Here is a 140328-nt window from a genome sequence, read left to right as displayed (position 1 = left end):
CTGCGACCTACACCACAGCTCAGGGCAATGCCGGATCGTTAACCCACTGAGCAAGGGCAGGGATCGATCCCACAACCTCATGGTTCCTAGTCGGATTCGTTAGCCACTGGGCCACGATGGGAACTCCTAAAAGAAATTATTTTGATACTCGTCAATTTCGTTACCGCTGAGCCATGATGGGAACTCCTAAAAAATGTTAAAAGACACAGGGAGTTTCTTGTCTAGATACAGTTATGTGTGAAAACCATATTTTAGCACTTTTCCATGTCACGCCAAAAGGGATCATTTCAATGACTGGGCTCCTCTCTATGATGTTCCGAGGCTAAAAAGCATTGAAATGCACATTTTCCACCTGCTACATTTTTACTCCTGTTTCAGTAAGACATTTCACTTGGAGGTGTAATTTCCCAAGAATGCAGCCTGGGAGTGGTATAGCCAACTACTGACAGAAGCTCCTTGAATGTGTAACACGTTTCATAAACCTCAGTGAAAGTGTGTTTGCAGGTATCTGCAGATTTCTTCCTGGGTGTCACAAATATATTCATGGGGTTCAATCTTTTTTTTTTTTTTAATTACTCCAATGAATTGATCACATCTGTAGTTGTATAATGATCATAACAATCCAGTCTCACAGGATTTCCATCCCACAGCCCAAGCACATCCCCCCACCCCCCAAACTGTCTCCTCCGGAGACCATAAGTTTTTCAATGTCTGTGAGTCAGCGTCTGTTCCGCAAAGAAGTTCAGTCTGTCCTCTTTGCAGATTCCACATGTCAGTGAAAGCATTGGATGTTGGTGTCTCATTGTATGGCTGACTTCACTTAGCATGATAATTTCTAGGTCCATCCATGTTGCTAAAAATGCCGGTATTTCGTTCCTTTTCATGGCCGAGTAATATTCCATTGTGTACATGTACCACCTCTTCTGGATCCACTCCTCTGTCGATGGACATTGAGGTTGTTTCCATGTCTTGGCTATTGAAAAGAGTGCTGCAATGAACACTGGAGTACATGTGTCTTTGCGAGTTGTGGTTTTCTCTGGATAGATGCCCAGGAGTGGGCTTGCTGGATCAAATGGTAGTTCTATGTTTAGTTTTCTGAGGACTCTCCATACTGCTTCCCACAGTGGTTGCACCAATTTACAGTCCCACCAACAGTGAACTCGGGTTCCTTTTTCTCCACACCCCTCTCCAGCTCTTATTGTTTGTAGACTTTCGGATGATGGCCATTCTGCCTGGGGTCAGGTGGTACCTCATCGTGGTTTTGATTTGCATTTCTCTAAGAATGAGTGATGTTGAACATCTTTTCATGTGTTTCTTGGCCATCTGTATGTCTTCTTTGGAGAACTGTCTGTTTAGATCTTCTGCCCATGTTTTGATGGGGTGGTTTGTTTTTTTTTTTTTTTTTTTTTTGGTATGGAGCTGCAGAAGGTGTTTATGAATTTTGGAGATGAATCCCTTGTCAGTGGATTCACTTGCAAAGATTGTCTCCCATTCTGTGGGTTGTCTTTTCGTGTTGTTTAGGGTTTCCTTTGCTGTGCAGAAACTTTGAAGTTTGATCAGGTCCCATTTGTTTATTTTTGTTGTTACTGTCATTCCTCTAAGAGGTGGATCTGAGAAGATGTTGCTGCCGTTTGTCAGAGAGTGTTTGGCCTGTGTTTTCCCCTAAGAGTTTTATAGTGCCTGGTCTTATATCTAGGTCTTTAACCCATTTGGAGTTTATTTTGTGTATGGCGTTTAGGGAGTGTTCTCATTTCATTCTTTTCCATGTGGCTGTCCAGTTTTCCCAGCACCACTTATTGAACAAGCTGTCCTTTCTCCCCTGTATACCCTGGCCTCCTTTGTCATGGATGAGTTGGCTGTAGGTGCGTGGGTTGAATGCTGGGCTTTCTATCCTGTTCCACTGATCTATCTTTCTGTCTTTGTGCCAGCACCCTGCGGTTTTGATGACGGTTGCTTTGTGGTATAGTCTGAAGTCCGGGAGCCTGATTCCTCCAGCTCCATTTTTCTTTTTCAGGATGTGTTTGGCTATTCTGGGTCTTTGGTGCTTCCAAACCAACTTTAAAATATTTTGTTTGAGTTCTGTGCAAAATGTCCTTGGTAATTTGATAGGGATTGCACTGAATCTGTAGATTGCCTTAGGTAGCATAGTCATTTTGATAATATTAACCCTTCCAGTCCACGAGCCTGGTATATCTTTCCATCTATTTGTGTGTCATCTTTGATTTCTTTCATCAGTGTCTTACAGTTTTCAGAGGACAGGTCCTTTGTCTCTTTAGGTAGGTTTACTCCTAGGTGTTTTATTCTTTTGGATGCGGTGGTAAACGGGATTGCTTCCCTAATTTCCTTTTCTGCTCTTTCATTGTTAGTGTATAGAAATGCCATTGATTTCTGCGTATGCATTTTGTATCCTGCGACTTTGCCAAATTCGTGGATGCAAATTTTAACAGTTTCCTGGTAGAGTCTTTAGGGTTGTCTAGGTATAGTATCGTGTCATCTGCAAATAGGGATAGTTTTACTTCTTCCTTTCCAAGTTGGATTCCTTTTATTTCTTTTACGTCTCTGATTGCTGTGGCTAGGACTTCCAAAACCATGTTGAAGAGTGATGGCGAGAGTGGACATCCTTGTCTTGTTCCTGATCTCAGTGGGAATTCTCTCAGCTTTTCACCATTGAGAATGATGTTCGCTGTGGGTTTGTCATATATGGCCTTTATCATGTTGAGGTAGGTTCCTGTTAGGCCCACTTTCTGAAGGTTTTTTTTTTTTTTTTTTTTTTATCAGAAATGGGTGTTGGATTTTTGTCAAAGGCTTTTTCTGCACCTAGTGATTGAGAGGATCATATGGTTTTTCTTCTTCAGTTTGTTAATGTGGTGTATCACACTGATGGATTTGCGGGTATTGAAGAACCCTTGCATCCCTGGGATAAATCCCACTTGATCATGATGTACAATCCTTTTAATGTATTTAATGTTGGATACGGTGTGCTAGTATTTTGTTGAGGATTTTTGCACTGATGTTCATCAGCGAAATTGGCCTGTAGTTTTCTTTTTTTGTGGTATCTTTGTCTGGTTTTGGTATCAGCGTGATGGTGGCCTCATAGAATGAGTTTGGGAGTATCCCTTCCTCTGCAAGTTTTTGTAATAGTTTCAGAAGGAGAGGTGTTAGCTCTTCTCTAAATGTTTGATGGAATTTGCCTGTGAAGCCATCTGGTCCTGGACTTTTGTTGTTGGAAGTTTGTGTGTGTGTGTGTGTGTGGTGTGTGTGCCATCTCTAGGGCCGCTTCTGCGGCATATGGAGGTTCCCAGGCTAGGGGTCGAATCGGAGCTGTAGCCGCCAGCCTACACCAGAGCCACAGCAATGCGGGATCCAAGCTGCATCTGCAACCTACACCACAGCTCACGGCAACGCCGGATCCTCAACCCACTGAGCAAGGCCAGGGATCGAACCTGCAACCTCATGGTTCCTAGTCGGATTCATTAGCCACTGAGCCACGACGGGAACTCCCTTGTTGGAAGTTTTTTGATCGCAGTTTCAATTTCCGTTCTTGTGATGGGGCCATTCATCTTTTCTATTTCTCTTGGTTTAGCCTTGGAAGATGGTACTTTTCTAAGAATTTGTCCATTTCTTCTAGGTTTTCCGTTTTCTTGGCATATAGTTGCATATAGTAGTGTCTTATGATCCTTTGTATTTCTGTGATGTCCGTTGTTGCTTCTCCTTTTTCATTTCTAATTTTATTGAGTCCTCTCTCTTTTTTGCTTGGTAAGTCTGGCTAGAGGTTTATCAATTTTGTTGCTCTTTCAAAGAACTAGCTTTTCGTTTCATTGATCTTTTCTCTGGTTTCCTTTGTTTCTGTTTCATTATTGATTTCTGCTCTGATCTTTATGATTTCTTTCCTTGTACTAGCTTTAGGTCTTGTCTGTTCTTCTCTCTCTCGAGCTGCTTGAGATGTAAAGTTAGCTTGTTTGTTTGAGCTTTTTCTTGTTTCCTGAGGTGGGCTTGTATTGCTATAAACTTTCCTCTCAGAACAGCTTTTGCTGCATCCCATGGGTTTTGGAGTGTCGTATCTTTGTCGTCATTTGCCTGCTAGGTATTTTTAAATTTCCTCTTTGATTTCTTCAGTGATCCATTGGTTGTTTAGTAGCATGTTGTTTAGTCTCCACGTGTTTGTGTTTTCTGCAGTTTTTTTCTTGTTGTTGGTTTCTAGTCGTGCGTGTAGCGTTGTGGTCAGAAAAGATGCTTGACATGACTTCAGTTTTCTTAAAGTTACTGAGGTTGGATTTGTAGCCCAGGATGTGATCAATCTTAGAGGATGTTCGATGTGCACTTGAGAAGAATGTGTATTCTGCTGCTTTTGGATGGAATGTCCTATAAATACGTCTTATGTCCATCTGGTTTAATGCATCATTCAGGGCCTGTGTTTCCTTATTGATTTTCTGTCTGGTTGATCTGTCCATTGCTGTAAGTGGGGCGTTAAAGTCCCCCACTATGATTGTGTTATTGTCGACTTCTCCTTTTAAGGTTGTTAGCAGTTGCCTTATGCATGTGTGGGGTGAACCTGTTTGGGTGGGTAGATATTTAGAATTGTTATATCATCTTCTCGGATTGATCCTTTGGTCACTACGTAATGTCCTTCTTTGTCGCTTAAGACATTCTTCATTTTAAAGTCTATTTTGTCTGATATGAGTAGTGCTACTCCAGCTTTCTTTTGATCCCTGTTTGCATGAAATATTTTCTTCCATCCTCTCACTTTCAACGTGTATGTGTCCCTAGAAGTGAAGTGGGTCTCTTGAAGACAGCACATATATGGGCCTTGTTTTTGTATCCATTCAGCCAGTCTATGTCTCTTGGTTGGGGCGTTTAGTCCATTCACATGTGAGGTAGTTATTGATATGTATGTTCTTATTGCCATTTTATTAATTGCTTTGGATTTGTTTTGCTGCTCTTTTTTTCCTTCCTTCTCCTCCTGTTCTTTTCTGCCTAGAGAAGTTCCTGTAGTATTTGTTGTAAGGCTGGTTTAGTGTTGCTGAATTCGCTCAGCTTTTGCTTATCTGTGAAGGTTTTGATTTCTCTTTCAAATCTGAATGAGAGCCTTGCTGGGCAGAGTAGTCTTGGTTGGAGGTTTTTTCATTTCATCACGTTAAGTATAATCATCCACTCCCTTCTGGCCTGCAGAGTTTCTGCTGAAAAATCTGCCGATAACCTTATGGGGTTCCCTTGTATGTACTTTGTTTCTTTCCCATGGCTGCTTTCAGTCTTTTCTCTTCTGTCTTTAATTTTGGTCAGTTTGATTAGTATGTGTCTCGGCTGTATTCCTCCTTAGGTTTATTTTCATATGGTACTCGTTGTGCGTCCTGGAGTTGAGTGAGTGATTCCCTTCCATGTCAGTGGAGTTTCGGCTATTATCTCTTCAAATGTTTTTCTTGTCCCCTTCTCTCTCTCTCCTCCTTCTGGACACCCCTATGATACGGATGTTGGTGCATTTCACGTTGTCACAGAGTTCTCTGAGACGCTCTCCGTTCCTTTTCAGTCTTTTTTCTCTTTTCTGTTCGAATCCGTAATTTCCCACTAATCTGTCCCTCCACTGTGCTTATTCCTTCTTCTGCCTCCTGTATTCTGGCTGTTAGCTGCTTCTAGTGAATTTTTTAATTTCAGTATTGTATTTGCATCTCTTCTTGTTTAGTTTTATGTCTTGTATCTCTTTGCTCGTGGTTCCATGTAAGTTCTCCATCTTTGCCTCCAGTTTATTTCCAATGTCTTGCATCACCTTCAGCATCAACAGTCTAAAGTCTTTTTCCTGGAGGCTGAGAATCTCCTCGTCACTTAGCAGATTTTCTGGTTTTTTTTCCTTTCTCCCTCATCTGAGTTATAGTTCTCTGTCTTTCCATTTTTATAGGTTTTGGTTGTGGTGGCCTTTTTACAGATAATAGAGTTGTAGCCTCTCTTACTTCTGAGGTCTGCCCCCCCTGTGGCTGAAGCCAGTCTGGGGGGCTTGCTGTAGGCTTCCTGATGGGAGGGGCTGGTGCCTGCCCACTGGTAGGTGGAGCCGATTCTAATCCCCTCTGGTGGGTGGGGCTTAGTCTCTGGATGGGATTAGAGGCAGCTGTGTGCCTGAGGGGTCTTTAGGTAGCCTGTTTACTGAGGGGCGGGGCTGGGGTCCCACCTGGACTGTGGTTTGCCCTGGGGATTCTCAGCAGCTGACTGGCTTGGGTGGGGCTAGATTTTCCCCAAAATGGCCACCTCCAGAGAAAGGCAGGCTGCTGAATATTCCCGAGAGCTTTGCTTTCAGTGTCCTTCCCTCACCACAGGCCACGTTCAACCCCTGTTTTCCCAGGATGTCCTCCAAGAAGTGCAGTCAGCTTTGACCCAGATCCCTATGGAGAGTTTGCTTTGCCCTGGGACCCAGTGCCCGTGAACGTCTGTGTGCGCCCTTTAAGAATGGAGTCTCTCTTTCCCCCAGACCCATGGAGTTTCCTGCGCACAAGCCCCACTGGGCTTCAATGCTAGATGCTCCAGGGGCTCCTTCTCCCAGTGCCAGATCCCCACACGTGAGAGTTTGATGTGGGGCTCAGAACTCTCACTCCTGTAGGTGAGTCTCTGTGAACCAGTTGGTGTCCAGTCTGTGGAGCTTCCCACCCAGGAGGTATGGGGTTGTTTATCGCGAAATTGCCCCTCCTACCACCTCTTGATGCGTCCTCCTCTTTTTCTCCTGGGGTAGATATCTTTTTTAAGGTTTCCAGTCCATTTGGGTGAAGAGTGCTCAGAATTTAGTTGTGAATTTTGTTGTTTTTAGGAGAGAAGTTGAGTCTCCAGTCCTTCTATTCTGCCATCTTAATCCTGAATATCCTCGTGGGGTTCAATCTTGAAGAAAAAAAAAAGATCCCTTCAGGGAGTTGCCATCATGGCTCCGTGGTAACAAACCCGACTAGTACCCATGAGGTTGAGGGTTCGGATCCCTGGCTCTGTTCAGTGGGGGTAAGGATCCGGCGATGCATGAGCTGTGCTATAGGTCTCAGATGCAGCTCAGACCCTGCGTGGCTGTGGCGTGGGCTGGCACCTGCAGGTCTTATTCGACCCCTAGCCTGGGAACTCCCACGTGCCAAGGGTTCGGCCCTAAAAGGAAAAAAAGCAGAAGCCGTCTCCAAGGAACGTGTGAATGTCCTTACCGTCCAGACGAGCACGCGGAGGTGCACCGTCTGGCCGAGTGTCACTTGACGGCGGAGCTGGGGTTTGAACCCTGCCTTCTCGCCTATCGCTCATCAGCAAGTGGCCTACGGAGAGTACCTGTCATGTGCCAGGCACGTTGCTTAGGTTGCCAGGCTTACAAGGTGAGCAACGACAGAGTCCTCACCCTCCTGGGGCTTAGAGTATCCTGGCAGGGGGGCGGGTAGATAGCTGGATACTTGACCAGGGTACAGGATGGTAAAGTGACAGGCTGTGATAAGAGAGGCACTTGGGGCTCTGGTGGGGTGTAACAAAGAAAGCACACCTCGCTGGGTATTCAGAGGAGCTGCCCGAGGAAGGGCCCCCTGAGCAGGATGCTAAACGACGACTGAGCAAAGGGAGGAGAGACGTGCAGAGAGGGCAGAGCCCAGGCAAAGGTGCTGGGGCAGGAGGGACCATGACACATCTGGGAACGCAGTGGGAGGTCCGTGGCGCTGCAGCGCAGAAAACCAGGAGAGCAAGTAAAGCACCAGGCCCAGCCAAGGGCTCACCGAGCGTTTTCCTCTGGCCAGGCTCTGTCCTCAGAGCCTCCAGAGCGATTCGCTCAGGTCATCCTCACGACCCCCCTGTGACCTTGGTGGTGCCATGAGCACCCCCATGTTCCAGAGGAGGACTCCCCAACACAGCAGGAGGCGCCAAGTACCCAGAACCCCCTGGCAGGGGCCTCGTGGGTGGAGCTCAGATGCGAGTGCAGGCAGCCTGGCTCCAGAGCCTGTGCTCTGCCCCTCTGAGCGGTTACCGCAGAGGAGGGGAAGCTGAGGAGCAGGCGGGGGCCAAGTGGACGCTAAGCCCTGGAGGCCGTGTCAGAGCTTGGGCTCTTTCCCGAGAGGACTGGAGAGGTTTGTAAGCAGGATGATGGGCAAATCCGTTTGTGTTTGACAGTGAGGATGGAAAGGGAGTTTCCCAGCGTGGCTCAGCAGGAACCACCCCGACTAGGATCCCTGAGGAGGCGGGTTCGATCCCTGGACTCGCTCAGTGGGTGGAGGATGGAGCCTTGCCACAAGCTGCAGCGCAGGTTGCAGATGGGTGGCTCGGATCTGGCGTGGCTGTGGCCGTGGTGTAGGCTGGCAGCTGCAGCTCCAATTCGACCCCGAGCCTGGGAACCTCCATATGCCACACCTGGGGCCCTAAAAAAAAAAAAAAAAAAGTGCCGGGTTGGGGAATAAATAGCTGAAATGAGGATGGCTGGGTGGGGGCAAAGAGGATGTGGGAAGAGGAGCAGGCGGGGAGGGCGCTGCAGTGGTCCAGGCAGGTGAGGTTGGCCCTGAGACTCGGTGGGGCCCTCGTGGTGGAGACGAGTGGCTGGATCAGAGAAGCAGGCCGGACTGGACTTGGCCACAGATCCGGTATGGCGGGTGGAGACATGGGGGTGGTAGGCAATGGGGGAGAAGGCTTGGCTCCCAGGTTTCTGGCTCATTCCGCCTTCAGTGGGGGGATGGAGCCATCTCTTGGGTCAGGGAACTCCCTGGAGGCCCAGGTTTGGGGAAGATCATGAGTCCAGGCTTGGACCGACAGCTGTCGCAGAGGGAAGCAGGTTGTGCGAGGGTCGGGGGGGCCCTGGTGCTGCCAATGCCATGGGTGGACGTGTTTCTGTTCACCAGGGAGGGAGCACAGAGGGACAGGAGGGGGCTTGCCCCTCCCCGGAACCTCCAGGGCGCTGGCCCTGGCAGAGGAGGGTGAGGGGCTGTGGCCAGAGGGGGAGGCACGCAGGAGGATGTGGCGGGTGGAGGGTTGGGGGTGGGGGGCAAGCCAAGGGAGAACCAGCGCTTGCAAGGAGGGAGAGGCCAGCGGAAGACAGGATGCTTTCAGGAGGGGAAATTGCTGTGAGAGACCCCAAACTGTCCCGCGGTCAATGAAATGTGAAATCACCGGTGAGTTTAGGGGCGGGGGAAAATAGTCAGGGGTCTGGTGGGGGTGGGGTGGGGGCACAGGGGAAGAGTGAGGATTGTAGCCAGGGCAGCGAAGGGTGAGGAGGAGGAAGCAGCTGGCTGTTGTAGTGGCTGCCCTGGGGTAGCCACCGGCACTGGGGCACTGGATTTCCCCGGCTGTGGCTGTGGCTGTGGCTAGTGGCTGATAGGCTGTGGCCTTGTGGGAGCCCTCGCCTGAGCCTCTCTCCAGATGAGCCCTGGGCCGGCAGAGAGCCCCCTGTGCCAAACTCTTGCCGCCGCCACTCCCCTCGTCCCCCCCGCTGCCCCAGGCAGCCTTCCTCCCCGCGACCCCAGATGGGTGATGTGATGATGAGGCCGTGTGCAGAGACCTGGCGTGCGTTGTCCCGAAGCGGGGACGCCGCCTGAGGGTGCCCCAGCCCCACAGAGTTTCCTGTGTGGGGGTGGCTGAGGCCTGAGACGGGCCTGCATCCCAGCCCAGCCTCGCCCTACCTGCCACGCAGGTGTCGGTCTGAGGCGCACTCCCGGGAAACTGCCCGCCCCGCTTCTCCCCATTTCTGCGAGTTCCACCCGCCACAGCAATGGAGAGAGGAAGAGAGCAGCGTGGCCGCCAGAGCGGATGCTCTCTGGACAAAGAGGGGAGCTGCAGCCCTGGGGAGATGTGTCTGCCTGCAGGTAGGAGGGGCAGGGAGGAGGGGGGGGGCCCGGGGGGGTTCGGGGTGGGGGGGTGTGGTGTGGGAGCTCCGGGCTGGAGGGCTGGCCGTTCAGGGCTCCCCATCGTGCCTGGGAGGTGGTGAGGTCCAGTGCGGGTGGGGGAGGCAGGGGTTGAAGGAGCATGACGGCCTGCAAGAGAGGTCGCAGCCGCTGATGGAGACCAGAATCCTCCGCGCATCGCAGGCGGGCGTGCACAGTGATGCGGCCAAGGTGGCAAAGGGCCTGGCAGTTCCCTCTGTGGCTCGGCGGGTTAAGAAACCCGCTGAGGTTTGTCTCCGTGAGGATGCGGGGTCCATCCCTGGCCTTGTTCAGTGGGTTAAGGATCCGGCTTTGCTGCCAGAAGCTCTGGCATAGGTTGCAGGTGTGGTCCCGCCTCGACCCCCTGGCCCGCGACCTTCCCTGTGCCTCAGGTGTGGCCCAGAAACAAGGAAAGAGGGCAAGACCGACCAGCGTTTGACCCAGACTGGAGTTTGACAGTTCCTCCAACAGTTAAACAGAGGTCCCGCGGGAGCCAGCAATTCCACTCCTAGGTATGCAGCCAAGCGAATTCAAACGGATGCCACAGGGAATTCCCATTTTGGCGCAGCGGCAACCTATCAGAGTAGTATCCTTGAAGATGCGGGTTCGACCCCTGGCCTCGCTCAGTGGGTCGGGGATCCAGTGTTGCCATGAGCTGTGGTGTAGGTCGCAGACTCAGCTTCGATCCTGTGATGCCATGCTGGCAGCAGCAGCTCCCATTCAACCCCTAGCCTGGGAACTTTCATATGCCATAACTGGTTCCCTAAAAAGAAAAAAAAAAAAGACGAATTTTGTAATCTGGAAATAAATTTGGTAGGAGGGGTGAGTTCCCTGGCAGCCTTTCAGTTAAGGGCTCAGAATTGTCCCTGCTGTGGCTCCGGTTCGAATCCTGGCCTGGGACCTTGCACACACCCTGGGCGTGGACAAAAGAAAGGGAAATAAAATGTTTTTACTTAAAACAAATTATTATTATTTTTGTGTGTGTGTCTTTTGGCCATTTCTTGGGCCGCTCCCTCAGCATATGGAGGTTCCCATGCTAGGGGTCGAATCAGAGCTGTAGCCACTGGCCTATGCCAGAGCCACAGCAACGAGGGATCCGAGCCGCATCTGCGACCTACACCACAGCTCAGGGCAATGCCGGATCGTTAACCCACTGAGCAAGGGCAGGGATCGATCCCACAACCTCATGGTTCCTAGTCGGATTCGTTAGCCACTGGGCCACGATGGGAACTCCTAAAAGAAATTATTTTGATACTCGTCAATTTCGTTACCGCTGAGCCATGATGGGAACTCCTAAAAAATGTTAAAAGACACAGGGAGTTTCTTGTCTAGATACAGTTATGTGTGAAAACCATATTTTAGCACTTTTCCATGTCACGCCAAAAGGGATCATTTCAATGACTGGGCTCCTCTCTATGATGTTCCGAGGCTAAAAAGCATTGAAATGCACATTTTCCACCTGCTACATTTTTACTCCTGTTTCAGTAAGACATTTCACTTGGAGGTGTAATTTCCCAAGAATGCAGCCTGGGAGTGGTATAGCCAACTACTGACAGAAGCTCCTTGAATGTGTAACACGTTTCATAAACCTCAGTGAAAGTGTGTTTGCAGGTATCTGCAGATTTCTTCCTGGGTGTCACAAATATATTCATGGGGTTCAATCTTTTTTTTTTTTTTAATTACTCCAATGAATTGATCACATCTGTAGTTGTATAATGATCATAAAATCCAGTCTCACAGGATTTCCATCCCACAGCCCAAGCACATCCCCCCACCCCCCAAACTGTCTCCTCCGGAGACCATAAGTTTTTCAATGTCTGTGAGTCAGCGTCTGTTCCGCAAAGAAGTTCAGTCTGTCCTCTTTGCAGATTCCACATGTCAGTGAAAGCATTGGATGTTGGTGTCTCATTGTATGGCTGACTTCACTTAGCATGATAATTTCTAGGTCCATCCATGTTGCTAAAAATGCCGGTATTTCGTTCCTTTTCATGGCCGAGTAATATTCCATTGTGTACATGTACCACCTCTTCTGGATCCACTCCTCTGTCGATGGACATTGAGGTTGTTTCCATGTCTTGGCTATTGAAAAGAGTGCTGCAATGAACACTGGAGTACATGTGTCTTTGCGAGTTGTGGTTTTCTCTGGATAGATGCCCAGGAGTGGGCTTGCTGGATCAAATGGTAGTTCTATGTTTAGTTTTCTGAGGACTCTCCATACTGCTTCCCACAGTGGTTGCACCAATTTACAGTCCCACCAACAGTGAACTCGGGTTCCTTTTTCTCCACACCCTCTCCAGCTCTTATTGTTTGTAGACTTTCGGATGATGGCCATTCTGCCTGGGGTCAGGTGGTACCTCATCGTGGTTTTGATTTGCATTTCTCTAAGAATGAGTGATGTTGAACATCTTTTCATGTGTTTCTTGGCCATCTGTATGTCTTCTTTGGAGAACTGTCTGTTTAGATCTTCTGCCCATGTTTTGATGGGGTGGTTTGTTTTTTTTTTTTTTTTTTTTTTGGTATGGAGCTGCAGAAGGTGTTTATGAATTTTGGAGATGAATCCCTTGTCAGTGGATTCACTTGCAAAGATTGTCTCCCATTCTGTGGGTTGTCTTTTCGTGTTGTTTAGGGTTTCCTTTGCTGTGCAGAAACTTTGAAGTTTGATTAGGTCCCATTTGTTTATTTTTGTTGTTACTGTCATTCCTCTAAGAGGTGGATCTGAGAAGATGTTGCTGCCGTTTGTCAGAGAGTGTTTGGCCTGTGTTTTCCCCTAAGAGTTTTATAGTGCCTGGTCTTATATCTAGGTCTTTAACCCATTTGGAGTTTATTTTTGTGTATGGCGTTTAGGGAGTGTTCTCATTTCATTCTTTTCCATGTGGCTGTCCAGTTTTCCCAGCACCACTTATTGAACAAGCTGTCCTTTCTCCCCTGTATACCCTGGCCTCCTTTGTCATGGATGAGTTGGCTGTAGGTGCGTGGGTTGAATGCTGGGCTTTCTATCCTGTTCCACTGATCTATCTTTCTGTCTTTGTGCCAGCACCCTGCGGTTTTGATGACGGTTGCTTTGTGGTATAGTCTGAAGTCCGGGAGCCTGATTCCTCCAGCTCCATTTTTTTTTTCAGGATGTGTTTGGCTATTCTGGGTCTTTGGTGCTTCCAAACCAACTTTAAAATATTTTGTTTGAGTTCTGTGCAAAATGTCCTTGGTAATTTGATAGGGATTGCACTGAATCTGTAGATTGCCTTAGGTAGCATAGTCATTTTGATAATATTAACCCTTCCAGTCCACGAGCCTGGTATATCTTTCCATCTATTTGTGTGTCATCTTTGATTTCTTTCATCAGTGTCTTACAGTTTTCAGAGGACAGGTCCTTTGTCTCTTTAGGTAGGTTTACTCCTAGGTGTTTTATTCTTTTGGATGCGGTGGTAAACGGGATTGCTTCCCTAATTTCCTTTTCTGCTCTTTCATTGTTAGTGTATAGAAATGCCATTGATTTCTGCGTATGCATTTTGTATCCTGCGACTTTGCCAAATTCGTGGATGCAAATTTTAACAGTTTTCCTGGTAGAGTCTTTAGGGTTGTCTAGGTATAGTATCGTGTCATCTGCAAATAGGGATAGTTTTACTTCTTTCCTTTCCAAGTTGGATTCCTTTTATTTCTTTTACGTCTCTGATTGCTGTGGCTAGGACTTCCAAAACCATGTTGAAGAGTGATGGCGAGAGTGGACATCCTTGTCTTGTTCCTGATCTCAGTGGGAATTCTCTCAGCTTTTCACCATTGAGAATGATGTTCGCTGTGGGTTTGTCATATATGGCCTTTATCATGTTGAGGTAGGTTCCTGTTTAGGCCCACTTTCTGAAGGTTTTTTTTTTTTTTGTTTTATCAGAATGGGGTGTTGGATTTTGTCAAAAGGCTTTTTCTGCACTAGTGATTGAAGAGGATCATATGGTTTTTCTTCTTCAGTTTGTTAATGTGGTGATCACACTGATGGATTTGGGGGTACTGAAGAACCCTTGCATCCCTGGGAATAAATCCCACTTGATCATGATGTACAATCCTTTTAATGTATTTATATGTTGGATACAGTGTGCTAGTATTTTGTGAGGATTTTTGCACTGATGGTTCATCAGTGAAATTGGCCTGTAGTTTTTCTTTTTTTGTGGTATCTTTGTCTGGTTTTGGTTATCAGCGTGATGGTGGCCTCATAGAATGAGTTTGGGAGTATCCCTTCCTCTGCAAGTTTTTGTAATAGTTTCAGAAGGAGAGGTGTTAGCTCTTCTCTAAATGTTTGATGGAATTTGCCTGTGAAGCCATCTGGTCCTGGACTTTTGTTTGTTGGAAGTTTGTGTGTGTGTTTGCCATCTCTAGGGCCGCTTCTGCGGCATATGGAGGTTCCCAGGCTAGGGGTCGAATCGGAGCTGTAGCCGCCAGCCTACACCAGAGCCACAGCAATGCGGGATCCAAGCTGCATCTGCAACCTACACCACAGCTCACGGCAACGCCGGATCCTCAACCCACTGAGCAAGGCCAGGGATCGAACCTGCAACCTCACGGTTCCTAGTCGGATTCATTAGCCACTGAGCCACGACGGGAACTCCCTTGTTGGAAGTTTTTTGATCGCAGTTTCAATTTCCGTTCTTGTGATGGGGCCATTCATCTTTTCTATTTCATCTTGGTTTAGCCTTGGAAGATGGTACTTTTCTAAGAATTTGTCCATTTCTTCTAGGTTTTCCGTTTTCTTGGCATATAGTTGCATATAGTAGTGTCTTATGATCCTTTGTATTTCTGTGATGTCCGTTGTTGCTTCTCCTTTTTCATTTCTAATTTTATTGAGTCCTCTCTCTTTTTTGCTTGATAAGTCTGGCTAGAGGTTTATCAATTTTGTTGCTCTTCTCAAAGAACTAGCTTTTCGTTTCATTGATCTTTTCTCTGGTTTCCTTTGTTTCTGTTTCATTGATTTCTGCTCTGATCTTTATGATTTCTTTCCTTGTACTAGCTTTAGGTCTTGTCTGTTCTTCTCTCTCGAGCTGCTTGAGATGTAAAGTTAGCTTGTTTGTTTGAGCTTTTTCTTGTTTCCTGGGGTGGGCTTGTATTGCTATAAACTTTCCTCTCAGAACAGCTTTTGCTGCATCCCATGGGTTTTGGAGTGTCGTATCTTTGTTGTCATTTGCTGCTAGGTATTTTTAAATTTCCTCTTTGATTTCTTCAGTGATCCATTGGTTGTTTAGTAGCATGTTGTTTAGTCTCCACGTGTTTGTGTTTTCTGCAGTTTTTTCTTGTTGTTGGTTTCTAGTCGTGCGTGTAGCGTTGTGGTCAGAAAAGATGCTTGACATGACTTCAGTTTTCTTAAAGTTACTGAGGTTGGATTTGTAGCCCAGGATGTGATCAATCTTAGAGGATGTTCGATGTGCACTTGAGAAGAATGTGTATTCTGTTGCTTTTGGATGGAATGTCCTATAAATACGTCTTATGTCCATCTGGTTTAATGCATCATTCAGGGCCTGTGTTTCCTTATTGATTTTCTGTCTGGTTGATCTGTCCATTGCTGTAAGTGGGGCGTTAAAGTCCCCCACTATGATTGTGTTATTGTCGACTTCTCCTTTTAAGGTTGTTAGCAGTTGCCTTATGCATGTGTGGTGGTGAACCTGTGTTGGGTGGGTAGATATTTAGAATTGTTATATCATCTTCTCGGATTGATCCTTTGGTCACTACGTAATGTCCTTCTTTGTCGCTTAAGATATTCTTCATTTTAAAGTCTATTTTGTCTGATATGAGTAGTGCTACTCCAGCTTTCTTTTGATCCCTGTTTGCATGAAATATTTTCTTCCATCCTCTCACTTTCAACGTGTATGTGTCCCTAGAAGTGAAGTGGGTCTCTTGAAGACAGCACATATATGGGCCTTGTTTTTGTATCCATTCAGCCAGTCTATGTCTCTTGGTTGGGGCGTTTAGTCCATTCACATTTGAGGTAATTATTGATATGTATGTTCTTATTGCCATTTTATTAATTGCTTTGGATTTGTTTTGCTGCTCTTTTTTCCTTCCTTCTCCTCCTGTTCTTTTCTGCCTAGAGAAGTTCCTGTAGTGTTTGTTGTAAGGCTGGTTTAGTGTTGCTGAATTCGCTCAGCTTTTGCTTATCTGTGAAGGTTTTGATTTCTCTTTCAAATCTGAATGAGAGCCTTGCTGGGCAGAGTAGTCTTGGTTGGAGGTTTTTTCCTTTCATCACGTTAAGTATATCATGCCACTCCCTTCTGGCCTGCAGAGTTTCTGCTGAAAAATCTGCCGATAACCTTATTGGGGTTCCCTTGTATGTTATTTGTTTCTTTCCCCTGGCTGCTTTCAGTCTTTTCTCTTTGTCTTTAATTTTGGTCAGTTTGATTAGTATGTGTCTCGGTGTATTCCTCCTTAGGTTTATTTCATATGGTACTCGTTGTGCGTCCTGGAGTTGAGTGAGTGATTCCTTTCCCATGTCAGGGGAGTTTTCGGCTATTATCTCTTCAAATATTTTTTCTGTCCCCTTCTCTCTCTCTCCTCCTTCTGGCACCCCTATGATACGGATGTTGGTGCATTTCACGTTGTCCCAGAGTTCTCTGAGACGCTCTCCGTTTCTTTTCAGTCTTTTTTCTCTTTTCTGTTCCGCATCCGTAATTTCCACTAATCTGTCCTCCACTGTGCTTATTCCTTCTTCTGCCTCCTGTATTCTGCTGTTAGCTGCTTCTAGTGAATTTTTTAATTTCAGTTATTGTATTTTGCATCTCTTCTTGTTTAAGTTTTATATCTTGTATCTCTCTGCTCAGTGGTTCCATGTAAGTTCTCCATCTTTGCCTCCAGTTTATTTCCAATGTCTTGCATCACCTTCAGCATCAACAGTCTAAAGTCTTTTTCCTGGAGGCTGAGAATCTCCTCGTCACTTAGCAGATTTTCTGGTTTTTTTTCCTTTCTCCCTCATCTGAGTTATAGTTCTCTGTCTTTCCATTTTTATAGGTTTTTGGTGTGGTGGCCTTTTTACAGATAATAGAGTTGTAGCCTCTCTTACTTCTGAGGTCTGCCCCCCCTGTGGCTGAAGCCAGTCTGGGGGGCTTGCTGTAGGCTTCCTGATGGGAGGGGCTGGTGCCTGCCCACTGGTAGGTGGAGCCGATTCTAATCCCCTCTGGTGGGTGGGGCTTAGTCTCTGGATGGGATTAGAGGCAGCTGTGTGCCTGAGGGGTCTTTAGGTAGCCTGTTTACTGAGGGGCGGGGCTTGGGTCCCACCTGGACTGTGGTTTGCCCTGGGGCTTCTCAGCAGCTGACTGGCTTGGGTGGGGCTAGATTTTCCCAAAATGGCCACCTCCAGAGAAAGGCAGGCTGCTGAATATTCCCGAGAGCTTTGCTTTCAGTGTCCTTCCCTCACCACAGGCCACGTTCACCCCTGTTTTCCCAGGATGTCCTCCAAGAAGTGCAGTCAGCTTTGACCCAGATCCCTATGGAGAGTTTGCTTTGCCCTGGGACCCAGTGCCCGTGAACGTCTGTGTGCGCCCTTTAAGAATGGAGTCTCTCTTTCCCCCAGACCCATGGAGTTCCTGCGCACAAGCCCCACTGGGCTTCAATGCTAGATGCTCCAGGGGCTCCTTCTCCCAGTGCCAGATCCCCACACGTGAGAGTTTGATGTGGGGCTCAGAACTCTCACTCCTGTAGGTGAGTCTCTGTGAACCAGTTGGTGTCCAGTCTGTGGAGCTTCCCACCCAGGAGGTATGGGGTTGTTTATGTCGCGAAATTGCCCCTCCTACCACCTCTTGATGCATCCTCCTCTTTTTCTCCTGGGGTAGCTATCTTTTTTAAGGTTTCCAGTCCATTTGGGTGAAGAGTGCTCAGAATTTAGTTGTGAATTTTGTTGTTTTTAGGAGAGAAGTTGAGTCTCCAGTCCTTCTATTCTGCCATCTTAATCCTGAATATCCTCGTGGGGTTCAATCTTGAAGAACAAAAAAAGATCCCTTCAGGGAGTTGCCATCATGGCTCCGTGGTAACAAACCCGACTAGTACCCATGAGGTTGAGGGTTCGGTCCCTGGCTCTGTTCAGTGGGGTAAGGATCCGGTGATGCATGAGCTGTGGTATAGGTCTCAGATGCAGCTCAGACCTGGCGTGGCTGTGGCTGTGGCTGTGGCGTGGGCTGGCACCTGCAGGTCTTATTCGACCCCTAGCCTGGGAACTCCCACGTGCCAAGGGTTCGGCCCTAAAAGGAAAAAAAGCAGAAGCCGTCTCCAAGGAACGTGTGAATGTCCTGACCGTCCAGACGAGCACGCGGAGGTGCACTGTCTGGCCGAGGTCACTTGACGGCAGAGCTGGGGTTTGAACCCTGCCTTCTCGCCTATCGGCTCATCAGCAAGTGGCCTACGGAGTACCTGTCATGTGCCAGGCACGTTGCTAGGTGCCAGGCTTACAAAGCTGAGCAACGACAGAGTCCTCACCCTCCTGGGGCTTAGAGTATCCTGGCAGGGGGGCGGGTAGATAGCGATACTTGACCAGGGTACAGGATGGTAAAGTGACAGGCTGTGATAAGAGAGGCACTTGGGGCTCTGGTGGGGTGTAACAAAGAAAGCACACCTCGCTGGGTATTCAGAGGAGCTGCCCGAGGAAGGGTCCCCTGAGCAGGATGCTAAATGACGACTGAGCAAAGGGAGGAGAGACGTGCAGAGAGGGCAGAGCCCAGGCAAAGGTGCTGGGGCAGGAGGGACCATGACACATCTGGGAACGCAGTGGGAGGTCCGTGGCGCTGCAGCGCAGAAACCAGGAGAGCAAGTAAAGCACCAGGCCCAGCAAGGGCTCACCGAGCGTTTCCTCTGGCCAGGCTCTGTCCTCAGAGCCTCCAGAGCGATCGCTCAGGTCATCGTCACGACCCCCCTGTGACCTTGGTGGTGCCATGAGCACCCCCATGTTCCAGAGGAGGACTCCCCAACACAGCAGGAGGCGCCAAGTATCCAGAACCCCCTGGCAGGGGCCTCGTGGGTGGAGCTCAGATGCGAGTGCAGGCAGCCTGGCTCCAGAGCCTGTGCTCTGCCCCTCTGAGCGGTACCGCAGAGGGAGGGGAAGCTGAGGAGCAGGCGGGGGCCAAGTGACGCTGAGCCCTGGAGGCCGTGTCAGAGCTTGGGCTCTTTTCCCGAGAGGACTGGAGAGGTTTGTAAGCAGGATGATGGGCAAATCCGTTTGTGTTTGACAATGAGGATGGAAAGGGAGTTCCCAGCGTGGCTCAGCAGGAACCACCCCGACTAGGATCCCTGAGGAGGCGGGTTCGATCCCTGGACTCGCTCAGTGGGTGGAGGATGGAGCCTTGCCACAAGCTGCAGCGCAGGTCGCAGATGGGTGGCTCGGATCTGGCGTGGCTGTGGCCGTGGTGTAGGCTGGCAGCTGCAGCTCCAATTCGACCCCGAGCCTGGGAACCTCCATATGCCACACCTGGGGCCCTAAAAAAAAAAAAACAGTGCCGGGTTGGGGAATAAATAGCTGAAATGAGGATGGCGGGGTGGGGGCAAAGAGGATGTGGGAAGAGGAGCAGGCGGGGAGGGCGCTGCAGTGGTCCAGGCAGTGGTCCAGGTGAGGTTGGCCCTGAGACTCGGTGGGGCCCTCGTGGTGGAGACGAGTGGCTGGATCAGAGAAGCAGGCCGGACTGGACTTGGCCACAGAGCAGGTATGGCGGGTGGAGACATGGGGGTGGTAGGCAATGGGGGAGAAGGCTTGGCTCCCAGGTTTCTGGCTCATCCGCCTGCAGTGGGGGTGATGGAGCCATCTCTTGGGTCAGGGAACTCCCTGGAGGCCCAGGTTTGGGGAAGATCATGAGTCCAGGCTTGGACCGACAGCTGTCGCAGAGGGAAGCAGGTTGTGCGAGGGTCGGGGGGCCTGGTGCTGCCAATGCCATGGGTGGACGGTGTCACCAGGGAGGGAGCACAGAGGGACAGGAGGGGCTTGCCCCTCCCCGGAACCTCCAGGGCGCTGGCCCTGGCAGAGGAGGGGGAGGGGCTGTGGCCAGAGGGGGAGGGCACGCAGGAGGATGTGGCGGGTGGAGGGTTGGGGGTGGGGGGCAAGCCAAGGGAGAACCAGCGCTTGCAAGGAGGGAGAGGCCAGCGGAAGACAGGATGCTTTCAGGAGGGAAATTGCTGTGAAGACCCCAAACTGTCCCGCGGTCATGAAATGTGAAATCACCGGTGAGTTTAGGGGCGGGGGAAGTCAGGGGTCTGGTGGGGGGTGGGTGGGGGCACAGGGAGAGTGAGGATTGAGCCAGGGCAGTGAGGGGTGAGGAGGAGGAGCCAGCTGGCTGTTGTAGTGGCTGCCCTGGGTGCCACCGGCACTGGGGCACTGATTTCCCCGGCTGTGGCTGTGGGAGCCCTCGCCTGAGCCTCTCTCCAGAATGAGCCCTGGGCGGCAGAGAGCCCCTGTGCCAAACTCTTGCAGCCCGCCTCCCCTCGTCCCCCGCTGCCCCAGGCAGCCTTCCTCCCGCGACCAGATGGGTCGATGAGGCCGTGTGCAGGCCTGGCGTGCTTGTCCCAAGGGGGGACGCCGCTGAGGGTGCCCCAGCCCCAGAGTTTCCTGTGGGGGTGGCTGAGGCCTGAGACGGGCCTGCATCCCAGCCCAGCCTCGCCCTACCTGCCACGCAGGTGTCGGTCCTGAGCGCACTCCCGGGAAACTGCCCGCCCGCTTCTCCCCATTTCCTGCCGAGTTCCACCCGCCACAGCAATGGAGAGAGGAAGAGAGCAGCGTGGCCGCCGGAGCGGATGCTCTCTGGACAAAGAGGGGAGCTGCAGCCCTGGGGAGATGTGTCTGCCTGCAGGTAGGAGGGGCAGGGAGGAGGGGGGGGGGCCCGGGGGGGTTCGGGGTGGGGGGTGTGGTGTGGGAGCTCCGGGCTGGAGGGCTGGCCGTTCAGGGCTCCCCATCGTGCCTGGGAGGTGGTGAGGTCCAGTGCGGGCGGGGGAGGCAGGGGTTGAAGGAGCATGACGGCCTGCAAGAGAGGTCGCAGCCGCTGATGGAGACCAGAATCCTCCGCGCATCGCAGGCGGGCGTGCACAGTGATGCGGCCAAGGTGCCAAAGGGCCTGGCAGTTCCCTCTGTGGCTCGGCGGGTTAAGAAACCCGCTGAGGTTTGTCTCCGTGAGGTTGCGGGGTCCATCCCTGGCCTTGTTCAGTGGGTTAAGGATCCGGCTTTGCTGCCAGAAGCTCTGGCATAGGTTGCAGGTGTGGTCCCGCCTCGACCCCCTGGCCCGCGACCTTCCCTGTGCCTCAGGTGTGGCCCAGAAACAAAGAAAGAGGGCAAGACCGACCAGCGTTTGACCCAGACTGGAGTTTGACAGTTCCTCCAACAGTTAAACAGAGGTCCCGTGGGAGCCAGCAATTCCACTCCTAGGTATGCAGCCAAGGGACTTCAAACCAATGCCAATGGGAGTTCCCCTTGTGGTGCAGTGGAAACAAATCCGTCTAATATCCATGAAGATGCGGGTTCGACCCCTGGCCTCGTTTAGTGGGTCTGGGATCCGGTGTTGTTGTGAGCTCTAGTGTAGTTGTCTGACTCGGCTTGGATCATGCGTTGCCGTGGCAGAGGCCGACAGTGGTAGCTCTAATTCTACAGCTAGCCTAGAATTTCCATAAGCTGCAGGTTTGGCCCTAGAAAGAAAAAAAAATGTTAATGGACTGAATTTTTGTGTCCTTTCCACATTTTTCTGTTGAAGCAGTTCCCGTCCTGGCTTAGTGGTAATCGAATCCGACTTGGAACCAGGAGGTTTTGGGTTTGATCCCTGGCCTCGCTTTAGTGGGGTAAGGATTCAGCTTTGATCGTGAGCTGTGGTGTAGGTTCCATTCGCGGCTCAGATCCCATGTTGCTGTGGTTTTGGTGCAGTCGGGGGGCTACAGCTCTGATTAGACCCCTAGCCTGGGCACCTCCATGTGTTGGGGGTGCGGCCCCAGAAAAGACCAAAATGAAGACCTTCTTCTGTTGAATCTAATCCCCAGTGTGGCAGCATTTGGAGGCGGGGCCTGTGGGAAATAATTCAGTTTAGAGGTGGTCATGACGGTGGCGCTCCCATGATGGGGTCACTGTCCTTACAAGAGGAAGAGGAGTTCCCACTGTGTCTTAGTGGGATGTCTCTGTGACCATGCGGTTCAATCTCTGGGCGCCTCTCAGTGGGTTAAGAATCCAGCATTGCCACAAGCTGTGGTAAGTCACAGGCGTGGCTTGGATCCTGCTTTCTGTGGCTGTGGCATAGGCCAGCAGCTGCAGCTCTGATTCAGCCACTAGGCTGGGATCTCACATGGTGCAGGCACAGCCATCAAAAGAAAAAAAAAAAAAAAGAGGAAGAAATAAGCCAGCTGGCCCCCAGCCTCCCCCTTTCCCCTCCCCTCTGGCCCCACTTCCCATGCTGTCCCCCCTTTTTCCCTCCCTCCCTTCCATCTCCCCCTCCTTCTGTCCCCCCCTCCTTCCCTCCCTTTCTGTCATGGCTCAGCTGAAACGAATCTGACTGGTATCCATGAGGATGCAGGTTCAATCCCTGGCCGTGCTCAGTGGGCTAAGGATCGGGTGTTGCCTAAGCTGTGGTGTGGGTCACAGATGCAGTTTGGATCTGGTGTGGCTGTGGCCAGTGGCTAGAGCTCTGATTTGACCCCTAGCCTGGGAACTTCCATATGCCACAGGTGTGGACCTAAAATGACAAAAAATAAAAATGAAAAAGCAGGTAGCCATCTGCAATCCAGGAAGAGAGCCCTCAGCACAGCCCCACTGTGCTGGCACCCTGACCTCAAACTTGCAGCCTCTAGAACTGTGAGAAAGAATTTCTGTTGTTTAGACTACCCCAGTCTGTTATTTTGTTACAGAAGCTCAGGCTAAGAAAATATGTGCACATAAAAATGTGCACGTGAATGCTCACAGCAGCATTGGTCATGGCAGCCAAAAAGTAGGGGGGGGGGGAATCCAAATGTCCATTAATTCGTGAAAGGATAAAGAAAGTGGCACATCCGCACACTGGGATGTTTGGCCATGAGAGTGAAGGGTGTTGCGCCGGGGCTACTACGTGGAGGAACCTTGAGGACGTGGCAGCATGTAGCCTGGTGGGGAAGAGAAGCATATGGACGCGCGATGACAATACGGCGAGTGTGATGAGGGAGAGGGGCCCGATGAGAGGCCTGAGAAGGGGTGTGGGGGGCAGACATGGGCTGAGAGGAGGAGGAGGAGGAATTAGCCAGGTGAAAGAGAAGAAGATGGGGAAAGGCCTGGAGGCAAGGAACCTTCTGGAGTGTTCTGGGAGCTACAGGCATAGGCACAGCTGGTGGCAGGGAGGTGGCAGGCGTGGCTGGGCAGGGCCTCAGAGGCCACATCCCCACATCTGTCCATGGTCAGATGGCTGCTAAGTGGAGATGGAATGGAGGTGGGGGGAGTCCATCCAGATGAGAGGCTGAGACAGGGAAATATTTAGGAGCTAGAAAGTAGGGACTTGGGGGAGTTCCCTTCGTGTCTCAGGGGTTAACGAACCTGACTAGGATCCATGAGGATGCGGTTCGATCCCTGGCCTTGCTCAGTGGGTTAAGGATCCAGTGTTGCTGTGATGTAATCCACAGATGCAGCTCAGATCTGGTGTGGCTGTGGCTGTGACTCAGGCCAGCGTCTACAGCTCTGGTTAGACCCCAAGCCTGGAAACCTCCATATACTGCAGGGGTGGCCCCAAAAAGACAAAGTAGGGCCTTGGGGCTGACTGGTAGGGAAGGGGAGGAGACTCGGGTACATAGAGGTACTGTGCCCAGAGAAAAGGAGAAGAGCTGGTTTCGATTTTGTTGCAGACAGGCTGCACTTAGGGCTCCTGGCAGCCCCCCATGCAGGTGGATATTTACACTTGGAACTCAGAAGAGAGCAGTTCAGGCTGGTGACAGAGATCTGGGTGACACAGGTGCAGGCGTGGTGCCTGAGTCCCCAGAGTGGAATGGGTGAGGGCCCTAGGGGAGGGCGGAGGGGAGAGAGCAGTGGGCCAGGGCATCACCATTTACAGGGTGCTCTGGGCAAAGGACAGTGTCGCCAGGAGGATGACAGGCAGTTTACAGGTCCACTTGCATGAGGGCTGGGTGTGGCCACCAGATTTCGAAACAGCATCAGCTGGGAGCGAGAGAGGGACCCCTGTGATAGCCCTTATCATCTCTGCCACCTTCAGTTACTTTTGTCTATCCCCTAACTAGATGGCACTGCCAGAGAGGAGACACGATTTCCACAGCTTTGTGTCTCCAGACAAAACCCGATTCATTCCAAACGTATTCGCTGTGCACCTGCTGTGCTTGACATGCGCTGTGCTGGTGGGGTGCACAGTAGGTGCTCAGACTGGGTGGCCGAAGCTCTAGGCAGGCCCTGCCACCAATTGCCATGTGACCTCAAGTAAGTTACAACTTGTCTCTCTAAGAATTTGCTCATTAGCAGTAGATGATTTTCTTTTCTTTTTTTTTTTTGCTTTTTAGGGCCACACCCGCACCATACAGAAGTTCCCAGGCTAGGGGTTGAAATCAGAGCTACAGCTTCCAGCCCACGCCACAGCCACAGCAATTCAGGATCCAAGCCACATCTGCGACCTACACCACAGCTCATGGCAACACTGGACCCCCCACCCACTGAGCGAGACCAGGGGTTGAACCCGAAACCTCATGGATATTAGCCGGATTCATTTCCATTGAGCCACGATGGTAACTCCAGCAGTAGGTGATTTCTGAAGCTCCTCCTGGTGACAAAATGTGATGACTCTGGGACTTCTGTGTCTGCTGCTACATTATCTGCTGTCCACCAAGCTCTTGGCAGGGTCAAAAGCGTGGGGCGAGGTAGGGTGTGGAGCGGCAAGACCCTCCTGCCAGAGGATCCTGCTGCCGCTGTCCTACCACAGACCCCCATGCACTCTGCCCCCTGCTGGCCTCTTCAACACCCACACACACCCATCCCCACTGGCTCTGTGGGCTCCAGTCACAAATTCTCCCACATTTTGTTCTCCCCACCAGCCTTCATGCCTCAGAGCCTTTGCACATGCTGTTCCCTCTGACTAGACACCCTTCCCTTAATTCTTCACCTTGTCTTCATTCTTTAGTGCTTACCTCCAATGCGGCTTTGCCAGAGGCATCTCAGGCCTCTGGGGACAGTCACATCCCAGCGACCCTTTCCGAGCACCCTGTGTTTTTCCCCAGCTCTCATATAATCATGGTTATCAAGTAGTCAGATGTTTAATATCTGTCCAGTTCTGCTCTTAAACCTGTGAGAGGGGTTCCTGCCCTGCCATGGATCCCACTTTATTTTTTTTAACTAAAAATTAATTTTGTTTTTGGCTGTCCCACAGCATATGGAGTTCCCCGGCCAGGGGTCTGATGCTAGCCCAGTTGCAACCTACACAGCAGCTGCAGGAATGCCAGATCCTTCAACCCACTGTGAGGACTGGGGATTGAACCTGCATCCTGGTGCCCCACCAATCTTGTGCCACAGCAGGAACTCTCATGGGTCCCCCTTTAGATAGCTCTACCCTGGACCTTCTCTGTCTGTGCCTCTCCCCCCAGGATGAAGAATCTGCGGGGCCCCCTTGGAGCCCAGGCCCATACCTTTAGATCATGCTCCTGATGTGTGGGACTCCAGGCCTGTTCCCTCAGAGGGAGGACCATGTGGGGTGACTAAGGGCCAGCAGGTGGCACTCGTGGATGGGAGTGTCCGCATGTGGGCACTTGAACCTCCCCTTGGGCCAGCATGGCTCTGAAGTGGGAAGATAGTGGGGGGCAGGCTGAGCGCAGAGCCAGTTCTTGGCATGCCACCCAGTTGGGCATGGAATTTGGATGAGTCAAAGAAGTTTACCTTAGGAGTTCCCATTGTGGCTCAGTGGAAACAAATCTGACTAGCATCCTTGAGGACTCGGGTTTGATTCCTGGCCCCGCTCAATGGGTTAAGGATCCGGTGTTGCCGTGAGCTGTGGTGTAGGTTGCAGATGCGCTGGGATCTAGCGTGGCTGTGGCTGTGGCATAGGCCAGCAGCTACAGCTCCATTGGACTACTAGCCTGGGAACCTCCATATGCCACAGGTGTGGCCCTAAAAAGACAAAAAAAAAAAAAGTTTACGTTAGAACCTGGCCTTCCAGATCATTGTGAAAGTACAGTAGGAGAATGGAACATATTTTATTGAACAGTTGTTAGCTTGATTTATAACTTTACAAGGTGTTGACACATGGTGTGAAGCCTCTGTTTGCATTCTCCTCCTGCCCCGCTGGCATCAGGGGTGGGCTCGGGTCAGGGAGGCTGTGTGCGGTACCCCTGCCCAGAGCATAGTGCCTGACCCAGAAGGGCAGCTAATAAATACTGGCTGTGAGAAACAAATGAGACAATCCAAGTAAAATGCTTGCTATGGTGCAAATGTCAATAAATATTAGCTATTGTGGTCTGTGGAATATACGAGCGGGTAGGTGGGGCGGGGCCCGAGAACCATAAACTGAAGTGGTTTGTGCACAAGAAGGAAAGGGGACGGATGACCCCAGGGCCACACTTTCTTTTCTGAGGTCATGATCTCCTTCCTCCTACCTTGCAGGCCTCTTTCCCAGCTCTTCACGGCAAGGTGGGCACCAGGTAGGCATACCTAAGAGCCAGGGTGCCGCCGAGAGGGCCTTGGAGCTCCTGCGGCTGCATTTCCCCTCCCCTCAGAACAGTTGGGGCAGATCCCTTCAGCTTAGTTTCATCGCTTCACCCATAAAGCCATGCTGGGGTTGCGGGGTAGCTGAAAGAACTGATTTCATGCTCACAGGAGGCTGTGCTCTGGTGTGAGAGGAGCCTGAGCTGGGGAGTCCGATCAGCCACCGGACTCTGAACAAGTCATTTTGCCTCTGTAAGCCTCAGCTTCCTCACCTGTAAAATGGGATCGTGAGTAGAAATGGTGCATGGCAGGTGCAGGGTACACACTGAGCAACCAGGAAGACCCCTTGCACACAGCACACGTGAACCAAGGAGGGCAAGGCCCAGAACTCCAAACAGGAAATGAGATGAAAATGGTCCACAGCCAGCCAGTGACTGGGCCAGGCAGCATCAGCAGGGAGGCCTGGGGAAAGGCACGTTCAGCTGCCTGCTGGTGGCCCCAGTCAGTTCTCTTTCCACAGCAGGGAAGTTGTCGATTGCTGCTTCATGATGGGCACGGTGCCACGCACAGGGCAGGGAACCCACATGGTCTCCGTCAAGGCCTCAGTGAAGCCAGGAAACCCTTTGGTCGAATTCCTCCTTGCATCTCGGCTGTCCCAGAAAAGACTCTCCCCCACCCCGCATTCTTGCAAATGCCCAGCAGGTGGCGCTGTGATAAAGAACTGAACCCAATTAACCCTAAAGCAGGCCAAATCAGGGGAGGGGGGAAAAAAAAAAAAAAAATCACATTTTGCGAACTGCCCACCAGGGGTCACCATACCCTCAGAACCGAGGTCTCAGAGATAAGAGTCCAGCCGCTCAGCCTCTTTGCAGGACCACTGTCGCCGTCCCCACTCCCAGGGCAGCAGCACCAGCAGCGGGGGTGGGGGTAGAGGCCCGAGGTCAGTGCGGCGGGAAGATGTCTGCGCACTGCTGCAGGATGAGTTCCACCACCTGGTTCTGGAACACCATGGTCATTGGCATGCTGGTTTCCTCCGTCTCAGGCCGGAGCAGCGTGGGCCCGAACACTATGGCCACACTCTGCACGGACATGCGGTTCTGTTCTCCGTGCTCGATCACCCTGCAGAGGGGAAAGGGGTGGCGGGGGGGTGGACTCAGGGCCCAGAGCTGGGGGGAGGCGCTGGGGTGGGTGCTGCCAGGCCCGTCTTCCCATTCCCGCAAGGCTCCCCCGCTCACCGGCAAAGATGCTGGATGAGCAGCCGCAGAGTGTCATGGTTGGGGGCGGGCAGCGAGCGCACCAGGTCCCGCACACAGCGGCTGCGCTGAGCCTGGTCCTGCAGCTCTGGGCAAGGCAAGGGTCAGCGAGAGAAGGAGGGAAACAGAGCAGGCTGACTTCCAGTATTTTGGGGGTCCCAGCCAAGGGGGTGCCTAAGGCAGCCCACTGTAGCCCTACCCCATCCGCCCCACCTCCCCAGGCTCTCACTGATGGCAGTGATGAACTGGCGGAAGTAGCAGAAGGGGAAGAGGGGCTCTGGCAATTCTCGAAAGAAGAGTTTCAGGGCGCCGGTGATCACGTGGACATCCTCCCAGCGCCCGTCGTCCAGGTCCAGACGTTCATCTGCGGCACGGTGGTGGGGGGCAGGGGAGAAAAAGAGGTCAGCATCCCTTTGCGCCTTCGGGCCTGGGGCGGGGCCTGGGGGCGGGCCTCACCGTGGTCCACCTTATAGCGCAGCTTCTGGATGGTGGCCAGGTTTCCACTGATGCGGTACAGACCGTCGATTTCCAGCCCTGGAGCAGAGGGAGGCGCTGATCCCGGGTTGGGGGGGGGGGCTAAAGCCCCCGCTATGATTCCTGCTCGGGAGCCCCGTTCTTTCCCCCTCAACCCTGCGCCCCCTCACTCCGAAGTCTCCATCTGAGGTCCCGGGAGGAGGACTTGAGGCCCGCGGAACGCCTGGCCCAGCCCGCAGGCGCCGAGTACATACCCCGGGCCTCGACGGCGCGGATGCACTGCTGCACGAAGCGCGGCACCGAGCTCCTCTCGCGCTCACACAGCACAGCCAGCGCGCAGCCGAACACCTGGTCTAGTGGAGAGGCTCGTCAGCCCCGCCTGGCCCCTGGGCCACCAGCACCCCGCTCTCCGGACCCCTCCAGTACCTTTGATGTAGCCCTTCTCCCGCAGCGACTGCAGCGTGGGCCGCCTCAGCAGGAACTTGCGGAGCTTGTACCGGACCTTGCTCACGTCGATTTCCAGGCCTCCGGGCCCCGGGGCGGGCACCCCTGCCGTACAAGAATGCGGGGGCTGGGTCCGTCGGTGGCGTCGGGCTGACCCCACAGCCTCAGCCCAGCCCGGTGTCACCACCCCCCAAAGGACGCCTACCATCTCCCCTCCCCGCAAGCTCACCAGCACCCGGTCGCGCCTCATCCTCCCGACAGCTTCCCAGGCGCTCACTGGACCCGAATACAACGCTGCTCTCACTTTCCTCCTCGGGAGGCAGGTCTGCAGACTAGAATCACAGAGCCTCAGAGAGGCCAGTGGGCGGGGGCTTCCAGGATGTGAGAGACAGGAAGTGCCCTCCTAGCAGGTGGGGACTGTAGACCCCCCCCCCAGGCAGAGTTCACTGTTCCTTCTTCCAGGTCCACTCCCTTCACCTCGACCAGGGAACCCCAGACATTCCCCTTCCTTCAGGCGGTGTAGACCGTCATCCTGTTCTCCCCCACCTTTTCATACCCCGACTACCCCTACCCACCTCCCGCATCCTGGTCCACTTTCCCCATAATTCTCCTTAGCGCCTCTGTACACACACCATGAGGTCAGCATTCCTTCCTATGTGGCTCCCAGTTCGAGCACTGCCAACAATCTCAGCAGCATCGCCTCCCTGGATCTGAATTCCTACCTCTCTTAATACAGCCAACCAGGGCACCCAGTGTAGGCTCATAGAGAATCAAGGATCCAAAAGCCCGAGGCTGTTTGCAGGATGGTGGCTGTCAGAGAGGGCCTGCCGCATCTCTACTTATGCATGACATACTGAACTTAAAAAATAGAGGACTTTTCAATTCAATCCTTTAAAATTATGTCTTCTGGAGTTCCCGTCGTGGCGCAGTGGTTAACGAATCCGACTAGGAACCATGAGGTTGCGGGTTCGGTCCCTGCCCTTGCTCAGTGGGTTAACGATCCGGCGTTGCCGTGAGCTGTGGTGTAGGTTGCAGATGCGGCTCGGATCCCGCGTTGTTGTGGCTCTGGCGTAGGCCAGTGACTACAGCTCCGATTCGACCCCTAGCCTGGGAACCTCCATATGCCGTGGGAGCGGCCCAAGAAATTGCAAAAAAGACTAAATAAATAAATAAAATTATGTCTTCTGGTTTCAGCCTGGTCGTTCCAGCCTGAGGCTGTTTACCAAAGTTTGCACTTTTCTCCTGCCTCAGTTTGGAATGAGACACTCCCCTAGGATATGCCCACCTGGAAGCCCTCCTACAGAGGAGGCTGGATTAACATACTTAAGAAAGGCTGTTTTCTTCAGCAGCCCCTATGCATCTGCAGGGAGGGGTGCTTACCTACTGTTGCCGTGGAGCTCTTAGTGCCAGAGGGGAGGGCCCCACTCACAGTGGGCACTGATGCCCTGCATAATGGCTGGCCATCCCCTCCCTACCAGCCCAGGCAGCCCCCCCCCCCACCCCAGTCTGCTTACCAGCTCCTGGATGCCCTGGGCGATGGCCTTGTGCCAGGTGCTGATGATGGCCTCCGAGTCATGCTGGATCAGGTACTCTGAGCCATCTCGGCTCCGCAGCTGGTGGGACACAAGTCACCCTGTCATCTTGGGTTCCCTGGGTCTGCCCCGGGGCAAGGGGCAGATTCAGAGATAGAGCTGATTGGTCCCTGTCCTCAGGAACTCAGAGCCTAACAGAGCAAGGACCTCACCCCAAGCCAAGGTATCTGCCCCATTAAAAGCAGCAGGTGACAGCATCTCTGTGTTACAGGTGGGCAAACTGAGGCTCAGAGAGTGTAAGCAACCTCTTCATGGACACACAGCTAGTGAGTGCTGGAGCAAGGATCTGAGTGCAGCATATCTGCAGGGCTCAACTGTCTGGTACACTTTCCCCTGCCCTATTCAGCCTCCCCATGAGCCACAGAACACTCACCCAGAGGACCAGCCAGCAAAAAAAAGTCAATGAAAGAGACTCCCTGTGGGAGGCCCCCAAGCCACTATTTTATACTATTGAGGAGCAAGCAGATATTAACAGCCCGGGCTATTTTTCAGCTGACTGCAGTTTGCGTGTCCCCATTCCCTAAGGAAGTCTGCAGAGAACAAAGTGGGGCAGTCAGCAACTTGGATGGGTCTCTCCTCAGCCTCTGGCTCTGAGAACCAGGTGTTCAAGCTTGAGGTGAATGTTTCATTGGCCGCAGCTCACACCAACCCTGCCTTTGGGTCCAGTGAAGAGTCAGAGTCAGCAAAAACTGTCTCAGACAACAGGGTACAACTTCCAGAATCAGAGAGGGCTGTGTTTTGGCTGCCTACCTATTCAACTTGAATGCTATTTAAAAAAAAAAAAAAATGCTTTCAGGAGTTTCTGTTGTGGTTCAGGGGTAACAAACCCAACCAGTATCCATGAGGATGCAGGTTCGATCCCTGGCCGCAGTGGGTTAAGGATTCGGGCATTGCCGTGAGCTGTGGTGTAGGTCGCAGATGCAGCTGGGATCCCATGTGGCTGTGGCCAGCAGTGCAGCTCTGATTTGACCCCTAGCCTGGGAACCTCCATATGCCACATGCACGTGCGACCCTAAAAGCAGCAAAAAAAAAAAAAAAAAAAGCTTTCAAAAACAACACAAACCTGTCTGTTCTACCCCACCTGCTCCCTGCAAAGACTAGAGAACTTCCAGGGGGCAGATAGCATGGCCTCACTCTAATCTGAACGGACAGAAACCCTGCCTGCTATCCCAGAGATTGGCCTGACAATGCTTCTAAAACAACAGCCATTCATTTTGGCAGCTCTCTCAAAACATAATCAGTTCACATTTGAGTTTCATAAGAAGGCAAAGCTGTTTAGTTACATATCACTGTATTTCACGAGACAGTCATCCTGTTGCTTGCACAGGCAAGCTGAGCACAAAGCAGCTATTCTCAGGGGACCGCTGCTGAGGTTTTCGGTGGCTCTGGGGTGACTGGGAGGCTGGCTATCCTCAGTGATATAGAATTGGGGGCTGTCTCTGGAGAAAATTTCTGGAGTTGCCTACAGGTCACTCTTGAGTGAAGAGGGCCACCAGCCAGGGGAAAGCAGGGGCTCCTCCATTTCCATCAAGACTGTCACCTTCCCCTCAACTTGAGCTCCCAAGAGTACCATCTGCCTTCCAGTCCTCACCAGAAGAGTCAACACAGAAAAGGACACATTCACACAATTTAGAATAGATTTACAAGGAGATCCTGCTGAATAGCATTGAGAACTTTGTCTAGATACTCATGTTGCAACAGAAGAAAGGCTGGAGGAAAAATGTTACTGTAATGTATACATGTAAGGATAACCTGACCCCCTTGCTGTACAGTGGGAAAAAAAAATTTAATTAAAAAAAAATTTAAAAAAAAAAGAAAAAAGAAAAGGACACATTCAAGCTCCTTGCAGTGTTGTTTTTTCTGAGCTGAGACGGAAGGTCACAGTTTTGGCTTTCATCAAATGTTACCTGAAGCAACCCCAAGAGTCCCTTACTAAACTAGAATAGAGCTGCATGCTAAAAATTTCTTCACGAGCCAAGGGTTAGGAAAAAGCTTTGATTTCCCTTGAAATCTAGTAAGGTTCCCATCAAGCCCGAATAAGAAGAGCCATGTAACTGTCCTTATGTTTTCACTTTAGCTATCAGCAAACTAGGAGCAGATTTTTTTCAGCCACGGCAACCTTAGCACCTGTGTATCATCTAGCCCCTAACCCTTCTCCACATCGCCTCTTCCTCTAATTTGTTTTGCCTGGGTTTAGCTTTTCAGTGGCTTTTACCAGCTCACCCACCATATGCATTTTTTGGCCACACCCATGGCATGTGGAAGTTCGTGGGCTAGGGATCAAACCCGAGCCACAGCAGAGACCTGAGCTGCTTCAGCGACAACAGTGGATCCTTAACCCACTGGGCCACAAGGGAACTCCCACCATATGCTATTTTTTGGCTGCACTGTGGCATATGGAAGTTCCTGGCTCAGGGATGGAATCTGAGCTGCAGCTGCGATATAGGCCACAGCCGCAGCAGTGTTGGATCCTTAACCCACTGCACCACAGCAGGAACTCCCCACCTCATGCATTTTTGTTGTGAGGTGCCTCAAAACATTTGGGGACTGAGGTGAGGTTAAAAACAAGTTTAAAATCAAGACGACATGTGGACGGTGAAGGGTGTGGCCTGCGAGGGTCTTACCTGGGCCCCACCTGGCCACCCTTCCAGGCATGAGAGTTTCATTTCCCAGAGACCCTTACTTGGGACCAAAGACTTGGGTGCACTCTCCTCCTAGAGAAAGAGCTCCAGAATCCGTGATGCCAGAAACACGGTGGGTGGAGCCTCAAGGCAGGGTAGCTTGGCTTTGAGCCCTGAGAATTCCAGCCCCAACTCTCCTGAGGGCCCCTTCTTGGGGCTTGCTTAGGGCAGGTCCCAAGCCGTCAGTAAGCCCCTTCTCCTCCCCTCCCCCCAACTCACCTCCAGAACATTCTTCTTGCTTGATTTGTCTTTGGGGGCCCAGGTGAGAGAGGCCCCCTTCAGCTCCACTGTGTACTCAGGGGTGGAGAGCTTGGAAGGCTGCCTCTGTGGGAAAGGGAGCATGGTTACAGGGTGCCCTCAGCTCAGGCAGGCCTGTCACAGCACCCTGGCTCCAATCCATCAGGCTCCTTTGGCTCCAGGGACAAATGGGGTCAATATCTCTAGGGCACGGGACCCAAGGGTTCCTGGAACCCAGAGATCCCAGTACTTCTTAACTATGGAGCCTGCAAGCTGGCTGGGTGTTTGCTTACCTGCCCACCTAGGAGAGGAAAGAAGGATGCAGCCCCACCTCTGTGAGCAGGTGTGTCCAGTCCCCAACCTGCCCGCCCCCCCCATCCTCAAAGACTCGTCCCTCTGCCCAAGGTGGCTGGAAGGGCTTGTCTTGGGAGGAATCTGCTCTCATCATGCCCTGCTAAGGCCCAGCTCCCTTGACACTCAGGTTCCATGGTCTCAGACGTAGCCTTTGGGCAAGCCAGACTCCCACAGGAGTCAGGAAGGGATGGAGTGGTCCCTGCCCTGGGAGCCTGGGCCTCACCAGACCGCCTGCAGCCGAGGTCTTCGAGTCCTTGAAGAATGTCAGGACGCCGCCCTCCAGCACTGTCCAGGAGGCACTCCAGTGCTTCTTCCTAGGTGGGGATGAGGAAGTAGGCGTGGAGGCAGCAGGGCTTGGATGTAGCCCTGGGCTGACATGCCCCTCCCACCCCACCCAGGAGCAGGGCACAGAGTTTAAGAGCACAACTTGGGGCACCCAACCATAAAGGGTGGACTCCCAACTCTAACACCTGGTAGCCAAGGGGCCTTGGGTAAGTCACTTCCTCAGTGACTCAGTGTCCTCACAGGCCCTCATAAGTCACTAGGAGGGTTAACAAGAGCCTGGCATATGGCAAGTGCTCAGTGACCATCAGGCATCACTAAGGGCCCGCCGGGGTCTGGGGCAGATGTGCTCTCACCGGAGCCGCTTTCCCTTGTCCACTGTCTTGGTGCGATGGAGCACGCCTGCCTTGTCCAGGGTCTTGATCTTAGAGAAAGGGGAAGGAGAAGGTAGTTAAGGGAGGGAGCGGCAGAGGCTCGTCCCCTGCTCAGCCAGAAACTCCCCACAGGTTGGGCCTGAGTCTCCGCTGAACCCTCTTCACCTGGCGCAGCCACCTGGCCGCTGGTGGTGGGTGTCTCTTCCCACAGCAGCAGCAGAGATTTCCTTCCAGCTCCCAGCCTCACCCAACTCTGAGTTTGGGGTGACCCAGAGCCTAGGTTTGTCCAGCCCGGCTAGAGCCTGGGCCTATGGTGGAGACCTGCCTCCAGAGCCAGTCCCAGCCTCCAGAACCTCTAGAAACACCCCAGTTCTTTGGTGGGGATCCCGCCAGATCCTACATACTCCTTCCCGTCCCTTCTCCTCAGGGGGGCTGGCCTGGGCTGGTGTCTCACTGTCCTGGCTGGATTTGCGAATGCTCCGTGGGGCAGGGACAGGGACCTGGGGAGAAAGCCACTGTCATAGAGAATCCCCTCCTCCCTCCCGGTTCCTCTCCCTTCCCCAGCTGGTTACCTGGGGCAGCTCCCACTGAACGGAGGCGTCATCTGTGTTGTAGAAATAAGGCTTCCCGTGTTGGTCCTCCAACCTCACCCACTGTAGGGACAGGGATGGTCAGGGCTCTAGCTCACCTCATGACCAGGCAGCAAAATTCCCTCCAACCAGAGCCCAACATAGCCCGTGGAGTTTACTGGGGCAGGGGTGGGTGATGCCGTCTTGGGCTGGCGTGGAGCCCGCCGGCTTAGAGTGTTAAGGGCAGCGACCCCGCGGCTGTCTGGGCCCATCGGCCCGCCGCCCCTACCTGTTCTTGGGTGAAGTTGTTGGTGTACAGCGTCTGGCCATCCGGGCTCACGTGGCAAGACCAGCCTGGCGGTATGACCAAGGGCGAGGCGGGGCCGGGCTCACTGAAGGAGCCCACGGGGGAATAGTCCTCCTCTGGGTAACTGGTCAGGGACTCAGGGTAGTCCGCCTCGGGGGTAGGAGGCTGCAGAGAGCAAAACATGGGTTGGAGGCTCTCGGAGCCTGTAAAGACACGGACCCGTGCTTTCAGTCCCGGCCACGCCCCCTCACCCAGGGAGGTGGGAGAGGCGGGGTCAGAGGCTCTCAGAGATAGCCCCGCCCACCCACGACCCAGAACCCTCTCTCAGCCCCCAGGGCGGTGGGGGCAAGGGGGTGGGGTCAGAGCCCCCCCCCCCCGCCCCGAGCCAGCACCGCCCACCCCGGCGAGGCCCCGCCCCTCACCCTCTGGTCCCGGGGGCTGCCCGGGCTCAGGCCCGGCTGCATCTCCAGCTCGTCTTCCGGCTGGTCCTCAGACTCGTCCTCCCAGGCCGTCTCTCCCGTCAGCGGGTTGTAGAAGAAGACCCTGCGGCTCTCCTCATCCCAGTACTGGCCCCACTCGGTCTCGAGGCTCTCGTGGCTGCCCACCGAGGCGGGGGAGGTGGCCGGGCTGGTGGCGCCCTCGGCGGCCTCGAAGGGCGACTCCCAGGTGGTCACGCCCGTGTCGGGGTTGTAGTAGTAGGGGCGTCCGGTGCCCGCGTCCGTGTGCGTCTCCCACACTGGGCTGGGGAGGGGGGCCGCGGTGGCGCGGGGCGACGTGGCCCGAGGCTGCCTCTCCAAGTTCACGTACACTGGCTCCGGGGGGTCGTCCGCCTGCGGGAGGAAGAAGAGGCATGACCTTCTGGGCAACTCCGGGGTCACAACGTCCCCACTCAGGCACCTAGCACCTGGGTGATTTTTAGCAAGTCACGCGCCTCCCTGCCTCAGTTCCCCAGCGGCAAAATGTCCACCCAGCCCGCGACTGCAGTGAAGAGACAAATGAGAAAATGTTCTTGAAATTGCTCTGCAAAGTATAAAGTGCCCAGGTGCGTGGGGCAATTACATTATTTAACAAGAGTAAAACACCGATAACAAAGTTCTCACAGGTGTGAGTCAAAGGTTGGGCAGGAACAGAGAAATGGCCTGGGACCAGTCCCTTCTGGCTGCCCTCAGGCTCCATTCTACAGCCCCCACCCCCTCCTTCCTGCTCTGCCAAGAAGGCCCTGGATCGGAACCAGTACTGCTTCTGGATTTGGAGTGGGAACCTACCCAGTGCAGGGTTTGGAGGCCTCAGAATCCATTCGAGACAAGAGAAAGAGAGCCAGATGGGAAGGAGGAGCAAAGAAAGGGAGCCCCACTTCCCCCTCCAGAGTAACATGAGGTGGGCTGGAGGGTCCAGTCACGCAGAGTGTCAGCCCGATCATGCTTAACGCCCTCTCGGCTCCCTGCTGCCTGCTGGGCAAGGTCCAAGCCCTGACCAGGGCAGCAGAGGCCATCCATCACCTGCCTGTCTTCCACCTTACTTCCTGCCACTCCTCGCCGTTGCCCTGAGCTTAAAGCTCCCGTAGCACCAATAGCACCAAGTGGTTGGCCGCCCCACCCTCTCAGCTGGATCTGCTATAGGCCTCAGCTCATTCACGACCTGCCCAACCCCCACCTTCCCGCTTGGCTGACTCCTATTTCTTCTTTAGGACTCTGCTCAGGTGTCAGGTTTAAGATCTTTCCCCAGATTTCTCCCATGTGCCCACCACACCCAGCCTAGCACCCACCAGAGGGAGAGAGAATGAATGACACGATCGAACCCCAGGCAGCAGAATAGCATGCGGAGGGTAATACCATTTTCTAAGAATGCATACTGGTACAAGGGGAAGGGCAGCTTTCAAAACGATAAACTGAGCACACTTCCAATTTTGCGTTTTTAGAGAGCTTCCAAAATGCTAGCGGAAGTCATATCTGGGCAGTGTAGGGATGAGATTTGTTTTTGTTTAGTTTTTTCTTCAAATTTCCTGGGAGTCCTCGTCGTGGCTCAGTGGGTTAAGAACCCAACTAGTTTCCATGAGGATTCGGGTTTGATCCCTGGCCTTGCTCAGTGGGTTAAGGATCCGGCATTGCCACAAGCTGTGGCGTAGGCAGGCAGCTGTAGCTCCTATAGGACCCCTAGCCTGGGAGCCACAGGCCGCAGGTGTGGCCCTAAAACAAAACCAAAAACAGACCCCAAAAGCCCTTGTCTGCAGTCTCAAGACTTTTTTTAAAAAAATCACAAGTTCGAATATATATACATTTAACTGAATCACTTTGCTGTACATCTGAAACCAACACCACCCTGTAAATCAAACTATGCTTCAACAAAAATAAATATCTAAATAATTCATTAGAACATACATTACGCTGCTACCCTCCCCCCCCAAAAAACAAAAACCATAGAAGTTCTGTTGCTGTAACACCTTCACTAAGCTGTAAACTGCTCAGGGAAAGGAAGGAAGCACGTCCTGCTTACGGGGGCCTCTGATTGGGCCTTGGGGAGGCGCCTAAAAAAATCATTCATTTGGCCAGCAAAGATTGGCCAGGCACTGTTGGAGGCACTGAGAATGCAGCCACGGATCAACGAACACAAATCTCTGCCCTGGCAGGGCTGACACTCCAGTGCACTTGTGTGTAAAGGGCGGGGAGAGACGAGCAGGGCGGTGGTGAAACACACAGCCGGTCAGCGGTGGCTCCGACGAAGAAGAAAACAAAACTAGAAGTGAGTGCTGCTGTTTCAGACACTGGGGCAGGTCTCAGGCACGGAGGCGGGCAGGAAGAGCTGGTCCACTTCTCTCCCTCACCCCACAAGCTCCTGTGTGGCTGAGATGGGACCTTTCACCCCACTTCTTCATTCTCTGCCTACGGCAGCCCCCCTGTAGCATCCTGCATCCCAACCACACTGGCCCGCTGACCCTCCGCCACACACAAGCACCAACGGCATCTTCCTTCCAGGCTGCGGGCACATCTGCTTTGGCTCCATTCCCGCGGCCTGGAGCCTCCTGCCCCCCCCTGCCCCCATGTGCCCCCTGCCCCTCCGCCCCCCACTGCTCTCATTCCCTGCCTGTCGGAACCCTGCTCCTCCGCCAGTGCTCTGCTTGCAAGCCTCACCCGCGGGAGGCCTTCTCCCTCTGGTGAGACATCTAATCCGCTGGCATGCTGCTTGTCACTCTGTGGGGCCTGATGGCATGCCTTGGTGCTCAGTTCATTGTCCACCCATCTGCCTACCTTCTCTACCCCCAAAAGGCAGGAGTTTCTTGAGAGCAAGATTTAGGATGATATAACTGAGCAGGGCTGCCCCCCAGCATTTGGCCCAGTGCCTTGAGGGCCACAGCCGATTCACCAAAAACACTTACAATTTGAGTACCCAAGTCATTTCCATGCCAAACAGCAGCAACAAACAAAAACCAAACACACCTGACACTCAGTGGGGTTAGCTTTGAGGAAGAATGTCCTGAGAACGAACATTCAAGCCCAGGAACCAGGAAACTCCTTGGGAGGACAGGATGGAGGCGGAGGGGAGAGAAAGGTGATAGCCAGGCACACCTCCTTCCCATCCCAGCTGGACCCACTGAGGCAGGGGCCTTGCCCATCCCTGGGACAGGGGCTAGAAGGGCGCCAAGGAAGGGCACCGGCTCTCCGGGGCGGGGAGTCCCACGTGGCCAGGCTGCTGGCCGTGCCCTGCGTCCACGGGAGTCCCAGGCTGGTGGGGATTTTACACAAGGAACACCCCCAGCCGGTATGGAGGGGGGTTGGGTGGTAGACGTTTTGGGCCCTCACATGACAGGGCTGTGTCACCAGGAAGAAAAGACACAATCACACTGCGGGGTCCAGACTGCAGATCAGAGGCCAAATGGGGGCAGCGTGATGCCCTTTGGAGGGAAACAATCAGCATGGGGGCCCCGAGACACAGGCTGCCTCGGGGGCTGTGAGCGGCCTTCGTTTGAGGTGGGCAAGCAGAGTCCGAACCCTGTAGGGGATGAGGGATGCTGTGGCCCTGTGGAAAGATCTGGACTGAAGTAGCCCCAAGACCCCTTCAAACTCTAGAGCTCTCTGTGGAGCCCCCGCAGTGCTTAGAGAGAGGCACTTTCCTCTCCTGGAAGCCAGGTGCAGCCAGGAGGACCCAGGTGCAGCCAGGTGCAGCCAGGCCCTCAGGCCCTTCTTTCCCAGGTTAGAGTGGGGCTGCCACCCCGCCCCCAAATCCTAGAGGCCCAGACCAGATGCAGGCCCAGCCCATCAATGGGGGCCAGACCAAGGTCCCAGAGGCTCTTGGGGTCCAGATCCCAGTCATGTTAGAGACACGGGGTCCCTGCGTGGGAAAGAGGAAATGGTCTCCCACTCAGCCCGGAGAACAGAGTGGAGAAGGACCCCGGGCCTCAGGCCTCTTTTATCTGCAGTGCCCCCCTTACCCACAGGCAGGTGGCAGGCCCACCTCTCTTCCCACCACCTAAGCATCCCTGGGCCCCCCACTCAGACAGGAGGGGCCTGGGAGAAGGAAAGAGGAAGGAAGGGAGGAGTCCCCAACCTCTGTGAGGTTTCCTGCTCCCTCAGCTCCTAAAGGGCCGGAGGATGGAGGGCCACTGGCAGCCCCTTGCCCCTGTGGGCCCCTCTGCCGTCCCCATCCGAGTCTGAGCTCACCCCCCAATGCCAGGCTCTCCTACCTGTCTCCGCAGGCCCCGACTCTGCCTCCGGGTCAGCTTGGCAATCATGTCCACCATCCTGTGCCCTCAGAGCTGCTGGGATGCAGCCCTGGGAAGGTTTTGGGGGTGGAGCTAAGGGGCAGAACCCCAAGGCTGGCACAGGGCAAGAGGGAAACAAGAAGTTGTGATGGCGGGAGGCTGAGCCTCCAGCCCATTTCCTGTCAGCGCTGCGGAAGTGCTGCCTGAGACGGAGGCTGCCTGAGACAGGGTGGGGTGGGGGTGGAGGGCTCAGGCCGGGGTATTTTTATGTCCAGGGACACCACTGACCGCCGTACTCAGCGCTCCGATCACCAGTGAATTCTGAATCCCAGACACAGCCATGGGGCAGGCACCCCAGAGGGTGGCACTGGGCGCGTAGTTGGGGGAGGGGTAGGCTGCACAAATGGGGGCAGGCAGAGGTGGCAGCTGGGTGCTTGGGCCTGGCTGCTGTTGATGGATGGGACAATGAGTGGCCGTCAACTCCCCCGAAGCCCAGGAAGGATATGATGGAAAAGAGGAAGCTTGTATGGGGGGGGTTGTCTCAAAGAGGAAGGGGTCTGGGCAGATGTGGCATCAGAGGGAGCCAGTGTCTGGATCCCTCCAGCCACGTGGGGGGCAGGAGGGGTTCTGACCACACCACCATCTACCCGCCTGACTGCCTAGGTCTGCCCCCTCCAGCCTTAGTCGCCAAGACACATGCCCCCACCCCCACCTGCGTGCCCACTTCATGTACAAGGACGCCTCTGCCCTTCCCCCGCTCTACAGGGACTAGCTCCCCTACCCTATCTTTTTTTTTTTGTTTTGCTTTTTAGGGCTACACCCACAGCATATGGAGGTTCCCAGGCTAGGGGTCAAATCAGAGTTGTAGCTTGTAGCTGCTGGCCTACACCATAGCCACAGCAAGACTCAGATCTGAGCTGCATCTGCAACCTACACCACAGCTCACGGCAATGCCGGATCCTTAACCCATTGAGCGAGGCCAGGGATCGAACCTGCGTCCTCAAAGATACTAGCCGGATTCGTTTCTGCTGCGCCACGACAGGCACTCCCCCTACCCCATGTTAAGAGCTTCCTTCTGGCCTCTCCTCTCTTCACCACTCTCCAGGTGGGGGCTCAGGGTGGACACAGCATGTCCTGGGGGAGAAGCTTCGGCCCCTCCTCCAAACCCCTGGCGACCATCTTGTCTTCAGTTACCCCCTCAGAGGTGCTTCCTCCTCAGCCTCAGGTGCCCACCACCTGCCAGCCCGAGGGCTCTCCCCGCACAGTGACTGCCCAGCTTCCAGTTCAGCCTCTGGCCCAGGGCCCACCTGGATCCCAGGACCCTCACTGCCTATTTCAGTGACCCCCCCTGACCCCAGCTCCCCTCCTCCAGGCCCACATGCCCCAGACTCTCCTCCTCGGCACCCACTTTGGGCTCAGGACAGGGACACCCAAGTAGAGCCAGGCATGGCATGGATTTGTGTGGGACACGTGGGGAGACCCCATTCCAAGCAAATCTAGGACTTATGCCCTACTCTGCCCTCAAGACCCTAGTGTGGCTTCACTGCCATCACCTGTGCCCCAACTCAGAAGCCTGGCAGCCCAGGGCAGACTAGTCCCCCAAAGAGGCCTGGAGCCTTGACACTTGTCACACATAGGACACATCCCACTGCCCCCACCCTGAGGGCCAGAGACCACACACACACACACACCCAAGAAAGACAAGCCAGCCTGGGAGATGGGAAGGGCCTCTATAAATTCCACAGCAGCTGAGCCACCCGGGAGGAGCTGGGGTGGGGGAGGGGGGAGAGGAGGCCAGACTTGGGAACCCAGGGCCTCAGCACTGCCCTGCAAGTGGAACTGGGGAGAAGGTCTCCCTATGGCAGGAACCAGGAGTGACAGTGGCAGTGGGAGGGGGAGTGGCTGGGGCCACAGAAACGGCAGCCAGCACCCCACCAGCCACTCCTCCCCAGTAAGAAGCCTGGCTCGTCTGCCTGGGGGCTCCCTCTGGGCTCCGGCCCCACACTACAGGGACCGAGCCAAAGCCACCCAGCTCTGGCCTGCTCTCGGTCACAAGGCTGGCTCCTCAGGCCTCTTGCCTGGGCCTCCCCTCTGCTGGTGGGATGAGGTGGTGACCACAGCCTTAGCGGGGTTCTCCTCCCTCCCCACATCTTCACACTTTGAGAGGAACATGCTGGGGGACGGGACAAGACAAGCCAGTTGTAATCACCCTTCTCTCCCCAAACCCTCACGCAAGGGTTGGGGCAGGAGCAGGTGCCACCAGAAAATTCCATGAGCTCTCTGGAGCCGGAGGCAAAAGAAATGCCTGCCGAAAAAGAGAGTGACTAAGCCCTAAGGGGGCTGAGGCGGAGGGGACAGGAGCTCCTTGGCTGACTCTGAACCTGCTCTGGGCCACCCAGGTTGGGTGGAGGGGGAGCAGGAATGAACTGTGATCTTTGCCCGCAGGGGCTTGGCTGTGTACAGAGCCGCCCCTGTTCTGGCGGCCAGCCCTCTGAGCACGGCTTCCCAGGACAGAGTCCTGGCCTCACTCCGTATCCACCCTCAACCCTGAGCCACAGGTTCACCAACGTGCAGTGGGAAGGCTGGGGGCACCGGGCAGAGTCCGGTCCTCAAGCCTCAGGGTACTGGGTGGCGGGACCTGCCTGGCTCTACCCTCTGAGAGCCACCCAGTGACCTGGGGCGAGGTTCTTCTGGGTTTGGGGCAGAAGCTCCATTCAATTAAAGAGAAAAAAGAGTGGAGCCAAAGTCCAGAAACCTGGCTTCTTGTGTAGACTCTGTCTCAGTTTCTCTCTGGGGAGCCCCTGGACTCTCTGAGCTTCCGTGTCTTTATTTACAGAATGGGCTACCCTCATTCATCCGCCTCCCTCCTCTCACAGCGTTGTTTGGTGTAACAAGCCAAGCAGGCGTGTGAGTTCCCACACCCACAGGGCACACGGGGAAGAAAGCGGGGCTGCACTTCTGCTTTTTTGGCTTTGGGTTTCAGCTGAATACCCTTGGCACTAGACTCTGCCTCTTGGTGACCTCACGGGACTGCCTGCTTGGCCTGCTCCTCCAGGGCAGGGTGGGGTGAGGGGTGGAACCCCTGGGCCACTTGCCACCCCTTGTGCTCTGAGTGAGGCTGGCAGGAACCCCGCGTGTCTGCTGCTGGGCAGGGAGGAATCAGAAATGACCTGTCAAGGGGCCTGCTGGCCAGCACAGGCTGTGACTAGGAGCCAGGCTCGGGAGGTGGGAAGAGCTGCCGGGATGGCCATTTTCTGCTGCCTCCTCGAGCGAACCTGTGCCTGTGCTCACCGTTGCTCCTTCCTCCCCTCATGGGGTTCCAGATCCCCTGCCCAAGCCAACCTCCCAGTCTGGGCCCGGGGAAGCCCACGGCCTCTCATGTGCTCAGAAGCTGCCTCGCCTCAAGTCACCAGCCCCTTCCACCTGGCTGCCTTTGTCCCTTTGGCACTTCAACAAACTCAAGTCTCTCCAACTTACAAAGAAAAAATGTACCCCTGGACCCAGCCCTCCCCTCTTGTCCTCCTTTTTGGAGCCACCTTCTTTTTCTCTTTCGACTGCACCTCCAGTAAATTCCCGGGCCAGGGATTGAACTCATACCTGAGTAGCAACCTGAGCCACTGCAGAGACAATACCGGATCCTTAATCTGCTGCACTACAGCTAGAACACCTCAGAGCCAAAATCTTTTTTTTTCTTTTTTTTTTTTTTTTTTTTTTTTTTTGGCTGCCCCGAGGCATATGGAGTTCCCAGGCCAGGGATCAGATCCAAATCGCAGTCATGACCTACGCAGCAGCTACAGCAAAGCTGGATCCTTAATCCACTATGCTGGGCCGGGGATCGAACCTGCAACCCAGTGCTCCCAGGACACCGCTGATCCTGTTGCACCACAGCAGGACTGCCAGAGACCCAACTTCTTGAAAGAGCGTGTGGACCCATCATCTTGTCACCCCTCACTCAGATACCCAGCCCCTTGCTGAGGTCTGCCACAGCTTGCTTGGGGACGAATTTGTTCCTGGTCTAGCCTGACCCCTCTCCGGTACTTAGTCCTTCCAATCCTCTCTCTCCTGGACGGCCTCAGGCCGTGGCCTCTAACTGCCTCCTCCCTTTGCCCAGCTGCTGGGTGCTGGGTGTCTCATGTCTGCTTCTCACTCTACGGTGGTTAAAGCTCGATCAGCTTTATTAGGGAGAGAGCTTGCAACTGTATCCAACTGAGATAAGGCTGAGCCATCCACCTGCCCCCTGGACGACCTTTGTACACTGAAAAGATGCACGACTGAGTTTGTCTTCATCTTCCTCCCCATCTCAGCATCCTCTCTGTTTCTCAAGCAACGACCTAGAGGCATCCTTGATTCCCACTTCCCTTGCATCACCTGTCTCAGAGCCCAGACGACCCGACCTGCGAAAGCTTTTCAGACCTACCAGTCCCCAGGTCACACTGGGGTTGGAGGAACAAGGCGAACATCACCACGAGCAAGCAGATATTCGGATCTAAAACAGACATCCCACAGGACAACTGGTCTGGTCTCTTTAACATGGCTGTGTCAGAGCAGAAGAAAAGGGAGGGGCTTGCCAAAGGCGATAAGAGACAGCCAGAAGCAATGGACGCACAGGATTAGATTCCCGTACTTGTCTTAGGATAATGGGGGAAATGTGACTGTGGCCAGGGTCTTAGATGATTCTAAGGAATTAATGTTACTTTTACTAGATATAAAAATGCAGAGTTCCCATGTGGCTCAGGAGGTTAAGGATCCAGCACTGTCACTGCTGTGGCCCTGGCCGGGGAACCCACATGCTGTGGGTACAGCCAAAAAAAAAAAAAAAAAAGATATAATAATGGCATCATGGTTATAGAGAAAAATATCATTTTTAGGAGCTACAGACTAAAGTTTTCAAGGGTAAAATATGATGAAGTCTGGAATTTACAATTTACATTAATCTTTTTTCTTGGCAAAAAAGATAGAACGGGAGTTCCCGTTGTGGCTCAGCAGAAACGGACCCGACTAGTATTCATGAGGACATGGGTTCGACAATTCCTAGCCCCGATTAGTTAGTTAAAGATCCAGCATTGCTGAGAGGTGTGGCATAAGTCACAGACTCAGCTCAGATCCGGTGTTGCTGTGGCTGTGGTGTAGGCTGGCAGCTGTAGCTCTGTTTTTCAACCCCTAGCCTGGGAACTTCCATATGCCGCAGGTGCAGCCCTAAAAAGCGGAAAAAAAAAAAAAAAGATAGAACAAATATGACATATAGTAATTGTTAAGTCTAGGAAATGAACAAAATTATAATACATAGTATAATTATGTTCATTTCCGTATTCTTTTTGCGTTTTTGTATGTCTGAAAAGTTTCATAATAAAAAAAAAAAACCCTCAAACTTTAACTATCCTGCATCCTCAGTGTTACTATTCTATGAGGTATCTGTAATTTCTTTCTTTCTTTTTTGTTTTGTTTTGTTTTTTTTTTTTTTTGTCTTTTTAGGGCCACACCTGTGGCATTCGGAGGTTCCCAGGCTAGGGGTCAAATTGGAGCTACAGCAGCCGGCCTACACCACAGCGACAGCAATGCCAAATCCAAGCTTCGTATGTGACCTACACCACAGCTCATGGCAAAGCCAGATCCTTAACCCACTAAGTGAGGCCAGGGATTGAACCTGCAACCTCATAGTTCCTAGTCGGGTTTGTTTCCGCTGAGCCATGATGGGAACTCCATATTTGTTCTTTCTTTCTTTCTTTTTTTTTTTTTTTTTTTTTTTTTTTTTGCCATTTCTAGGGCCCCACTGGTGGCATATGGAGGTTCCCAGGCTTAGGGTCTAATTGGAGCTGTAGCTACCAGCCTACACCAGAGTCACAGCAACGCTGGATCTGAGCCGCATCTGCAACCTACACCACAGCTCATGGCAACACCAGATCCTTAACCCACTGAGCGAGGCCGGGGATGGAACCCGAAACCTCATGGTTCCTAGTCGGATTCGTTAACCACTGAGCCACGACGGGAACTCCCATGTTTGTTATTTCTTACATGGAAACAGACCGGTCCTTCCAGCTCTCCCCTATTCCCAATCTATCAGAGATAAAGTAACATCTCTCCCTTCAAGGTACAGTTCTGGGGCCAGGGATTCTGCAAACACAGCAGTTTAAACATGTCCCACTTCTCTTCTTCTCCTACCTGCTACCCTTAACCATCCAAACCAGGCAGGAGCTGGGGCAGGTGAGTGGGCAGGACCTGGCTGGCACAGGGGAGAGGCCCTGAGACAGAGGCTGGGACCCAGAAAACCCCGGGCAGAATGCAGCCCGCGATGGGACCCTAGGATGAAGACAGGGTGAGCCTTGTACCCCCTTCCCCGAGACCCCTTGTCCCCAGGAGCCGATGGGGAACCAAGCAGATGAGCTAAGCATCCTCTTCCCTTAAAGGCTGGGCGTGCGGAAAATTTCCACTGGCAGAGACACCGCTGCTCTAGGGACCCCCACCAAGTGGGGCACTCCAGCAGCTCGCCCCCAGCCTGGTGAGCAAAGACAGACAATAAACTCCACTCCTCCAACAGCCAGTGGCTAGAGAGAGGTGAAACAAACAGAACCACCAAACTGGCCGCGGCTATCAGGCCCCAGTACGACTCGGACGGAGGACACGCTGAAGACACCATTACGAATCATGGTGGGAAGAAGAACTTGCCAGTAAAAGTGGATGGGACACCTGGGTGGCCATCCAGAAAAAAGAGATACTTAAAGGGGAGGCTACATCTCACTCTGTGCACTCAGATCTAGTCCCAGAGGGTCAAAGATTCAGATGTAAAAAGTGAAGCCATAAAAACAATACTCAAAGAGGAAAATACGAGCAACATTCTCTATTAGAAAAAGCCCTTTGTAACAAAGTCTCAACATCTAAGCACCATAAAATAAGTGATTTATAGTTCTGGTCGTGGCTCAGCAGAAAAGAGCCCAACTAGTATCCCTGGCCTTGCTCAGTGGGTTAAAAATCTGGCATTCCAGGAGTTCCTGTTGTGGCACGGCAGAAGCAAATCCAACTAGGAACCATGAGATAAGGGTTCGATCCCTGGCCTTGCTCGGTGGGTTAAGGATCTGGCTTTGCCGAGAGCTGCGGTATAGGCCAGCAGCTGTAGCTCCAATTCGACACCTGGCCTGGGAACTTCCATATGCCACAGGTGTGGCCCTAAAAAGCAAAAAAAAAAAAAAAAAAAAAAAAAGAGGAAAAAGATAAGAAACTGGGGGGTTCCAGTCAGGAGAGCTAACATGCAAAGAAAACGTAAAAGAATCACATAACTAATAAATTTCCACAAGCTGAAAAAATACCCAAGTCTACAGACTGACAGGGCTCTGAGAAAAAGAATCCCCACACGGTGAACCCTCTGGAGCATGTGGATTAGGAGCCCCAGGGAAAAGCAGAAGCTAGTAGTGAAGAGGAGGGTGCAGCAGCTGGAGAAAAGGGGCCTCAACAGCAACCTGATGAAGGGGAAGAGAAAACCACAAGTAAACCATTAAATGTAAAATAAGCCATTAGTAATACAATCAAGGACAGTATATCAATCGTGTTCGTTTTTTTTGGCCTCGCTCTCAGCACGTGGAAGTTCCCGGGCCAGGGATCGAACTCAACCCGCAGCAGTGACCATGCTGGATCCTTAACGCACTGCACCATGTGGGAATTCCCTAGCATAGCAATTGTTAAATGAAATGCAAACAGATTGAATGATCCCATTCAAAGACAATCAGCTTGGGTTTAAAAATCCAGTGATATATACCAAAAACATTTTTTTTTAAAGTGATAATGGTTAAAAAATAAAAGGAAACTGAGATACCAGCAAGTGCAAAAAGTAAAATAACATGAAATCAAAAGGAAGCATGACATTAAGGTGGAGTTTCAGGTTAATGCACTAGGCAGGATACAAAGGGACACCACTTGGTGTCACAAAGGCAGGATTTGTGATGACAGGACAGTCAAAATCTGTAGGCTCCCAACAGCATCACAGGCCAAAGAAAAAGCAAAAACTATTGAAAGTACAAGAAGAACCTAACAGAGTGAATTTAAGTGGGAAATTTATTTATTTATTTATTTTAATTTTTTTTGTCTTTTCAGGGCCGTACCCACGGCTTAGGAGTTGAATCCAAGCTGTAGCTTCTGGCCTACAGCACAGCCACAGCAACGTGGGATCTGAGCTATGTCTATCACCTACACTACAGCTCATGGCATTGCCGGATCCTTAACCCACTGAGCAAAGCCAGGGATCAAACCCAAGTCCTCGTGGATACTAGTCAGATTCGTTAACTGCTGAGCCACGACAGGAACTCCTACGTGGGAAATTTAATAAACCTCTATCAGAATCAGAGCAAAGGGGCAAAAAAGAAGCCTACAAAAGAAATGTGTTTGAAAAATACAGTCAATACACTTGATCTGACACATATGGAACCTTACATCCCTTAAACAGAAAATGTACAGTTTTTCCATATCTATGAAAAGCTTTGAAAACTTGAAAAAAAAAGAAAAAAAAGACCATTTACTTAGCCACAAGGAAATTCAAAACAACTGGAGCCTTTATAAATCCAGAAAAAAAGGAATACTTTCCCGGTAAAATATAAAGTGGCCAAAACGAACTAGAGAACCAGTAGAAGACTTGAAAAGACTGGAGTCCCTGTCGTGGCTCAGTGGAAGTGAACCTGACTAGCCTCCCTGAGGACGAAGGTTCCATCCCTGGCCTTGCTCAGTGGGTTAAGGATCCGGCGTTGCCGTGAGCTGTGGTGTAGGTCGCAGACGAGGCTCAGATCTGGCGTTGCTGTGGCTCTGGTGTAGGCCGGCAGCTACAGCTCTGGTTCAGCCCCTAGCCTGGGAACCTCCATATGCTACAGATGCAGCCCTAAAAAGACCAAAAAAAAAAAAAAGAAAAGAAAGAAAGAAAAAGAAAGAAAAAAAAGAAAGACTAATTACCATTGATAAGGAAAAAAAAAATTCTGCCACAGAAAAAGCACCAGGTCTGGAAGGATGTGCAGGAGGCCGAACTGCAGAAACCGCTAGGGTTCACCTCGGACCTCCCCCTCCAGGACAACAGGAGGATCCTGGATTTCCCTCTCCCCTGAGAGATTCCGGGGTGGGGGGCTCCTCGGACGTGCCGCTGCAACTGTCCTTTGCTTGCCAATCTCTCCCCTTGGACAGAAGCTCCCTGAGGGCAAGGACCTCCTCTGAGTTTTCCTGGTCTTGACCCATCACTGACTCTCCCGTTTACTGAATCCATGAGCTCAAAGGTGAAAAAGCCCAGCCTAGTTATCAGCCCACTAGGATGCCCCGAAGTCTGCAAAGCTCCCCAACTTGCAAGCCTAGGAAAGCAGAACGCATGGAAAGAAACCACAATCCAAATTTTATTTTATTTTATTTTTTTGCTTTGTAGGTCTACATCTGTGGCCTATGGAAGTTCCCAGACTAAGGGTGGAATCAGAGCTGCAGCTGCCGGCCTACTCCACAGCCACAGCAGCGTGGGATCCGAGCCTCGTCTGTGACCTACATGCCAGCTCAGGGCAACGCTGGATGCTTAACCCACTGAGGGAGGCCAGAGATCACACCCACGTCCTCATGGACGCTAACTGCTGCACCACGATGGGAATTCCTATCCAAATACCAAATATTTGTAATGGGGTTAAACTATTTTTATAGGGGGCAGAGTCATTTACAAATTCAGTCAATGTGAGGAATGCTGCAGATGTGCAGATGAAGAGGGGAGATGGCTGGCTGGACCCGGAGGCAGGCCCCTTCTGGGCTTCCCCTCTCACGGGGGCCTCCAGGTAGGGGACAGGGATATGGGGCAGGACCATGGAGCCCAGAGCCTGGACTGGACAGGCCTCACCTGGCCTAGGAGGCAGCTCTGGCCGTCCCCTAACACCATGATCTCATTTGGAAACAGAGCCTCCAAATTTTATTTTATTTATTTATTTTTGTCTTTTTAGGGTGGCACCCATGGCACATGGAGGTTCCCAGGCCAGGGGCTGAATCAGAGCTGCGCCTGCCGGCCTACACCACAGTCACAGCAACACCAGATCCAAGGCACGTCTGCGATCTACACCACAACTTACGGCAACGCCGGATCCTTAACCCACTGAGCAAGACCCAGGATTGAACCTGCGTCCTTATGGATGCTAGTCAGATTCATTTCCGCTGAGCCACGACCGGAACTCTCAGAGTCTCTGAATTTTAGCAAGCTTCCCTCCCTGGGATCCAGCCCAGGCAGCCCCACTTCTCTCCACAGCAACTAACATCAACTGTCCCCTCCCTGCCCCACTTAGATCGAGCTCCAAATCTCCGGAACACTCTGGAACCTGACCATGCCTGATCATCAGCTACCCCCGCCCCCCTGTCATGATCTGATTGTGGGCTTTCCCACGCCCGGACCTGGCACAGACTGGCCATGGGGCTGGTGTTCAGCCCCTACCGCCAGCCCCCACCCACCCCCTCCTGTGGGTCGGACAGCTCCAGGAAGGGAAGAGAGCCACAGAGTGAGGCCAGCTGGGGAGGGGCGGGGGCGCGGGAAGGAAGTGGGGAAGCAGGTGCACTTGCCATGGGTGGGTTTGTCTCTGGAAGCCTGGAGGCTGAAGGGAACGGGAGACTGAGAGGAGAAAGAAACGAGGCCCAGGCTGGGGGAGTGGGGACATGGCCACAGCCAGGAAGTCTGCAGCGGGGGAGGGGGCTCCTTTCTTCCCCAGGAGCTGGGGGCAGGCAGGGCTGTCCATGGCCACGAAAGTGGGGTGATGGGAGGGGAGAGCCAAGGACTTGCTCTTTCACCAACTAGGTCAGAGGCTGACCCGGGTCAGCCTGGGTTGCAGGTGAGTTGTGGGGGGGGGGGGCAAGTTCAGGTGTGAAGAACCAGCTGGGCTACTGCTGGGGGTGGGCGGAGCTGAGGGGACTCATGAGACCCTCTGCTTGGCCTCCGCTACCCCTGCTCTAACCAGCCCCCTCTCCAGAAGGCCCCCTTGGCTGACCCCAAAGGGGGACCCAGGTGGGTCTGCCAAGGCCAGTTCCCTTATCTCAGTCCCTGGGGCTGCCCTTGGAGTCAGTCTCAGGGAGTGTGAGCCAAGGCTGGGATCCAGTGAGGAGGTGGGGCGCCTGGCAGCACGGGGCCCTTGGGTGGGTTCTAGGACGGGTACAGGGAAAGGCAGACCCAGAGGGGAGTTGGGGAGAGTGGGAAACCTGCCCCCACCCCCAGGGTCCCGACGCGACTGGAGGCGAAGGGTCAGAGTCACTCACAGTTCCTGGTAGAGGAGGAAGGTGGAGGGAGGGCCCTGGGGCTCCTTCCAGTCCTGGAGCAGCTCGGGCTCGGGTGAGGTTGTTTGCATAAGAAGCTGCAGAGGCCCCGGCCTGGAACCCCTTCCTCCCTGCAGCCAATGCCCGGGAGGCAGGGGCGGGCTCAGCCCAGAGGGCCGGCCTGGGCCTTCCAACCTCTTTGTTGTCCTGGGGCGGGGAGGGTGACCACACCCTGAAATCCCTGGGTCAGAGGTCTCCCCCCACCTCCCCACCCCTGCAGCCTCTGGGGTGGAGTCTCAGAGGCCCCTTGGCGGGGGTGGGGGGGGAAGAGTTGAGTCCTCCCCCTCTCCCCACCCCTCCCTCCACAGAAGGTGTGCTTCTGCTCTCCTGGGAGTGGTCAGCTGCAGAACACAGATCTGCAGGGGCGGCTCGGGCTTTCCTGCCTCCTCCCTGCCCCCTCGACAGGGCTGGGCAGACATAGGGCACTCAGAAAAGTCTGCACTGGAGTTCCCATCATGGCTCAGCAGTTAATGAATCTGATTAGCATCCATGAAGACGTAGGTTCGATACCTGGCCTCCATCAGCGGGTGAAGGATCTGGCGTTGCCATGGGGTATGTAGGCCAGCACATGATTCGATTCGACCCCTAGCCTGGGGACCTCCATAGCCTTCAGGTGAGGCCTTAAAAAGACAAAAAGAAAAAAAAAAGAAAAGCCAGCACTTGTTTGCCTTGGGCTTGCCTTGTTGCCAAGCCTGAAAGCCACCTGGCTGAGACTGAGGACTGAGCCTGGTGGCCAGGGTGGGGTTTGGGGTCAGGAGGCCTGCAACTGACCTGAATGCAGCCACCTCCTGGCTCTGTGACCTCTGGCCAGTCACTGGGCAAACGGTGGGGGGAGGGGGTTACCACGCCTCCTTCCGAGCTGCTGGAAGGACGAGACTAAGTGAGGGCCCACGGGACCTGCAGTCCTTGTGGTGTCTGGCCATGCCTGTGTCTCTTGCTAGTCAGGAGAAGGGTGAATGGCAAGGCCATAAAATGCCCTACATGGTGGAGGCTCCTCTCTCCAGGGGCGGAATGTCACTGTCAAGCCCTCCTCGTCCTTGTCCCTCTCCACTTGTCCACTGGCCCACCAGCCGGGCACTCTTCCCCACCTCCATCCACACATCCGAGGAAGCGGGTCCCCCCCACCCCCGCTGCGCTCTGGGCCCCTCCCTTCTCCCGGGGTTGGCATCTCTTCAGCCACCTCCTCGCCATCCTCAGCTTCCCCCTCTTCCTGCCCCGTCACTTCAGTTCAGGGGGAGTCTCCACCATAGGCTTACACCTGCCTCGGGACACACAGTGTCTCCCCTGCTGCCAAGCTTCTGAGACTCGTCTCCGCTCACAGACTGTCCTCACTGTCATTCCTCTGACCCTTTGCTCTCTGCCTTCAGGGATCCCTGACAAGGTGGCGCTGACCTTCTGGTGGCCACTTCTGACAAATGTTCAATGGACTTTATCTGGACACTTCTCCTCGGCTTCTAGGCCAGCACCGCCTGCTTCTCTCTTTGTTCCTTGACTATGTCTTCCTCTTATGCGCCTCTCTCCTCCCTCTGTCACTCCAGTGCGGCGGCTCCAGGGCTGTCTCAGGTGCTCTGTCCACACTCTCCACACCCATGGCTCTGCCATCACATGCGAAGGCCTTCTCCTGGCACAGCCAAAGCGGGTACCGAATCTTTCCTCCACTTCCTCCTCCCTGGCTGTCCTGGCACTAAACGGCACCGCTGTTTGCCCTGGGAGACTGGAGCGCCGCATTTCCCAGCCACCCCCTCAGCCCGTCGGCCACCAGGTCCCGCTGAGTCTACCTCCCAAATCCCCTGTCACCACCGCGTGCCTGGGGGACCACAAAGATCCTCCTCTATTCTCAGGGGCCCAGCCGCAGGGGTCTTTCCTCAACCCCTCTCCCTTCGAGAGCCTTCCGACTGCTGCAGATTAAAGTCCAAACCTCTGGCGAGAGCCCATGAGCCCCTGCTCAGCAAGACACCAATCCACGCTCCACCCGAACCCCCATTCCTGAGCCCCAGTGGTAAGGGCCCCAAAATGCCACATCTTCTCACACCTCCGCCTAGACCCAGGCACCATGGCACCCCAGTGAGGCAGCTCCACCACAGACGTCCTGTGCCATGCGCCAAAGCTTCTGTCCCTTCCTGCAAATATCCTGTCTCAGACAGTGACACCCCATCCCCCCAGAGCTGGGGCTGTGCCTCAGTCACCTTTGGATCAGAAGGCTCACCTGATGCCTGGCAGGTGCTCGATTCATTCACACTTAGCGAACAGAGAGGAAAGATAGGACCTGCTTCTCCTGCCTCCATCAAGGAGAAAACAGGCAGGCTCACCTTTCAGGAAATCCCTCCTCTAAACGCCGCCTTCAACAGCTGAGAGCGGGGTAGGATTTCTTACCCAAGAAGGAACCCCCCCTCCCCGCCCCTGGAGTTTGTCAACATGGTGGGGGGGGGGGTCAAGGGAGGCCCACAGCTGACGCTCAAATAAAGCATAGTCACAGGGAGTGTGGTGTTACACCCATCACGCAGGGGAGGAGACAGGACCAGAGACGCTAAGCGACTTGCTGAGGTCACACAGTGAATGAGGGCCAGAAGTGGCCCTGGGCGGGCAGCGTCTCTTGGCCAAAACCCAGGTCTCTGGCAGATGCTCCAGCTCCTCCCTGTGTGAGCACCACCCCCACATCACCCCCCAAAACCCCGCTGCAACCGCTGGAGCTGGGGGAAGGGGGGGCAGTGAGCCTGGCTGCTGAGGGGGATTTCTCTTCTCAAGAGGCTCAGGGATCTGGGGGTCTTCCCTCCCTCCTTCTCCCTCCTTGGTCCCGGGCTTTGGGGTGGTGGCCGAGCTGCAGAGCCAGGGCTCACGGTCAGGGGACTGCTTCTCTCCGTCTCTCCTTAACACATTCGGCACAGGCTCCGGGTCAGGCCCTGTGCCAGGGGCTGCGCTTCAGAAGCAAGGCCGTGGCCCCTCCCTCGAGGAGCTAGGAGTGCACCTCCAAGGGCAGAGAATGCGGAGAGGCGCCAGAGTGCGCCGCCCAGAGCCTGCTCAGGAAACGCCGGGGGAGGAGCGCTGGCACCCGGCCGTCTATCCCAGAGTAGCTGTCTGGTCGGTTGGGAGAGGCGCTGGGATCAAGGATTCGCCCACCCCCTCCGCCGCCCGCAACTCTCCCAACTCCGGATCCGGGTCTCAATCTCCTTTCTTACACGACGCGAGCTGTTCTCCGCTCTGGCCACTAGGGGGCGGGGTGCCCCTTGCAGAAACCGGAGCAAAGGTGGCGCGAACCCATAGGAAAAGATACTCGGTGAGACCCCAGCTAGTCTTGGTGGACCACCTACAACCTGCCAAGCACTTCCACGCCTCACGTCGTTTAAGGCTCTCAACAACTCCAATCCATTGGTATTGCCCTGCTTGTACACACGAGGACATTGGGGCCAGGGGAATGAAGTAGCTCGTCAGCAGCCGGCAGAGTCAAATTCGAGTCTCTGTAGCCTCAAATCCTGAGCACTGCCCCAAAATGAGACGAGGCGGAGAGAAGACCCAGGGACTCGAAGATAAGGATGGTTCCTCCTCCCTCTGGGAATCCCAGACTCAGTCCCCACGCATGGCAGGCATTGATATTTATTGTAATCATATTTGGATCCAAAGAAGGAAATCAGAGACTCACAAGCTTCAGGGGTCATTCATCCACCATCCCCGACCCCTTCAGTCTAGACACAAACTGAGACCCTGAGAGAGGAAATGGATTGCCCAGAATTGCACAGCTGTGGCACATGTCAGAAGGGAGCCTGTGCATTTTCCCCCCCCCCCACCCCCCGCAACCACCCCCTGAAAAGTCCCTAAGTTTGAAGATGTCAGGGCCCCCAAAGGATCCTGAGGATGTGAGAGTTTTTAAAACATCCTCTATTTTTAGATTTTCCAAATTAACATAACCGGATTCTGAGGTGAAAAAAACACCCTTGCTGTAACTGGACTTCTTTCTGAAACAAATGCATCGAAATTAAAAATAATTTTAAAAAGGAACTAAAACGTTGGAACCGGCCAAAAAAGGAAGCAGACCCCTGACTTTCACATCCATTATTTCCCTGACTCCCAAGCTCACGTGAGAAAGGCAAGGCAAGTAGAGCGGGCGGCGGGAGGGCCACAATCTCCTACTGCATTCCAGATGCGTGTCGGAATTGGTGCGGATTTTAGAAAGGTAACCCGCGCACATACCTGCCACCCGTGACCTAACGCTCCCAGCAAGGCTTAGGCAGCCCCTGGCAATCCGGTTTACTTGCACTTTGCAGCAAAACATGAGTATTCATACTAAATGGGTCGCACATCTGTTCAAGTCATATTTTGCCATCAACTGAGTTGCAAGAAAACCTTTGCGCTCCAGGGAGCTTTGGCATTTGGGGACTGCAGATAAGAGATCGATCGTGAGTGAGACTGTATCCCTCTCGCTTCTGGGGTGGGGAAAGTTAGACTTGGCGTGAGCGAGCTGGTCCAAAGTCGGCGGACACTGCTGCTCGGTCGAACTGGACGCAAGGCTGAAGCGGTCACCTAGAGCCCGGGTTCCAGGCGAGCGTGCCCTCCTCGAAGCCCTTCTCCCCGCTCCCGGCTCCCTGTGGCGTACCTGCTTCGGGTGTTGCTCCCGAGGCTGGCCGCGTACGTCCTGGATGGCCTCGTAGACGTTCTCGGAGTCGCTGCGCGCCAGGGGCCGCGGGCACACCCACGAGCCCGCCACGCTGCAGGCCTTGAAACTGCCCCGGCTCCCGAGGAGGCCGGCAGGGGGCACGGCGGTGCGGGCCAGGTCGTCCAGGGACTGCGCGGGCCGCACGGGCGCGGTGGGCCGGGTATACAGGCAGGCGGGGAGGCCAGGCGCCAGGCTGCGGCGCTGGGTCACGTTGCGGCCCCGAGCCAGGCTGCACAGGGAGCCGGCGCGGTCCCGGGGCTCGGCGGGGGTACCATCAGGACCTGCAGGCGCCGAGGCGCTCACGAAGCGGTAGTCATAGGCGAGCGGTTCGGAGGCTGTCGGACCTGGGAGGGGCGCGGGTGGCGGGGTGGCAGGGTGTCCGAGTGCCGGCAGCTCGCGCACGTACTGCGCGGGCAGGTAGAAGGGGCGGCCGCCGGGCTCGCTCCGCACATGCCACCAGTGCTCTGTGCTGCGGCGCAGCAGTCGGTAGCGCTCGTTGGGCCGGATGGCGACTCGGCGCCCATCTTTGCCCGTGTACTCGAAGGGATGCTCCACCAGCACGTACACGTCTCCCTCGACGTCCGCCGCCATCGTGGCCACGGCCTGTCCCTGTGGGCAACAAGAAGGAGCGGCGCGGAGGTCAGCGCGGAAAGCCTGGGAGCGCATGGCACTAGGAAGACGGAAGACTTGGGTTCGAGTCCTGAAGCTGCAGTCAGCGTGTGCGTTCGGGGCTCAGCTTTCCTATTTCTAAAACAGGGGACTTGGGGAGTTCCCATCGTGGCTCAGCGGAAAGGAATCTGACTAGTATCCATGAGGGCAAAGGTTCGATCCCTGGCCTCGCTCAGTGGGTTAAGGATCCAGCGTTGCCCTGAGCTGTGGTGTAGGTCAAATAGGCCGCTGGTATCCCGCGTTGCTGTGGCTGTGGCGTAGGCCAACAGCTGCAGCTCGGATTCCACCCCTAGCCTGGGAACTTCCATATGCCATGGGTGAGGCCCTAAGAAGATAAATAAATAATAAATAAGTAAATAAAACAGGGGACTTGGATGAAATAATCTTTAAGGTTCTCATTCTTACACTAGGTGATGGAATTAAGACAGCCCTTTCAATCTGTGGCTTCGATTGTAAAGTTTGATCCCCTGACGGGTAATACCGGTCCAATTTTACGGCCAGAGAATCCTTGCCTCAAAGAGATGGGGTGATTGCTCACGATAAAGTGGACGCCACATTTGCCTCAAAGTTGATTGGGCCTCAGTTTCTGCATCTGTGAAGTGGGAAGACTAGCCCCTTCCTCCACCTCCCGTCCTCCCGCCCCGATGCATTCAACCCTCAGGGAATCGCGTCCTCGGCACCTCCTCTCCCCACCCGGCTCCAGGCATCTGAGCCCCAGGCCTGCCCGGACAGGGTTCGCTCTGCCCTGGGAGTGTCGCTGGCCCGCTTAGTCCAAGGGCTCTGGCGTAAGTGGCCATGACTGCCAGGGCCTGGGGAACCGGTTCTCTCGGTTTTCTCTTTCCTTCCCCAGCGGCTTCACCGCAGACGTGAACCTGCAGCCCGGCCCGCCCGTATCGGCCAGCACCGCCCCTTGTTCTCCGGCTCCCACCTCCCCCTCCCGAGAGAGGCTCGGCCCCTCGAGGCCTTGCCTGGCCTGTGGCCTCTACATTGCCCCATGAGAGTGGCCCCTAGACCATGCACTTATGACAGTGACTACCCCTGCGATGTACCCAGGGGCCCCTCAGGTTCTCCTGGAGTGACCACCACAACCCGCTTGGCCCCTGGTGTGTTGGGGGAGGGGGTCAGAGTCTAATTGTAAATCTGCTTTGTGGCTGGTCCCTTCAAGCCTTTACATCGACAACACCTACTGCCCCACAAAGATGGCCTGTGACTGGCAGCTGGGAGCTCAGCCTCTTGCAGAATCTGAGGGACCCAAGGTACACGGTCGGCCGGCGGGGCGCAAAGCGCTCCTTCTGTTTCTCAAGCTTTCCTTGATGGGTAAGGGGTATAAACGGAGTGACTGAGCACACGGAGCCCTGGAGGGGGGTGGGCGTCGGTGAGCTGACCGGAGCTAAGCCAACAATCCCAAGAGAGGACACCTTTTCTCACCACCTTCCCCCGGACCCCCGCCGCTCACTCACGTGGGCAGGGCGGGCCTCACTGAGCCCATGGGCTGGCAGGGCGGAGCCGGCGGATGGATGCAGGTTAGGTCCCCGCCATCTCCTTGGGCGGGGCGTCCAAGAGTTCGGCTGGAGAGACCTCAGGGAGCCGGAGCTGGCAAGGGGAGCAAAGAGGGAGAGGGGTACTCGGGAGGGCTGCCTCCGTCTCCCAAGGCGTCTGTGTTAGGGAGGGGCGAGAAGCCAGACGGAGTTTGCTGGTGCCGGTGGGGATACTGGGGGCGCGGCCGGGAGCAGAAGGCCTGAGGGAGGGGTAGGGGCAGGGAGGGCTGCGACCGAAGGGTCGCCGGCGGGTCGCGAGCCGAGCCAAGGAAGGGTAGCGTCCCGCCCCTGCCCGCCCCACCCCCACGCGCGGGAGTCGTTGCCCGGGAGCCTCTGCTTCCCATGGGCGCAACGCTCAGGGACTGGTCGACCAGGGCTTGCAGTCTCGCCAGGACGTTCCCAGTCCGAGCCAGGCCATTTGCATTCTGAACCGTCCGGATTGGAGGCATTACCCGTTCCGGGCCCGTTTCCGTCCTCCCCAGGCCCTTTCCGAAACAGCTCGGCTGGGCCTGGAAAAACTTGGAGCGGGGTTCCCATGGCAGGGACGTTCCCTTCCCACGGCAGGGAGCCGGAGCGCAGGGTCACAGGCAAGGTGGGGAGGGGACCCGACCCTTGGCTCCTTCCCCGGCTCTGGGGAAGCGAAGAGAAGGAAAGGGCTGGGGGGAGACTGGAGGACCCCTGGAGCGCGAGGACGGACCCGTCGCCAGGAGGTGCCCTATGTCCACTGCCCAGGAGACGGACGAGAGCCACGGCGGCGCCAACGCTTGGGTCGGCGCTGGGGGCCTGGGGCTGGGTCTCTCATACCCCGGGACAGGGGGCCCTTCGCCTCCCATCTCCTCCCAGAGGGAGAGGAGGCTCCTTCGCGCGCGGCCCTCCTCTCGGGCCCGCGCAGCTTCCTCTCCAGCGCGGTGCGAAGTGGCTGGCGCGCGGTGCTCCCGGGTGAGGACCCGCCGCCACCTGTGGTCTCCCCATCCCACCCCAGCTCAACACCCCGCCCAGTCCGGCCCGGCCCTGGCACCTCGGGGTGTCCGCTCGCTGGCCTCGCCTCCACTTGTCCCGGCGGGCGCACGGGGCTCGGCGTCCGGCGCTCCCTCCTCCACCGCCCAGCTCCCGCGCTGCCCTGTTTCCTGTTCAACAATATAGCGAGGGAGGCACCAGCCGAGAGCACCCGGCAGAACTTCCTCCCCGGCTGGGGCTGCGGCTGTGAGAGACAATCCCCGGTGTCCTGGCTTCCTGTCCCCTCTGGGACGGGCCAGCGCCCCAGGAGCAGAGACGCCACCCCCTTCCCCTGCGCCTCCCGGGATCCTGGGCCACACCTGGGCCAGGATCTCCTGCAGGTGGAGGCAGCAGGGCCAGGATGGTGGGACAAGAGGCAAGGAAGCCTCCTCACCAACTTTTTGCCAGATTTCCTTCCCAGTGCTCTATTCCATCCCCCTTCCCACCATGCCTGGCCTTGGTTTTTGTAGGGGAGGAAGGCCCCCCCCCCAATCTGTCCTTAGCGTAAGTTCAGGACAGCTTCCTGGGGCTGTGCTCAAGATCCACACCTTATCTCTGCATCTCAGTTTTCTTTCCTATAAACTGGGAACAGTGAGACGTCATAGGATTGTTGAGATTAAATGAGATGCATTAAGCACAATATATTGTTATCATCACCTAAGAACACACATTAGGAGTGCCTGCTGTGGCACAAAGGGATCCGAGGCATCTCTGGAGTCCTGGGAGGCAGATTCAATTATTGGCCCAGCACGGGGGCGGGGGGGGGGGGGGTAGTGGTTCAAAGGATCTGGCGTTGCCACAGGCGTAGGTTGCAACCTCGGCTGGGATCTGACCCCTGGCAGGGGATCTCCATATGCCGAGGGGCAGCCAACACACACACACACACACCCCCACACACACACCCCCAGAAAAACCCCACACACCCCTCACATATTGTATTGGTCATTGTTATCACCAATTGTATTATGAAATGAGCTGTCCTCCTCTTTGGGGTTGGACTGAGGTCTCCAAACCCCCATCCTCCTTTAGGCGGGAGAGGGGGAGGGAGAATCAAGTGCTCAGAAGCATCTTGCTAAGGATGGAGGGCTGAGTCCAAAGGCAGGGCAGTGCACAGGTCGTGTGCCCGTGGCCCTCACACAGGTTCCTGTTGTCTTGTCAGAGCCCACCACCACCTGGGGCTCATGGGATGGACAGAGGGAGCTCCCTCCTAGGCTGAAAGGCTTCGAGAACAGGAAACTGCAGACCTGGATGTCTTTCATTCCCATTTTCCTACAGTCCGGTTTCCCTGGGAATTCATCTGTTTCCTTCTGTCTTGACAATAGGCAGTGGTGGGCTTCCCCCTGCAGCCCGCCCCCCCCCCCCCTTCTCCTGGAACTCAATAGGCAGGTCAGCAGCCAAGGAAAGGCCATTTTGAGCCCTAAAACTGTGAGCCCTGAATTGGGCCCTGCTTGTAAGCCTTTGCTTCCTGAGTCCCTTCTCTCACCTTGGATAACCTCCTAGGAAATAGAGTCCTGTGGGTTTCACACGTTGCTGCTTCAGGGGTCGGTGCTTTGACATTTAAGCCACAGCAAAGAAGCCATCTTGGTGGGATTCCAGGCACTGGCTTCAGTTATATGCGTGTATGTGAGTAAACCTCCCCCAAAGCCCTGAAATCCTACCCCACAGGGGGTGGTGGGTGACTCTGAGGAGAGGCAAGGGTGGGCTACACACTGAAGAATGACCTTCCTTCTTCGTGCCCACTCCTGGCACACAAGCTGCTTGCTTGCAAATGTTTCCCACTAACTGCCCTCCTCCAGATCTCCCCCCGCCCCCCCGGGGTTGATGGAGCACTGACGAGGAGAGCGAGGGAGCGGCTCTCAGATGATAAAACACGGAGGGCCTGTGGTTTGCCCAATCAGCAGCCGCATTAAGATTCAGAAACCACAGATTAGAAAGATCAAGTCTTTACTGCAAAAATCATTCCAAAAAAAACAAAAAACAAAAAACAAAACCCCCACACGGCAGCAGTTCCTTCGGTACATTGCAAAGCACTTCTCAGGGCCGGGGCCCCTCTCTAGAAACAGTTTATTGCATAAAATGAAATTTTAAAAATAGTGTGGGCACTACCAAGGTTCACATCAGCTTTCCATTGGAGGTGAAGGGACAAGTCAAGTCACCTGAAAGCATCAGCAGCTTCTTGGTTTGGGGCAGGGTCTGATGCTACTTATCTCTGGGAGGGCGGGACGTGGGGTGCGTCAGGCCCCTCTGGACCAGAGTGAGCTCCTCGAGGGCCTCCCTCCTGCTGCCTCCTAGGCACCTTCTGGAATACAGAATATATTCACAGGCCCGAGGAACCAGGCTCAGGGGGCACTGCGCACCTCAGGCCCACTCAGGGATCTGGGCCAGTTATGGCTCTGATCAGGCTGTGTTTACGATGCAGTGTTAATGCTGGCTCTGGGTGGGGGGAGGCTGGGGATGAGGGAATAAGGATCGACCTTCCTATTGAGGAGGCGGTGGGGTGCTGGGCACAGGGGTGCACCATCTCCCGAGATGGGGACAGAGCAGCTGTGGGGCAGCCCCCTCCCCCACCTGCCTACCGCCTCCTCTATTCTATTGCACAATTCATCCGGCTCCACAGGGCTGGGCAGGTGACTCAGCAGCCAAATCACCCCAAGGGAGAGGTGGGAGTAGGTTCATCTCTTGACAGTGAACTTGGATCTCCACCTGAGGCCCCCATTCCAAGCTGGGTGCAGAAAGGAGGACCCAGGGCTGAGGCAGGCCTGCTGGGCCCAGGAGGGGTGGGGAAGGCAACAGAGAAATCCCACCCAGAGCCCACCCCCTCCCCCACCCCCGCAAGGGTCTAAATATCACTTTAAAAACAGTTCCAGGCTCTCACCCCACCTGAAGACCCCTTCAAAAGGCAATCGTGCTCCTAAGAAAATTTCCAGTCTCTTGGCAGCGCCCCTCCAGGGCCAGTCCAGCAAAGTTTGGTGACCTCATGGCTTCATAAACTGAGGCTGAGCTTCCTTCCACAAGGGTGGCTTCTCCCGCGTGTCCCGGCACTCTCAGCAGCAGGGCTGACACTCTTCGTGGAAGGATGGGGTCACTGTGGCACAGTGCGGGCCCGGCCCACCCTGTCCCGGCTGGGGTCAGTCAGGCGGGGCTGTGTTCCCGAAGTGAAGCGCGTCTGTAGCAGCACCGGCCTGTCCAGCTGCTTTGTCGGCGGCAGGAGTGAGGAGGGCAGGGGACGGGGCGGGTTGGACCACGACCCTTCCCTGGACCAAGAACGGCTCAAAGTGCTGATAATGCTGGTTCTGAGTCGTTCCCCTCCTCCTGCGGAACCAAGACCCCAGGAGGGCCAGGGGCTCGGACACGGAGAAAGTGATGGATTCTTTGGGTGAGGAGGGGGCGGGGAGCAGGGCGGGGAGGGAGAGGAAGAAGGGGGCCGTCAGGACTGAGCCCCGCCTGGCCCCACGGCGGTTTGGCACATTGCACGGGAGCTGTCGGCAGCAAGCGCCTGGTGAGGGCAAAGGAAGGCACCAGCCAGCTGACAAGCTCTGCTCTGGGTGGCCTGTCTGCTTGGTCACCACCCGCCGGCAGGCCAGGCCTGAGTGGAGTGGTTCCTGCACCTCTGCTCAGGGTGAAGGTGCCTGGATTTTGTGGGTGACTTGTGGGGGGGGGCAAGAATAAAAAAATATTTTCTGTTGAAACATGAAGGGAAAAAAACCCACGTTAAAAAACTAGACCTTTGAATCAGGAATGTGGAAGTGAAAAAGCTCCCCAAGTCTTGTTTGCACAGTGTTTGCACAGCCCTAATGGAGATGTGGTGTCGGTGAGGGGAGCTGGGCCACTGAGCTCGGAGCCCCCCTCCCCACTGCATCCTCGAATGGATGGGGCACCTGCTGGTACCCCCACCTCCTGGAGCAGATGGGGGGGTGCGGGGGTGGAGGGTGGCCAACAAGGGCTCTTGAGGCTCCCTCTCACGGTCACATCCCAGAGCACGTGGTCACATGAGAGTCATCCTGACAAGGGAGACATCATGACACCTTGAGAGTGTGGCCCAGGTAATGGCCAGCCCAGCGGGGATGGGTGGGGACAGGAGATGGGTTAAGTACTCTGCTGCTGGTACTTGCGCCGGCGGGCACAGCGGGGGCAGCCCTTCTTCACCACGGCCTGGCAGCTCTGGTGGAAGACGGTCTTGCATTCGCCGCACCTGCGAGAAAGCAGCAAGTGCTCCTGGTGCCAGTGGGCCGGAGGCCTCCCTGGCCTGGGGCTGGTGGGTGACACCCCCGCGGTTGGGCAACTCGCGGCACTGCCTCTCTGTTCCAGAGTCAAGCATTCTGGCAACCGTGCTTACCCTGAGCCCCGCAATGCCTGCTGACACTAACTCTCCATGCTGTTTGCCGTCTTAGAAAGAGGGCTTGAGTCCCACCAAATGATTTCTTGCCTACGTTTCAAACACTCTGTTTGAAACACTCCGTGTAAAACACTCAGCCCTAGGTCTGCTCCGGGGTCGAATCCGGGTCAGGGGTCAACTAGTGAAAATGAATCAGTGCTCCTACTAGTTGGGTTTTCCACTCCCACACGGGGTGGAATGGGGTTTGGTGGGTGAATTTCTCTATTTAGAAGCTTCTGATGAGTGATAACTGGGGACCAGAAGACAATCGTTACAGGGCAGAGGCAGGGCAGAGGCAGTGGCCAGGTGCCCACTTCGTGCCTGGCCTTGTGCCAACGCTCCAGGGCGGGAACTCCTTCAGTCCCTCCTCCACTTGCCCACAGATGACAAGCCCGAGGCCCCCGCCACCACCCCCGCAAAGAGGCAGCGGCCTCCTTGCCTCTAGGAAGATGGCTGGCAGTGGAGGAGGGGAGTCCTTTGAGGGCTCGCCTTGGGCCCCCCCCCAGCGGTGTGGGGCCCGCCCCCCTGGGACACCAGGCGGTGCGGGCGGGGCAGGGTGGCTGGCCGGGCAGATGTGTACCTGACTGTGGTGTCAAACTCAAAGGGGAAGATGATGTCCTGGTGGCGGCAGATCTGGCAGATGAAGCCGCGCTGGGTGCACAGGTCGCAGTGGTAGACATGCTGGGAGGCGAATTCGATCAGGGCCTTGAGGAATCCTTCGTACACCCCCTCCGCGATCTGTGGAGGGCAAGCCAGGCCGCCAGGCCTTTCAGGCAGCTGGGCTGACCCCAAGGCCGGCTGCAAAATGTGGCCTGCTGCCACTGCTGGCACCCCGCCTGCAGAACTCCTCCCGAGAGGAGCTGCTTTCCACGTGGGCAAGAAAACCTCCCCAAATGAGGCCGAGGGATACAGGCCCGCGGCCCTTGTGCACAGAGGTCGCTGGGGACAATGGGGTTGACCCGAGTTCACCGTATCCTCCCTCGAGGAAAGGAATGTCCCGAGCCCTGTGACCCTGGGCTTTACTGGGCTGCTGGCTTGTCCCAGGGAGCTGGGGGCTCAGTCACTGTCCCAGGACATGTGGACAGCAGGACACCCGCTCTGGGGTGCTGAAAAGCTGAAGCTGCTGAAAAGGTAAAGGGCAAGCGGCCTCCCCGCTCCCCCCATCAGCTCCCTTTCTGATTGCTCCAGGAATAATGTCCCTCTAGAGAGGTTGGGGTGCAGGGAGGGGTGACATTCTCACTTGCTGGAGGTCAGCGACGCTGTACTTGTGAGGAGACTCCAACAGATAATTCCTGTGGTTGAGCCTTCGAAGAAAACACAAGAGGTTTCCTTAGAAGGGTTTTAGAAGGTTTGAGAAGGGCCAACCTGGGTTTGTTTTTATTCGCCGCTGGTCTGGGCAGGGTGGTGGCAAAAACGACAGTCAGCTGCCTGGGCTCCAGGCCTGGGCTACCAGGTGACCAGCTGCTGGGACCCTGGGCAAGTTACTTCATCCCTCTGAACCTCAGGCTTCCTCACCTGAGAGACAGAGCTGTTTTGAGGATGAAATAACACATGTAAAGTATTTGGCACGATGCCTCGTACATAGTAAACAATGAATAATTTTTTCCTGTAGTTGACAACATTGTATTGTATAATTGAAATACGCCAAGAGTAGAAATGTTCACTCACACACAAATATATATATATAGACACACACAAATAAAACATGTGAGGACAAGGGATGTGTTAATTAACCAGATGGGAGGAATCCTAAGCATATATCAAATCATCACAACATACACTTGAAATACCTTTTTTTTCCCCTTGTCTTTTTTTAGGGCTGTACCCACGGGATATGGAGGTTCCCAGGTGAGGGGTCCAATCGCAGCTACAGCTGCTGGCCTAGACCACAGCCACAGCAACACAGGATCCAAGCTACATCTGCGACCTATATCACAGCTCACGGCAACGCTGGATCCTTAACCCACTGAGCGAGGCCAAGGATGGAACCCACAACCTCATGGACGCTAGTTGGGTTTGTTAACTGCTAAGCCACAACAGGAACTCCCACTTTAAATATCTTACAATTTTGTCAAATATATTCAATAAAGCCGAAAAAAATGTCAAAGATATTTTTTAAAAAGTCTATTGAAAATAACAGGAGTTCCCTGGTAGCTCAGTGGGTTGAGGATCTACTGTGGAGTGCGTTCCATCCCCAGCCTGGGAACCTCCACATGCTGCGGACAAAACAAAAAGAAAAAAAGAAAAAAAATGATGAGGATGATGATGACAGCTAACACTTGCTACCAGGAACTGGACTAAGAGCCCCCCCCCTCCCCCGCCTTTTTTCTTTTTCAGCTGTATCTACAGCCTATGGAAGTGCCTGGGCCAGGGATCAAATCCAAGCCACAACGGTGACCTATGCCACAGTGGGAACTCCAACTTTATATTAACTCACGGAATGCTCACAATGATCCTGTGAGGTTGACACTATTCTAATCCCATTTTTTTTTTGTCTTTTTGGCATTTCTTGGGCCGCTCCCTCAGCGTATGGAGGTTCCCAGGCTAGGGAGTCGAATCGGAGCTGTAGCCACCGGCCTGCGCCAGAGCCACAGCAACTCGGGATCTGAGCCGCGTCTGCAACCTACACCACAGCTCACGGCAACGCCAGATCGTTAACCCACTGAGCAAGGGCAGAGATCGAACCCGCAACCTCATGGTTCTTAGTCGGATTCGTTAACCACTGCGCCACGACGGGAACTCCTAATCCCATTTTAAGAAGAAGCAATGGAGGCACAGAGAGATTAAATAACTTGCCTGTGGTCACACAGCTAGTAAGTGGCAGAGCTGGGGTTTGAACATAGGAGCCTGGCTCCAGAGCCTTGTCCTTATCCACCCAGTGAATGCCTACAGGTGTCAGCTGTTGTCATCATGGCCACCATTACATACCAGGGACAGTGCTGGGGACGAAAGGCGCAGAATATGGCCTCTGCCCTGCTGTAGCCCCTGGTCTGGCTGAGGGACAGACACTCAAGCATCTGGTTTCGCTGCCAAGGGAGAGGAGCTGAGACTTGTCCTGAGTGTGACAGATCCCATTTCAGAGGTGGGGGAGGGCGGGGAGGGGGGACAGAGGACAAGGGCTCAGCTGCCACACAGCTCCGGTTTCCAGCTCACCAACGGCAGTGATCCCAGGGGCTACATCCTGAGAGATAGAGAGGAAACACCCAAGGAAACCCCCCACCAACCCGGCAGAGAAAGCTGCCTGGCCTTGCTGTGTGTCTGTGTGGAACTGGGGTTGGGGCCAGAATTTTCCCAGTCTAAGGAAGTTTGGGAACCTGCCTCAGGATGCTCCCAACATCTTGGAGCAGAAAGCAGATGCTCACAGCATCTGGAGTGGGTGCTTGGCTAGGCCCCACCCCATGGCCTCAGCTGTGGTCCAGGGGGAGCCCAATCCAGGGCCGAGATGGCAAGTCCCACCAAGTGGCCAGGCAGGGCGAGCTATGCAGCATGGGTGATGGTGCTGCTGACAGGCTGCTCTGCTCAACGAGCTGCTCTCCCCAGTAAACTTCCAGCTCTCCGGGAACAGGAAGCTGCAGTTTATCACCAGGAAAACACGGGGGTGGTGGGGGGGTGCGCACAGGCTGTTCCAGAGCCAGCAGGAAGGGTGGGGTGGTTTGGATGGGGAGTCCTCTCTGTCGTCTGCCCTCTGCCCACAGTCGTGGAAGCCCAGGGGGCCAGCTAGGCCCTGAACCCTGGGCCTGCCCGAAATCAGGGAAGAGTCCCCTCTGTCAGGGCAGCCCCAGGCTGGGTCCTCTGAGAGCAAGGGGATCCCCATCCAACACCTGCTCCTTGCTGTCCTCTCAGCTCCCCCACTCCACCCTGCTCAGTCCAGGGGCCTCCCCTCCCAGGCGAGTTACTTCACCAGCCCCTGCACCCCACTGCTGCAAACTGGTCTTTTCTAAACTCCTATTGGAACGCGACAGTCCCATGCTTAAAATCCCTCCATAGTTCCCCACTGCAGCAGAATCAAGCCCAGTGTCTGCTGTGGCACAGGGGACCTCTGAGGTCTGGCCCCCAAACCCACCCCCCCTGCAGCACTGAGGCCCCCCCTCCCCGGCCGAGGTGCTGGCGAGCCAGGCTCCTGCCCCCCTATGCTGTGGGTTCCCAGAGCCAAGAAAGCGGGCCCTCCCTTCCCCTTTCTTCTCTGGTCCTTTTGCTAAACCGCAGCTCGCTAATGTGATGCCGTTTGTGTCATGGTGACTCCACTTTCCTGTGTGGGGGCTCTAACGTACTGACGTGGTAAGACGGAGAAGGGCCGTCCCAACTTTCTGCTTGACTCTCTTTATGCTATTTGAATACTGCCTTTGTAAAGAAGAAAACCTTTTAAAGAAAAGAACTCCACAAACCCTCAGCTCAGAGGCCATCTCCCCGGGCAGCAACCCCAGCCCTCTGCGCCCTGCCTCCCTCCCTCACCGCACACATCTCCCTGACCCAGGGCCATCTGTCTGCGGGTCTCTGTCCTTCCCCAGGCACTGAGCCCCTCACGGAGCCCTCACCACAACCCTCGTAGGCCACCTGAACACGGGGATTACAGGCCCATTTTATAGATGAGAAAGCGGAGGCTCACAGAAGTGAAGCGGCTTCCCTGAGTCACACAGCGGGGATGGGGCCGGGCGGAGGCTGTTCCCGGGCTCTTTCCCCGTCCCAAGCTGGTTCTGAAATGGGGCTTCCACAGCAGGGCCCTGCTTTCTCTAGGGCTGGTTGCACAGGAGTGCTGCTGCCCACGGATGGGAACGGCCGGGCCAGCGAGAGAGGCAGGGCTGCCCCAGCACCCAGCACACAGGCATGCTAGGAAGGCTGGGGACCAAACCATCTCCGCAGGCCAGCACCCAGGACCCACCCCACCAGTGCCTGGTCTAGACCCCTGGACTGGGGAGGTGACAAGTCCCACCTAACCTGAGATTTCACCACCCTCGACACGGGGGCAAGGATGAGAGTGAGTGGGACCCAGGCAGCCCGCTGATGACAGAGGCAGGAGAGCCTCCCCAAAAGCAGCCTTTCAGTGCCTCGTGGTGGCCCCCAGGGGCTTTCTGTTCTTCCAGGCCCTGCGGAAGAGACCAGGGCCCAGCCAGCTGCTCTAAGAGCCTGCCAGGTGCCCACCTCTGCCCTCTGCCTGAGAGGGCAGCACATGGCTGTCTCTCCCTGCGCCGCCCTGGCTGGAGGAGCTGAACCTGGCAGACAGGTGGTCTCTGCGCCAGCCTGGTAGGATGAGTGGCTGTGGGGGGAAGGTGGAGGGGCTTGTGAGCTGTTCTGAGTGCCCAGAAACCCAGCCACAGAGCCCAGCTGGGCAGCAGGCACCAGCTCATCTACCTGAGGTCTGCCCTCTTGAGGCCCCAGCCCCCCTTCAGAAGGCCATCACCCCTCACCCCAACTGAGTAGTGAAGGCCCCCCAGGCCCTGGGCCAAGAAGCTGCTTCTCCTCCTCCTCCTCCTTCTTCTTTGCTTTTTTTTTTTTTTTTTTTTTTTAATGCCGCACTTGCGGCATATGGAAGATCCCAGGCTTGGGGTCAAATTCGAGGTGCAGGTGAGGGCAGGGATTGAACCTGCATCCTCATGGATATTAGTCGGAGTCTTTTTTTTTTCTTTCTTTTTTTGTTTTTAGGGCTGCACCTGTGGCATGTGGAGGTTCCCAGGCCAGGGCTCTAATCAGAGCTGTAGCTGCCAGCCTATGCCACAGCCACAGCCATGCAGGATCTGAGCTGCGTCTGCAACCTACACCACAGCTCATGGCAATGCTGGATCCTTAACCCACTGAGCGAGGCTGGCGATTGAACCTACGACCTCACGGGTACTAGTCAGGTTCGTTACCACTGAGACACAAAGGTAACTCCACTAGTAGGGTTCTTAGCATGCGGAGCCACAACAGGTATTCCCGAGAAACTTCTTGAAGGGCATCCTTAGGGTCCCACCCCAATCTTGTCCTGTTGTGAGGATGTGGGGGGGGGGTGCAGTGCTGCCAGGCAGCATAGCAAAGCCGCTGTGGGCGAGGGCTGGTTGGGGACCAGAGAAGTCAGGGCAACACAGCCCTTCGTGGTCTGGGCCTCGCTGGCCTCTCCAGGCTCCTCCCACCACCATCCTCACTTCCCTCTTTGCTCCCCCGAAGCTTCTCCACCCACAGGGCCTGTACTCACAGCCCGTGCACACCAGCCCTATGTCCTCTGTCGGAGACGCTCTTTCCCGAGTCTCCCTGCTTTTGCACTCATTCTGCAGGTCTCCCCCGGGATGCCGGTTCCTCCCAGAAGCCCTCCCCACCTCCGATCTGGGTTAGCCTGCTCCCTGCTGCACTCCAGGGCGTCTGGCTCTCTCCTCCAGCCCTCACTCCTGGGTGGAGCTGCTGCCTTACTTGCCTGCCGCCTTTTCAAGGGGCAGGGCCCAGGTCTGCAGTGGTCAGCGCTGTGGCCGTGCCCCTGGCCCAGTGCTGGGCGCTGAGTACATTCTCAATAAATATTTGTCAAATGAAAGAATGAATGAACACATGAATAAATAAGAGCTGCTCCCAAATGCAATGCCAAGGAGTTCTCCACCCAGCCCTGGCACTTCTTCCAAGAAGCTGCTTAGGCACTGACCCCATTTGTGTGTGTGTGTGTGTGTCCTGGGTGCTCACCTCTTGCTTAACTCCTTCAGGGCCCCGCTTCGGCACAGGCCCAGGTAATCCCCCAGAAGCTTCAGCTGCTCCCGGGCCCTCGCGATGAGGCGCATCTGCTCCACGTGCTCATACAGCGACGCGTTCACCAGCTGCAGGTTGATGAGGGGCTGGGTCCGGATCTGCGTCAGGAACCTCAGGGCCTGCCTGCAGACCTGGGGACACCACCGCGTGGCAAGGGAGAGACAGAATGGCCATGTGGTGAGCATGTCCGGACCAGACATGGTATTGCCTACTCACTGGCTCACCCCTGAAACCACCTGCCAAGGGAAGTGGTACCATCTTCATTTTACAGACGAGGAAACTGAGGTTCCGAGAGAGGAAGTGACTTGGTGGTGAAGGTGCACAGCTCATAGAAGCCATGATTTGAACTCAACTTATCTGACGCTCAAACCTACTCTTCCCCCTTGGCACCAGCTGCGGCCCCTCCCTGGCCACGCTGGGCTGGAGGAGGGGCTGCCCTGGTCAACACACCTTTCCCCGCCCCCCAGCGCCCCCTACCCACCGCCACCCAGGCCTCACAGGTCCTTCCCACTATTTCCTGTCCTCCCAGCCCCCATTTTCCTGCCGAAAGGAAACAGGCACTACCCAGGGGCCGACTCAGGAACCAGGTGACTGGTCTGAGTCAGGCTCCAGCCACAGGAAGCCACAGATCAGACACAGCTTAGCGAGAGGCTTTCCAAGCTCCCTGAGATCCCACCAGTAGCACCCACAGGGCCCCCCAAATCTCCAGGTGGAGTTATGCGGTCACTCTCAGACTCTCCCACATGACGGTTCCACTCTCAGCCCTGACCCCAATGCCAGAGCCAATTACGGAGGACCCGCTATCTGCCAGACACGGGGCTAAGGACCTGACCACAACCTTTCTTCGCCTGCACAGCAACTCGAAAGGGAAGGTGCCCTCATTCTCATTGTACGGATGCGGAAACTGAGGCTCAGAGAAGCTCAGGGGGCTTATCCCAGCCACCTGTAGAAAGCAGAGCCCAGGGGTCTAAACTGAGGTGGTGTCTCTGTCCCCTTGGCTGCCTCGATTGCTCGCCTCTTGCCTGCAGTCTCCTCCTCGTCGTGCTAAGAAGGATGGAGGGGCCGGGATTTCTCCCAACATCAAGCACGCTGCAGTGGTGAGGATCTGGGCTTTGCATTCGGGTCCCACCTCTTCCCAGCTGTTTGACCTCATGAGCTTTACATAACCTCTCTGTGACTCAGTTTCCTCATCTGTAAAATGGGGAAAATAAAAGCACTTATCTCATGAGACTATTTTGAGTTGTTTATTATTATTAACTTTTATGGCTGCACCTGTGGCATATGGAAATTCCTGTGCTAGGAGTCGAATCAGAGCTGCAGCTGCTGGCCTACACCACAGCCACAGCAACACGGGATCTGAGCTGCATCTGCGACCTACTCTGCTGCTTTTGGCAGCGCTGGATCCTTAATCCACTGAGCGAGGCCAGGGATTGAAGCTGCATCCTCATAGAGACAGCGTCGGGTCCTTAACCCACTGAGCCACAATGGGAACTACAATTTTGAGTTTAGATTAAAGAATAATCCACGGAAGCAGAGCCTCAGTAAATAAGAGCTTCCATCAGACTGCGGGTGCCTGTGTGGCCCAGGCCTCTGTCCCTGGAGGCCCTCAGAAGACTGTGAGGCTGTCCCCCCAGCAGGGACAAAGCTATCTTTTCCCATGTCCCGGAGCCCTGAGGTACCAGCCCTCAGCTGATGGGCAGCCCTCTGGCAAAGGCCCAGTGACTCGGTGACTGGGGTCAAAGTGCTGATCCTTAGACCTTCCCATGGCTCAGCCCCAGGCTTTGGGCGAGGCTCAGATGAAACAACACACAGGAATGTGCCCTGAACACTGCCCAAGTGCTACGGACAGGCAGGGGCTTCACCCTCCCCAGGGACTGCCCCTCCCCCGTGGGCATGGAGGGGACAGACAAAGAGAGAAGCCTCAGGCCTGGGCTGACATCCTGCCAAGTGCCAGCCGGGCCTCGCACAACTGGGTCAGCCAGGGTGCCAGCAGTGGACAAAGGCCCCTGACCCGCCAGCCAGTCACTTTCCAGTTTGAATGTTCCTGTCTTTCCAGGCCTGGAATCTTTGAGAGAGCTGGCTATTTCCTGACCTGGCATGCTGAGGGAAGTCCTCTAATTCTCTAGTTGGAAAAAGGAAGTGGCACCAAAATTACAGCAATGAATTTTGGAGGAGATGGCTCAACAGAAGCATCTGGGTGTCGTAAACAGTGTTTTATGGCCAAAGGGTTCTTTGCATTTGTGTTGATCTTGAGGTTTAATTTTTTCTACATGTAGTTAGCTAACTATTAAGTAGTGTTACTAAGGGCAGGGGTGGGGACGAGGTAACCAATAAAAAAGCCAAGTAGGAGGTCCCACTGTGGTGCAAGGGGATCGGCAGTGTCTTGGGAGTGCCAGGACGCAGGTTCAATCCCCGGCACAGTGGCACAATGGATTAAGGATCTGGGGTTGCCACAGCTGTGGCTTCAGTCACAACTATTGCTCAGATCTGATCCCTGGTCTGGGAACTCCATGTGCCTCAGGGCGGCCAAGAATGGGAAAAAAAAAAAAAAAGCCAAAGTGAAGCGAATGTCTTTGGGGGTTCCCAGCCCCAGAGGGGTGGGACAGCGCTGAGAATCATGTTTCCTGGGCTCTGATGAGGATAGGAGACTGCACGGCCGCTAGGCCTGGGTCCTGAGAGAAGCAAAGAGCTTCTTCCTTGTGTTTCTGTGTCTTGGCAGAAATCTGTGCCTTTGGGAGAAAGCCAAGTGTGTGCCCCCCCTACCCCCCAGGCAGAACCTGACCAAGTGAATTAGGGGCGGAAGGCGAGGGCTCAGGAGAGGGGAAGGGCACCGAAGCAGGGCACCGTCGAGTAACTGGTGGGTACTGTCTCCTTCAGTCCTCACACAACCCAGAGGCAGACACTGTTATCATTCCTCCCTTTACCGTTGAGGAACCAGAAGTTACATAGTTTGCTCATGGCAACACGGCTACATAAGCGGGTAAGCCAGGCCCAGGGGAAGAGAGGAACATCTGAAAGGGCGTAGAATGTATCTTATCCAAAAGCATCTGGTGGATGTAAAGAAGTACCCGAGTTGGAACACTAACTGCACAAAGCATGTTATAGAGCAGCATGAGTCCAGTATGATGCCAACTCTACAAAAAGTAGATGCATATGTTAAAAAAAAAATGCACAGAAAAGACCGATGGCTCTGAGGGGAAGTGCAGCCAGCTGGTCAGCCCATGCATCCATATATACCCGCTTCCATCCATCCAGCTACCCATCTACCCACCCACCTACCCATCTACCCAATCCTCCTCTATTCATCCGTCCATCCGTCCACCTACCCATCCACCCACCTGCCTCTCTGGCTATCCACAGCCACCCACCCACCCATCAACCCATGCATCTGCTCATCTATCCATCCACCCACCCACATGCATTCATTCATCCACTCATCTATCCACTCATCCATCCTTCTACCGACCCATTCATCCATCTGCCCATTCATATCCTCCTACCCATCCATCCTCTTGTCCTTCCATCCATTCATTTACATTCTGTCCACCAATCTATCCATGTATGTATCTACCCACTTAACCCATCCACCTGTCCATCTATATCTAATCTATCCTGTTTTTCATTTCTATCTATATATCTAGTTGCTGGCACTTTAGTTTTGTCTGTACCCATGTGGCGTTGCAGTGAACCACCCTCAGATGCCCACCTCAGGACCAAGGCGGGCACTGACACGTTCTGCCCAGCACCAGGTTATTTACTTGGGCAGCGCTTCCAAATCACGGGGCCTGTACTAGTGACCCTGGCTTCCCTTGAACTAAACTCCTCCACACATAAGAGCAGCAGCAGCAAAGAGGGGCGACCATTCCTCTGTCACTTGGCCACCCTGTGTGGCTAGGATGGGCAGGGCTGGAGACTTACCGGGCGTTTGGTGAGGTCCCAGTTGTGGATGATCCTGGCCGGGATCACTGAGGCATCGTCTTGATGGCAGATGTCACAGTAATAGAGGCCGGAGAAGGCACAGAGCTTGGGTCGCACAAATGAGAAGCCAATCTGGCGGGAGCAGCCTAGGGGGAAGGAGAGTGGCAGGGTGAGCCTCGGTGGGGCCAGGCGGACACTACCAGGGCAGAGGGGCCTGCTACGTAAGGAGGACAGGAAGAGCAGGAAAAGGAAAGTACGAAGATAAAAACAACCACCATTCATATTCCCACCGCTCGGATTCAACCCTATTCATTAATCTTACAACAAAAACACTGTAAGAATTATTGTCACCATTTCACAGCTGAAGAAACGGAGGTACAGGAAGGCTGGAAAAACTGCCCAGTCATGGCAAAGATTAAGTGGCACAGCTGGATTCAAATTTGGGTTGGGTTGGTGTAGAGCTGAATTCTCTCATTCCTGGGTGCCTCTTTCTTCCTTCCTTCCTTCCTTTCTTTTTTGCCATACCTGCAGCATGTGGAAGTTCGAGGCCAGGGCTAGGGATCGAACTCATGCCACAGCAGCAACCTGAGCCACTGCAATGACAACGCCGAATCCTGAACCTGCGGCCCCACAAAGGAACTCTCTTAGCAGCCTCCTTCAATGTCCCCGCTGCTTGCACAGCAATGCCAGCCCCCTCTAAGTCCACCCCTCCCTGGGGGCCTAGAAATGGAAGCCATGGAATCAGGGCCTCAGCAAGAAAGGGAGAACCTGGGGACGCAGGGCTGGCCACAGGGGCTGGGTGGGGAAGCCAGCTGGAGGCAGGGCAGTCTGGACATTGCCTGGTGCCACCTTGAAGCCAGAGCTGCCTGATCTCTCAGGACACTGGTGCAGGCCCGGCTTCAGCCCCTCCACAGCAGGGGGTGGGGAGGTGGGGCAGAGGGAGTGGGAGTGGGGTGTGCTGAGGGCAAAAACAAAGGCCTGGCTCAAATCCCGAGCACAAGCCCTGCCTCCCACAGGGCCAGGGGAAGGATCCCTCCAGCCTCCTTGGGACTAGCAGGGCTGGCTCTTCTGCTTCCTAGCTGCCTCATCCTGACCACCGCTGACTTTTGGCAAGGTTCTGATTCAGCTACTAAAGTTTAGAAAGTGCCCTGTCAACGCTGAACAACAATTCAAATGTCAGCAGTTGGTGTCTGGCTGACCATTGAGCTGTGCTCACAGGCAGAAAAGAGGCCTGTGGCCCCCGGTTTCAGTTTCACCTGCAGGCTGGCATGTGGCAGGCCTGGGAAGAGCACCCGCCAGCATTCACACCCACAGCTGGGGAGCCCTCCTCACTGCCCTGGGGGCCTGGCCTCCTCCCCGAGCCTGGCACCTGTGGGCAAAGTGTAAGTGTCAGGGCCTGGCAGGCGGGGGGTGAGGGGTGAGCAGGGTCTTGAAGAGCTTTTCTGCAGGAAGCTCTGCTCTGCCCAGCTTCTCCGTCCTCCAGGGCCGCCAACCACAGAGCACTTCCTTCCAGACAGCTGAAGCAGGCTTTCCCTCCACCCCCGGCACCACAGCGCCTATGCCACCGCTTGCGGCAGCATCTCCCCACGGCTCTCTGCGCAGGGCAACATCTTGATGGTTCACAGGGAGGCCCAGGGTGTTGGCAATGGGTGTCTGGATTGGGGAGAACAATGGGAAACCATTGTGTTCCCGTCGTGGCACAATGGAAACAAATCCGATTAGCATCCATGAGGATGCGGGTTCAATCCCTGCCCTTGCTCAGTGGGTTAAGAATCCGACGTTGCCGTGAACTGCAGTGTAGGTTGCAGACATGGCTTGGATCTGGCAATGCTGTGGCTGTGGCACAGGCCAGCAGCTGCAGCTCTGATTCGACCTTTAGCCTGGGAGCCTCCATATGCTGCAGGTGCAGCCCTAAAAAGCAAAAAGCAGAAAGGAAAAAAAGGAATGTGAGTGGTGGCATATCCGGCAGCTTTGGGGGCAAGGCAGTGGGGAGGCCCTGTGGGGACCGGCTAAGAGCACAGGTTCTGGGACCGTCCAGTCCTCTTCCAGCTCTACCATAATGAGCTGTGTGAACCTGGGACTGGGGCTTACCAGCCCTGTGACTCCATTTCCTCAGCCCCAAACTGAGACAACAGTAGCACCTATCCCTTCCTACAGGGTGGTTGTGAGGATTAAATGAGACAATCCAAATAAAGCATCTGGCCAACGCAGAAGGACTGGAATGGATGATGATAATATGATAATGATACAGCAGGTGTACTGACATGGAAGAATATGCATAATACGGTTCTCAGTAGGAAAAAACCCAAGCTGCTGAACACTAGACACAGCTGCGCTGTCTAAAACGGTGCCCACGGGCCCCAAGGGCCCATTTACATTTAAATACATTTACATGAAATCAAACTGAAAATTCAGCTCCTTGGTCACACTAGGAAGCCAGATTTTAGTACTCTGTAGCCACATACGGCTTGCAGCTACTGCACTGGACAACACATATCTAGAACTTTTTCATCATCACAGAAAGTTCTGTTAGAGAGCACATGGTATGAGACCATTTTTGCAATTAAAAAAAAATGCGGGGGAGTTCCCGCCGTGGTTCAGTGGTTAACGAATCTGATTAGGAACCATGAGGTTGCGGGTTTGATCCCTGGCCTTACTCAGTGGGTTAAGGATTTGGTGTTGCCGTGAGCTATGGTGTAGGTCACAGATGCAGCTCTGATCCCGTGTTGCTGTGGCTGTGGCGTAGGCCAGTGGCTACAGCTCCGATTAGACCCCTAGGCTGCGGGTCCATATGCCGCAGGTGTGGCCCTAGAAAAGGCAAAGAAAAAAAAAAAATGGGGGGCTTTCCCATTGTGGCTCAGTGGTAATGAATCCAACTAGCATCCATGAGGATATGGGTTCAATCCCTGGTCTCACTCAGGAGGTTAAGGATCCAGTATCGCCATGAGCTACAGACATGGCTCGGATCCTGGGTTGCTGTGGCTGTGGTGTAGGCTGGCAGCTGCAGCTCCAATTGGACCCCTAGCCTGGGCACCTCCATATGCTGCAGGTGCGGCCCTAAAAAGGAAAAAAAAAATGTATACACTCGCAAAAGCGTGCAAAAATATTTGGAAGAGTACTATGCCCCAGCTCCAAAAGAATATATAATTTGATCATCAAACAGCCTCATTTGCTGCAACATTTCAGGGTGGGGTGGGGGTGCTTGCGGAGAGCAGCGAGCCCCCGGGGGCAGGAGGCTGGCAGGCTGGGGGCGGCACCTGCACAGAAGCAGCCCTGGGAGTCGAGGCCTTTCTCCGTGGGGATGGCCACCAGGTACTGGAGCAGGAAGCCGTTCTCCCGCGTGGCGAACTTCAGCACCTCCTGACAGTGCTCATCCAGACTCCCGCCCAGCGTCACTGCCTCTTCTGCCGTCTCCAAGTAGGTGGCCAGGACCTGGCGCACCAGGTCCCTCCACAGCGCGGCCTCCTCGGCGCTCCCAGCCTGCAGCTTCAGGACGGCCTTGGCGGTGATGATTTTGAAGAAGGATGGGCCGCCGAGGCTCGCGTCTGGCAGGATATCGCGGATGGTCTCGACTCCATGGCTGTCGCTTAACATCTTCTCGCGGTTTTTCACACGGAAGCACTTCAGCGACTCCAGGGACAGGGAGAAGATGCAGGGCGTCCAGGTCCTGTCCGTGTACAGGTACAGAAGGGACTCCTTAATCGCGTCAGGCTCGGGGACCTGGGAGGACGACCAGTCGTAGCGCGTGTCCTGGAGGGTTTCGGCCTCAGACGGCAGGTCCGGGTGGGAGGGGAGGCCACCCTGGGGGGCCTCTGGGGGCTCCTCAGGCTGGTCGGGGTACTGGAGGTCCACCCACTCTTCCTCCTGCTGGGGCCGGCACTTCTGCAGCGCCTCGCGCACCCGGTCCAGCCAGTCCTCGGCTTCATCCCGCGACGAGGCGCGCAGGGTCAGCTTCTTGCCGGAGAAGACCAGCTCGAAGCGGCCGTCGCTGTGGGCCGGCCCCACGCACTCGCAGCGCAGCAGGGAGCGGTTCTCCACACAGGTGCGCTCCTCGCCGCCCAGGTAGAGGCGCAGCTCCAGCGGGGAGAGCTCGCAGAAGAGTTCCTTCCAGATGCCCATCGGCCCCCGCCGCTCCACCGTGCCCAGCTTCAGGAGACCCCGGAACGGGTTGGATAGCCCTGGAGGCAGAAAGAGGCACTTGAGACATTGGGCCCGTCCCTTCGCCTCCCGGGATAACCCCCGGGGCCTGAGTCCCGGAGTGGGTGCCGACAACGTGACCACCACGAGGACACAGGCCCGCCCCAGGCTGGATGGGAACGTTTTTTGACAGCCCCTGTCCCATCCTCCCCAGCTGTTGACCTTGCTCCTGGGTGTCCCGGAGAAAATAAAAGCATGTACCCCCTCCCCACCCCTCCTGCTTCCAGCATCTGTACCCACGCTCTGACTGCCCTCGTGGCCAGAGACGAACCCACTGTGCTTCTGTCTGCGGCCACCCCAGCTGTGCGCAGAGGACGCCCCCGCCCCCGCCCACTCAAGGACACGGACATTCCCCCCCCCCCCACCGCTGTTTTCTCCCTTCTCTACTGGATCATTTCCACCAGCCCACAAACACACTGTTATTTCTCCCAGCTTTAAAAATATCTCTCTTGACTCTGCTGGAGTCTCTAATGATCACCCTGTTTCTCTGTCCCCTTTACAGAAACCCCCCCGAGGAAGTGTGGAAACTGTCTCTAGTTCCCCAGCTCCCACTCCTTCTTGAACCTGCTCCAGTCATGCTTCTGTCCCTCATTCCGCAGAAGCTGCACGTGGGAAGGCTACCAGGCCCTCCCTGTTGCCAAGTCCAAAGGCCAGTCCTTGGTCCCCATCTGGCCTGACCCATCAGCATCAGGGGATACGGCTGAGCCCCCCTCCCCTTGGTCACTGGCCCCTCTCTTATCTCCCAGCACCCCCCACCCCCACTCACTGGCCTCTCAAAGCTGAGGCCCTGGGGCTCAGCCCTGCGTTCACCCGCTTCCTAGCAGATCTTCCCTGGTCTCAGGGCTTTATGCCAGCAACGCCCCAGTTTTTAACTCCAGCCTGGACCTTGCCCTTGAACTTTAGATTCAGATATCCATCTGCTCTGCATGTATCTGATAGGCTTCTCAAAGTTGACACGTCCAAAGACAAATTCCTGATTCTCCCACGACAAACCCACTTCTCTCCTGATGTTCCTCATCTCATGAAATGGCAAAAGCTCCATCCTTCCAGACGCTTGAGCTAAAAACCTCAGCAGTTACCCTTGATTTTTGTTTTTTCACACCCCACATCTAACCCATCAGCAAATCCTGTTGGCCAAACTAGAATCTTCCTCCACTTCTCACTGCCTCCAACACAACCTCAGGGGTTCACTGACCGTTGTCCCTGGCCTGGCTTACGGCAACAGCCTCCTAACAGTCTATGTCCTCTGGCAGCCCTTTGACATGTGAGCTAGTTTTAAAAGACAAGTCAGAAAATAAATAGATAAATAAATAAAAGACAAGCCAGGGTTGTGATGATCATTACACAACTACAGATGTGATTAAAAAAACAAGTAAATAAAATAAAATAAAAATAAATAAATAAGTAAGACAAGTCAGGGAGGAGTTCCCGTCATGGCGCAGTGAAACTGAATCTGACAAGTAACCAGGAGGTTGCGGGTTCAATCCCTGGCTGCTGGGTTAAGGATCCAGCGTTGCCGTGAGCTGTGGCGTAGGTTGCAGATGCAGCTTGATATTGTGTTGCTGTGGCTGTGGTGTAGGCTGATGGCTACAGCTCCAATTCAACCCCTAGCCTGGGAACTTCCATATGCCTCGGGTGCAGCCCTAAAAGCAAAAAAAAAAAAAAAAAAAAGACAAGTCAGGGAGTTCCCACTGTGGCACAACAGATTATCGGCATCTCTGGAGCACTGGACACAGGTTTGATCCCCGGCCCAGCACAGTGGGTTAAGGATCCAGTGTTGTTCCAGCTACAGCTTGGATCTGATCCCTGGCCCAGGAGCTTCATATGCCTCGGGGGTGGGGGTGGGGCTAAATAAATAAATAAAAGACAAGTCAGATCACAAGGCCCTCTGTCACTCTGACCTCTGACCTCACCTCTAGCCACCTCCTCCCACTTCCTCCCCATCTCCTCTGTTCCAGCTACTCTGGTCTCTGCTGTTTCCTGGACACATCAAGTATGTTCCTGCCGCAGGGCCTTTGCACATGTTTTCCCTGCTTGAAACAAAAAGATTACCTCCTGCCTTCCTCTCTCCCTTCCTTCACTTCTCCTCAAATCTCACCTAACTTGTGAGAGCTTCCTCGGCCATCCTTTAGGAAATAGTACCCTGCCCGTCTCCCCGATTCACTACTCCCCACAGCAGTTACCTGCCCACAAGGTAGCCTACTTGTTAATCTGCTTATTACCTGTCTCTGACACTAGAATACAAGTCCTGGGAAGATAAGGGCTTGGCTTTGCTTCCTGCTGTGTCCCCAGCATCTAGAGCAGTGCCCACAAATCACAGATACTCAATAATTATTTGCTGAGGGAGCTTGTGCCAGTGTACTGCACACAGCCTAATGCTCCCTGCTCCCTGGGGGTCGGCTATCAAGCAGGGGCTCCAAAGACACACTTCTCTCCCAGCCTGGACGACCCCTAGAGACTTCAAACCACTGCACAGGGTTATCCTACCCTTCAGGGCACCTGATGGTGTCGGCATACTGCGCACCTCTCTGCTAGGGCTGCAATCATCACATGGGCTGAAAAGAAAACCTCAAAGGAGCCAACATGGAGACCAGAGCTCTGCCCAGACTCCCCAAGCCCGGGCCCCAGGAACCTGGCCAGAATTCTCTGCTGGGTCATTGCAAACAGAAAGTGAGGAGAGAGAGAGACTGACTCCAGGGCATGTTTGTTTGTTTTTGAGGGTCACAGAAAAATTAGGTTACGGTTATTTAACAATTTCTGGAATTTCACAGGGTGTGGAGATCAAGCTGGCCTCGTAAACTGCACACAGAGGACACTGAACAAACAGCAGATCTGATAAACCCCATCAGAGCTGTTAAAAAAACCGTCTAAGATCAAGGCCTTGGGAAGGAGCAGCTGAAACACCTGGGCCTTCAAGAGGCTGGTGGGGAGGTGCTCTGGGCTACAGACAGGATCAAGAGGTCTGTATAATGGGAAGATTATCTTATGTAAAATCATGAGATTTGTAGGATAGTTTCAGGTAAGATATTTTCCATTTCAACATGTGAAATGGTATTTGTGTACTCTGGAGGCAGTTTTGGACATTGCTTTAAGATGCTATGAGAAAATATAGTTCCTTTCCTGAAATGCTTTCCTGAATTACTAAGCAAGGCTGCTCCTCCTTATTACTTTTTGGAGTGAGGTTTTCCTTGGAAGACGCTACCCAATTGGTAATGGAAGAGAAGACTTTCAAACTGCTTTTTTTTTTTTTTTTTTTTTCCCACCTCATTCAAGACATATAGAAGTCCCCAGGCCAGGGATTGAACCCACACTGCAGCAGTGACCTGAGCCGACCGGAGCCGCTACAGTGACAACGAGGGGTCCTTAGCCCGCTGTGCCACAGGAGACCACCCCGAACTGCTTTCTGAAAGGCACTGCCTGGGCACAGTGCAGCGCCCAGAAGCCCACAGAGGCACCTACCCATTTGCCGGCGATGCACCACCCTGAAGTTCTTATGCTCCTGTGCCGCCGCCGCCGGCCTGCTTCCGCTTCCTGGAGAAGGCTCGCAAACTTGGTTCAAGGCCTCCAGAGAACAGCTTTTTCTTGGTCCTTGCCTGAGGAGGCCTGTTCCTGACTCTGGAGAACCTCTCTCTGCAGGCCGTCCCGGGGGAGGCCGGTAGACGTCGTCTTCTGAGATCCAGCTCTTGCTTTTCTATTGGGAAGGAAAAAAAATGCCAGTTTTGTTGTTGTTTTTTTAAATTTTTTTAAAAAAACATTTTCACTGGTTCCATAAAGAAGCCCTATACCCATCAGCAGTCACTCCCTGTCTCCCCTCTACCGTCCAGCTCTAGGCAACCAATAACCTACTTTCTGTTTCCAAAGATTTGCCCATTTTGGGCATTTCGTAAAAATGAAATCTTATAACATGTGGCTGCTTTTCCTTAGAACAATACTTTCAAGGCTCATCCATGTTGTGGTATGGATCAGTACTTTATTGCTTTTTATTAACCACATAATGTTCCAATGTATGGATGTATCATATTTTACCTACTCATCAGCTGATGGACATTCAGGTTGTTTCCACTTTTTGGCAATTATGAATACTGCTGCACTGAACACTGACAGACAAGATTTCTGTGGACACGTGTCTCCTATTCCTTCGGTACATACCTAGGAGTGGAGCTGATGGTTCATATGATGACTATGTCTCACTTTCGAGAAACTTCCAATTTTCCTAAGTGGCTGTACCATTTTTTTTTTTTTATTCTCACCAGCAATGTAGGAGGGTTCCAATTTCTTCTGCTTCTCTCAAACATTTGTTATTATCTGTCTTTTCTTTCCTTTTTTTTTTTTGTCTTTGTGTTTTTAGGGCCACACCTGAGGCATATGCAGGTTCACAGGCTAGGGGTCGAATCGGAGGCTGCTGGCCTGAGCCACAGCCACAGCAATTTGGGATCCGAGCCATGTGTTTGACCTACACCACAGCTCATGGCAACACCGGATCCTTAACCCACTGAGCAAGGCCAGGGATTGAACCCGTGTCCTCATGGATTCTAGTGGGGTTCGTTAACCACTGAGCCATGACAGGAACTCCTTTCTTTTCTTTTTAGGGCTGAACCTGTAGCATATGGAAGTTCCCAGGCTAAGGGTCGAATCAGAGCTGTAGCAACCAGCCTATGCCACAGCCATGCAGGATCCGAGCCACGTCTGTGACCTATACCACACTCATGGCAATGCCGGATCCTTAACCCATTGAGCAAGGCCAGGGATTGAACCCGAATCCTCACAGAGACTATGTCAAGTTCTTAGCCCGATGAGCCACAACAGGAACTACTGATCTGTCTTCGTGATTGTGGCCATCCTGATGAGTATGAAGCACGATCTTGCGGGTTTGATTGGCTTTTCTCTAATGTCTAATGACACTGAGCATCTGTTCACAAGCTTATTGGTCATTTGTGTATCTTCTTTGGAGAAAGACCTATTCAAATCCCTTGCTCATTATAAAAGTAGTTTATCTCTCCTTTTGTTGTGTTGTTTTATGGGTTGATCTTTATCCGCCTCCATCCCCAAAGATATGCTGAAATTGGAGTTCCCGTCGTGGCGCAGTGGTTAATGAATCTGACTAGGAACCATGAGGTTGCAGGTTCAATCCCTGGCCTTGCTCAGTGGGTTAAGGATCCAGCGTTGCCGTGAGCTGTGGTGTAGGTCGCAGACACGGCTCGAATCCCACACGGCTGTGGCTCTGGCGTAGGCCAGCAGATACAGCTCCGATTCGACCCCTAGCCTGGGAACCTCCATATGCCACAGGAGTGGCCCTAGAAAAGGCAAAAAGCCAAAAAAAAAAAAAAGAAAAAGAAAAAAAAGATATGCTGAAATCTTAACCTCCATACCTCGGAATGTGAACTTATTTGAAAATAGGGTTGTTCCAAATATAATCAGTTAAGATGAGGTCATGCCAGGGTAGGGTGGGCCCTTCGCCCAATGTGACTGGTGTCCTTGAAAGAGGAGATGAGACACATGGGGAGAGCACCAGGTGGAGACAGAGATGTACAGGGAGAGCATCACACGATGACAGAGGGAGGGATAGCACTGATGTGTCTACAAGCCAGGGGGACGCTGAGGCTTGCTGGCGACACTAGAAATTAAGAGAAGGGCGTGGAACAGATTCTCAAAATCTCCAGAAGGAACCAACCCTGCTAGGATCTGGATTCCGGACTTCTAGCCACCAGAACTATCAAATACAGCACTTCCCCCTTATCTGTGATTTCACTTTCTGGGGTTTCAGTTACCCACAGTTGACTGTGGTCTGAAAATATGAAGTGGAAAATTCCAGAAATAAACAACTCTCCAGTTTGACACTGCATGTGTGCTGAGTGGCGTGGCGAAGTCTCACACATCCCGCCTGGGACGTGACTCATCCCTTTGTCCAGTCCGTCCAGTCCTGCCCACTAGTCACTTGGTGGCCCTCCTGGTTACCAGACCCACAGACCTCGCTGGCCGCCCCCGCCCCTGCTCCCCACTTCGGAGCAGCTCCCCGAGGCTCCAGGCAGCCAGGCCCTGCCCCCTCCCTTCTAGTGCTGTCTCTGAAGTTGCTCACTGGCTGGGGGAGTGGGGTGGGTCTGGGGTCAGGAGGCTGGTGGGGATGGAGTCTGGCTCCTTTTCCCCACTATTTCAAGGGCTCTCTGCCTTTCTGGGCCTAAGTGGGGAAGAGCGGAGGCAAGGAAGCTGGCTGGCTGCCCCGAGTGGCTGTCAACACAGAGGAAATGAATCACACAAGGGGTGGGACCCGCCCAGCTGTTTTGTTAAGTGCCACCAACCTCACCCTGATGTTGCTATTTTCGACCCTTTCCAACCCCTAAATTAAATCTGCCCTCCCTGCTCTCGTAGACAGGGAAGAGCGGCAGGGCTGGCGCAGCCCAGAAGGATTACTTCGGCCAGTGTGCTCCCTTCAGATGCCTTATAGCTCTTCAAGCCGAGAGTGGCGCGTGCTGAGTCGGGAGCTTGGAGCTCTCACGGAGCCGTGCCTCCAGAGCTTCCACCGAACCCTCTTCCAACAGGCAGGTTTCCTTCTGCCGGTGACAGGACAGTGTGCCAAACAGGGGGACTGCTAGGGACCGGTTACCACTCGGGATTCTGAACAAAGCCTGCCCAGGTCATCCAGACGCAGAGGAGCTCCCTGAGGGAAACAGGCAGGAGGAGCAAGCACGTGGCTGTTGAGGCGCCTCAGAGACACACCTGGGAAATCCTGCGACTGTCCGGCCCCTGATAGTGGCCCTCATGGGAGAGACCACTCTCCCTTAAGACTCAGCTCAGGGGGCATCTCTCCCCTCCTCCTGGGAGCTTTCCTTACGCGTCCTCAGCCTACGCCCCCTCCTCCCCGCCTCCAGCTGGGTCTGGGGCCCCTCCCGGGCTCCCAAGGCCGTCTGTGCTTACCCCCAGCCCCGCACCTATAAAGCTGCGTGGCACGGTCGTTTTTCTCTGTGCCTGGCACAGGGTTATAAAAGATGAGGGAATAAATCTTGACTACCCAAAAGTCTTCAACAAAATAACAAGGGTGGGGGTGAGGAAACAAGGAAGGAGACAAATGTGAATGTTCCCAGGTGAGGGCCGCTCTCTCTATGGAAATGTTCACACATGGTCCAGGGACCACAGGGCCGCCACCAGCAAATGACGCTCTAGGGATAAGCTCTTGTTCTCTTAAGCAATAGAGAAAAGCAGTGGAAACACTGGGTCCTTGGAGCTTCTGCACATGACCCTGGCCTGAGCTCTGTGGTCGTGCCCCGCTCCAGGGCCCTCAGTTATTCCATGGGGGGACACCACCACCACCACGGTTTTCCCTTTCCCTCCCACCTCCCTCCCTCCTGCTCACACGGGGCTCTACCTGGCCATTTCCCTGCCCCTTTAACAGGGCAGCACCTGCCACCAGGGACCCACGTCGGAAGAAGGCCACATTGAGTTACTAAAGCCACGAGGACGCTGCACACAACGGCTGAATCCCAGAGAGGAGTCTGCCAGTGGAACGAGGCATCAGGTCTCTGGTCCACTTTTAAAAAATCCCTTTTGTTCAGTCTGTCCTCATTAAGTCAGAAGGGACCACCCGTCACCCTACCTGTGGGAGGGGACCACATGCCCGAGGAGGCGAGTGGTCCCTGAGGTGGCGATGAGGGCCAAGCCTTAGAATTCCGACTGTCCTCTGGGAGTCAAACAACGCATGACCCCCTGGATGCCACACACGCAGAGTCACGCTCACCCCCGACTCCCTGGCCTTTCCTTCCCAGCACTTGTTACAAGTGTTACTATGTAGGTAGTTATTTGTCTAACCTAGTGTCTGTCCCCAAAGAGCAGGGCCTTTGTCCTGTTCCATCACTGGAGCAAGTACAATGTTTGGCTCATAGCTGGGACTTTGAGTTAAATTAATTAAAAGAAAATTTTAAAGCAAGACTGAGTGGCTCTCAGGATTATAAAATTTGACAGTGGCCCCGTCCCCAGCCTCCCCCATTAAGTGTCAGTTAAATAGCAGTGACTAGGTGATGGACGTATAGGAAGATGAAGACTGCAGGGGCAGCACACAGGGCACAGCCCCGCCGCGAGCGAGGCAGACAGCCCACCGGGTCAGCGTGAGCAGGGAGGCTGCACGGGGGACCAGCAGGTGTCTCTAGAGCGGGGGAAGGATGGACCGGCTGCTCCGCCAAGCAACCCTCCACCAACCAGACTCCCCTGAGGCCAGCCAGGAGGCGGAGGGTGACCTGATCAGACCAACCTGCCCGGCCCAGGCACTTGACCGAGCACTTCTCTGTGTAAACTTACACGTTGGCACCTCGAGAGTTTTTTGGAGAACTTGAGAACTATCCACTGATACCGACTCTCTCCCAAGTATGGTGCTTGGAGCTGACAACACAGAAGTGAAGAGACATGGTCTTTTGCATCGTGGAGCTAATATTCTACTCAGACATACAGGAAGTAAACAAGCAGACAAACGCAGAAAGAACAGAATCTCTGCTGATGGTGAGTGTTATAAACACAGTGAAGCAGGCAAATGGGAAAGCCGATCACTGGGGACATGCTTTTGAGGCAGGGTGATCAGGGCAGGCTGGGACGGCAGTGAGGAAGAGCGTGAGTCCGGAAAGGCTCCAAGCAGAGGGAACAGCGAATATAACTCTGGGGCTGGAAGGAGCTGGCTTTGTCAGGGAGGCTGGAGGTCAAAACCTGGGGAGCAGAGAAGGAGTTTTGTGGACGAGGTAAGCTGTCCTTTCCATCAGCTCTGGGACCCTGGCAAGACAGGATGTCTGAGCCTGCAAAGCAGAAGCCAGACCCTGGATAGGAGTGAATGCACATGGTCAAGGCCCGCTGGGGCCTCCAGCCCCATCCCTTGGGACGTCCCTTTCCTCTAGCTCAAGGGCAGAGCCTTTCTTCTTCAGCCTGCAGCAGGTGCTGGCGGTTTCTTAGTCACACTTTCAGGGTCTTGTGACACTCTGGGCCTGAAGTCACCTTCAAGACAGCAAAAACGGAGACTCTGACATGCACTTACAGGGAGCTGTGATTTACAGTCATGTTCAATAAATGGTGCCAGGTCAACCAGGTGTCCACGTGGAAAACACCTGCCTTACACCAGACATGAAAACTAGTTCCAGGTGGATCATAGACCTGACTGCAAAAGGCAAAACATTAAAGGTTCTAGAAGAAAATACAGAGTTTTTCACAGCCTTCATAGTCTTTGGCAAAGAAAAAAAAATTAAAATACAAAACACGTTGATAAAAAACAAAACAATTGAGGAAGGTCCCCCTGTGGTACATCAGGTTAAAGGATTCAGTGTTACTGCGGGTACAGTCAAAACAAACAAAAAACACTAAAAGATTGAAAAAGAATTTTAAAAAATAAATAAAAGAAAAAAAAGAAAAAACCAACCAAAACCCACAAAATTGATAAACTGAAGATCATTAAAATTAAGAACGTCTGTTCAACAGAGATGCCATTAAGAGATTTAAAAGGCAAGCCATAGACTGTAAGAAGATATCTGTTATATATATTTTTTTCTCTGATAAAAGACACATCCAAAGTATATAAAGAGCGCCTACAAATCAATAAGGAAAACACATGCAATTTAAGAATGAGACAACGCCTTTAAAGGTCACTTTCAAAAGAGGATCAAATGGCTGGAAAACAAATGAAAAGGTATCAATATCATCAGTCATCAGAGAAATGTAAATTAAAACCATGTGAGATACCACAACACACCTACGGGAGTGGCTGAAAGGTAAAGGATTGACACCACCACTGACTGTGAGAAAAAGCCACAAAAACTCTCATGCAGTGCTAATGTGAGCATAACTTACAACAAGCGCTTTAGCCAACTGTTTGGCAGTATGTACTAGAGCTAAACCCGTGCCTACTCAGTGACCTAGGGATTCCCTCCTTAGATGTATACCCTGAAATGAGCGCACAGGTGCATGGAAGGGCAAGCACAAGAATGCTCACAGCTGCTTTCTTCATAAAAGCCCAAACCTGAAACCACCCTAAATGTCTGTTTACAGGAGAATGCATAGCCATGTTGTGATATATGCATACAATGGAATATTACAGAACAAGGGAAAAGAACAAACTAGAGCCTCAGGCTACAGGTACAGATGAATCTCAGACATAAGGCTCAGGGAAAGAAGTGACAGAGTACACACTCTATGAATCTGTTTACATGAAGTTCCACAACAGGAAAAACTATGAACTGGAAGTCAGATGGTGGCTTCCTCTGGACGAGAGCCGTGCAGGGGAAAAGGCCTGAGGGAGCCTCTGGTGGGCGGAACTATTCTACACCTAGAGCTGGATGGTGGTTACAGAGTGGCTATGACGTACAATTATTCACTGAGGTGTACACCAAGGATTTGGGTACTTCAAATACATCATTCCTCATTTTTAAAGGGGAGAGTGGGACAATTTAATGGGGAAATAATAGTCTTTCCAACGAATGGTGCTGGTACAACTGTATCCACATGTGAAAGAATGAAGTCGGACCACATTCTTTTATCAACATACAAAAACTAACTCGGGAGTTCCTATTGTGGCTCTTTGGGTTAAGAATCTGACTAGTATCCCTGAGGATGCAGGTTTGATCCCTAGTCTGGCTCAGTGGGTTAAGGATCAGGCATTGCTGTGAGCCATGGGGTAGGCTGTCAGCTGCAGCTCTGATTCAACCCTTAGCCTGGAAACTTCCCTATGCCACATGTGTGGCCCGAAAAAAAACAAAAAAAAAAAAAAACAAAAAAAACACAAAACTCAAAATGGCTCAAAAAATCTAAACGTAAGTGCTGAAACTGAAAATTTTAGAGTACACGGGAGTAAATCTTCATGACCTTGGATTAGAAAATGAGTACTCAGATAAGACACCAAAAGCACAAGTAACAAAAGAAAAAATAGATAAATCAGACTAAGTCAAAACTAAAAACTTTTATGCTGTAAATGATACCAATAAGAAAGTGAGGCATTCCCATTGTGGCTCAGTTGGTTAAGAACCTGACATAGCCTCCATGAGAATGTCAGTTCGATCCCTGGCCTCACTCAGTGGGTTAAGAATCTGGCATTGCTGCAAGCTGTGGTAGGTGGCAGATGTGGCTCAGATCTCACGTTGCTGTGACTGTGGTGTGGGCCTCAGCTGCAGCTCCAATTTGACCCCTAGTCTGGGACCTTCCATATGCTGCAGGTGCAGCCATAAAAAGAAAGAAAAGAAAAAAGAAGTGAAAGACAACTCACAAAATGGGAGAAAAAAAGAGCAAATCATTGGTTTAATAAGGGCCTAGAACACAGAATATATAAAGAACTATTATAACTCAATTTATTAAATAACCCAACTTAAAAATGGGCAAATGTTTTGAAAGACATTTCTCCAAAGAAGATACACAGATGGCAACAAATGCATGAAAAGATGCTCAAATCATTACTTATCAAGGAAATGCAAATCAAAACCATAACGAGATACCACTTCTCACCCATTAGAATGGCTATAACAAAAAACAAACAAAAACAAACAAAAAATAGAACTCTTGGTGAGGATGTAGAAAAATATAATGTTGGTTGAAATATAAAATGGGGCAGCTGCTTTTGGAAGATTTTGGCAGTTCCTCAAAAGGTTAAATATAGTTAACATTTGATCCAAAAATTCTACTTCTAGGTATACATCCAAAAAAGTTAAAAACATATGTCCAAGCAAAAAACTGTACATGAATATTCATAGTAGCATTATTCATGATAGCCTGAAAGTAGGAGAAAAAGCCAACATTCACCAATCCATGAATGGATAAGTAAACTGTGATACATCCATAAGATGGAATCCACAATGGGCTATTACTTAGCAATGAAAAGGGATGAAGTACTGACACAAGCCGTAATATGGATGAACATTAAAAACATTTTGCTAGTTGAAAGAAGCCAATCACAAAAGTCACACATTATATGATTCCATTTATGTGAAAGGTCCAGAGAGGCAAATCTATTGACAGTGCAGATGAGCAGCTGCCAAGGGTTGAGGGAGGGAGGCAAGAGGAGGGGTGAGGGATGGGGAGTCACTGCTCATGGGGAGCAGGTTGCTTTTATGGGAGATAAAAATGTTTTGTTTTGTTTTTTTCATTTTTGACCACCCTGCAGCAAGTTCCCAAGCCAGGGAGCTGATCTGAGCTGAAGCTGCAACCTACACCATAGCTTTGGCAATACCAGAGCCTCCAACCTACCATGCCGGGGCTGGGAATGGAACCTGTATCACAGTGCTCGCAAGATGCCATGGATCCTGTTGCACCATGGCAGGAACTCCATGAATGAGACATTTTACATTCTTTTTTTCCTAGTAAGGCTTCAAAATCCGGTGTTTATTTAGATGAGATGCAGTCTTATTTTGGGTTTTTTTTTTGGCTTTTTTTTAGGGCTGCATCTGCGGCATATGGAAGTTCCCAGGCTAGGGGTCAAATCAGAGTTGCAGCTGCCAGCCTATACCACAGCCACAGCAATGCCAGATCCGAGCAACGTCTGTGACTCACACCACAGCTCATGGCAACACTGGATCCTTAACCCGCTGAGCGAGGCCAGTGATTAAACCCACATCCTCATGGATACTAGTTGGGTTCATTAACCAATGAGCCACAACTGGGAACTCTATGGACGAGCCACGTTTTAAGTGCTTAAGAGCCACGTGTGGCTGGTGGCTGCCAGAGTGGACAATGTGGGTCTAAATCTGGGTCTTGTTGCAAAATGAGCATTTTTAAAGCCTGGTGTTTTATTAAAATACTAATTTAATAATAACAAGTACTGGAATTTCCTGGTGGCCTAGCAGACTCAGCATTGCCACCGCTATGACCTGAGTTACTGCGGTGGCTCAGGTTTGATCCCTAGCCTGGGAACTTCTGCATGTCGTGGACATAGCCAGAAAATGAAAAGAATAATGATAACAAGTACTGAGGAGGAAACCAAGGCTCAGTGAGGTGAAGCGCCTGGCCCAAGGCTGTAAGCTGGAGAGTGGCAGTGGTTAAGAGCAGAGTCTACGGTCAGATGAGAATTATCTTCTCTACAGGGTTGATGAGCTGACAGGAGACACCCATGGGAAATGATGGGCACAGAGTCTGGCTCACACCCCACCACTCACACACCATGAAACTTTAGCTCCATCACTGCGACGCTACCAATACCAAACCACACAGGGAGAGGGGCTCGCTGGGGAGAAGGCAGACACCACTCGGGGTCACCAGCTGGGGAAACCCTGCACCGGCTCTGAGACATTCACCAACGCCACCCGACCCCCGACAGCTTGTACCACTCACCGGACTGGTGGGTGGGGGAACCACAGGGCTCAGTCTGGCTCCGTCATCCTCCGGGGACTTCTGCTGGCCCCTCCCTTGGCCGACTGCTCTGGTCACCTCTCTCACAGGACAGGGAGGCTGCTGGTCTGAAGTGCTCCTGGAAGGGACAGCTTGGGCAGTGCCCAGCAGCAGCTGGCCCAGGGGGCCAGGTGCCTGGGAAAGCGGCTCCTGCTGGTGGCCACCATCTGGAGTCCCGGGGGATGCTTGGGTGGGGAGGGGCTCTGCAGGTCCATCACAGTGCAGGGGTGTGCTGGTGTCCAGGCCGTGGAGCGACAGTGAGGCCTGCAGCGTGGGAACCTCTGTTTCTTGGCTTAGTCCGTTGGTTGGCATGGAGTTTACCTGGGCTTTGCTGAATTCCGACAACACCCTGGAAGTTTTTAAACAAAGAAACCTGTGTGACGGGTTGTCAGCTGGAATGCCCAAGGCTACTAGTGGAAACGGCTGTTTTGTGATAGAGTGAAACAGAACAAACACCGCCCTCTTAATCATGGCAGTGCTCCCAGCTCACACACACACGGCCCTCTTCCGCTGACACTCCCACCAAGCTCGTGCCCAGCTGAGACTCAGGCAGGTTGGTGGGCAGGTGAGGTGTAGGGCCCAGAATGTCAGGTGAGGAAGCTCACAAAGCAGAGGAAAGGGTTTGACTGCCTTTTACCTTCGGGACAGGCTACTGAGGGCCTGGACAGGCTGCTCAGCCAAACACAGCTGGGTCACTGCCCCAGGCCGTCCTCGGCGCAGCCTCAGTGAACAGCGTGTCTCAGAGCAGGGTCCCTGACAGCGCGGGCAGCTGAGGGGCCAAGGCTCCACTCCCTGGGACACAGGCTTGGGTGATCTGAGAACCCGCTTTGTTCTGGAACAGTAACTGGGCAGCAGGGTTGGGGTGAGGGGCTGGGCGTGGAGCCAAAAAGGCCGCACATCCCCAGAAGCGGCTGCTGGAGAACAGTGTGTACCAGCTGTGTGGTGTGTGTTCCTGAGGGGAATGGCACTTCCTGCCCCTTGGTGGTGTTCCTGGGGCCCTGGGAGCCAGTGTTGCTGCCTTTGTGCACACACACACACAAACACACCCACACACACTTCTGGGGCTTCTGGAATGTGCAATGGCTAGTGGCTGCTCCTCCCTCCCGCGGCTTCTGAGAATCCAAGTCGTGTTTCTGAAGTAAACCTGTTCGCTGTCTCCATCTGTGCTTCCGGTACCCGTGGAGGGCATCGTGGACAAATGCAGGCTCTCGTGGCAAGCAAGCCAAGAGACCACGTACCTCTGCGCTAATGGCCTAGACTGGGTCCAGAAGACACATCAAACTTTCCTTAATGTGGGTTTAAGGAAATGAGGATTTTAGAACTCAAGTTTTTATCTGATTGTCTTCTAGGTGAGCTCTGCTCTTATATCATGACGCCAAACAATATTTCAAGACGTTTTAGTCAAGAAGAGGTGACGAGGAGTTACCATCATGACTCAGCAGAAACGAATCTTACTGGCAACCATGAGGACACAGGTTTGGTCCCTGGCCTCACTCAGTTAAGGATCCGGCGTTGCTGTGAGCTGTGGGATAGGTTGCAGACATGGCTCGGATCTGGCATTGCTGTGGCTGTGTAGGGCAGCTCTGATTCGACCCCTAGCCTGGGAACCTCCATGTGCCACGGGTGCGGCCCTTAAAAGACCAAAAAAAAAGAGAGAGAGAGAGAGAAGAGGTGACCAACCTATGCATTTCTGGGCAACTGAACAACATCAGTACCAGGGCATTTCAATGGGGAAAGAATAGTCTTTTCAACAAATGCTGCTGGGATAAGTGAATAGTTTCGTCTAAAAGCATGATGTTGGACCTCTAACTCACAACATACAAAAAAATTAACTCAAAAGGTATCAAAGACCTAAAGGTAAGAGCTAAAACTATAAAACTCTTAGCAGGAAACAAGTGTAAAGTTTCTTATCTTTGGATCAGGCTGTAGTTTCTGAGATGTGACATCTAATGCATAAGCAACGAATAAACACGTAACTAATACAAATATTTCCATATAAAACATGCAAATATTATCTTATACCTGATAAGGGTCTAGTAGCCAAAAGATATAGAGCTCTTACTACTCAATAATAAACAAATTACCTAATTTAAGAATAAGTAAAGGATTTAAATAGACATTATTTCAAAGGAGATATACAAATGGCCAATAAGCACGTGAAAAAGTACTCAAAATCTTTAAAAAACATAGTGAAATACAAGTCAAAACCAAGAGATACTACTTTATGCCCAGTAGGACAGCTATAATAAAAGAGAGAATAATGAGTGTTGGCAAAGATGAGGAAAAACTGGAACTCGTATACACTGTTGGTGGAAATGTAAAATGGTACAGCCTCTGTGGAAAAGAGTTTGGTAGTTCCTCAGAAAGGTAAGTATAGAGTTACCACGTGACTCGGCAATTCTACCCCTAAATACATAGCCAAGAGAAGAACACATGCCCCCACAAAAACTTATGAATGACTGCTCATAGCCACATTATTCATAATAGCCAATAAGTGGGGAAGAAGCGTCCTTTAAGTGATGAATAAATAAATGGTGGTATCCCCATGCAATGGAATATGATTCAGTCATGATAAATGCTGTTAACATGGATGAACCCTGAAAACATTCCGCTAAGTGAAAGAAGCCAGTCACAAAAGGCCACATGTCGTATGACTTGATTGATATTAAACCTCCAGAATAGGTAAATTCATAGCTAATGGGTAAGGGATTTCCTTACGGGGGGATGAAAATGTTTTTGAATTAGACAGTAATAGACATTGAATTCACAACCTTGTGAAACACTAAAAAAACCACTGAATAGCACACTTTAAAACGGTGACTTTTATGGTAAGTGACTCATAGGTGGAGAAGGAAATAGATGACCTGTCAGAGAAAGGTGTAAATGTGTGTGTGGAATGTTACGGGGGTGGCAGGTGGGTGCTCGTCCTTGCTCTAAAGCCACAGTCTAAAAACAGTCCCATGAAAAATCCAAGGTGCAACTTGCAGGGAGCAGGCAGAGGTGAGTTCTGGAAAGAAAGGAGTCATTTCCATATAAGCAGAGGAGGAAGGGACATTTGCTGACCAAGTGCAGGTGTCCAAACCGTCAGGACCGAAGGGGCCCCCCTGAAATGAGGCAGGGAGACGGATGTTTGACAACATCCTCTGTGAGGTCCCAGCGCTGCATGGGCTCCTGGGGGGTAGTGTGGTGAGTGACCAAGGGCAGGGCTCCAGAGTCCACCTGGCTTTGGTTAGGGCACGGCTGTGGGCCCTGCAACGTGACTTTAAGCTCATGGACTTAATTCCCTTATCTGAAAAGCAGCTGGGGTAACAGCACCTACCTTTTATGACGGCAACAAAGATTAAATGAGATAATACAGGTAAAGTGCTTAGAAGAGGTTCTGGCACAAAGTACTCAATAACTATTAACCTCACTGACAGGACTGCTTAACCTCCGTGTACACAAACAAAAATGGAAGGAAAGGAGCAGATTTATTGTAATACTAGCATTACCCAAGTGGTTTTCAATTAGAAATGAATCCTAATCTATAAGGAAGGTTTTGTTTGTGTGGATTTTTGTGGGGGTTTTTTTTGTTTTGTTTTGTTTTTGTCTTTTTAGCACTGCACCTGTGGCATATGGAGGTTCCCAGGCTAGGGGTCAAATCGGAGCTGTAGCTGCTAGCCAATGCCACAGCCACAGCCACAGCCACAGATCCAAGCCGCGTCTGTGACCTACACCACAGCTCACAGCAACACTGGATTCTTTACCCACTGAGCAAGGCCAGGGATCAAACCTGAGTCCTCATGGATGCCAGTCAGATTCGTTTCTGCTGAGCCACGATGGGAACTTATAAGGAAGGTTTTAATGATAAGAGTAGACTGGGTGTTAGAATAAGTGAGTGACTTAATGCCTAGAGAAATGCCACCAAACAGCAAAAAGCTTGTGTGACAAATTAGTTTCCATCAAATCAAAACTAAGGTCAAGGTGAAGTCAAGCTCACAGAGCCTCACCAGAATTGGCACCAGTCTTTAAGACCCAGTGAGAATAAGAGAGACTCATACGTCAAGTGGGAAAATGTGCTAGAGATGAGATTTTGAAGGAAAGGCAAGATAAAGAAAATTTTCCAAAAATTTGAAGAAAAAGCAACATAGAATTGAAACTGTGGAACCGCTACAGTTCTTCCACTTTGGTCTGGTTCAAGGCCATGTTTTTCAAAAATTTTTAAACTGTGTACTTTCATCTAAAAAACAATCTGGAAAAAAACATATGTTATTATAAATACTTAAGTGTGAAGTAAATAAAAAGCGTGGCCTGGATAGTCTGGGTGGACTTGTAAAGTACCCCTGACAAGGGACTCTGAGTCTGCAGTTTTCCCGGTCATGTGGATCACCGTGTTGGTGACATGCAGTACTATTTGGCAATCAGGCCACTAATAAAAGCTCAGAGGCAGTGAGTTCCCCTGTGGCTCAGCAGGTTAAGGATCTGGTGTTGTCATGTTGTGGCTCAGGTTTGATCCCTGGCCTGGGAACTTCAGCATGCCGCAGGTGCCGTCAAGAGGGGAAAAAAAAAAAAAAAAAAAAAAGGAAAGGAAAAAGCACAGAGGTGGGCTGCATATGCTAGGAATCGTTTTGCCCAAGGGAAGCCTTCATGACAATGACCTCTAACACGTATGACTGACCAAGGTTCTGCAGCAGCGGGAGAATGGAGGTCACAGGTGCCCAGTGGTAAAATGACACCACCCGCCTGGCAAGCATGCACACGGCATCAGAGGCTGCTCCAAGCACTCTCCCTATCTCAACTCATTTCATCTCCCCAGCATTCCTTTGAAGCATGCTAATCCCCATGTTCTAGACGAGGCCATCATGGTCACAGTCGCAAAGGTTGAGTTACTGGCCCCAGGTGGCAAAGCTGGTTACCGAAGGCCTCAGGCCGCCTGGCTCCTGAGACCACATTCTTTCCCACTAGACTGTACCTATGCTTCTCAGTGATAGTTATCATTCAGGCCCAACGAACACAGAAGCAGGGAGGCAGGGCAGTCAATCCTTTCGTCACAAGGCAAACTGTAATTTGGTTTCTGCAAAACACTAATAAATTTCATTTGGAATGTTACGAGTTTTGCAGTTTTCTTCATGTTTAATTTGCAGATGTTTTGATTTTATACTCGTAAGAGTTATAAGCACAAAGTGTTCATGCCTAATTTTAAGTTACAAACATTAAAGTAACATAATAACCTAGGTGACCTCTTAAGGGTTGGTGAGACTCTTTACCCTCAAAACACATACTCCAAGAAACACTGGTCTCGGGATGCTCAGAGGCTAACTTGCCGTCCAGCTCTAAGAATGATGGCGCTGGGTGGGCTCTGGGGCAGGTGTGCGTGAGGTGTCCTCCTGTTCCTCACAGCGCTGTCGGCATCGGTCTGTGCACCTTGACCCTCTTCCCCTGTGTTCCCCCATAATACCCAGGACAACACTTCCCAGGCGGGGTGGATGGTCACTGATTCAATGACCTTAAGCTGGAATTTTCCAATCACAAGACTTGTGGAAGAGAAAGGCAAGGCACATGACAAAGAGCGGGCCAGCTGGTCTGTGGCAGGAGGGGGAGACAAGCAGGGGCCAGCACAGGGGACTGAGCCATGCATGCCACGGGCCCCGCCACCTCTAGGGCGGGGGCTGCTCTCTCCCAGCATGGTACATCCCAACCCTCCTTTTTGACACTGAAAATTCTATCGAATGTGCTCAGGGGACATTTCTGGGGCCCACCAGACACTCTTAGGTGTGCAACTCACTCACTGGCATCTCATTCAATTCCCAAACAGCCCTATGAGGGAATTTCCATTATAGAAATGAAGAAACAGGAGTTCTCATCATGGCCTGGTGGAAACGAATCCAACTAGGAACCACGAGGTTGCAGGTTCAGTCCCTGGCCTCGCTCAGTGGGTTAAAGATCTGGTGTTGCCGTGAGCTGTGGTATAGGTCGCAGATGCGGCGTGGATCTGGCATTGCTATGGCTCTGGCATAGGCCGGCAACTGTAGCTCCGATTAGACCCCTAGTCTGGAAACCTCCATAGGCCTCAGGTGTGGCCCTAAAAAGACAATAAATAAATAAATAAATAATAAAATAAAATAAAATGAAAATGAAAAAACAGACGCTCAAAAAGAGTTGGCAATTTGTGGGACATTCCTGGGCTTATAACTGATGAAATACGGCTTGAAACTAGATCTGTCCAAGGCCAGTTCATGACACCCAACCTGGTGTGATTCCCACACACGGTGGGAGCAAGGGCGGGGACCAGCAGGAGTGGAAGGAGGGTCCTGACACAGCTGATGGGTCAGGGGTCCTGCTGAAGGAAATGCTTAATACACGGTTACCATTTTTACCTATTAGATGAGCAAATATCCCAACGTTTGATCAATACCTTCTGTTGACAAGGCTGAGAAGACATAATAAGCTTCTGATGGGTGTGAATAAGCATGTCTGTGAAAACCACAAGTTAATTTATCCCTTGGCTCAGCAGTTTTGCTTCTGGGAATTTACTGAACGGAGATGCCTTGAGTTGAACTAAAAGACCACACATACAGGTTACTCACAGAAACAGTGAATTCTAACGTCCATTAAATTCAGAGCTGATTCAATAAACTAAAGAAAAAGAAAAAAAAAAAAAGGAGAAAGATCTAACATGAAAAGATCTCCTCTCGAAGTGCAGAATAATGCATTTATAACTCATACCATCTTTTGTGGAAAGAGATGGGGGAATAAGAAATAAGAAAGAAAAATTTGAAATCTGTATATTCGTATTTGTTATAGAGGCATTTAAATCTGTACAATGCAAGAAATTAATAATTATGGTTACAGGGGTGGGAAAGACTTTTTAACTATATATATTTTTAGGTCATTTAACGATAAAAATAAATTATCTATTCAAAGGTGAATGTTAGGCTTGAAGGAAGGCTCTGCACAGGCCCCCTTCTCTAGTCACCTCGGTCCTCCACAGGCTTGCCTGTCCCCATGTGTCTGCTACCCTCTCAGGCATCATTCAGGTTTTATGTCCCCCAGAAGGTCTCCTGCGAGGTCCCAGAAGATTGCCCTTATGCATGTGTGTCACTGTACTTTTTGGAAGTTGTACACAGAGCTCTGAACGATTCGTATCTTTTTCACTAGATGAAGACCATAATATTTTACACTGACTCTCGGAGAGATTAAATAACTTGTCCAAGGTCACCGGGTCAGAGCCGGGGATGGGACCAGCTCTGAGCCCTGTTTCCTTATTTTTTTTTTAATTAATTTTTTTTTTGTCTTTTTGCCTTTTTCTAGGGCTGCTCCCACAGCATATGGAGGTTCCCAGGCTAGGGGTCCAATCAGAGCTGTAGCCGTCGGGCTACGCCAGAGCCACAGCAACGGGGGATCCGAGCCACGTCTTCGACCTACACCACAGCTCACGGCAACGCTGGATCCTTCCTTAACCCACTGAGCAAGGGCAGGGATCGAACCCGCAACCCCATGGTTCCTAGTTGGATTCGTTAACCACTGCACCACGACGGGAACTCCTCTGAGCCCGTCTAAATGCATTCTCCTCACTGGCCCCAGTTTGCCTCCACGTACAGCTCCCAGCAATTCCAGCCTCCCCGAAGGAATGTCCCTGGCAGCTTGTCTTTATGCCCTAACAGGAATTCAGGGCAGTGACAGATCATCGCATGCCCCAGGAAGGGAGGGAGGGCAGGAGGAAGAGAAGAAGGAAGCTCGGGAGGGCGGGGGCAGGGCACTCACTCTTGCAGAGACGGGTCTGAGTCGTCAGCATTGGCCGTCCCTGGGTCTGAGTCGAAGGACATGGGCTCCTCGGAGCGGTCTGGACTCTTGGAGCCGTTCTCTTGGAGGAGGCAGCTGTCAGAGTTGAGGCTGCAAGAGAGCTGGGAAGAACTGGCCGTGTCCAGGCTGAGGGAGGAGGCGGTGAGCTTCCTGTTCCGTCGGATCTTATGGCCCGAGTGCTGGACCTCGATGTCCTCCGAGCCCGAGGAGTGGGAGATGGAATCCAGAGACTCCTTCCGCTGCAGTTCTGCACCCGAGGTCGTGAAGGCGTCGAGCTCCGAGAGCGGGCAGAGCCCGGACAGGGCCAGAGGGGTGAGCGTCCACTCGTTTAGGATGGCGGACTTGTAGGAGAGCTCGAAGGACAGAGATGTCAGTCCCTGCAGGAAGCTGAGGAGGAACTCGCCCTCCTCGGCGTCGCGGAGCAGGGCCGTGGGCTGATAGTACTCGCACAGCCGGGCCTGCTCCTGCAGGAGCAGTTTCAGGTAGCACTCCATCAGGCCGTCGTTGAGGGCCAGCCGCAGCCAGGCCCGGCAGCGGCCCACGTCCGTGCTGACAAAGATCAGGTGCTCCAACTCTGAGATGATGTGTCTGTGAAGGCACAGAACAGGTCTGTTTCAAGAAACGCCTTCAGGAGTTCCCATCATGGCTCAGCGGTAATGAACCTGACTAGTAACCATGAGGATGTGGGTTCGATCCCTGGCCTTGCTCAGTGGGTTAAGGATCCAGTGCTGCGGTGAGCTGCAGTATAGACTGCAGACACAGCTCAGATCCCACATTGGTGCAGGCTGGCAGCTATAGCTCCGATTCGACCCCTAGCCTGGGAACCTCCATATGCCGCGGGTGCGACCCTAAAAGAAAAAGAAAAAGAAAAAAAAAAAAAACCCACCTGCAAAGCACTGAGATGCCACTGTATCCACTAGACAGCAAGAGCCAACAACGACTACAAATGTATAAAGGCACAAAAAATTCTCGGATAACAGCAAGGTCTAAGGGGAATTTTGAAATATTAAGCTATAACCCCTAACTTTTAAGGCTGGGGTCATGATGGATAAATGCCGTTTTCATAGCACCTACCCCTTGGGCCCCTGACATCAGCTGCTCAACCAGGACATGTCTGCTGAGCGCCGAAGGGCAAGGTCCTTGGAGCTGTGAAGACACAGGGTAAAGACATGGCCCCTACACTCAGTCCAGGTAACCGCCTTTCACGGGTATACTGAGGTGAGCCCTGCTGTTTGTACAGATGGGCTGGGCCACTATTCCTGGGTTGAAGTAAGACAAATGCCATAGAAAGGGTAGTACCCCAGCTGGGCCTTGAGGCAAAGATGGAAGCAGAGGGGTTTCCTGGTGGCTCAGAGAGTTAAGGATCTGGTATGGTCACTTGTGCGGCGAGAGTTTGACCTCTGGCCTGAGAATTTCTGCGTGCCTTGGGTGTGGGAAAGAAAGGAAGGAAGGAAGGAAGGAAGGAAGGAAGAAGGGAAGGAAGGAAAGACAGAAAGAACCTTTAAGGCACAAGGGACTGATAGAGAAAAAGGCATAAAGAGTAGTCGAGCAATTGGACTGTAACAGGAGTGGGGAGCGCTCTAGTTACAGCACAAGGAGAGGGCGATTTGGTTGCAAAGCCAAGTAATGCAGGGTCTTGAGTATCAAACAGGGGAAGCAAAGGGGGGCAATGCCCTCACACCTGGCTATGCAACAGAATCACCCCAGGAACCAGGACAGGATACAGGTGCTGGGGCCCCAACCAAGTGAATCAGACTCCAGACTGGCACTTGGAGCCTGTGGACTACAGGTTTCTGCTCAGGAAAGCAACCTGTCCCCAGCTAGGCAGACTTCAGGGTGGGCTGCTCTAGATAAGATCCCACCCCGTGTGTACTGAACTCGGCTCCTGAATGCCTCAGCCTAAATGCCCCTCCTCTGGCTGCCACTGTCCTCTGTGAACGTCTCCTCCTCCACGGGGGTGGGACCGCACTCTGCATCCTCAGTGACTGAGCTCCGGTTGGCAGGAGCTCAGTAAATGTTGGCTGACTGACCAAAGGAAGGACAGAAGGAGACAAAGGGGACAATCAGAAAGGCACTATCACCCAGGAGTGAGGTAAGAACTTGAGATAGGGCCGTGGCAGTAGGCACAGAAAGGAAGATTAGAGACTGACAAGGCACCTTCGGGCAGAAGGTGGCATTTAATAGCTATTGGAGGCACAGTGCCAGTCGCCTGCTCCCGAGCCCCAGTGGTTCAGGGTCAGCAAGACAAGTGTCTCAGGGTGCACATCGAGAGGCTCTACCTGGATGCCACTCTTCTTAAAACAACAACAGGAGTTCCTGTTGTGGCTCGGTGGGTTAAGAACCCAACTAGTATCTATGAGGATGTGGGTTCAATCCCTAGCCTCATTCAGTGGGTCAGGGATCTGGCGTTGCCATGAGCTGTGGTGTAGGTCTCAGATGTGTCTTAGACCCCACGTTGCTGTGGCTGTGGTGTAGGCTGGCAGCTGCAGCTCTAGTTCGACCCCTAGCCTGGGAACTTCCACATGCTGTGGCCCTAAAAAGCAACAACAACAAAAACAATACCTTGTTATGAGTATGATACTTTAGCACATAGGTGTGCAAACATTCTAAGGCACAGAAAAATTCTGAAAAGGGCCAGACAGTAAAGATTTTTGGCCAGCATGTGGTTAAAAGGTGGCTCCTGCTCTGACCCAGGGGCTCAGCGCTGCCCCGGACCATTGCCTAAGGGCCTCACTGAGGCCTGGTCTAACAGTGACTCCGCCTTGCCCCTCTCTACTCCAGGCTCTCCGAGACCTTCCTACGCAGGGAAAAGCCCAGTGTCCCACACTCTGAAGCTCCTCCCCTGCTGCGAACCCCCTCACCCAGCAGCTCTCACTTGTGGGTGATGGCTTTCAGGAGGGGCCAGAAGACAGGCTGAGGCAGAGGCTTCTGGTGGGCACTTTTCTTCCTCTTGCCTCCAGCCTCGGCTCGGATGTGCTTGGCGTGCAGGCCATGGATGAAGACGGCCTCCAGGGCGCTGCACATGCTGTTGGCATCTCCGTCTTCGCTAGTGACCACCGTGTCCGAGGACACGTACTGCTTCTGCAACGCCTTCACGGAGCCCACTAGCTTCTTCTTGATGACCTGGGCAGCGGCGGACACAACACAGGCCTTTAGTACATCCCCCATGGCAACCCCTGCAATGTAACTCTGCCTAATGCCAAATACACAGGCCCACATGCATGCACAAATCTATGCATCTATATAGCAAAACTATACACAGGCTAACAATAGAAAATAAAGAGAAAGGAGAGAGAAGAAAAGAAAATCACACACATATAGCACACACACGGATACTGCTGTCATTTTTTTTTTTTTTGCACAGATATTTGTAGTTGGAGCTCCCATCGTGGCTCAGTGGTTAACAAACCTGACTAGTATCCATGAAGACACGGGTTCGGTCCCTGGCCTTGCTCAGTGGGTTAAGGATCCAGTGTTGCCGTGAGTTGTGGTTTGGATCAGGCGTTGCTGTGGCTGTGGCTGTGGCTGGCAGCTGCAGCTCCAATTCGACCCCTAGCCTGGGAACCTCCATATGCTGCAGGTATGGCCCTAAAAAGACAGAAGATGTATATATATATATATATATATATATATATATATATATATATATATATATATGGTGGTTTATTTGTTTTGGCCGCACCTGGGGCATTCAGAAGTTCTCTGGCCAGAGATTAAACCTGAGCCACAGCAGTGACAATACTGGATCCTTAACCCACTGAGCCACCAGGGAGCTCCTTGTTTGTTTTTTAAACCAAATTTCGGTGAGCTGATAGACATATAAATCTGGTGTTTACATACCGGCTCCAGGAGTTCCCTTAGGATGCAGTGGGTTAAGGATCTGGCTTTGTCACTGCTGTGGTACCGGTTTGATCCCTGGCCTGGGAACTTCCACATGCCATGGGTGTGGCCAAAAAGAAAAAAAAAACCCAGAACAATAAATACTGGCTCTATCATAGTTAGCGCCATGGGAGCTTGGGTGTAAGCTCACGTAGGACGGGGTGTTTCTTTCTACTTTATTCACGTGGCCGACATTCCACAGAGAGTCAGTAAGTCAAGAGGTAAAAAGTGCTTCTTTAGAATAAGAAAAACACTAAGAAATAGGAGCATGGTCTACATGAAGAAAGAGCCTAGACTTGGCAGTCAGAGGCCAGGTTTAGTCTCAGCTCTGTCGGTCACCAGCTAGGTGACTTTAGATATTTCACTTAACCTCTCCGAGCCTCAATTTTCTCATCTGTTAAATGGAAATAGTATCTCCCGATTTATAGCACTGGACGGATGATTCTGAAGGCAGGGCTAGTTTTTTATTCATCCTTGTGTCCTCAACACTTGGCCTGGTTCCTGGCATTATGTACTCAATGTTTTTGCTAAACGAATAAATTATAAAAAATACATAAAGTCCTTTAGAATTATAGGGTTAAGAAAGTTCTATCATAATGTAGGTATGTACCTCAAAATTACTCAAGGGTTTAAAAAAGGACTGGAATGGATGGCAGAAAAACTGGTTTGAATTATTAGGTGATAGGATTATGGACAAATATTTCACTGTTTCATTTTCATTTTAGCCAACACAATTAATGCCACTGTTCTTTGAAAAGTTAAATGTTCTTTTTTTTAGAACAGCTTTAATGAGACAGAATTTACATAGCATAAAATCCCTCATTTAAAGTATACAGCTCAATAGTTTTAGTGTATTCGCAGAACTGTGCAACCATCACCACTATCTAATTTTATCTTTTTCTTTTTTTCTTTTTTTAGGTCCGCACCCACAGCATATGGAAGTTCCCCGGCTAGGGGTCAAATCAGAGCTGTAACTGCCGGCCTACACCACAGCCACAACAAGGCTAGATCTGAGGCACGTCTGTAACCTACACCACAGCTCATAGCAGCACTGGATCCTTAACCCACTGAGCAAGGCCAGGGACAAACCCGTGTCCTCATGGATGCTAATCTGATTTGTTTCCACTGACCCAGGACGGGAACTCCACCACTACCTAATTTTATAACATTTTCACTGCCCCCAAAGCAACACTGTACCCATTAACAGTCACCTGCTTTTCCCCTCTCTCTCCTAGCTCCTGGCAACCACAAATTTCCTTTCTGTTTCTATAGATTTGACTATTCTGGACATTTCATAGAAAGTGAATCATATAATATGCAGCCTTTTGTATCTCGCTTTTTTTTTTTTTTCACTCAGCAAATCTTTTCGAGGTTTGTCTCTGTTGTAGCATTTATCAGTACTTCATTCTTTTTTATTGCCAAGAAATATACCATTGCACAGATATAGCACATTTTATTTAGCCATTCATCAATTAATAGATATTTGGGTTGTTCCCCCTGTTTTTTTGGCTATGAGGCCACTATGAACATTCACGTACAAGTTTTGTGTAGACATATATTATCAGTTCTCTTGGATGTACACCTAGGAGTGGAATTGCTGGGTCATATGCAGCTCTACATTGAACTTCTTGAGGAACTATCAAACCGTTTTCCACAATGGCTGCACCATTTTCCATTGCTACCAGCAACATAAGAAGGTTCTAACGGTCCCACAATCCCACCAACACTTTATTATCTGCCATTTTGATTATAGCCATCCTAGTGGGCATGAAAAAGTATCTCATTGTGGTTCTGATTTGCCTTCGTCTAAATGGCTGATGATGCTGAGCATCTTTTCATGTACCTATTGGTCAATGTGTATCTTTTTTGGAGAAATCCCTGGTCTTCAGGTAATCTACATTAAATCTCCATTGTTTTGTGGAAATCCCCATTTTAGCATCAATAAGATCATCCAGAAAGGGCAGGATCCCCTCAGAGCCTGCCTTTGCTATAACTTTTTCTCAACCCGAGGCCTCTCTTTCTGGACAGTGTGGACTCGTTTCAAAGTGAGAAGACCCAATGAGACGGCCAGCCCGCACACCCCTTCCCCCACCCCTGGTCCTCCCTTGTCGCCTACCGGGATGGCAGCCCGGGGATCCAGTCCATTCTCCACCACTGAGAGCATTTCCACTCGAGCAGCAGCTCCCCAAGGGCATCACATGATACCTGCCGAGACAATGGCGAGCAGACGAGCAATCACTGCCCCCGGCCAACTTCCTCTTACTCAAACTGCAACTGAAAGGACTTCAAATACAAAATTAAAAACTGAAAGAGATTTTAAAGATGGAAACAAGGAAGGAAAAAATGGCTGAGCGCTTGAATCTCGTGAGGTAAGGGGCCCTGAGTACTCCACACCAAACGCTGGCACCAAAAGCTGGGGACGAAAGGCTATTTAGACACAGAGCTGAGGGTGCAGCTGAAAGTGCCGAGAACCCACAGGGGCCAGGAAGCAGGGCCTCACAGTTCCCATTCAGAGCCTGGGCCTGGCAACTGTCCCTGACTGCTGTCCCAGTCCAAGGTCAGCCTGCTCAGTGGGGAAAAGCACAGCTGAAATGGCTTCAAAAGGAAGGGCTCTCACGTCACCCAGCTGCTGCTCCTTTGGGTGGCAAGGGTCTAGCTTGAGTAGCAGTGGGACATGTCTAAAGGGCAACAACACGGGTTCTAATCTCCATTTGCCACTGACCAGCTAGGCACACTGGGACATGTATCAGACCTTTTAAATGGAGACACTGAAGGTGGAAAATGCTGAGCAAAGGGCTTGATATTTACCAAGGTTAAACAGCATCTATAACCCTAGCGGATGCGGCCACTCAAATCTACAGGCAAAGGAGTTCCCACTGTGGCTCAGCAGTAACCAACCTATCTAGTATCCATGAGGATGCCGGTTTGATCCCTGGCCTTGTTCAATGGGTTAAAGACCCGGCGTTGCTGTGAGCTGTGGTGCAGGTTGCAGATGCGGCTCAGATCCCGGATCGCTGTGGCTGTGGTGTAGGCCGGCAGCTACAGATCTGATTAGACCCCTAGCATGGGAACTTCCATGTGCCACTGGGTCGGCCATAAAAAACAAACAACAACAAAATCTACAGGCAAAGAATCCACTGCCTAAATGAGTCTGCACAAGTAGCTGAAGTCAGTGCTTAGGTAAATGACGAGGGGCAGCTGGCTTTCTCCTTGGTGCGGGGACTTTGGTCTGATTCTGAGGGGGGTGCTGCCTGGCCTGCCCCCACCCCCCACCCCCCACCCCCAGCAACTTATAGAAACCAGGACTGGACAGGCAGACTCATATCTAAATAAATCTTTAGTGGTCACACATCTAAGCATGAGGGGACACCAAAGAGGGGGGAGAAAAAAAGGTTACTGCTCTCAAGAACTCATGACCCGAAGCAGTTAATCGAACCAAGGCAGGCTAAACGGCTTTTGTACCCTTTACGTACATTGCTTCATTCATTCCTCGTAACCACCCTAGGGGGGGTTTATTACCTCAGTCTGACAGATAAGAAAGAGAAGCTGACCCAGGTCAAGGAAATTCTCAAGATCCCAGGGCTGGTAAACGGCTGCTCCATGACCCTCCGACCCACCGGCAGGACAACGCCAATTCCTGCTCAGGAGAGAGCCCAGATTCCTGAATGACTGCAATCCAACATCTCCCTTCCGGAAGATGGGGGCGTGGCCTGGGGCTAAGGGGAGGGGGGCAAGGGGGCAGGGGAGGCGGTGGCGGGGGGGCTCTTCAGCTGGGGGCCCAGTGAGCAGGTGCAAGGGAACAAGGGACGTCAGCCTGGTGGGAAAGTACAGGAGGCCGCCTGGAAGTGAGAGAAGCAGTGTGGTCCTAAAAGGTGGAAGGAAGATGCTCTGACTCAATGCCTGGCCCTGGAGTTGGCAGAGGGTAAGCAGGACCTAGAGCCAACCTCTGCAAGTAAGGGCATGGCCAGGGGTGGGGGTGGGCGGGGCATTACCCTGCAGAGCTGGTGCTGGTCAGCCAAGGTGTGACAGAACACAGAACACCGGCCCCTGGCCTCAGCCCCCGACTGGCCTCCTCACCTCACCACATCCCCCTCCCACTTACCAGGGATTCCAGGGGGATGGGAAAAGGGACACGTGCTGCGAACGGTCCCTCCAGATAATGCTCCTTCCAGGCCCTCTTGTGCAGCCCAGCAGGCCAAGTCCAGGTTCTCTGGCTCCAGGACCCTGGGCTCCAATCCCCTTCAGTAATTCCAGCAGCCAAAGGCCTCCCCTCAGGCCTGTCCTTCTAGATAGGGCCACAAGCTCCAGAAGCACCCTTTCCTCAGCCAGCAGCAGGTCAGGCCTGGACCTCGACAATCTAAACAACAGCCTGGGTCCATGAAGGCCTCATCAACTAACTGCAAAGAATACTCATTGGAGGGAGGGAGGCCGGCTGGTAGGTGGGTGCTCCAGCCCTGTAAGGGTCTGTGAAAATACCCAAGTCAACTGATGCTGAGTACCTGTCATCTAAAACCAAGTGTCAGAGAAGCCACAAGATGACTGATGGCAGCGCAGAGGAGTCCAGAAGGAGAACAGCCACTTGATAGTTCACAAAACAGGACCGAGGCTTTGGGGTTCAGGCCACGATTCTGGGCCCGCCTTTCTTTGCAAGAAGCCAAAGCACCTAGCTCTGGGCGCCTGCGTCATCATGCCTCAGGGAGGCAGGAGCCCAGCTCAGAGGCAGAATGTGACTCTCTATGACCTGAGAACTTGCTGACGGGACCGGAACGTGGCTGTGGGTCTCCTGACTGCTGGGTCAGCACTCCCTTATTCTGCTGGGCAGCTCAGACCCCCGTCTACCATCCCGTGGGACTGGTTCCCCTCCCTGTCCTCAGAACACTCTTCACCGACAACAAGAAGCAAACCAAAGAGAGGTAGGGCTTCCAGGAGACTGAGGCCAAAAAGACTAAGGAGAGAACGTGGGCGACATCATCGAATGGTTCTTTAAACATCACCAGAGTTTAGCAGAAAAGGTGACATCTGTCTGTCCTTTGAGCAACTCCTCACCACGAGAAGTCTCCTCTCCCCCCAAGTACTGATTCACCCTGACATGACTCTCCAAGCTTCTCCCATATCATCTAATTCTTAAAACAATCCTGTGAGAGGATGATTATCCCCATTTTACAGAGGAGAAAACTGAGGCTCAGTGGAAAAGAGCCCCAGGCCGGGAGTTCCCTTGTGGCTCAACAGGTTAAGGATCTGGCATTGTCACTGCTGTGGTTCAGGTTCAATCCCTGCCTGGCCCAGGAACTTCCACGTGCCGTGGATGTGGGACAGAACTCTCTGGTTTCCTCATTCTAAGTCCCTGTCTTTCACTAGATGAAACTCTCTCAGGTCTTCGGTTCCAAGAGACTAAGTAAGAATTAACCTAGCATTCAAAAGCTCTATTTTATCAAATAAGGCTGAAAATCAACAAGAAACAATCTCTCCCATCAGGTGTGTAGTCCCAACCAGCTGAGGCCACGTCCTTTCCACAGTACCCAGGTTTCACAGCCACCCTTTCTGAAATATTCCAACACACAGGAAGGATTGTTCTGGTTGTTTTTCTTCATCATATTGCCTGGCCTTCTATACAAGTCCAATTTCACTTCCTCCAGAGACCAAGGAAGAAAGAAAAGAGTGGCTTAAATGAGACTTACATTAAAAGAAGAAACAGATGGCTTGGCTTCACCACTTCTGAAACTCTCCATCCATCAGTAAACAGCAACCTCTCCTCCTTAGAGACTTGTCCGACCTTCCCAACTGCCTCCTCTTCAGGGCCTGAACCCAATCCTATACCTCGCTTTTCAGAACAAACAGCCTGACGTTTAAGCCATCCAGCTGCTGTACCAGTTGATGAGTCATGGTTTTCAGTTGGAAAAGAATGACAAAGTAATCAGATGGAAAAGAATGACAAACTTATCTTCTGATTCTGAAAGGCAGCTGATCTTTCAGACATGTGAGCACTGAATGAGTAGCCCGCACCTCCTTCTACCTGAAGCAAGCTGGATTTCTGGACAAGTGTCCTGCGATCCTGGTGGGGGCGGGGGTGTTGGGGGAGGGGAGAGTGATGGAGAGAGTGTGGTGGGGGAACTTGGCCTTTAAAGCAACTGGATACCAGCTGGAGGGTGAGAAACTTGTAGCCTGTGATTCCCAAACCAAAGGCTAGTGAGTGAGGCCAGAAAGGTGAAGTCAGTGAACAGGGCGTATCTTTCTTTCCTCCCTCTTCCTTCCATTCACTTGCTCCATGTTCTTATCCCACTCCCCTTAGGATTCTACCAAGGACCAAACTCTGATTAATGAACACAGGAACTTCGCCGACGCATTCACCACTGTGTCTAGGGCCTCAGAAGAATGTATGATACACAGTAGTGCTCAAAATATTTGCTGAATGAACAGATGAATGAAATATAAACAAGGCTCTTCATTTCACAGACCATGGACAGCTGAGGTAACAATTCTTCAGTGGTGGGGCCATTAAACCACACAGCCAACAGGCTGAAACCATTCAGACATATCACACCTTAATTGGGGGTGGGGGGCGGGAGCGGATACTGAAGGGAGAAGGGCATTCAATTTTCAAAGGAACAAGACTATAAATGGCAAGCAAAAACAACGGGTCCTGTTTCGGGCCCTTTAAATTTGCTGCCAAATGGCCGATTCTCTGAAGCCAGGTCACCAGAATTTGAGAGACAATGCACCCCAAAGGCCCAGGAGATGATAAATGCTGAGCATGGGGCCTGGGTGCCTCAGGAATGTCCCTCTGCCTCAGCTCAGTATCCTGGCTTGCCAAGTTTACGGGTAACCAAATCGCAAAGAGCCAGCACCTGCAGAAAGAGGAAGTGATTCAACAGGCCCTGTACCCGCCCTGGCCCGGGCCTCCTCAGGACTGTCTCACCTATCCTCTTCACAACCTGCAGCATCATCTCTGGCATCTATTGTGTTCCCTGTGTTCGGCATTAGGACAAGTCTGTCATCAGCTCCGGCTGGGAGGAGCACTGGGTGAGAATCCTTTAACAAGTGCCAGGACAACGCACAAGGCCATGGCCAACCCCACACAGAGGTCCTCCTTAAGTTTCTCCTGGGTCAGAAAACCACCCAAAAGGAAGTGATGGCTTCCACAGTCCCAGGCTGAGTGTGCTAGGTGAGTGGCCATTCCTCACCTTCTGGGTATCTGGGTGATATCTGCCCTTCCAGCAGCCAGCACAAGTCATTTAATACGAATGCTAGACACAGAACCCCTGCGGGCAGGCACAGGGGACCAGACACCCAGGAAGAACCCCTGCCCGGAGTGGGAGAGCTCTACTTCTCCACACTTATTTACCACCTCAGACCCTGCATGTACCCTGACGCTGCTCAGACTCTAACTGCTGGGCTCTGAGCATTTTGGCTGTTGAGAAGCCACTAGTGGGGTTGGCGGGGGACTCTGCCCTAAATGCTCAGATTGAATGGGGACTGGACCAAGGGAATGTAGAGTTGAGGTGGGGGCAGCAGAGATGGAGGGCAGAAGGCCTCATTCTATTTATTCATTTATTTATTTAGGCCTTGCCCAGAGCATGCAGAAGTTCTGGGGCCAGGGATCAAACCCAAGCCACAGCAGTGACAACACCAGACACTTAACCTGCGGAGCCACCACAGAACTCCAGCAGACCTCATTCTTGATAAGACTGGATGAGGGTGGTAGGAACTGGGGTACCAAGAGTTGGGGGCAGTATGGCAAAGACTTAGGGATGGGGGCGCCCTCAGGGTGGTTGAAGATGGACGGAAGTATTGGGTGGGCTAGGAAGTTAGGGGCTGAGTCTGTGAGGACAAGAAGAGACATGTAAGACCTGGGAGAGGACTGAGATCAGAGTTAGCAAAAAGAAAAGGGTGAGCCCACTTTGGTGGTGGGTCTTAAATGAGAGTGGGGCAGAAGTGCAGTGTTTAGGATGGGCAGACCTTGGGAAGCTTTGGAGAAGAAAATTGATTTTTAGATAAATCAGAATGGTGGGTCTCAAGGAGGCCCGTGTGTGGCAAGAGGACGGCCAAAGGGGTTGAGAGATGAAGATGAGATGTGTTAGAGGGAGGTGGAGGGATGTGGCTGAGGTCGAGGTTGGAACTGGGCTAGAGTGAGGTCAAGGGTGAGGCTGCAGTTACGCAAGACCGCTTGTGAGTAAGGGCTGGGGTCAGGTCACCGCTGGGAAATGGAGCGGACAGGTCAGCAGCGGCTGTGCGGACTGAAGGCTAGGGTTCGAGTGGCGTGCGGGGTGCGGGCTGGGAAGGGTGAGAGCTCTGAAGCAGGGCAGTCTCTCAAGGCAACCAAGGGTTTGGGATCTCGGAGAGGGCTGCTGTCCTCTCTCCCGTTCGCGTCAGGGCCTCGCCGCCCCTCTGCTGCCCACCTCGCCCCTCAGCCCTAACTCACCAAAGGGAGCGGGGTGGGGGACCGGGCACTCCCGGCCGCTGCAGCCCCTAATCCCCCGACGGGACGCTGCGGCCTCCCTGCCACTGACAACAGGAAGCGACTCCCGAGGCGCCTGACGACACCACGTCAGACCTGCGTCTGGCCCCGCCCCTGTCCCGCGGAGCCAATCGAGGGGCTCGAAGGAGCCGTGGGGGCGGAACCAGCGCTCTCCGAAGCCGGAGTGTTCCCAGGCCCCACAGCGGATACGCGGTTTGGGAGAGTCCGGACTTCGGAACCCTAGCCGGGCGCAGAGAGGCACGGCCGCTGATGCCAGGCGGGATGCATTCTTACCGCCCGCTTCTGGCAGAGCCTGCGTCAGACGAGATCCTGGCCTCTGACCTCATCTAGCCTCAGCACCATCTGTGTAGAATTAGTGCCGTCTCTCTCGGCATCCTTCAGAGAAGATTGCCCACTTGTAAAATGGGACCAACGCCTACCCTCTTTTTGTCTCTCCCAGGGCATCAGCGTTGCCCGGTGGGCAGAACCCCGGCCCAATTTGGAGCCTCCTTCCCTCCCGGTGGCTCTCAGGAAAAACATCTTTAACCACACCTTATACCAAGGGAGCGTCTTGAGGTCCCCTGGGCATTCTTCTGTAACCTGCCGTCAGCCCCGTGCTGCACAAGTTCAAGCGTCCAGATATTCTCATATAGCCTTGTAATTGTTTGCTTTCCATCATAGAAACGATATATTTCTTTTAAATGAACTCAGAAGGAAAGGTCAAAAGTAGCAGGGAATGTCTGCAGTGCTTCAGACATTTAATACATGCAGGCTTTGATAGACTGGGAGCCTAGGGCCTGAGTGTGGGGCAGGGGTGAAGAGGTATCACTGTAGGTAAGTCCAGGGGAACTTGGTGTCGCTACAAGGCTGAGGAGGGTTGAGGACAGACCAGTTCTTGGGAGCCAGCTCCACTAATCTCCACTCCATTGGCCTCTTTTTTTTTTTCTTTTTTCTTTTCTTTTTGCCTTTTCTAGAGCCACTCCCGAGGCATATGGAGGTTCCCAGGCTAGGGGTCTAATCAGAGCTGTAGCTGCCTGCCTACGCCAGAGCCACAGCAACGCAGGATCTGAGCTGCATCTGCGACCTACACCACAGCTCACGGCAACACCAGATCCTTAACCCACTGAGCAAGGCCAGGGATCGAACCTGCAACCTCATGGTTCCTAGTCGGATTCCTTAACCATTGAGCCACGATGGGAACTCCCTCCATTGGCCTCTTCAGAAAAAGTGTCCTTCATATTTCTGAGAAGGTTGAGGTTCCAGTGTAAGCAGATAGGGTAGGAGGTCCGGGGAAGAAAGAACCTGATACAGGTTTTTGACATAAGAGAAGCCATTTTAGGCCTAAGCCATTTTAGGATCTAAGCCTGGCCACAATGCTTACCCTTAAGCTGGTCTCAGTAATTAATGACCTTAAGGGAATGAAGGAATGCAGGAACAGAGGAAAAGCAGTCAAGAAACAACAGTTCAGCCATAAAATCAAGTCCTAGTTCCTTCTCAAGGGATACGCATAACAATCTGATAAATATCTTTGAGTTGTACTGCAAGAAAGAAGACTCCCACGCTGGTGGAGGGTGGTTAACTACATGCTAGGACCCCAGACAGGTGATGTCGACCTTTTCTGACCCTCGTGACTTCAGTCAACTAAAGTTTGGACTCTGTCAACTTTTACCCCAATTCTATGTTGAGTTCTACTCTGCCTAAGCCCCTTTGTGAGTGTGCATATGAGGCAGAATAATAATTCAGGTAGTTAGTGTAGAAACATGGGCTTCAATATATTCCCTGATTAATGTCCATGGTTTAAGATTTGTAAAAAAAAATCTAGGGATTTCCTGTCATGGCTCAGCAATACAAACCTGACTAGTACCCATGAGGATGCCAGTTCAATCCTTGGCCTTACTGAGTGGATTAAGGATCCAATGTTGCCCTGAGCTGTGGTGTAGGTTGCTTACGTGGCTCGGATCCTGCGTTGCTGTGGCTGTGGTGTAGGCCGGCAGCTGCAGCTCTGATTAGGTCTGGGAACTTCCATATGCCACTAGTACGGCCCAAAAAGCAAAAAGGAAAAAAAAGACCTTTTGCTTGCTTGCTGCCTGTGTGTGTTCTCGAAGTTCATTCTTCGGCTCCTTGAAAAAGAACCCGATTCCGGTAACACATCCACCACCCGAGCTCCTTCATGAAATTTTTTTTTTTGGGGGGGGGGCCGCAACTGCAGCATATGGAAGTTCCCAGGCTAGGGGTCAAGTCGGAGTTGCAGGTGCCAGCCTTCACCACAGCCACAACACCAGATTCGAGCTGCACCGGCAACCTTTGCCACAGCTCATGGCAACGCTGGATCTTTAACCCACTAAGTGAGGCCAGGGATTGAACCTGTATCCTCATGGATACAAGTTGCGTTTGTAACCCACTGAGCCACAACAGGAACTCCCAAAGTGCCCCCACTTTTGCTGTTCAGGGAGACACTGCTTTGGGGAAGATCCTCTGTTTTTTTGTTTTGTTTTTTGGCCACACCCACTTCTGCATGCAGAAGTTCCCAGGCCAGGAATTGAATCTGTACCACAGCAGGGACCATTACAGTGATAACAGTGGATCCTTAACCCACTGAGCCACCAAAGAATTCTCCTCTATGTTCTTACTTGCTGCAAGTAATAAACCCTTCCTTCTTCTGATCTTTGGTTTGGCTGTGTAACTGAATTGGTTAACTGGACCCAGGCCAGCGTCCTAGCCCAGCTGAGACCCCTTGTCTCCCCCAAGGAGGTTCCTCTCCACCCCCGTTCAGATTCTCACAGCCAATAACAAAACTGATGCTGAGGCTGGAACAGCACAAACTTTATTCAATGGCCAAAGAATGGAAAAATGGGGAAATCAGTTTACAAATCAACTTCGCAACCAATTCAGTTAGAGACACCAAATATATCAGAGGATTGAGGATTAAGGGGAGTAATTTAGAAAGAAAGGGAGGTATATTCATGACTTATCAGAGAACAAGGGTGTGGTTTGGACCTAGAACTGCTGCAGCACTCCTTTTTACTTGTACGGGCTACTCTAGTTGTTGTCATGGCAATTGTCAACAGTCAAGGTGCTGGTAGGTGTGTCATTTAGTATGCTAATGTATTACAATGAGCCAATGAGTGTATAATGAGGCTCAAGGTCTACTGAAAGTCAAATCTTCTGCTATCTTGGGCTTAGTTGATTCTAACCAGTTCTGTTTTTTTTCTTTGCAGCTTCCTCCTGAAACTTAGATAAGAGTGATTGGTTTCCATTTGAGGGAGGGGTAGGGGTATGATTCTAGGCCAATAGTCTCGGTGACAGTCTTTTGGCTTGTTGCTGAAATTCGGCCTCTGTCTGCCCATGCCAAAACTTGGCCTTCATCAAATGGAGACAGAGTTTTGGATGAAGAAGAAAAAGATAGCATTGTTGCTTGCAGGCAAAGGGGGCCACAGTAGGCTAATGCCTTAAAGACATTCCTTTGGGAAAGATTAGGAGGTGGTTTTATAGTTTGGGAGTGAAAAATAGGGCCGTAGACAAGGATCAGGGTAGAGGCCAGCTTGATTGCATTGTTTCACAAAGCTGGTGTTTAGTGGCCCTGGGACTGGTTCTGGTGGTCCCCCTTCTTCCTGAATAAAGAATGCTTCATCAAGGAATTCTTCCATTTGTTGGGGGTTTTAGTTCTGCAGAAAGGCTCAAGGACAGTGTTGTGTCTATTCCCTGAGAAGGAACCGGGACCTTGCCGAGAGGGCACTATTGTCTCTTGACTGCTCCTCCCTGGTCTCTGCATCCCCTCCCTTCCCTGATTAGCAACTGCCCTTTGGAACTCATGGAGGCTGAAGTTATTCCCTAAAACCAAGAAAAGCTTGTGTGCCTAGTAGCCCCACAGGGCCCTAGCTCAGTTATAGGCTCAACACTCACCAAGAGGCAAACCCAGTTTTCTTTTCTTTTTTTTCTCTTTAGGGCTGGCTGCACCTGTGGCATATGGAGGTTCCCCGGCTAAGGGTCGAATTGGAGCTGCAGCTGCTGGCCTACACCACAGCCACAGCAATGCGGGATCTGAGCTGCATCTGTGACCTACACCACAGCTCACGGCAATGCTGAATCTCTAACCCACTAAACAAGGCCAGAGTTGAACCTGCTTCCTCAAGGATACTGGTCGGATTCGTTTCTGCTGCGCCACAATGGGAACTCCAAACCCAGTTTTCAAGTAACACCAATGACTCTTTCTGAAATAGGAGGAAAGGGGGAGAGCATAACCTTTAAAAGAGACATAGCAATTGAGGATACGACAAAAATTGGTTAGAACAAACTAGGTCCAAGATGGCTGATGATTCCACTTCCAGTGAAACTTGACCTCATTATATGCTCACTGTAATACATTAGCATGAATGAAACACCCATAGGCACCAAGACAGCTCCAAGGCCAACCATAAAAGGCTGAAAATTGGGCGGTGGCCCGATTCCTGGAAATCCCCACCCCTTCCCCAAAATTGTTGGAATAATCTTCCTAGTCATGAAATTACTCAGCCAATAAAAAGTCACCTCATACTTCCAGGCCTCTCACCTTCGGAGACGGCCCATACTTTGTCTATCTCTCTCAAAAAAATCTACTTCTGGGAGTTCCCGTCGTGGCGCAGTGGTTAACGAATCCGACTAGGAACCATGAGGTGGTGGGTTCGGTCCCTGCCCTTGCTCAGTGGGTTAACGATCCGGCGTTGCCTTGAGCTGTGGTGTAGGTTGCAGACACGGCTCGGATCCCGCGTTGCTGTGGCTCTGGCGTAGGCCGGTGGCTACAGCTCCGATTCAACCCCTAGCCTGGGAATCTCCATATGCCGCGGGAGCGGCCCAAGAAATAGCAACAACAACAACAACAATAACAACAACAAAAGAAAAAAAAAATCTACTTCTCACTTTGTCTTTCACTGAATTCCTTTCACTGAATTCCTTCGACACTGAGATATAAAGAACCAGGACTTCAGGAAGTCCTGAGACCAGGTGTGTGATTTAAATTAAACAACAGTGGCTTCACTGTAATTCCCTGGTGGCTTAGCGGGTTAGGCATCTAGCATTGTCACTGCTGTGGCTCTGGTTATGGCTGTGGCGTGGGTTCGATCCGGGCCCAGGAACTTCTGGGCTAAAACCCTCCCCTGCTCCCCAAAACAAAAAAACCAGTTGAGTCCCAATCTGGGTTTCAGTTGAGTCCTAGCACGTGGATTCAAGTCCCAATCTGAGTTGTTTGGTTTCACTTCCAGTTATAAAAGCGGGCTGTTGGGGGTGTGCCCGCCCCCGCACTGTATGCAGTCTGCCCCTTCCGTAATTCCCAGGAGTGGGAACCGCCCCCTTTTTGATTTTAGGCTAAATGAGTCTGACTGCTGGTTACGTTCACTAGGGTTAATGGTTGAGCAGGAAGATTAGAAACAAGGACATAGAGGCAAAGTATTCCCTTGGTGTTAATTTTATTTTATTTTTATTTATTTTTATTTTTTGCTTTTTAGGGCTGCACTTGCAGTATATGGAGGTTCCCAGGCTAGGGGTCAAATTGGAGCTACAGCTGCCAGCCTACACCGCAGCCTTAGCAACGCAGGATCCAAGCCGAGTCTGTGACCTACACCACAGCTCACGGTCATGCTGGATCCTTAACCCACTGAGTGAGGCTGGGGATTGAACCTTCGACTTTATGGTTACTAGTTGGATTCGTTTCTACTGTGCAACAATGGGAACTCCATAAAGTAATTTCAAACAAGGTGAAAAGTAAAGGATATACTACAGAAATCTGGTTGCCTTGGCAAAAGCACAGAGTTTCTGGTCATAATTGGCATAGCAAGAGCTTCATTGGCTTACCATAGGCATACCCTCCCTGCAAATGAAGCATGCAATGTCCCTCAGCTCTTCCAGTGAAGAAAATTTTTTTTTTGTCTTTTTAGGGCTACACCATCAGAATATGGATGTTCCCAGGCTAAGGGTCAAATCGGAGCTGCAGCTGCCGGCCTACACTACAGCTCCTTAACCCACTGAGCAAGGCCAGGGATCGGACCTGTGTCCTCATGGATGCCAGTTAGATTTGTTTCCATTGAACCACAATGGGAACTTTCCAACAAAAAAAAATTTTTTTTCTTTTTTAGGGCTGCATCCGCAGCATATGAAAGTTCCCAGGCTAGGGGTCCAATTGGAGCCAGCCCCACAGAGTAATCTGTTGCCTGACTTTTCAGGAGCCTTCCATCTCCCAGTCTTCTCTTACTTCCCAGGTTTTTCAGTCTCTGTGCAAAGCCTGAGGGCTTAGCTTCCCTTTTTTTTTTTTTGTCTTTTTCAGGGCCACATCCGAAGCATATGGAGGTTCCCAGGCTAGGGATCCAATCGTAGCTGTAGCCGCCAGCCTACACCAGAGCCACAGCAATGAAGGATCCAAGCCACCTCTGCGACCTACACCACAGCTCATGGCAACACCGGATCCTTAACCCACTGAGCTAGGCCAAGGTTTGAACCCACAACCTCTTGGTTACTAGTCGGATTCATTAACCACTGAACCACGACGGGAACTCCTTAGCTTCCTCTTTTATCTTGCTCTACACCCCATTTCGAGGCTGAAAAACTCTTGGTTCCTAGAAGGGGGCGGTTGGAGAGTGAAGTAGAGTGTACATTTCCATGACTTCCAAGATTTCTTTTCTTTCTCTTCCTTCCTTCCTTCCTTTTTGTGTCTTTTTAGGGCTACACCTGCAGCATATGGAGGTTCCCAGGCTAGGGGTCCAATTGAAGCTGTTGTTGCCGGCCTACACCACAGTCACAGCAATGGGGGATCTGAGCCAGGTCTGCAACCTACACCACAGCTCATGGAAATGCCTGATCCTTAACCCACTGAGCAAGGCCAGGGATCAAACTTGCATCCTCATGGATGCTAATTAGATTCGTTTCCACTGAGCCATGACGGGAGCTCCTGATTTCCAAGATTTCATACGTGGACCATGAGCCCATCAGGTAGACTCCAGCCAGAAAAAGAATCTCACATTACCACATAATTTGAACAATAATAAGAGCCCCCATAAAGATCTGTGGAACCGGACAAGAGAGCTTGAAAGGCATCCTGGAGGAGGTGCCTTTTGATCTGAGCCTTCCCAGGGAGTAGAGGAAAGGGCATCGCAGAGGAAAGGACTGGCAGAGAACTGGCTGGTGGGTAGGGCTGCGGACTGAGCTCAGGGGAGGGTGCACCAAGAAGGGGAAGGGACGCTGGGGAGTAAGAAAGGAAGAGTAAGGGGGAGGAGAAAAGGAAAGGGGAGAGAAAGCGTGATTAGGTCAGAGGGAAAGGGAGGTACACAGACACAGTGGGAGGGAGGCCAGGAAGGGCTCAAAACCTTTGCAAAGACAGTTCGCCTCCCACTGATCTGAAAGCTTAGATCTCAAGCCCTGTCCAGAGTTATTCCAAGTCAGGGAGGAGAACCACAGGCATCAGAATTCCCTGGGGACAGGTCCAATATACAGATTCCCGAACCCCACTCTCACCCTGAAGAGTCACTAGAGGCTGGCGTCCAAAAACTTGGGCTCGATCATCCCTCCCGTCCCCTGCCCTCAGTGCCAATGGATCTGGAGCATAATAAAACGTGAGATTCTCTGTCCCGACCTGGGAGATGAGGGGTAAGGGTTTGACAGTTGTGGAGATAGAAGCTTCTACTGTTTGCCAGGTTGGAATTTTGATCTGCCCTTGCCAAACAACTGGAAGGGTGGGTACCCCCGTTATCCCCATAGTACACATAAGGGAGGTTAAGTGACTTGGGGGCCCGAGACCACACAACTCATAAGGGGTAGAACCTGGGTTCTCACCTGGCTCTTTCTGATTCTAGTTGGAGGAGGAGGTAGTTCAGTGGCAGAGCACACGAGCTTTGAATCCAGGCGTGCTTAGATCTGAATCTCAGCTCTACTCCGTAGTGTTTGCTGGGCTTTCCCTAAAACAGTGCAGGGTCCAGGGCAACACAAGTGGCTAAGACAACTGCTACAGGGTCGTGATTTTTCATAGGCCCCTGGGGATGGCATTGAAGATAGAAACTTGTGAATTGAATCTGATCGATACTCAGAAGAGAGAAGTGAGTCACAAGGCCCTCTGGCCCCTTGGCCTCAGGCAGAGGCGGCCAGAGTGTGTGACTTCAGGGAAGTTCCAGAAATTCACCGAACCTCAGTTCCTCATCTGTACACTGGGGAAAACATCAGATGAAATAATATCATTAGGACAGTTTCTGGTCTGTAGTAAGCTCTGGAAGATGACTAGCTATTATTATTACAGTTCTAGGTAATTCTCATCTTCCCAATCTAATCAGGTCCCTGCTTTCACTGCTCTTCTGAGCACTGCAGGGAGATCTATTCTTGTTTAGACCCCAGGTATAACCTTGCTTGGCATTTGATGGCATCTGATGGCATCTGATTGAAATCATCAAACTAGTATTAATGTAATCATCTCTCTCAATACTGGAATAGCTAGTATTCTGGTTCCTTTTTCTTTTCTTTTTCCTTTTTTTGGCTGCCCCACGGCATATGGAGTTCCCAGGCCAGAGATCAGATCCAAGCCATGGCTGTGATCTCTGCCGCAGATGCAGCAACACCAGACCCTTAACCTACTGTGCTGGGGATCAAACTTGGTCTCAGTGCTCCTGTTGTGCCACAGCAGGAACTCCTCTCCTGGATTCTGTTGTAGGATGCTTGTTCTTCCCACTCTCTTTTTAAAAATGGATTTAGGAGTTCCCACTGTGGCGCAGTGGATTAAGAATCCTATTGCAGCAGGTCAGGTTGCTACAGAGGCACAGGTTCAGCCCTTGGCCTGACACAGTGGGTTACAGGATCCTGTGTTGTCATAGCTGCGGTGTATGTCACAGATGTAGCTTGGATTCAGTCCCTGGCCCAGAAACTTCCATATGTCTTGAGTGCAGCCATTAAAAAAAAAAAAAAAAAAAAGGATTTAAAAATTTAAATTATTTGTCAGTTTTACCACTTATTGGGAAGAGAAAAATCACAAAATAATGAACTGGGAAAAAAAAACCCAAAGTTGTTTTACTTGCATGATTGAAATGAAATTATGTGAAATGAGTAGTAAATAGTACTAAGTGAAATGAAATGGTGATAAAACAGGACACACGGCAGCTCCTTGCCCCGACCAGTTCCTTGCTCACTTCCTAAGACAGCACAGTGGGCCTGGTTACTTCTAGGGAGCTGGTTTTGGGGTCCCACCCCCCCACCCCCCCGACCCTTTTTGGTTGCACTCTCAGTATGCAGATTTTCCCAGACCAGGGATTGTCTTTCTCATTTTTTTTTTTTTAAGGGCCACACCCAGGGCACATGGCGGTTCACAGGCTAGGGGTCAAATCAGAGCTGTAGCCAATGGCCTATGGCACAGCCACAGCAACACCATATCCAAGCCACATCTGCAACCTATGCCCTAGCATCTGGCAACACTGGAACCTTAACACACTGAGCAAGGCCAGGGATCCAACCTATGTCCTCATGCATACTAGTCAGATTTGTTTCCACTGAGCCACTATGGGAACTCCCCTGGACCAGGGATTGAACCTGCACCACAGCAGTGACCTGAGCTGTGACAATACCAGGTCCGTAACCTGCTGAGCCACAAGGGAACTCCAAGGGAATGAGTTTTAGCTGTTTTCTGGTGCTTTTCTCCTCATCTCTTTGCACATCCAATTCTCGATTTATCCATTTTAGTCCCTGTCTGTTGAATTCCTAGTAACATGGGCGAGGGCTGCTTCTTTTACAGTCTCACCCCCAGTCCATTCTTGAGGTTCAGGATGTCACTATTTCCAGATGAAAATGGATAGTGTTTATGAAATCGTGGCCATGTAGACATTGTTCTCCGTCAAGCTTAATAATTACACTCGCTTCCCGTCCTGGGATTCTGGGTGTTTCCCTTCCCCTCCCCTCTCCCTGCACTATCTGCTGCTGTCACGTCCTCTGCTCTCCTCCAGGGCTCTGGCTTCGCACTTAGCGCTCGTCTCGCTCAGAGCCCGCTCTTCCAGGGTCTGTCCCGCTAGTCACACAGCCGCCATCCTGGGACTTCCCCTCGCTGCCTCCTGGGTTGGGCCTTTTCCTGGCTCCCTGCTCTTCGTGCTCTCCTTACTCTCGCTCTGTCGGCACACATCCCCAGTTAAGAATCCCTAGCTCACATCCGAAAACAGAATGGTCTTTGGACCTCCTCCTGATAGTTAGTTCCAACTTGAGTATCCATTAACGGGGCCAAAAATGCATAAGGACCACAAATTACCGGGAAGGCACTATTGCTTTCAAGTGGGTTGTGTTTTACTTACCACAATGGCATCTCAGAACATGTGAAAACCGGTTGAGAGTGGAGGCTTGGGAGTTCCTGTTGTGGCTCAGGGGTTAAGAACTCAACATAGGAGTTCCCTCATGGCTCAGTGGTTAAGGACCCAGCGTTGTTACTGCTGGGGCAGAAGTTCAATCCCTGGCCCCAAAACTTCCACACACCACAGCTACAGAAGAAAAAAAAAAGAACACAACATAGTGTCTGTGAGGATGGAAATTTGAACCCTGGCCTCACTCAGTGGGTTAAGGATCTGGTGTTGCTGCAAGCTGCTGATGGGTCACAGATGCAGCTTGGATGCAGCGTTGCTATGGCTGTGGCATAGGCCAGCAGGTGCAGTTCTGATTCAAAAGCTAGCCAGGGAGCTTAAATATGCCACAAGTATAGCACCAAAAAGAAGAAGAGTTGAGGCTTCAAAGTTAGTTCAATCTAGCTTCAACCTCTAATCCTCCATTCGCCACCTCACCCCCTTGTCTTCTGGTAACAGATCCTCCCCTCGATTTTGGGCTGAGCCTCCCCTGCTCCCTGTGATTAAGTGGGCTCTGAAGTACTGGTTAAGGCCCCACTGAGCATGGCTGGCCAGTCATGGTCTCCTGCTGGACACATGGTCCAAAGGTGTGGAGTTGGGAGTTCCCATGTGGCTCGGTGGGTTAAGGATCCGGCACGGTCACTGCTGTGGCACGGGTTGCTGCTGGGATGTGGGTTCTTTCTGGCTCGGGAACTTCCGCATGCCACAGGCATGGCCCAAAGCAATGAGAAAACCCAGAGAAAAACCAAATAAAAACAAAGGTGTGCGGAGTTCCCACTGTGGGACGGTGGGTTTAGACTGCAACTGCAGCCGCTTGGGTCCCTGCAAAAGTGCGGGTTCGATCCCTGTCCTGGAGCAGTGGGTGAAAGGAGCTGAGGCTTGACTCAGTCTCTGGCCTGGGAACCTCCATGTGTCATGAGTACAGCCATAAAAACAGAAAAGGGAAGAAAACGGTCCGGCGTTGGAATGACTGACGACCATCTTCGCGGTCATGGGGCACGAGTCCTCTGGAGGCGGAAGCCACGGCAGAGGAGAGCACAGATGGGGAGAGGACGACGTGGTTTGCGCCCCGGAAGCAGCCGGCTCTAAGCCCGCAGTCTTCCTGGGGAGATGACTGACAGACTGTATGCCATCTGCGGTACTTGGTTGGATTTCTTCCACTTGGAACATAAAGAGTGCTGACTAACATGTTACCGTTGTGAACCTGGGCAAGGTTTCCACCCCCTCATCTCACCCCCAAGTCTCGGTTTCCTCATCTGTTGGTGGGGGGAGTAAGATCTACCTCACGCACAGGTAGCCGCAAGATCTCCACGAGGTACCACACGCACACACTCCACGTGTGCTCGCTGCTAGCGACACAGTCACTCTGTGTGTGGGAGACACGGTGCTTATTGGCTGTGCACCAGTGCTCGGTGCACACATGCACTGCGAGGCCCCCCGGCTGTAACTGGCCTTCCCAGGGCCTGTGGCCACAGGTTGGAAACCCACAGCTCCAGGGGTTGCCTCTTGAGCAGAGCAACGTCTTAACCTCCTGTCGCCTTTTGGTCTATGTCTAGTCTTCCTCTAAAAGCATCATTCAGGGTTCCCTTCTCGGCTCAGCAGTTAATGAACCCAACTAAGATCCATGAGGATGTGGGTTCAATCCCTGGCCTCGCCCAGTGGGTTAAGGATCCAGTGCTGTCCTGAGCTGTGGTGTAGGTTGCAGGTGCAGCTCGGATCCCGAGTGGCTGTGTCTGTGGGGCGGGCCGAAGCTGCAGCTCTGATTAGACCCCTAGCCTGGGAACCTCCATATGCCGCAGGTGCGGCCCTAGAAAAGGCAAAAAATAAATAAAAGCATCATTCGGCTGCATGTTCCCCCGCCCCCATTCCCTCCTTAACTGGCCTGGATACAGGGGAGGAGCAGGATCCTCTTTCCCTATCACCCCGATTCTCAAACTCGCTCAGGAGGCAGGGCGCTTCTCTCTGTGACGGAACCAGGAATAACTTATACTAGCAGCGGGTCCTAGGACTGCCGCTTATTCGTGCTGAATACAATCACAACCATCTGCACACCTTTCTCCTGGAAGAAAAAAAAAAGGGCTGTCGGCAGTGCTTGACAGCTGGTTGTTTCGCCTTGAAACCCCCCCCTTGCTACTTACTGCTTCACTTTGCTGTCAGTGAGCTCACAGAGCAGAGAGAGGGTGGCAGGAGCCCAAAGTCTACACTGTGAAAAAACTTAAATGTGAGATCATAATATCCATGTACTTCTTTTGTTTTAGGCTGAATGCAAAGGAAGTCTCCTGGGACTCACTGTCCTAGGACAGTGACCCATATGGGGATTCTTAATTCCCAGGGCTTTTTTGTTTTTATTTAACTTTTTAAAAAACTTTTTTCTTTTCTTTTTATTGCTACACCTGTGGCATATGGTTATTCCTGGGCTAGGGGTTGAATTGGAGCTGCAGCTGCCGGCCTACGCCACAGCCACGGTAACCGTAGATCCGAGCGAATCTGCGACCTACGCCACAACTTGAGGCAACACCATATCCTTAACCCACTGAGCAAGGCCAGGAATGAACCTAGGTGCTCACGGATACTAGTTGGGTTCTTAACCTACTGAGCCGCCCCAGGAACTCTATCTTCTAATTACTCGATCCAAATGCATGGTATAAAATTCAAAAGGTACGGAAGGGGACATGGCACTGCAGCCTCACAGTTCCCTGCCCTGAAACCAACCACCATGACCCATTTCTTGTGAGTCCTTCTGGGCGTATTCCGTGCTAGCATCATCTAATAGAGCTATCATGATGAACACAGGCTATCTGCACTGTCCGGTAAGGTAGCCATTGGCCACATAAGCCTTTTCACACTTGAAATGTGGCTAGTGTGACTTAGCTGACTTTTAGTAAAGTTTATTTACTTTCCATTTTGTCTTTTTTTTGTATTTTCTAGGGCCACACCTGTGGCGTATGGAGGTTCGCAAGCTAGGGGTCCAATTAGAGCTGTAGCTGCCAGCCTATGCCACAGCCACAGCAACGCTGGATCCGAGCCACATCTGCGACCTACACCACAGCTCACGGCAATGCCAGATCCTTATTAACCCACTGAGCGAGGCCAGGGATTGAACCCACGTCTTCATGGATACTAGTCGGGTTCGTTAACGGCTGAGCCATGACGGACACTCCAAAATACACTTTCCATCCACATGCTCCGTGCCTGGAATTCAGTGGTGATGGCGGCATTCTTTAGCGTTAACCAGGACTCCCTTTAAGCGCTTGTTCCGTAAAGGGCGAAGTCTGCAGGGCAAGAAACAATCAACACAGAGCATCTGGGGCCAGCTTTGCTTTTGCCCCGTGAGAGGGACGAATAGATGGTGAGAGGCGCCAAGGCGCTTTGTGGAGCTGGGGCGGGGGGCTCTGCTGGTGAATCTCACTGTTCTTAAAACTGACCCTAAGTGCATGTAGATCCCTGACTAGGACTGGGCTTTTCGACCGCCTTCCTCTCAGGCTAGTTCAGGGACTGTGCATCTCGCCAGTTTCAAATGGCCTCTAGAGAAAGGCATGTCACTAACCTGTTCCGGTGTCTACCCTGTATAAACCCCTTCTTCTGTGAGGTCCCTATGGAAGGCAGGGGATACCGGAGTCAGCATCAGACAGATCTGGCTACAAACCCCAGCTCCAAATGGCATAGTTTCTTTGCAGCTTATGCGCTGAATACGTGGCATCATGTGCTGGCCTGTAGGAGGTCAGTCTGTTTCTGCCAAGTAATCACAGGAGGAGAAGGAAGAAATGGTCTACCATTGATGCAACATAAAATCACAGTCCTCTGCGCATCCCAAACCAAGACTCAGTCACATCCTGGACAGAGAGGACTATTTGCCCCATCCTCACCCCTCCTGGAATCCACACTCTGGCCACCTCACATTGTGGGTAGAGTGAACACAGGCTATCTGCACTGTCCGGTAAGGTAGCCATTGGCCACATAAGCCTTTTCACACTGCTGCCTTGCCCTCAGTCTGCCCAGCTTCCACTCCTGGGAGAACCTTCCCGAGATCAGAGATCAACTAAGGACCAACTCCAGGTGTTCCACCCGTCATCTCTGGGGCTGACTGCATGTCACCAGCATCTAGTACCTCACCTGCTGTCCAGCTGGAGTGAAACTTTCCAGTTTTGTGACTCAGCTAGCTATGCTGTCCACCACATTATTACCTTTTGACAACCCCCCATGCCCCGCTTTTACAAAGACGTGGATGCCCACAAGCCTATTTTAAAAAATAATAATAATAGGTGGAGTTCCCTGGTGGCTCAGCAGGTTAAGGGACTGGGGCTTTGTCACTGCTGTGGCACGAGTCCGATCCCTGGAGCCATGATCCTGGAACTTCCACAGGCCATGGGCACAGCCAAAAAAACAAAAAACAAAACAAAACGACGAGCGGGGCTCTGGGGCTCCAAGACACGCCCAAGTGCAAGGGGGGGGGCGTCTTTGCCATAGCCGCATACGGAGAGGCAGGTTGGATAGTGTTGGTTGGCTCCTGACACCAACTTCTACCCCCTTCTCTGCCGGTGCTAGAAGCCTGGGAACCACATTTCACAGATTCCGGACAGCAGGTTCTGCCAACAAAATGGGCTTGTGTGCAGCTGGAAGGTGGAAAGGAGCTGGAAGCCACTCTTTCCTCCTCTGCAGCAGACTCCACATTCCCTGTCAAGTCGCCAGCCTTGGGGCTGTGGGGCTGCAGTGACCTCATGAGTGGTTTCCCAAAGGTTCCTCACTTCTGAGTGGCAGTGGCAGTTTTGTGTCTATGGAAAGCAGCTATGGTAAAATAACCTGAAGGCCAGTGGGGCGATCTTGTCTCTGTAGAGGTGCCAGTTTTGCCCCTGGTCTGGTGGACACGGTGGGCTAAGGATCCAGTGATGCTACAGCTGGGACTCCATCCCTGGCCTGGGAACTTCCATGTGCCATGGGGGGGAGGGGATGAAATAGAAGAAAAAGCAAAGGTGGAGACTAAATCCCCTCCTCTTGAATGAGAGCTGGCCTGAGTGACTGACCTCTAACCCCTCATGTTAGACGACAGAAGTGATGCTGTGTGCCTTCTGAGACCCGGTCCCGCAGAGGATAACTTCTCTGGCTCTCCCGTAGCTCACTCTGGAGGAAGCCAGCCCCCATGTGCGGACATCCGTCAGGTAGCACGTGGACAGACAAGCCCAGACGGGGAGGAAACGAGGCCTCCTTCCAACAACTGGCACCACCCGGGCAGCATGGAAAGGAGTGACCCACCTTGGCAGTGGACCCCCCAGCCTCGGCCAAGCTGTCAGATGACTCAGCCCTGCCCCAGATCCTGAGGACCTCAGGAGAGACCCAAAGCCCAACGGCCCAAGCCACTCCTAAGTTCTTGATTCACAGAAATGGTGAGCAATAAATGTTTACTGCTGCTTTAAGCCTCTGTTTCGGTGGGATCGGTTACATACCCCCAGACAATCAAGACACTGCCTGATCCAGGGGTTGAAGCAGACAGACGCAAGACCCTCTGAGATGATATATTAACAAATCACGTCCTCATAACGGTTGGGGACCTTGGCCCCGGGCTCCAGGCCTTCGCCTTTACCACAACATTGCCATGCCAGCAACTCATGGATTTTCCTGGCTACAAAATTCCTCGACACCCTGTCCCATAAAAAGGGCAGTAGAACTAAATGTGCACTATAATCCAGTAGGGTTTTGTTGTCTGGGGGGCAAACTTAAAGCAGAGCAATGGCAGAGAGGCACACGATCCCCCAGGCTTTCAGAGACGAGGATCAGGCCAGACTGAGCTGCACTGCGTGTCCCACGGCTGGAGCTCCAGAGGGAGCCACGTTCACAGGGAGGCTCAGGCAGGAGCCTCTGCACCACTAGCAGGGGACACTGCTGGATGACAAATGGGCGTGTTAGAACAGGGAGCCTATTTGTTCCATCGAGCTCACTGGGACCTGCTGGGCTTTCTGCTGAGCTACCGAAAGGGAAAGGAAGGAGCCTCCACGACGACCCCAGTGATTCCCCACTGCTTCCTGCATTCCCCACACTTACTTCACTCATCCCCATTCCCAGGCCACACCTGGACCTTACCATCATTTGGCATTTACCATAAAAAGTCTCAAGGCACGAATCTGACTTGGCATCCATGAGGACGCAGGTTCAATCCCTAGCCTTGCTCAGTGGGTTAAGGATCGGAGTTGCCGTGAGCCGTGCTGTAGGTCACAGAGGTGGCTCAGATCTGATGCTGCTGTGGCTGTAGGCCAGCTGCTACAGCTCCAAGTTGACCCCTAGCCTGGGAACCTCCACATACCACAAGTATGGCCCTAGAAAGCACACACACACACACACACACACACACACACACACACACACACACACACACAAAAAAACCCTCAAAAGTCCAATCCTTCATTCTCTGAACCTAACTAAGCTCTTGTCCTTTCAGGTCTCACGCAAGTGTATCCACATACACGTTCTTTAGCTGCCTCAAAACTTTGGGTCTGGTGCCCCATTTCTCCCACTTGGTCTGAACGCCCAAGTTGACCGCTTTGTCTCTCTACTTCCAGGCCACCATCCAAGTCCTCTTTCTAAAACTCAAGCTTGATCCTGTGGCTTCTCTGCTTAGAACATAGAAGTTTGTGCTCAGTTTGGTCAAGTCCACGGGCCGCTGCCAGGCCCCTCAGGTGTGGTCCCCGCTCACCTGCTCGGCCTCTGCCCCTGCCCCTTCCTCCCTGTGCTTCCTGCCTGGGAGCCCCAGACCACATAGATCAAGCTCATCCCACGGTTTCACGCTCCTCGCCTCGGAACCGTCCTCCGTCTAGAAGGCCTTTCTTTCATCTCGTCAGCCTGAAAAGCTTCTCTTTGGCCTTCTTCCTCTTCCCCTCCTCCAAGCCATCCCTCGCATTTGCTCCTTTCCAGCCAAGCAGGAGCTGAACCCCTCCTTGGTACACTGCCATTGTCCCGTCAACTCACTGTCATCTCTGTTTATCCTCAGGTCTTAGGGGCCTCTTGGGGGCACAGACGTTGCCCTCACCACTCTTTCCCCAGCACCGGGCACCGTGTGGGGCACAGGATCCAGGCCCGGCTCAAGCTCCACCTCGTTCATGGACTCTCCCTACTTTCCCACTCTTCCCGCCTCTGAATCCTGCCACTTCTCTTCTCTGCGTCACTTCTGCCCTAATCACACGTTGGCTCATCTCACAGTACTTTAAACACTGGCTGGTTTCTCTAACACACGTCATCGGGATCAGCGAGGATTGTCATTCGTTTGGTGGCTGTTGGCCTTGTAGCGCCCTCTCTCCTTCCATCACTTAGATCTCAGCAAGGAGCCGGGCTCCGAGCCAGTCTGTCCATCGGTAAGGTGGAGACAGAGGCAGTCCTGGGCAGTGCTGTTTCGTACCACCTGACCCTGGGCACCCCCTCCCTTCCAGGCTACATCTGGGGGTGTGGCCCGACTCAAGAGGAGACAGCTCGCGCACAGCCTGCCTAGGTGAAACCTCTGGGCTCTGGCTCAAACACTGCTCAATCCAGGGCTAGGTGCACAAAGGAGGAACTCACTTCTGGGAATGTGAATTCAGTAATAGGGTAGGGTAGGAGTTCCCGTCATGGCTCAGTGCTTAACGAATCCGACTAGGAACCATGAGGTTGCGGGTTCGATCCCTGGCCTCGCTCAGCGGGTTAAGGATCCAGCATTGCCATGAGCTGTGGGGTCGGTCACAGACCCGTCTCAGATCCCATGTTGCTCTGGCTTGTGGTGTAGGCCGGTGGCTACAGCTCTGATTTGACCCCTAGTCTGGGAAACTCCACATTCTGAGGGTGCAGCCCTAAAAAGAAAACAAACAAACAAACAAACAAAAGAAAATAAGGTAGGGTAGCACTGGAGGCTAATAAAGAATTGTGCAAATCTGAGGGAGTGGGATATAAAAAACATTCCCTAGGCCTCACTTTACGTACTGACTTTGAAAGAAGGGAACTATCCCCCCAAGGAAGCTGGCGCTACCTGGGATCCTGGCCCACACTTTGGTAAGCCCCACAGTACAAGGATTTTCCTCCTTGGTCTCTCTTCAGCTCCCTGCCTTTGGGTCCACCTCTTACTGGAGTCAAACCCTCCACTCAGCACAGCGTCTGAGCGACACGAGGACTTGCTGCTCTTGCGACCCAACCGTGTAGCCAAAGCGCCGAGTACTGTGCCTGGTGCTCAATGGACAGTTGCTGCCATCCTCCTCCCCCCCATTACTGTCACCCCTGTTAGTGACTCTTGGGTGGCAACCGCAGCTTAAATGTCTCTGCATCCCTACACCCAGGGCAGTGTGTCGGTTTGCAGGTTTGGGGTCTAACACCCAGGGCAGTGTGTCGGTTTGCAGGTTTGGGGTCTAACATTTCGCGCTACAATCCGAGCGCGAAATGTTGGATGTATGGCCTTGGGCCCTTGAGCAGGTTACCTGTATTTTCCAAACCCTCTTCCCTGTCTGTCAAAGGAGGACAGCAAGATATGCTTCCATGGGTTGTCGGCTAAATAAGACCGTAAAAGGCCTAACCCAGGGCTTGGCACCGAGCAGGCAAATAGTAAAGATGAGCTCCTAGCTGTCTCCCGGGTCCTCTGCTCCTCCGGGGGACCCTGTGCTATTGTCCTGCAGTTTGCACCATTCTTTACCTCATGCTACTAAACCAACGGCACTGTTCGTGGCCATTTTTGGCAGATGACCAAATCTTGTTCATTCAGAATTTCTTGTTCTCACTAAGGTATTTAACTCTCATCGACTTACTAACTGTGGTTGATTAATGACTTTCTTTGCAGCAGTGGAAGAGCCTTTGCAGCTACTGTCATTACCTAACCCTTGGAATCTTGCAGCCGGAGGCCTGTGCTGGGTGAGGGAGGAAGCGGGAAGGTCTGGTGCTGGGCTGGGCTGGAGGGCGCCGAGCAGCCCATGGCAGACCCTCAGGGAGGTCAGGAGAGGCCAGGGAGGCCCTTGTGAGGCCTGAGGAGAGCCGTCTTGGGCGGTGGCCGCTCTCACACCTTCTTCTTCTTCTGTTTTTTCCGGCCTGGAAACATGCTGTAAACAACTGGTACTTGATGAGCCAGGAGAGAGGGCACCAGCACACGCTGTTATCTGACCTGATGCTCTACGCCCCTTGAGGATGACATGTTCGCAAGTTCCCAGGGACTGATTCTACTGGGGAAACGAGGGAGAGAAGCGCCCTTCCTCCTCCTCTTCCCCCTCCTTGGCCCGCATTTCCTCTTGTGCAAGTACCGGCTACCACCAGGGGTTCTAGCGTCAGCTCTGCAGTTTCTTGCCAGCGGCCCTTGTCACTGGCATAGAAATAATTCGGCTGCTTACATTCTAATTCCTTACCACATGGCTAGAATTGGTTGTGAATGTACACTTTACTAGAACAACAACAAAAATATTTTACAAGCAATTCCTAGAATCTGGTGCTATACACACACGTTGTAGGCGGCCTGAGCCAGGACGGGGCTCACTCGGGGGGAACCTCAGGTGCCGCGTCACTCTCCTCACCCAGGTCTTCCACGTCCGATTCTATGGTCAGAACCACATCTGCTGGGGCTTCACTGACCTCCCTGGAGTAAGAAGAATAATGCCAAGGCTTTTACTCTCAGAAGCGGCAGGGAAACGTTCCCTTATTTCCTTATTTTATTGTGGCTTTTCAGGGCCCCACTTGTGGCACACGGTAGTTCCCAGGCTAGGGGTCGAATCGAGCTGCAGCAGCCGGCCTACACCACAGCCCCGGCAACGCCAGAGCCGAGCCTCATCTGCGACCTACACCACAGCTCACGGCAACGCCGGATCCTTAACCCACTGAGCGAGGCCGGGGGTGGAACCGAGTCCTCAGGGATACTGATCAGGTTCACAACCCGCTGGGCCACAAGAGGAACTCCTGTTCCCTCCTTTGAGACCAGAACTTTACATCGTCCCCCCTCACTTACCCCGCACCCTCATGGAGGACCTCTTCCTCATCAGAAGACTCCTTGTCGTGTAGCTTCTGGGCCATGTTTTTCTTGCGTGTGGCGTTGAGAGGTCTGTACATGTCCTGAAGCCAGAGTGGCCGCCTTCTCCAAAAAAAGCCCTCCCTCTGCAACGCAGAAAGGGAGATATTAAGTCTGCACCTCCCCTCCTTTCTCTGGCCACAGCACTCTGTCCTCCTCAAATTTACCTTGCTCTCGCTCTCCCCCGAGCGTCTCTTACGCAGCAGAAAGCCGAAAAAGCCCCTTGGAGGAAAACACACACAGTGAGTGGCACGTGCCCCTCCCACCTCCCTCGCGGCGTGCTCGCTCTGGTCCCACCAGGACTAAGTGGATACCTCAGCCCCCAGTCCCAACGAGCCCAAGCACCCCATATCCGGGATCCCGAGAACAATTCCAAGCACGCCGGCCTTCCCGAAGGTCTCCAAGTCTGTCCCAGACGGCCCCTCCGTGTCTCTGGGGAGCCTTTGGCATGTGGCTTCGCACGGAGTAAAGGCAGGATTTTCAGCCCCACTCGGCTTTGTGGCCCTTACCCAAGGGCCCCTGGGCAGTGCAAACACTGCCCAATCATGCTGGGCGGAAGAACATTAACTCTCTAGACGCATTTTACACGAGTCCCCTTCAGACGTCGTTCCCCATGTGTCATTTGCTGGCGGTGGGGGGGAAGGTGATGCTAGTTTCCTAGGTGCTTTATCCCAGAAGCTGAACCCCACCAAGCAAACACCTGAGTCCACCTAGGAAAGTTATCTAGCTTGCTGCCTTTGGTTGTTTTGTTGTTTGTTCGTTGGTTTGTTTGTTCCTTTTTAGGGCTGCACCCACGGCACATGGAAGGTCCCAGGCTAGGGGGTCAAATCGGAGCTGCAGCTGCTGGCCACAGCCACAGCCACAGCCACAGCCACAGCGATGCAGGATCCAAGCCAGGTCTGTGACCTACACCACAGCTCCCAAAATGCCAGATCCTTAACCCAGTGAGCAAGGCCAGGGATCCAACCCACGTGCTCACGGATGCTAGCTGGAGGCGTTTCCGCTGAGCCACGATGGCAACTCCCAGGCTTGCTGACCTTCAAACTGCAGGCTCTCACTGATGTGTGAGTGAATTGTGAGATCAGTTTGAAGGCCGTGACCAGCACAAAAACATAAAATACTCTTTTCTCAATGCAAACAGAATAGAGAAAAAGAGTCAGAGGGCACGATACGTTTGGCTTAGAAATGACGGAGGTCCGTATAGCATGTGTGTCCTGAGTTGTGACCGAAAATGAGGCCAAGAGCCCAAGCATGGTGTGGACAACAGGACGTCCCCAGGGGAAAGGGCCCGTCTTCTTTTTCATACTCACTAGCGGTGAGTCAATGGGGCGAGACATTTTCCCTTGCTCTCTCTCCTCCTCCTTATTGTAAAAGGGAGAGACAAACTAGTGTCTCAAGCTTCCTCCAGTTAGAACTCTATGAGGTTTGGATAAAGCGGATAGAGGGTGGGGGCCGGAAGGCCAGCAGGACGACAAGGCAAGTTTGCTTGCCACTGTACAGGAAGGAGTTATCTGCTCCATGTCATCCACTTGGAGGGGGCCTAGGAGCCCCCAAACTCCCAAAACCACGCGGCCTTCCCTACCCCGGAGCCTCCGAGAAGCCTCTCCTGGTCCAATGCCCACCACCAGCAGGAACGGGGACAACCCAAACCGCTCCCCCTCCACCCTCGTTCCTCAAAGGACTAGAGAAAGCGGATGAATCTGGACCAGTCTCATTCGAACTCAGCTTTGGCCGGGAGCTAATTCTGCTGGTGAATAAAGTATTAGGGTAAAGAAACATTCTTCCTGCCGTCAGTGGCTTCTTCCCTGTAAAACGAGGAGACTGAAAGAGATGAGTTCTACGTTCCCTAGTTCCAAAAAACTCTGTCTTAAAAGACCAGCGTTTACCTTTTGCGTCCTACGTTCCCTTCCCGCAACGCTCTCTTACGAGAACAGACCTGTTTTGGAAGAAAACATGACCATGATTAGCCATCACAACAATTTTCTCCAAATCCTTATTCATTCCGTTTTATTTTAAGTCTACCAGTTCCATGATAATCACTTCCGAGGCCAGGAATTCTCTCCTGTTTAATAGTCCCTTGGCTCGTCCCAAGGCCCTAACTTAGCATCTTGCATGCCGCTGGCAGTACACTTCGCCGACTGCTTCAGACAACATTCAACAGATAATTCCCAACAAAAACTCTCAGAAGGGGGAAAAGAAAATACAAGTATCCACAAGAAACCTAAGCATTGTTTTCAAGTCCAGAACAAGAGTCAGAAGCCTATCGTGACGGCTACTACTGATCGCTGTTGAGGAGGTCCTAATCAACGCAGTAAGGACAATGAAACACTGGAACGGAGAAGACAGACACACTTGAATGCGAGGCGATGGGCAACCTAAAAAAGACCAAAAGAATCCACCGAAGTTGTACTGGCAGCAAGATGAGAATTCAGTCAGATGACGCCACACAAAATCAGGAGATCCACATCTAAGCCTCAACAGCTTCCCCATAGAACACAAATAACTAGCTAAACAACAGACGATCGAGCCCGCTGATAACATCAAAGAGCAGGACTCTTCCCTGCCAGGTATAAAATACATACGGGAGCAGCTGGAATGAAGCCGTGAGCTACTGCTACTTCTACAGGAAAAGATAACTGCATCAGCAGACTAGAGTCCGGATAAAGACAGCATTTCAGGTCAGTGAAGAAAGAATGAACCATGCAGTGAAAGATCTTACAACAAGTGGATTTCCCAAGAGGGGGGAACGCTAGATCCCCTGCGTCCACCCCAACAGATTCTAGGCAGATTATAAAAGCCCCTGAAGAAAATGTTAGACTCCTTTTATGACATGAGGAGACAGCGGCCTGGCTACCAAAACCTGCTCCCCAAAAGCCCTGAGGAGAGGACGGGCAGACACGGCGGCAGACTGTCCACACACCGCCTACTCTTCCCAGCCCCTGCCTCCTTCTCCCCTGCACTCTTGCCTTCCTCTTGACTTATAAAACTCTTCGTAATAAATAAATAAATGCGGTCTTTAATTACACATCAGGGTTTCCCATCTTTCCCAGGGCTTCCGTCTCCAAGGAGACAAGACAGAAAAGCAGAGTCGGGTGAGACTGGCTTCTGCTTTTGGTTTGGCCACCGGGGCCCGAAGTTGATCTCCGTCATCTATAAAAGGGGGTGCTGATCTCACCCTCACAGGGTTGTTGGAATTCAATCAGACACCACATGGAAAACTCTTCACCCTGCGCTTGGCATAAATCAGCGCTAAGTTGGTGCCACAGACACGGTGGTCAAATCTATCAAAGGCTCTGCTTGAGGCATCAGGCTCCGAAGGCACTTTCCCGCCACAAGACTATAAAAAAAATACTGCCTCCGTTTTTTTTCTGATACTCTTGTACCCTTTTTTTTTTTTTTTCACATTTATGGAAATATGTTTACTTAGGGTGAGAAATGGGGACCTGCTATTATTTTCCCCCTCAAGCCGTTAGGTAGCTGTTCTATTACCATGTATCCATTTTCTTCCACGGATCAGAGTATGAAAACACGACACTGCAAAAGTCTTGGAAACACATGGGTCTATGGACAATATCAATAAAAAGGCATACATAAGCTCAACCAAAAATGTGTTAAGACCTATGCGATGAACACATTAAAACTCTTCCGAAGGACATCGCACGGCCACGCGTACATGGCATCAGATACCACCTGCCTAGAATGCTCTAACGATGTCAGTTTTCCGCAGATCAACCTAGAAATTCCACGCAACCCTATTTATATCCAAGACAATTTGCAAATGCCACTTGGCCAGCTGACATTTGGTAGAGAAAATATGCAAGAATAGCATGTCACCTCTGGTCTTCTTACAAACTGAATTTGTCCAACTAGTCTAATGCCTTTTTAATCTCGGGTTCAATTCTACAGAGACCTCCTGGGAGTGAAGTTCCTTTAAAAATCCTGGGAATATACGTTTCAGTAAAAGAACCCCACGTATTTCAGTCCGCGTGACTAAAGAGGGGGTTCAAGCGGTAGTAAGTGGAACGGTGGCTGTGCTTTTCAGTTTGCAGGTTCTGAATCTGACGTAGTTGTTGTCCTTACCTCGATGAGACAGAAAATTACAATCAAAAGCATCACCACCACAGTCACAGATATCGCCAAGATGAGCTTGTTATTATAGCCATATCCGGGAACTTCTTTGGGGAGCTAAAACAACAAAGCACAATTTTTTAAAACCAAGGGGATAGAAAGGATAAAAGCTAACTATTTTTACACCTTTTCTAAATAATAGCTAACTATTCCTTCTTTTTTTTTTTTTTTCCGCCAGGCAGGCATGCAGAAGGTCTGGGCCCGGGATCAAATCTGCGCCACAGCAGTGACCCAAGCCACAGCAGTGACAGCCCTGGATCCTTAACCTGCTGCTACCGCAGGGGAACTCAATAGCTGATTATCCTTACACTGTGCTAAAACCCCATCCTTTCAGGCGAGCAGCTCATAGGTTCTTAAGAACAGACCAAACCCAAAGTGTTATTAATCTCATGGCCAGCATTTCCTTCTACAACCCTAGTTATCTTGTGCGTTAGGCCCTCCTCTCGTCTACCCTAGGAACAGTGCCACATGCCCTAAATGAGCAAAGAGGGAGGGCACTGGCTTAGCCGGTCTCGTGGCTGAGACAAGAAACAGGCTAGGAGCCCCCGGTCTTCCTGCGTGGGCACTTTATGGGCCTGTCCTAAGCGGATGAAAAGTCCAGCTCACCTCACTCGACTCCTTCTGTTCCCCCTGGGCTTCTGTGTTCTCGTTGATGTAGTTCTCGGTTTTCCACTGGTCCGAATCCCATTCTGCCTTGGACGCCTTGGCTTCTTGCTGCTCACTGAGAAGCTTCATCAGGAGGCCTGTCCTGGAGATGTGCACAGGCCAGCTGCACTTGGGGCTCGGAGCAGTCCGTCCTCAACGTCCGGATAACATGCGAAATAAGCTGCCTCACGTCATTGTTGGGGATGAGGGACTGCAGCTGCTGGTTCAGCTGAGCTTCAAACCGAGTCCCCGGGGAGGGAACTCCTGGGGCAATGAAGCTTGTGGGCATAGAGGCCACGTCAGTGCCCACACCGTGGTACTCCCACTGTATTTTGTGGGTGTGTTGTTGAACAGTGGGCATAACGTTGTCTGCAGGAGCAGCAGAATATCCTGAAGGAAGAGTGCTCTGGGTGGTGCTTGCAGGGAGAGTGCCCGACAAAGTAGTTGTGCCTGAAGCAGTAGCAAGTTCTTCAAAAACAACCTGTGGAGTATTGTTTTCTGTAGAAGGCTCTGAAGGAGAAAAGGATTGTGGAGAAGCCTTTTCCTGAGAACTGGGTTCTCCTGAAGGCGACGAAGCCTCTAGTGAAGGGGAATTTATGAGGTTCCTCACTGCAGAGGACGGAGGCCTCAATGCAAACAGTGATCTGTAGCTTGAGCTTTTGTCTGGGACCCCCTGGCCCTTTTTGGGAACGGCCGATCTGTGAAGCAAAGGAGAATGAGACTTGCGGAAGGAGTACATCTTTCTGGGATGTGACATTGCATTAGCGTCTTCTAAAACCAAAAGAGTGTATGATAAGTCCTTTGATTTCTTTTTGACCTTTCCTGGGGCTTCTGGATGGATAGAAGCAGCAGGCCTGCCCCTCGAATACTGTTTCAGGAAAGAAGAGACTTCCGCTTTACGTTCCGTTAAGAGTAAAGCCTCTTTTTCCAAGGAGTTTGCCACTAGCTTCCCGGGCCTCTGGGCCACGTGCAGCTGGTCCACTTCCCTGGCGGAGGGCCCCCTGAGCTTGCTTCCTCTGGCAGCGTTCTCCACCAGTGGCTGGGCATTCTCTTTTCTCCTGGTGCTCTGCCTTCTCATTTCTCTGAAGTGCCTTTTCTTTATGCCCCTGGGGCCCTTGAGGACCCTGTTCACCTTCGGCGGCCTTTTTTCTGCGCTCTCAACCTCTTCGAGGCTCTTCTCCTGTTGTCGGGCGGTTTCCAATTTCTTTCGAAGGATGTGGCGTCTCAGTTGGGGACTTAACACGTTGGACTGTATAAGCATGGCAGTTTTTTCTTTCCTTAGAACGTCATCAATTTTTTCTTGAATTTCTGCATCTATCAAATTTTCCAGAAAACGGAGTTGCCTCAATTTATTTTTATAAGTTGAAATACTGGATTCAGGTTGAACAGAGGGGTTCCCGGTGGGGGTCTTCAAATGGCCCGGTGGGATGTCTGCCTCTGCTACATTTGAAAAGAGAAGCTGGATGAATGGCAGCAATGTGGATTCTGCATCTTCTAGATTTCCCTCGGAGAAATACGGCAGGATGTAGTTGAGTGCACTGATAACATCACTTTCGTCACTAAAGTCCGGCTGCTCATCCACGAAGCTCGACAAGCTGACACGACTTCTGCCTGAGGACGGCCTCTCTGGCTCAATAATCAGCTCGGTGCTGGTGTTCTTCTTCCGGGCTTGTAGCACCTTCATGAATGATCCTTCTGCGTGCCCTAGAGATGTTTCTTTACCTGTCAAAAAGGAAGAGACTGGTTCTGAACATGGAAGACTGATGGGGCAGCCCTTGTCCCATCAGCCACGTATCCCAGGCAAATACACTAGGCATCAGCAAACCTCCGAGGGCCACTTAGAGAGGAGACAGAGAAACCCACACTTAGACCTACGACTGGCAACAACAACCGGTGGCAGAAGACAGCTTCCCAAAAAGTGCCTCTTCATTCAGAGAGCTCCATAACGTGAAATACAGCGACTACATTTAGGACTAGTCCACTGGACCCCAGGGGCCAGCTGCCCAGGACTCGAGAAAAGCCAGGGCTGGAAGACAAACACTCCCGGACTCAGCTGGGCCCTGCGGATCTACTGTGACTCCTCCCCCAGGCTCACACACCCCATCCTTCCTGCCTCAGAAGCAGAGGGGCTGGCCCCGTCTCTCCACCTCTTCACTGTGCTTGTGTTCTTGCTGCTATCACAGGGGACCGCGACAACACCTGCGGCCCACAGGTCCTCACCTGTACTTGTCCTTCTCCATCTACCCACCGAGTCCTTTGCCCGGCCCCTGCTTCCAAATATCCCAGCCCTCACAACCGAAGGTTCTACACAGAAGAAGACACTATGTCCACCCTGGTTCTTTGCTAAAATTTGGGCAGGGATCTGGGGTGCAGGTTGAGAGACTTTTTCCAGGCTGTATGCCAACGTGGAATGTTAATACGTGAGGTCCTAAAAGGCAAGAGGGAAAAAGCAACTTCTGCCAGAAGCCTACTTTGCTTTCATTTCATTTCACTTCGACTATTTCCAGCTCTGCTTGCGGAACCATCCAAAGCTGCTCACTACGGGAAGGTAATGTGTACCACTGTGTAGCTGGGCTTCTCCTCCAGAAGGATTAAAAGCGTTTGGGGTGGCGGTGGTGAGGGTCAGGGGAGGAGGGAAGGGTCACGAGGAAGGAGGAGCCCAGACTGGCCGAGAGCCCAAAGCTGGCGACAGGGGTCTGAGCACTAGGCCACGACACTGAACGCCTCTGACCTTGCTTTCCCTCACCTGTAAAGGCAGATCAAACACGCCTTTTCTGCCCACTTCTGGGGGAGAAGGGAGCAATATAATTGGTTAAAAAAACTGAAAACACTGTTTTGAAAAAGAAGCAACATGGTCTTCATCTAAGTAGCAACGTGTCCTTTACAGTGTGCTCTAGATCATGGATGGAGACGCGTATTCGAGCCCTCTGGGCAGGAAAGCAGGTTTTGAAGTTGTTAAGGGGGTGTCAATAAATCTAATATACAGAAAAATAGTTGAAAGCACCCGAGTGTTTTGTGGGTAGAAAAGCTTGAGATCTAGAGCAAGTTCAGAGCTGGACGGTCTAAGAATAAAAGAGCTCTCCTACCCATTCGAAGGGCTAGGTAGCAGCTTCGGGTTATGGAACCAGAAACTCTCAGGTAAACCATAAACCATAAAAGGGCACTGCTTACACTCTATCATACAACTGCAAACAAAACAAACAAACTAATCAGAACTACATTTACGCCTGTTGTAGAAGACAAAGGGTACTTGAGACTTAACGTATCTAAAATCAGTTTACACACTGTGGTGCACTGTAGGAATAAGTTCCATTTGCAGGGAGCACCGAACATAGTATGTGGCCATTAAGGTTGATTCCCTTCCCCTCTGCATTCCTTTCTTTCTCTTGCTCCTTTATGTGGGTCACTTACATCAGGCAGCTAATGTAACTGAGCTGTTATTAGCTTAATAATGTAACCAAGAATCTGACCTTTAGCAAGGGAGTAGTTCTTAGAAATTTAGGGAGCTGGAATGCTGAATGAATAAAACTATTGCAATTACACCATTCATTCAACAACCCATCATAACTGATTAAAAATAAACATTAAATAAACATTTAAAAATGTATCACCAGGCAATTCGGACTCACCACAACGCGCGCTGTTTTTCAGGCATCTGTCACAATGCAGCTTGACTGTCTTGCAGACAACTTCAATGCTACTTTTAAATTGGCAGAGGCAGCAGGCCATATGGCTAGGCAAGATCCTATAAACGGAAATGCAGAGAATTAAATTTGTGGTAGAG

General features: G+C 52.4%; 3 protein-coding genes across 7 annotated transcripts in view; all 3 read right to left on the bottom strand.

Moving 5' to 3' along the window:
• Window positions 1-25944: 25944 nt before the first annotated feature.
• ARHGAP27 (Rho GTPase activating protein 27) lies at window positions 25945-59044 on the bottom strand. Of its 4 annotated transcripts, XR_007131697.1 has the most exons (19): window positions 58838-59043; window positions 57742-57874; window positions 55553-56221; window positions 35402-35809; window positions 34962-35144; window positions 34676-34756; window positions 34508-34603; window positions 34086-34153; window positions 33671-33761; window positions 33076-33180; window positions 30098-30196; window positions 28813-28915; window positions 28566-28688; window positions 28394-28492; window positions 28122-28199; window positions 27895-28029; window positions 27648-27753; window positions 27232-27531; window positions 25945-26684 (listed from the first exon to the last, which is right to left on the bottom strand). XR_007131697.1 is itself a non-coding variant. In XM_047757186.1 (18 exons), the coding sequence occupies exons 3-18, from the start codon at window positions 56201-56203 to the stop codon at window positions 27354-27356; spliced, it is 2604 nt and encodes an 867-aa protein (XP_047613142.1). In that variant the 5' UTR covers window positions 56204-56221; window positions 57742-57874; window positions 58838-59043; the 3' UTR covers window positions 25945-27353. The 4 variants fall into 4 exon arrangements, 3 of the variants coding, with proteins under 3 accessions (XP_047613142.1, XP_047613143.1, XP_047613144.1); XM_047757186.1 differs by having other exon boundaries at window positions 25945-27531; XM_047757187.1 differs by lacking the exon at window positions 34508-34603 and having other exon boundaries at window positions 25945-27531; window positions 58838-59044.
• A 1698-nt stretch (window positions 59045-60742) lies between these two features.
• On the bottom strand, window positions 60743-111546 carry PLEKHM1 (pleckstrin homology and RUN domain containing M1). Of its 2 annotated transcripts, XM_047756744.1 has the most exons (13): window positions 111423-111537; window positions 108682-108865; window positions 105120-105208; window positions 102000-102247; window positions 99086-99712; window positions 91286-91691; window positions 81470-81701; window positions 77071-77991; window positions 73814-73959; window positions 69833-70026; window positions 64431-64494; window positions 63771-63928; window positions 60743-63007 (listed from the first exon to the last, which is right to left on the bottom strand). In XM_047756744.1, the coding sequence occupies exons 3-13, from the start codon at window positions 105165-105167 to the stop codon at window positions 62902-62904; spliced, it is 3150 nt and encodes a 1049-aa protein (XP_047612700.1). In that variant the 5' UTR covers window positions 105168-105208; window positions 108682-108865; window positions 111423-111537; the 3' UTR covers window positions 60743-62901. The 2 variants fall into 2 exon arrangements, with proteins under 2 accessions (XP_047612700.1, XP_047612699.1); XM_047756743.1 differs by lacking the exon at window positions 108682-108865 and having other exon boundaries at window positions 111423-111546.
• Window positions 111547-131131: 19585 nt separating this feature from the next.
• Window positions 131132-140328, bottom strand: part of LOC125114048 (leucine-rich repeat-containing protein 37A-like) — a 12548-nt gene continuing 3351 nt past the window's right edge. Inside the window, 8 exon segments of the mRNA XM_047757073.1 lie at window positions 131132-131345; window positions 131712-131857; window positions 131939-131993; window positions 133658-133707; window positions 135852-135956; window positions 136506-136656; window positions 136658-138266; window positions 140174-140289. Coding sequence (XP_047613029.1) covers window positions 131243-131345; window positions 131712-131857; window positions 131939-131993; window positions 133658-133707; window positions 135852-135956; window positions 136506-136656; window positions 136658-138266; window positions 140174-140289 — 2335 coding nt within the window. The 3' untranslated portion in view covers window positions 131132-131242.

Source organism: Phacochoerus africanus, chromosome 14, assembly GCF_016906955.1.
Source record: "Phacochoerus africanus isolate WHEZ1 chromosome 14, ROS_Pafr_v1, whole genome shotgun sequence".
NCBI classification, from domain to species: Eukaryota; Metazoa; Chordata; class Mammalia; order Artiodactyla; family Suidae; genus Phacochoerus; species Phacochoerus africanus.
This window is presented reverse-complemented; position numbering and strand designations above follow the sequence as displayed.

Excerpts from the sequence above, each read along its gene's own strand:
- ARHGAP27 (XM_047757186.1), bottom strand. The coding sequence starts at position 56,203 with ATGGCGGCGGACGTCGAGGGAGACGTGTACGTGCTGGTGGAGCATCCC. Across the intron at positions 34,757-34,961 it reads ACAACTTCACCCAAGAACAG|TGGGTGAGGTTGGAGGACCA; the intron begins GTAGGGGCGGCG and ends CTGTCCCTACAG. Across the intron at positions 34,154-34,507 it reads AGGAGAAGGGACGGGAAGGA|ATCAAGACCCTGGACAAGGC; the intron begins GTATGTAGGATC and ends CCTTTCTCTAAG.
- PLEKHM1 (XM_047756743.1), bottom strand. The coding sequence starts at position 105,167 with ATGCTCTCAGTGGTGGAGAATGGACTGGATCCCCGGGCTGCCATCCCG. Across the intron at positions 70,027-73,813 it reads GGGACCTCACCAAACGCCCG|GTCTGCAGGCAGGCCCTGAG; the intron begins GTAAGTCTCCAG and ends TGGTGTCCCCAG. Across the intron at positions 64,495-69,832 it reads CTGAAGGAGTTAAGCAAGAG|GCTCAACCACAGGAATTATC; the intron begins GTGAGCACCCAG and ends TTTTCTTCGAAG.